The sequence below is a fragment of the Rhipicephalus microplus genome, chromosome 1 (genome assembly GCF_043290135.1).
Source record: "Rhipicephalus microplus isolate Deutch F79 chromosome 1, USDA_Rmic, whole genome shotgun sequence".
NCBI lineage: Eukaryota > Metazoa > Arthropoda > Arachnida > Ixodida > Ixodidae > Rhipicephalus > Rhipicephalus microplus.
In genome coordinates this window covers 114,771,686-114,915,864 of record NC_134700.1, presented here as the reverse complement: position 1 = coordinate 114,915,864, position 144,179 = coordinate 114,771,686, and the positions used below count along the sequence as shown (strand labels likewise).

The following is a 144,179-nucleotide window of genomic DNA, read 5'->3' as shown; positions in this document are numbered from 1 at the left end:
ATTGGACGAATATGTCTAATTTTTACATTCAGTTGCTTTAGTAGCGCTTGTGCAAATACTATTTGCGGGGTGTGTAGTCGCGACCAATGGGTTTCGAAAAATAAAGTCGGTTCTTGAATGAAAGCGTAAAATGAGAGTCTTTGGTGTGAACTGTATATCTTTAAGAATGCTTGCACAGTAAGAATTTTAAACCTATTTAGCAGAGAAGGTAGGCGAGCTTCCATATACAACACGTTGTTTGCAACAAACTTTGGTAGACCCAGACACAAACGCAATGCTTCTCTTTCCAGCAGTATTAGGGGTCTCACTTTATAGGCTGCGCTGCCAGAAAATAATACGCATCCGAATTCCATGATGGGCCGCACATAAAGTTTATATATCATTATTAGCACATCTCTTCTTAAACCCGCTTTACGGTTTGCAAGCTTCCGTAGCCACCCCATGGCCCGTGTTGCCTTGGAGTACACATCATCAATGTGACTTCTCCAATTTAATGTGTCATTATATATGATGCCCAAATATTTAAGGGAATTCGCCTGCGGAATGAGCTCATTACTGTACATTAACGAGATGTTGATAGGCTGCAGAAAAGAGAATGCAAGGAGCACACTTTTCTTTACGTTCAGGGTCATATGAATATTTTTAAGCCATCTTTCTATCATATTGAGATAATTTTGTAGACTCTGGTATAATGATTGAAGGTCGGTATTACTTGCGAAGAAAGCAATATCGTCCGCGTACACATATAACTGAATATCCTTAGCTGATGGAATGGAGCTTAAGAAAATGTTAAATAAAACTGGTGACAGGACAGCCCCCTGTGGTACGCCACGTGTCTGCTTATATCTATTCGATGAGTACCCATCTTTAAAGCAGTAATATTCTCTCCCTCTTAAAAACTCCGACACCCACGCAGTCATGTAGTTGGGAAAGTGGTGATATTCCATCTGTTTTAATAAAATTGAATGCTCAACCCAATCGTACGCTTTAGCCAAATCTAAAGTAACTAAAGCACAGTATTGGCGCCGACGCCGAGCCAGTTGTATTCGGCTCTCTAAATCAACATGCGCACACCATATTGAGCAACCGGATCTAAAACCAATTTGACTGGGCTTTAATATTGCGTTATTATTAATATATTTCATTATCCGGGCATTCAAAACTCTTTCAATTAGCTTAACCAGATTTGACGTGATTGATATCGGCCTTACATTGTCCAAGGCGAATCCTTTTTCCTGCTTTTTAAGAAGTGGAATCACTTTAGACAGCTTCCATTCCGCAAGTATCCAAGCTTTTGTCAAAGAAAAATTCACCAGATTAAGTACTTCAGTTGGACAAATCTCGAATATTACTTTTATCATTGAATTTGTTATCCCGTCTGGTCCAGGTGCCGAAGGAGATAAGTGCCTTATTATCTCTGCCTGGCTCATACGCCATGTTTATTCTACTGTGCACTTCTTCCTTCTCTACTTCTACAAACCATCGCTACCTTCATACGTCACATATAACGTTTTACGTTACAAAACATCATTTGATAAGGGGAGACGCCGTAGTGGAGGGCTGCGGAACTTTTCGCCACCTGGGGCTCTTTAACGTCCACCCACATCTGAGCACACGAGCTTACAGCATTCTCGCCTACATCGAGAATGCAACCGCTGAAGCCGGGACTTCATCCCACGATTTGCGGGTCAGCAGCCGAGTACCTCAGCCACTAGAGCACTGCGGGGAGGCAAGAAAAGGAGCAAGACGTATTTTAATTATATGTTGTTATCGAAAAGCTGAATATAATTATTGTTCAACAGCACCAGGAATTATTGGCTGATATGCAAAATAACCATGTTTGAAATGAGGTATTTTTCAATCACTTGCCTTAAACACGTATTTTCATGAGTTGAAGATAAACACGTTCTGAAAATTCACCTTGCACAAGCATTACTCAACACATTGCGCTGAATTCACGTAACTTCTGGCGTACAACGATTTTAACAGCGGAGCTTATTATTGGCACCGCCTTTTGTTGGAAACAGAAATGATCATCATCATGTAAAGGCACGAGTTCTGTTTGTGGTATTCTTCATCATCGTCGTCTTCTTTGTCTTGTTCTTCACTCAAAAAACAAGCGCGCCGATGTCTCCGGCACGGGATACAATAACTTAACAGACGAGATCACCTATACAGAAACAAATACCGAAACAGAACAAGGGAGAGAAATGAAACAGAACAAGAGGTTGAAATGAAGCAGAAAATATTCGTGACGAAAAAAGAGAGGAATAGAGAGAAGGACAGTAATTAAGCAACGGACGAGGAACGATAAATTCAAGAAAAAATTGAAATAAAGATACAAAGCGATAAAAATAGAAATCAAGAGGAAAAGCAAGCAAGTGAGAAAGAAGAGATATAAAAAAGGAAGACAGAGAAAGAAAGCTAGAAATGACAAAAAAGAAAAAGACGAAGTCATGTGAAGCAAAAAATAAGAGAGTATATAAACAAAAGAGAGCGTGAGGAGAATAGAAAGGTGGACGAGAAGTGGTAAAGCATAGCAAGGACACAATTATCGAGTAACAAATATAGAAAAACAAGTGTAGAGGGCGAAAGAAAGAGCGAAATGGAGAGAAATGAGATATAGTGAGAGAAATAAAGAAGCGAAAACATTCAGAGAAAGAGGAAGGAAGCGAAAATATAGAAGAGAGAGAAAAGTAAGAAGCAGAAGGGAAGACAGAAAGAGCAAACAAAAGATAAAAAATAGAGCGGAAAAGCGCTTGGAATTAAAGGAAAAAAGAGGACAGAATAAATTAAATAAAATGAATGAAAGAACAAAAGAAATAGAGAAGCAAAGAAAAACAAAGAAGTACGCCAAACTCCGCTCATACTTCAGGCTGGCATCGTTACTGCGCAGCTGCCTCAATTTCATCATGTCCTTTGCTGACCGTCATTCACATATAACATGTCAGCGAAGTTTACACGTGTATAGGTAAAACGGAGCGAGACTGCCAAGAAGCGCGCGATGCAGCTATAGTTGGCACGAATTCACCAAGTAACGCGCTGCCGAAAATAGAAACGGCTGGGCAAACGAAGCGCACACGTTTCTTCGTCAACCACTGGCTCAGATTTACAACGTGAAAGAGGGCGTGGCGGGCATCGGAAGGAAATTTCTTCTCATACGAAAAATCACCACCCATGCAGGTAATTAACCACTAAAGCTGGAACACGCAACCTCAGCGCTTGCCCCAGGTTCCTCGCAATGCTCGATCAAAGTCTTTCTTCATTATCGGTTATGCCTGCGCTGCATAACTGATAATGCGCTGCATAACTCATAATGCCTGTGCTGCATAACTCATTGAGGCTTAAGTTGTCGAACGTACCTTCCGCTCATTTTTTTAGTGGACTAGTCGCAAGTATTTCTATTCACCTAATTGCCGAAGCACTGCCCGCAGACGACTATTTTGGTGTGTCAACGTTTAGTAGTTGCGGCCTGCCAATTTTCTGCGGTAGATACATGCTAGTAGCATTGCACACGCACGCCGCCATCTACAATGCCACTGTAAAAGTATTTCGGATTTTTTCATTATTGCTAAAACGACTCAACGAAAGTAACTGAGCGCATTCATTAGAGTGCGCTCGCTGACACTGTTTGAAAAGTACCTATAGAGTAAAATAAAATTATTTTCTGAAAGTGAATTCGACGCGTTGATACAAGTACTACAGCGCATCAAAGTATCAAGTCTCAAATAAAAGTGCTTATTTAGCGAGATAAGTCGACACGTGCCGACTGTTGGGGTAAGTATTCAGTACATCACACATACCCGTGACAGCTGAGGATTCTCAGAGAAAAAGTTAACAATTTTCGTCGTTATATAAAGTGAACTCAACTCCCGTTACAGTTTCTCAGTATTCACGCCTACGTCAACTGCACCGGATACCAGATATTTCAATTCATTCTACACAATAAAGCCCTAAACAATTCACGCTCGCAATCACTTTAATGCATCGTAAGGCTTGTAGACGCCGAATAAGTTGATTGATTTATATATAGGGTTTAACGTCCCGAAACCACCATATGATTCTGGGAGACGCCGTAGTGGAGGGCTCTGGAAATTTTGACCACCTGGGGATCTTTAACGTGAACCCAAATCTGAGCCCACGGGCCTACAGCATTTCCACCTCCATCGGAAATGCAGCCGCCGCAGCCGGGATTCTATCCCGTGACCTGCGGGTCAGCAGCCGTGTACTTTAGCCCCTAGACCACAGTGGCGGGGCAGACACCGAATAAGTTGTAAGTGCTGATATGTCTACTCGTAACTAGCCACTATGGATATGCAGATGCAGCGGTGCCGACATACTGAAGACGGCCTGCCATTCATCAAAGCTATCAGAGTCGTTAAAAAGTCTGAAAGACATCTGACCACAGCACGTGAAACAAGTAGCATCACAACTGTGGCAAGTTGACGTTCATAACCTACATTCACTGTATCTCGAACATACTGGATCTCGAGAAAATAACCGCGTCTAATGTCTTTTGACTGTGGTTTTAATAATACTTTTGCTAGTAAAAGGTAGGTTTACAACCAGGAAGCACAGGGGACTCCTAGGTCGCAAACCTGGCTGCCATCATCATCTAATTACCAATAGAGCTGCCTACCATAACGACCAGTTCTCGTTATCTGCGATTGCTTTACTATTTGTATTACACCACCAAACTGAATGTCATGACAAATATTTCAAAATCAACAAAAAATGACCTTGTGAAGACCTTCCTATAGTCACTTCAAGCTTTTCATGTTTCCTGGCCGCGGTAATGAGAATGATCATTGGAGTTTTATTTATTGATACTGTTAGCCAATGGCCATTACAGGGTGGGGTAAAGAAATACACTTCACTTGTTTACACAAGCACTACAAAATAAAATCAAGAAAGAAAACACAACGGCCAGTTTACACAGAGGACCAATCCAACAGGTAAGTTAATTAAGGTTTACACAGTAGTGACCAACAATTGGCATGGTTGCATAACTTCATACAACACATTTGACGAAGGCTATATCATATACATCTCAAACTTCAGCGTCGTAGGAACTTTTCCTACCAACGTCACGTACAGTTATAGAAAAATATAGAAAAAAGGGAACATTTCCGGGTAGAAGAGATGAGGTAAAAACGCGTAGATATTGTTACCTAGAGGAGTAATATGCCATTACCATCTCTTCAAATTCCTCTGTAGAACTAATTTGAGTTCCGACCACTCAATATTATAATAAAGGACGCCGTGGTGGAGGGTTTTGCGCATCTGACCATCTGGCAACGTGCGCGAAAATCTAAGTACACGGGTCTCTAGCACTTTCTTCACACCGAAAAGCACCCGATTCTTCTTGAACATGCTAGAAAAACATGGCCAACTTGTGGGTGAGGCTCCTATGAACAAGTCAATCACACATGCAGCACTCCATAATGTACGTATTTTGCTATTTCATGTGGCGGCCAACCGAAAGTTTCTTCGTCTTTTTGTGACACGATTGCCGGCTAAGCAGAAAACGGGTAAAGGCTAACACGAAGTTGTGCGGTTGCTTCTTGTATCGTTTGATGACGAAATGGTCAAGCTTGTACTCAATCGCTGAAGTCTTGAAACAGCAAGACCGGACAAATCTGAGGCCTATTTCTAGGTTGTTTCTATATAAATAACAACGTTACCTGGGCTGTTTCAGGCATAAACTCAACGAAAAAGTATAATTTACACCACATACAGTCGTAGACACTACATTAATGCCTGAAGCACTGAGACATAAACTCGCGCTGAAAGTGAGCGTTCGCGCCTCTCATAGATCTACGGGCACGTCCTACGGCGCATGCGCGTATAGGGCGTGCAACACGGGGGCACGTCGTCGTTAACGGAGTGCTTTCATCACCTTCGTATCTTGTCGCAGCCGTCATTCATTTTTCCAGTTCATTAGTGGGCTTTCGTTGTATGCACCCGGAGTCTTCGGCTCTACGTCGCCATTTTCTAGCCATTCCTCAAGCTAACTATCACCTTCCTCGTTATCGCCGACTTGGGAGTACTAGAACTAGCCCAACTTGTGTGGCACATACTCTTGATGACAGCTACTAATTGAACTAATTGTTGCCTTTTTTTTTCATTTTTACCGCACTAGTTTTGAGTACAGTGGTTTGCCTTCTTCATTTTTGTAGCATCAGTCGTAAATATAGTAGGATTCGCCCACTTACTGTGAAGCATATATTTTCATAATGATGATATTTTTTGGTTACCAAGGACGTTTTAAGGCCAGCTATAACCGCTTCGTTGTGAAATCTTTGTTAATGAAAAACGTAAATATGGTTCCACAAACACACTTTCTGCAGTGAGGACTCAGTATTTTCGTCCACCTTGGAACACATGCCACGAAAAGGCAAGGTAACGGAAGAAGAAAAAGAAGTGCGAATGTTCTTCGTTAAAGCGGTTGGTTTACCTGGTCCGCTCTTTTGTGCTTCGGAAACGTCGCTTCGATGTCGCTCACGTTCTCGTCGTCCGACCCCAAGGTATTATTTGCTACCGATCAACACTCGCCCCAAATTCTAAGTAGCTGTGTGATTTGGTCCTCACAGAATGCGCTAGCGCCGGATAAGCCCACGGTAAAGAGAAGATACATCTATATTATTTCCTTTAGTTAAAGCATGTAGCGTAAAACACTAGTCTTGAGAGCTCTGGTATATAGAGAACGTGGTGCGTGTCCTTTTGATTGTGTTGCTTTTAATCCCGCAATAAGAAACAAGTTTCTTGCCCGTTGATGTGGGATCTTGCTCACGTCGTGAGACACCCAACTGAGAATCGTGATCCGCACGAAATGCTCAGTGCACAAGTTTATGTCAACCTTCGCCTGTTCTATTGTTATCTGCGCAGCATTCACTCCCGTCTTCCATGGCTTCAAGAAAGCCAGACGTGCACCGAGGGAGATCAAGGCCTGATACTGCCAAGGTAAGAAAACCGCTCCACGAAGAAAGGGCATCGTCAGAACGCGCCTAGTACTAATGTTGTGATGTTTTTCGTTCTCCTGTGATGCCGGTTTGACCACTAGTTAACATAAGAGCCAGGAATTCAGGTTCGAACTTATGAGATCAAAAAAAGATGATATGCAACTACAATTGAAAAATTTGTAAGTGCTAGTACATATAGCAATAATAAATTGGGCTAAAGGTACGCAAGGGCTAAAGGTACACACGTAAGAGGAGCCAAGGACACAGGACAAGGGCTACTTTCAACTGAAATTTATTTAAAGGCAACACCAAATTTCTGATAGCCTCCAGAAAGAAAAAGCATAAACACAAGACAAGATTGAAATACAATCGAAAACTATCACGCTATTACTATGCAGAGTTTATTTAACCCAAAGCGTGCACAGTGCGTATGCGCCGGCACGGATCTATGTGAAGACTTTGTTGGACATCACGCCGATAGCGCCTGCAGAATCGCCAAGGCGAGCAATATGTGACTGTCTAATGAGCAAGCACACTGCGAAAACTGCAGTTCCTTGCTTCTCGAGGCAAGCAAAGGAGCATTAAACACAATTAAATCATCTCTCTTCATGTTAGCGGCCTCGACAATTAGTCTACGGTGACTGTCCGAGTTCCAAAATAACACCACAGTTATGTTAAAAAAAGATTCGCTCCGACAGGACTCGCAGATAAACTCTAAATAAACTGTCGTGGCCGCTGCTCTCGTCGCTTGGCTTTACGCAGAGAAGACTAGTAACACAAATAGAAGAAACCGGAAGCAAGCGTGTAAAAGCATGAGAGAGAAAATGAAAGGTATAAATATGAAGAAAAATAGATTGAGCGAAACTGAGCAGTATGTTGATAGAGAGAGAGAAATACTATAAATAGAGAAAAAAAACCACAGAAAGAAAACGAACAAGAGAAAAAGAGGGGGAAAATAAGGGTAACAGGAAAGAAATAAAAATCGGCCCCGTATCTGCATGTTAATCTGCAAACGTCGTCGAAAGACAATTGTCTTTTGTGTGGAGAGAGTGAACAGAACATTTATTTGTTGTTCTGCGCAAGAAAATCGGTGAATGATATTCTGGAGGTGCTACGTTAAAGTGCCTCGAGCGTGCAGCGGAGGCGAACGAGTGCATCAAGTCACGTCACACGTGAGCCATGAGCGCCATCTTGCAGTTTTCTTCGAAAATGAAGCGCGTGGCTCTGAGACGGGTGTGCGCGCCCGTCTCAGAGGTGATAAGGTGTAGAACAAGAGGCGACGGATAGGTGTCACCACCGTCTCGTCTAGCAAAGCGTTAGAAACACTCGCCTTTTCGTGCAAGCGTTGCATAGTCAGCGCAGCGTAATAAGTGGTATGGCCCTTAAAATTACTTATGTATGCTTTTTCTAGTAAAAGACGCACATGCAGACTATATCCGTGTTGTTATGGTTCCCCAGACATGCACAATAATTGCTTTTAAACTGACAATTGAACAAGTATGAATGCTAAATCTTGAGCAACATTAGTGGGCGATGCGGATAAGGTCGGCCGTTTCAAGTACCCAAGGCCCTTCGAAGTGACGAAACAGGCAAATGTACAGACAGACAGACAGACAGACAGACAGACAGACAGACAGAAAGACAGACAGACAGACAGACAGAAAGCGAGACAGACAGACAGACAGACAGACAGACAGACCAAATTTTCTGCGTCAATGGTTCCTAAGACTATGGTCTTTGAAAAACCGAAGAAGACAAAGAAGGCCGCCCGTCTTCGCACTTCTTTCACGCATGGCGCCACTAGCGTGAAGAGGCCTTAATATTTGGGTTCTAAACGTAAGTTTACAGTGGCATAAGGCACAGCCTCCGCCTCAAGTCACCTGAGAAGGGGAGCGCGAAGCCAGCTCCATACATTGGCGTACCATGTAAGGTGGGGTACGGCAAATTGTAGAGGGGTGCAAGGTTAGCCCCATACATTGACATAATAAGGAGGAGCTGAGCAGCAATAAACGTCCCCCCCTCGCCACCCATAAGTGCGTAGGTATGGTATGGCCAACACAGCATGGCCCTGCGCAAGCCTTCGATCATGAGCTCGAAGTTATTACTTTTACGCCATGTCGTTTGGAAGTTCTCAGTGCACGGGTGACTGAGTGCTAAAATAATCACTGTTTCTCCTAGTCACACTCAAACCTAACTGGTGTGGTAATCTTATTTAAAAGAAGTGTCGCTCTAAGCGCAGTAAGCTTTTCCGTTTTCTTCCGAGCCCACAGCTATAAGCAAATATTGAAGCTAGCTTCAGCCAAGCGGGATCGCTGAATTGACAAAGGTTGCGCCCAGCAACTTGTTTTACGCTGACTGGGACCTACGCCCGTCTTGACAGCAGTATCGCCAACACGGCACGACCAAGTACACGAGCTGTGATGTTCGTGATGTAACAGTATCAGCAACTACTAGTTAATGATTATTATGTTATAACAAACAGAAAAATATTCTTATCTCCATATTCCAGGTCTTTATAGGTAATAACCCACATAAAAATGTACACATCGAGAGTAAATTTGTCTATTCCAAACTGATGGAGTTGCTGAGAAGAGAGAGGTGCATCGTTACTGCCTCGCAAGTGAAATTTCGCTGCCACAAGCAATCGCATTTTATTTGTGTACGGACGAACGCTCACTTTTTCTGCATTATAGTGGCTACAAGTATTAATACAGTCGAACTTTTGTGATAGGGAACAGCATTCGTGCTTGAGCGACAATATGGAATAAATATCCTGCAATATTGATCTATGTGTTACTATAATCACACTGGATAGCGAAGGACTTGAGCATGTACAGGGGAACACATTAATTAGAGGCACACTATTACTTCGTCACTTCCCGGGCATACTGCTGACATCGCTTCCTGGTGCTTCCTGGTGATAATTGTGCAGCCCACTTTAACGCAAAACTTACTTGCGTAGTTGTGTATGTATTCGTAAGCAAAACTACCCGCGTAGAAATACCTCTTCGCCCTCGTTATTTGTGCTGCTGTGAACTTCCACAGCCCCCTTCGCCACCACCTGGACGGAAGGGGCCCTCTCTACAGCCTGCCTCCTCCCGTTCGGACCTGCGACGCCAGCGTCAGCACGTGCGTCTCGTGTACAGCGGCCACGACGACCGCGTGTCCGAATCTCACTGGGTCATCGTGGTGGCCCTGGTGGCGTCCCTCAGCATTGTCATCGCCTTCTTCGTGTTCGTCGCACTCGCGTTCGCGACTCGCACTGATGAGACGAACCGACACCTCGAGTACTGCGAAACCCCGGCCTGTCGAGCCTTCACGCAACTCCTGGCCGCCAGCGTGGACGTCGCCAGAGATCCGTGCGACAACTTCTACAAGTGAGTGGGTGCATACGCGTTTGTCCAATTGTCCAATTGCATCATTACATACATCATAAGTTTGTCCAATTGCATCATTACATCACATATCTTCATGAATATATGATCATGCCTACATAGCATTCCTTCACACTGTTGTCTACGTCTGCTCTATTTAGTAACAATCATGTATATAACCATATACGTCACACCACAACTGTGCATCGTGTATGCACGCCCTACAGAATATTGCTATAACAAGCTATTTACAGAGGAATGGTCACTGTTTGTATCAGGCGGATTCATAACATATTGACTGTGAAGCACGCATCAAGTACTAAAAAAGTTATAAACACGTAAGGTCATTTATCACCAAAAAAAAATGCGGCGTGCAAACACTGACACGAGAGAACACTGTATACACTGTATAAGCACATACAAACGTTGCTCTTAATACGGGTGACGGAATGAGGACAGTCATCACCCGCAAGAACATTTCTGCTGCAGGGAAGAGTAAGAACAACAACGGCTGAGGATGACGTACCGAGTACAAGCAGGACTTAAAGAGTACGGGAGCTGGCCCGGCTGCTATGTTGTCATTGTCAAAATTTAATTGTGTAAAAACACGTGGTGCAGGCTCATTTCAGTGTCAGTAGCAGCTATTAGGATTGATTGATTGATATGTGGGGTCTAACGTCCCGAAACCACTATATGATTATGAGAGACGCCGTAGTGGAAGGCTCCGGAAATTTCGACCACCTGGGGTTCTTTAACGTGCACCCAAATCTGAGCACACGGGCCTACAACATTTCCGCCTCCATCGGAAATGCAGCCGCCGCAGCCAGGATTCGAACCCGCGACCTGCGGGTCAGCAGCCGAGTACCTTAGCCACTAGACCACCGCGGTGGGGCCCGCTATTAGGACCATAGTTACTTTTGTGCGTGATGTATATTATATTTCAGAAACTGATTTTCAGTTTTCCCTCTAGGTAAGAGGTCAACAAATTCACTCATGACTCGACTCGGCTCATACCGACTCACACGGGCTCAGATCGAGCCGTAGATCTGGGCGAGTCTGGGTGAGCGTTGCCTTGTTGAGTTTAATTCCGAGCGAGTGTGGCTGCGATAAATTTTAGTGATTCTGAGCCCGTGTGAGTTGGTTTGAATATAAAGTTTTTTCATTCCATTCCACTGAGTTGGTTTGAAGAAAATTAGCAAAAGTATGAGTTCCAGTGCGTCCTAAGCGCAAATTATGTTTTCGGGGGGAGTCTTTGTGAGCCCCTCGTTTTTCCGCCGATTTCTTTTGATAACTGCTGAACTTCACCATTACCAGTCTATGGTCAGCTCGCATCTATACTGATGCCTACTCACACACACTACAATGCACCAACATCCATACACCAGCTTAACACTTGCTGTTCGAAGGCCCGAGTTATGGGCAAGCAAGCTGCTATAATAGACCCACCCCCTCCCTCAATCTGTTCCATTGGAGGTTCTCGACAACTGCCTCCGAGTCGTCTTTTGAACTGTGTCAAAAGAGACCAAGTAGAACACCGAATATGGGAAGCATTACCTAAGGAGCATTAGCGCTATAGGAAAAATAAACTTGATTACGCTAACAGACTCATGAGTTTACTTACTCAGACTCAGATTGAGCTGTGAGTCCGAGCCAACATGGTTTTGGTAGGTGGGAGTCCGAGAGTGAGTCTGCTTGAGACACATTTTCGCGATTCTTTGCCCTAATGAGCCCTACTGCCAGACTCTACTTCTCAAGTGAGTCTGAGTGAGCTCCAGATATTACGCCAACCTGCGCTTTTATAGATCGGATCTGTATGAAAAGTCTGCTTCGCGAAGTTCTGAGGATAGCCGATATCTTACCTAAATGACAATACTATCCAGGGTGACCCGCCTTCAAGTAGCCAGAACTTCGAAAATCTAACCGTTTTACCAGTAACGCTCTTACGAGGAACGTGACGAGCCAAGCCTCGTCAGCGGAAAAATATTCCGAACTTTTGAGGTCGTATATATACCAATGCATTGCTTAGTTATCTTTTTTTTTCAATAAGATACAACACAATCTGCACTCTGCGCGTGTTCTGAACGTCCACGTCCAGTCATTTTTTTTTGCGCTGTTAATTAAACAACGTATAGATGTAAAACGCGATTATGATGTCTTAGAGGTGAAGGTGTCTAATTTCTACGACTATACTTTTCGTTTTTCTCAATAGCCAAATGTTGTCAGAAATCAAGAATTTTCAGAAGTCTTACAACCACGTATAGAAGTAGAACATCACCACGTTAGGATTTACATTCAGGAATGTAATTTTGCTGGACATATATGGCCAGATCTGGCCACACTAATTCACACCTTCGCCCCTTCATGCGTCGTGTAGCCAGGAAAAATTGCACTATCTCCTGCTAAAGGGAACCGCGCGTGGATGCGAAGCAGTGGTGGGCGCTAACGTTTACACTGGAGGTGGCGTTGACGCTGGCGCTCATTCGGGTGTTGCGCAGGAGAGAAACCTGGGGAGGCTCAAAGCTCAAAATAGTCGACTGGTGTTTAATACTGAAACATGGCAATCGCTGCTATGGGTATTGAGAGACAGAAGGTTCCGATTTGAAACAGGGACCCACAGTCTGCTTTGAGTTAACGAACACGCAGCGAATTTTTATCGTTGAACAACGTACAGGAGAAATATTCCACCGGCACTACCTTGGAGGTCAGAATCTAGTGCCTATATACACAGGGTGACCTGTGAAAGGTTGAGCAGCACGACAAGACGGTTTTTCTGATGCGAAGCATTTCTTAGAGAACTTCTGCGACTTTGAGCCTATCTATCTATCTATCTATCTATCTATCTATCTATCTATCTATCTATCTATCTATCTATCTATCTATCTATATATATATCTATCTATCTATCTATCTATCTATCTATCTATCATTTATCTAACTATCTATCTAGGCACTCACGACTATTAGCTTTCCTGGCCGTCTTGATATTGGTATCGATACCAAAATTGGTATGGCACAACATGACTGTATGACGAGCATATTCGACTAGTCATAACATGAAAACCATTACATGTATATCATTATGCCATAGTTCGCAATTTATAGTCTTGCTCCTCTTGCGGTGGTTTAGTTCACATGACATTTTGCAAAACCGGTGTGGTATGACATGACTGCATGGAGAACTTAGGTGACAGAGCCTAACATGGAAATTATGACATGCATGCAATGATTTTGTAACATGACTTGTCACTACACGCCACGCTCATGATGCACTCGCGGTCGTTTCTTGAGCTTCGCATGTACCGAATTTGGCATTGCGGGGCGCGAAGGAAAATGACGAAGCTACATGACTGGTGCAAACGTGATAAATATGAGAGGCGTATCATGTAAGAACATGACTACAGAGCACGCTCATGAGGCGCTCGCATCCGTTTCGCTAGCTTCAAGTTCACCAAATTTGGTGTTATGTGATATCCATAAATAACGAAAGTACATTACTGCTGGAAACATGATAATCATGACATGAGTGTCATGTAAAAACAGGACAACATACAGCACTAATGAAGCGCTGGCGGCCCTTTCGCTAGCTCCACATATCACGTCACATGATACTATCACGTCACGGGGAATAATATTAACAATATTATTATTATTATTATTATTATTATTATTATTATTATTATTATTATTATTATTATTATAAATTGGCAGATAACACGTACAGCGGGAATCGCTTATATGCGAAGCCCGAATGGGAAGGCTAATCGGTTAATCTAAAATCAGCTCAGCACTACGAGGTGAACGTAAAATATGCCGTAAATGACTTTCTTGTCATGATTATCATGTTTGAACGTGTCATTTACCTTTGTTGTGTATTCACGTCACTTAATACCAAATCTAGTATATGCGAAGCTAGCGAAACGGCCGCCAGGCACTATCAGAGCTTAGTAAGAAGTCATGTTTTACAAGACATGCATGTCATGATTATCTATTTGGACGTGTCAATTACCTTTGTCATCCGTTCGCGCCACAAGCTACCCACGTCGGTATATGTGAGGCTAGCAAAACGGCCGCGAGCGCATTGTGAGCATGGTATGTTGTCATGTTATTACATCACACGCATGTCATGATTATCATGTTCGCACCATTCATACACCTTCGTCATCCATTGACATCACGTAACACTGACTTTGGTATATGTGATGCTAGAGAAATGACAACGACCGCACTATGAGCAAAGCATGTAGTTACGTTGTTACATGACACGCATGTCGGAATTATCATGCTTGGGCTGTCATTTACCTTTGTCATTCGTTCGCGTTACGTAATACAAAATTTGGAATTAGTAAAGCTAGTGACACGGCCACGAGCGCATCATGAGTGCGGCATGTAGTCATGTTTTTACATGACACGCATATAATAGTTTCCACGTTAGGGTCTGTCACTTGTGTTGCCCATGCAGTCGTGTCATGCCATACAAGTTTTTCAACATGCCATGTGAACGAAATTACCACAAGAGCAGCAAGACAATAAATTGTAAATTATGACATTCATGACATACATGTCCTGATAATCATGTTATAACTAGTCAGTTATGCTCGCCATAGTGTCATGTTTTGTCATGCCGAATTTGATGTCTATACCATTAACGAAACGACCAGGACAGATAAGCATCGTAGGCGGCTAGATAGATAGATAGATAGATAGATAGATAGATAGATAGATAGATAGATAGATAGATAGATAGATAGATAGATAGATAGATAGATAGATAGATAGATAGATAGATAGACAGACAGACAGACAGACAGACAGACAGACAGACAGACAGACAGACAGACAGACAGACAGACAGACAGACAGACAGACAGACAGACAGACAGACAGACAGACAGACAGACAGACAGACAGACAGATAGATAGATAGATAGATAGATAGATAGATAGATAGATAGATAGATAGATAGATAGATAGATAGATAGATAGATAGATAGATAGATAGATAGATAGATAGATAGATAGATAGATAGATAGATAGATAGATAGATAGATAGATAGATAGATAGATAGATAGATAGATAGATAGATAGATAGATAGATAGATAGATAGATAGATAGACGCGCTCAATGCCGACGAAGTTCGCTAAAAAGGCTTCGCATTCAATAACAATATGTCAGGTTTCATGTATAAAAATCTAGATAGGATTACAAAAGACGCCGAATTTGATGGCTCCAGAAATGTGGACCATCTGGTGTTCTTCAGCGTAAACAGATATAGCACAGTAAATAGGCCTCTACCATTCCACAATCTTCGATATGCGACCACCGCGCTTGAGTTCAAACCTCGCGACCTCTGGGTGAGCAGTTAAGCGCTGTGACCACTTCTCCACCATGGCGGCCCTGAGAAATAAACAAAACGCCGAAAAAAGCTTTCTAAGACAGAGCAGGCAAAACAACTCACTATAGTTCATCAGAGGCAAGAAGACCTGAGTTTTTGCGGTGAACCACGATCAAAAACACGAGGCCGAAAACGAACACAAAAATATTACACCTGTAATAATTCCAGAAAACAACGCACTTCTCTGGTGAGCATTGACGCACCGCATTGCTACTTTAATTAATTGAGGCAAAAGCGGACAAAAAAACCAGAACAAATGAAGCAGTCCTACAAAGAAACGAACCTTTTGAACATGTATTAAGTACCTTTTGAAACAGAATAATGATTTGTGTGATTGAAAGCTAACTTTATTTTCAAGACAAGTTACGCAAAGGCTCTTGGCTAAGTGGCAAGATACTGATTCTTAAACTATTGCACAGGTACCTTCGAAAACGAGGTCCTTTTCATTGTAGTGTTAGTCTTCGCCCTTTTTTAGGCACGAAGCTTCTTAGTGTGTGAGTGGTTCCCTCCTCAGTAGTAGTAGTAGTAGTAGTAGTATCAGTAGCAGTAGCAGTATCAGTAGCAGTAGTAGCAGTAGCAGTAGTAGTAGTAGTAGCAGCAGCAGCAGCAGCAGCAGCAGCAGCAAACTCACTATAGTTCATCTCACTATAGTTCAAAAACACGAGGCCGAAAACGAACACAAAAATATTACACCTGTAATTATTCCAGAAAACAACGCACTTCTCTGGTGAGCATTGAGGCACCGCATTGCTACTTTAATTATTTGAGGCAAAAGCGGAGAAAACACCAGAACAAATGAAGCAGTAGCAGTAGCAGTAGCAGCAGCAGCAGCAGCAGCAGCAGCAGCAGCAGCAAGCTCACTATAGTTCATCTCAATATAGTTCAAAAACACGACGCCGAAAACGAACACAAAAATATTACACCTGTAATAATTCCAGAAAACAACGCACTTCTCTGGTGAGCATTGACGCACCGCATTGCTACTTTAATTAATTGAGGCAAAAGCGGAGAAAACACCAGAACAAATGAAGCAGCAGCAGCAGCAGCCGCAGCAGCAGCAGCAAGCAGCAAGCAGCAGCAAGCAGCAGCAAGCAGCAAGCAGCAGCAAGCAGCAAGCAGCAGCAAGCAGCAGCAAGCAGCAAGCAGCAGCAAGCAGCAGCAAGCAGCAGCAGCAAGCAGCAAGCAGCAAGCAGCAGCAGCAGCAGTAGCAGCAGCAGTAGCAGCAGTAGCAGCAGTAGCAGCAGCAGCAGCAGCAGCAGCAGTAGCAGCAGCAGCAGTAGTAGCAGCAGCTGCAGCGGCGGCGGCAGCAGCCGCAGCCGCAGCAGCCGCAGTAGCAGTAGCAGCTGCAGTAGCAGCCGCAGTAGCAGTAGCAGCTGCAGTAGCAGTCGCAGTAGCAGTAGTAGTAGCAGCAGCAGCAGCAGTAGCGGCAGCAGTAGCAGCAGCAGCAGTAGCAGCAGCAGCAGCAGCAGCAGCAGCAGCAGCAGTAGCTGTAGCAGCAGTAGCAGCAGCAGCAGTAGCAGCAGCAGCAGTAGCAGCAGCAGCAGTAGTAGTAGCAGCAGTAGTAGTAGTAGCAGCAGTAGTAGTAGTAGCAGCAGCAGCAGCAGCAGCAGCAGCAGTAGTAGTAGTAGTAGTAGCAGTAGTAGTAGTAGTTGTAGTAGTAGTAGTAGTAGTAGTAGCAGCAGCAGCAGTAGCAGTAGCAGTAGCAGCAGCAGCAGCAGTAGTAGTAGTAGCAGCAGCAGCAGCAGCAGTAGTAGTAGTAGTAGTAGTAGTAGTAGTAGTAGTAGTAGTAGTAGTAGTAGTAGTAGTAGCAGCAGCAGCAGCAGCAGCAGCAGTAGCAGTAGCAGCAGCAGCAGCAGCAGCAGCAGTAGTATGTATTAGTATGTAGGCACCTCTAATGGCTCAATAGATGACGTGTGTATATATCTTCGGAAATATCACTAGAGGGGACTAAAACCGAAAAACTAGATACAAACATCAACGAAAGCTGAAGTCAGGGCAGCACTCACAAACCTCAAGACCATCTCAGCCGCGGGAAAAAAAAGTGTCACATGCAAGATTCTGAGAAACTGGGACTACAAGTCAATCTGAAGTCTAAACTCTACAACAACATATGGCACACTAGAAACATCTTGAGTACTTGAAAAGAATTTAAAGTTATTTTAATCCCTAAACTGGGAAAATATTAGAGCCGGAGAACTAAAGGCCAATATATCATGTTCGAGAAGGGCACTTCATGTTCGAGAAGGGCACTCGAACACGTAGTCTTAACTAGACTTCATGAACAGGAATAAGAACATCAACTCTTTCTCGCAACCCTATTCGGCTTTAGGCAAAGTATGTCCACTTAAGACATTATGCAGATTAGAAAAAGACATTGTGAACGCAGGCATTCCCGGCGCCACCAGGCCACACTAAGATTAGGTGCCGAAAACGCTCATGATGGAGTAACCCACAAGTCAGTCTTATGTAATCTCGCTGAAGTAAATGTGGGAATGCGAACATATACGCACATTTTGGTCTTTCTGAAAGACAGAACTGCCATCCTGCAGATCAGTGGAATTGAAGTCCGGTAAAAAAAAACTCGGAGCACGAGATATTTTCCAGAAATGTTGTAAAAGATACCACATATTCTCCACGTAGTTAATGCAGACGACGTGACAGTTTGGGTGAAGACAGGAAGCGCAGGCGATGTCAACAAGAAAGCTCTGCAAGAAGCTGCTGACACAGTGGAAACCTTACCAGCACTAAATTTTCTAAAATGCTCTCAAACCAAATCATAAACCTTTATAGAGACTAAACTACCGCCAGCTATCGGAGACACGCTTAACATCACTGTAAATGAAGAAACAGTACCAAAAGTAACCACCATAAGAATGTTCGACTTATTTTTAGCAGAAAATAGTTCATCCGGGAGACCCCCAAAAAGGCTAGAAACCACTACGCGGCAAGTCACCGGGCTCCTAAGAAGGATAAGCTGAAGGAAGCATGGGCTACAAGAAAATAAAGCCTGCAAGGTAGTTCAGCCTTTCTTCACTTGTACAATCGCGGACACGTGCCCTTTCTTGTACTTCAAGAGTGACGCAATGAATGAAGTCAGCATGATAATTAGGTGAATGTACAGAGCAACCTTAGGATTACCCGCTTGGGTCAGCAATGACAAACTCTTGGAACTAGGTGTCCATAACACTGTAAACAAAATATTTGAAGTACAACGAGTATCCTAATGGAAGAGACTACCCTGCACTCGAGAAGGACATGACATCTTGAAGCTACTGAACTTAAAACCTCTAACTGTAACCACACTGAGGCCTAAAATTCCACGCGAAATCAGAACTAAGATAAAAATCCTACAACTGCCCGAAAACCTGGGTATTCTAAAAAAAGGAAGTCGGCAAGCGCGAGCGCAGGCTCTCAAAAAACCACTAAATAACAAATTAGTAGCGCATGTGGACGCCAATGACGGAATAAATTATGTGGCGTAATGAATTATATTATTGTGGCAGTTGATGGCTATGGACGCACATTGCGGGCAGAAGCCATTCAGGCCGGCTCCATAACCGAGGCAGAAGAAAGAGCGATTGCCATGAAAACTACAGTTAAGGGCACAAAGTATATTATATCTGATTCGATGACGGGTATCATGGCATATGCTGCTGGGTATACAAGTAGAATGACACTGCGAAAATTAGAACGACCTCAAGAATGAATCGATATGGTTTGGGTTCCGTCTCACTGTGGGAACCCGTAAATTGAGGAAAATAAGCCATGCAGTGGTGTGGTCCCAGGAATCAAATCCGAATGGCCTCGCGCTCAGCTACGGAGACCGGCTCAGCCGGCCCCGAGAACAAAGAAGGTTTTATCCACCTTAGGATGAAGCCTTAACTCGGGCTCAAGCAACTACACTGCGGAGGGCTCAGACTCGTGGAATACTCAGCCCGAGCAGGCTGACCGCAATAATGGAAGATGAAACGCTACAAAGGTGTAATAACTGCGGCCCAGCACAGGCAGGACAAGACCACATATTATGGGGTCGCTCCAACAACCCTCTACCCAAGGAGCTCCTGCAGCGATCTCCCTCACAAGAAACCTGGGAGAAGTCCTTAAGGAGCCCGAATTTGCATATACAGGACAAGTTGACGCACTAGTCTGCTAGTGTTGCGGCCACCTCAGATCGAACCTAGCCCCCATGAAAGTTTGTTTGCCCCATTCTACCTCTCTTTTCCGAATAATAAAGTTTATTCCTCCTCCTTCTCTTTCTGAATGACTAGATTGTGTTAGTTATTTTCGTATAGTTGACGAGTTCATGCAGTTCATAAACGGGCGGATGGATGGATGCTTCGCCCCACTTATCATAATTGACTCCGCGAATATGCTGTGAGTTTTTTTGCATTTTGACTATTTGATATTTCAGGTTTTTCAGTCACTGGTTTCGAATATAGCTTACCAGCTTTACCAGACATAAAGCCGTCGTTTTCTAATCTTCAGCGAACGATGTTCACACTGTGCTCCTCTTGCGATTGCCCGCCATTGCGACATGACGAGGAAACCAGTATACACACCAAAAAGTGAAATTAACTCATAATATAGCAAGTAAGCACCCCGGCTTATTAATGTAAGCTGTGACTAGCGAGAAGCGGGCAAGTGCATTTATATCATGTTGCGGTGAGGCCACCTACTACCCGCGCTTCGGAGGTGGATGCTTTAAATAACGGTAACCAGGGAAAGTTCATTTCTTACTCTATAGTTTATAGACTTGGACGTCTTTTGGCTCGTTCCATTAGCGTATAAGTATGTGCTGTACTTAAAAAGATTCGGTGCGCTCGACTCACGTCTAGACATCGGTCACCTAGCAGTTAGGCGCACAGGCCAAGGGACGGTAATAAGGGTGAAGATGGCAGTTGCCGTAGTCAAATAATCCCAGAATCTTTATCTATTATTGCGAATAATCAGAAAGCGTAAATATATATTCGATTAACCATGATACCTTAATCGATTATTTGGTTATTCGTTCATCAATCTTACTTTTTTAGCCACAACATTTCTTTTTTTCTTACCACGATGGCAACACCACTACTCTGCGTGAGTCCTTATCAAATCTAAACACTTCAGACACAATGCAGTTATCAGGGACACGACTGTGCAGCCACGTTTCAGTTATGGTCACCAAATGAGAACTTCGTGATAGCAAAATGTATTCGAGTTCAGTTACTTTATTAACGATGCTTCGGGTAATAAATAAAAGAAGCCGCAGCTATGTCTGCGGAGGCGATAAGGACGTTCCTAGCGCATTAGATGACGTGTTCTTGTTTCTTGTAATGCGCACGGATGCATCGAAAACTTCAAGAGCATTTCTGTTTCTGTTCATCTACACAATTGTGATGCAGGTATCGCTCCCCTCGAGTGACATCCCACTCATATGCATCACTGTTTTGTTTTAATCTTATATTGCACCAACTTGACCCGTTAACCTCTAGCCATGTCTGAAGGTGTACTTTTTGATAGCTTGCGCCTTATTGAAACCATATCCTAGGCGTAGTCGTGTCTAATTGCTATTGCGGTCCTCTCAGGTGTTTTGCAGTATTGAAAGACACTTCTTTGCTTGAATTGACAATGGAACATCATAAATATTGGCCTATCTACCCTGTCTTTTTTTTCCTTCTCAAGTCAATGGATTCTTGCATTCGTTTGATTTTCGGTACCAAGAGTTTTTGAAGATCTCATCTCTAATAACTGTCTTCAAATCAACAGCTTCAAGTTCTGTTGATTTCATGAACACCAAAAACGAGAAATTTATTGCGTTGACTGCGAGTTTCAGAATCTGCAAGTTTATCAGCTCTGTTCCAGCACGATATGTTAAAAGTTCTCCATGGACTCGTTGATTTTCTGTATTATGCAAGATGTATTACTGCAAGATAGCCACTTGATGTTTTTTAGTTCAGGCGTTCAATTCACAGATTTCTTGCTTAATCGCATCAAATTTGTGGTTCCAGGCCGCTTGGTTATCTCGAATATCTTGTAGAAATTGAGTAATATTAGGGCCAGGGTTTTGTTCTGCAATGCCCGATTGCCGGAATGAAATCGTCTTACAACGATGCCAAAGAATACTGAAACATCTGCCGGGGCATATCAATACTAAAAGAATATATCATAACTTCTATAACAAAGAACATTTGTGAAGTAACCAACCTGCATGGGTACAAGAAAAATCTTAAGCGGGTTTTTAACATCACCTTGATTGGACTTGCTACTAAACTTCCTGACACGGGGAGGGTGAGCACACATGCGGACGACATCTGCATCTGGGATTCTGGAGCTACGCGCCCCCAACTGCGTGCTCGACTGCAACGTGCAGTGACCATCACAGCAAGGTACCTACGTCGTCAGGGTCTCGCACTGTCAACTGAAAAATGCGCAGTGCTTGGATATACCTGAAAACAAATGATAAGAGACCCACTAACTGCGAATGGAACAGAAATTCGTGCTGTTGCGCAACATAATTTCCTGGGTGTTATCCTCGACCGGTATCTATCGTGGTCAAAACATGTCACAGCCTTGAAGTCAAAGCTCAAGAGTTTTGTCCACGTTCTTCGGGTCATGGCCAGAGCAAGATGGGGCCCTTCGGAGGCAGCTCTCCTGCAACTGTACCAATCTTTATTCGTAGGGCACTTACGATACAGCATGCCCGTGCTTTCAAGCATGAAGCCCAGTTGTGCGAGCATGCTAGAAAGCATCGAAGCTCAAGGGTTGCGCACATGTTTGGGCTTACCCCAATGCACATCAACCAAGGGAACTCTCGCCGAAGCTCGGGATTGTCCAATCAAAGTATATGTGCTCTGCGAGCCTCTTCGAGTCCACCTCCGCCTGTTGACTCGACACAGGCAACATCCCCTATCAGCGCTCCCTGCCAGCCACCAAGACTGCAGTTATTCAAGAGGTATGTCGCAGCTCGAGAACATCATACCGCCAAAATTATCTCCCCACGTGTTCCTGAGACACCTCCGTGGCTCCTGCCTAGACCACTTGTCATACTTCAGATTCCTTGGATTATGAAAAGTCTCTTGTATCATCGATCGGCCTAAAGCAACTTACACTGCTGCACATTTATACTATGTACGACGGTGTGGTGCACGTATATACTGATGGATCTACCACGTCGCGTACCTCCGCCGTAGCCTTTGTCATCCCGCAGATGAAGATAGCTCGACGTTTCAAGGTAGATCACAAGACCACATCAACAGCCGCGGAACTTGTTGCCACTCGGGAGGCAATACGTTTTATGTCGACATAACCCGCTCGTAAGTGGACGATACTGTGCGATGCCAAAGCTGCTCTTCAAACCATCGATGGCTTCATGAGACAAGGTCCATATCATACTTTATCTATTGAAATTGCAGAGCTTCTTGGTATTGCTACAAAAAATGGACATCATGTAACATTTCAATGGATACCTGCTCATTGTGGCATAATGGGCAATGAAGAGGCGGATGCTCAAGCTAAGAGAACTCTAAATAGTGCCCCGGAAGTGTGCATCGCATTTTCACGACAAGATACTCACATCCTACTTCGATGCGTAATGCGCAACTTCATCTTACAGCACTGGCAGAAACCAAAACACCAGCACAAGCGGCCGCACAAATGGGACCCAGAAATGAAGTTCCGTATGCCTCACAAGTTAAAGCGAAGCATCTCATGCATTATCCACCGCATTCGCCTCGGTGTGGCTTACACGAGACGTTACACCCACTTGATTGGCTGTAATGACACAGGTCCTAATTGTGGTCACTGTCGATTGCTAGAAACGCTCGAACATATATTTTGCGACTGTCCAGCATATACAAGCGAACGTCAGCAACTGATATCTTCGATTGGCCGATATATTAGTCGACCAATAACCGATGAGGTTGTGTTAGGTCCTTGGCCTGACGCCAGCAGCACACATGTGGTTATACGAGCCATCATCGCTTTCTTAGAAGCCACTGGACTGGATGCACGTCTGTAGAGTTACGCAGCCTAATAAGAACATATCATCTCTCTACCTTACCATCGTCATTCATCACTCTTTCACTCCCCAGTCAACCTTCCCCAGTGTAGAATAGCAGGCCAAAGCAAACTAGAGCTCAGGCTGACCTCTCTACCTTTCTGTAAATAAATTTCTCTCTCTCTCTCTCTCTCTCTCTTAGGCGGGTTCTTCATCGGATGCATGCTATGCCCTCTGAAGAATCTGCTCTCGTGCTGGTCTTTTAGTTGATCTGGTACCGATGACATGATGCGCAGTGACTGAGAATTCATGGGTAGATAATATCCCAGTCGTCTTTTGCTGTCCGTGAGGGATAGTAAAGGCAGTTACGAGGCAGAAATTACAGTGATGTGATAGCAGAAAGACGCAAGGTCAAACAAAGACTTTGACATGTTCCTCAGATATGTGCCATGCCCTCTCACAGTTATTAATCGCGGAGCCGTACTATTAGAGCGAAACAACCAGATAAATAAAAGTGAGATTGAGTACATTCGGCAAGCATTCTGAAGTAAATAGTTTGTCACTATCCTTTAAAAGAAAGGTATGTGCATTTTGCTGGTACTTGCCTACTGAGCAGAAACATTCAGGCTCACAAAGAGGGAGGAATGTGCTGCGAACATTGGCAAGGGAAATGATATGTATGTAACCTTAAGAGACAGGAATAGAGCAGAGTGGGTGCTCACTGCTCGTTAAGAATAAATGGGCCACTGCTCACTAGGGATAAATCGCTGCATCCTAGGGGAATGAAAATGCGTGATATAGAGACAAAAATTCCGGACAGAGGGTGCATTACAATAAGAAGTTTTGGGTTGGGACATTGCCGCAGCCAGCACAAGACGGGGTTGATTGCCGGAACACCAGAGAGGCCTTTTCTCTGCATTGGGCGTAATGAAGCTGATGATAATGATGCTGATGCAATGTGTGGCACCCATAGCATGGCTGTACTGGAATATGTAAGGAACCAAAGATATGTAAGGAACCAAGGGTGTTCTTATTGTATTCGCGAAGTGTACTTTTACGATACTTCAAGCTTCAACCTTTGCACCAAAAGACAATTTGTAACCAACAAAACATACAAAAGAGAGTGCAGTCGGTTATGCCCCCTCCTGAAGTTTTTGTACTAGCTAACACTGACGCCATAGCTGTTGACCGTGTTTTCAGTGGCGCACAATGCATCCAGCGTAAAAATGAAGTACGAGTGGCCTCTAAAGGGTCTTGAAAAGTAACCTACCAAGTTTTACTACATCATCGTGATCTGGTGTGACAAAAATACGAAAAAGCACATTGGCATCTGTGACGTCACGTTGAGGTTCACGTGCAAAGAGTAAAGATCCAAATTTAAAAATTAAACATTACTGTGCATTAGCTTCTTTATTGGTAAGCTTGTGATAGTGAAGTTCGTTAAAGTACAGTTTTAGAAGCATCGTTCATGATTCGCGACTGATGTAGTCCAGTAATTAGATGTACATTTATTGTGTATATGTACACACAGGCCTTTTTTCGCCCACCTTGAGCAGCCTTTGTTGTGTGGATATTTGGCCATATATTTAACCGCATCCTTAGAGCGGCGCTGCGGCCAAGCCAGTTCGAGGCGCAAAGTAGGAGATGGTGTTCAAGTGTTCAAAATAGTGTTCAAGTATTGTCCTTGCTGCCGTATTTACAAAATATCGGTGCATACTTCATCACGCAGGTTCGTGTGTGGCAAGTGGCGCAGCAGTCGCTCGGTGTACCAGGAGCATCTGTCGAGATTCTTTGCAGAACTTGCCACCGCGTTGAGAGATGCCCGAACACATGAAAAAGAGAAGACTGTGTCCGGAAAGGCTGCTAGCCTCTACGCAAGCTGCGAGTCCGTCCTTCTCGGAGGAAACGAGGATCTGGACGGATTCCGGGAAGTGCTAAGCCAAGCCGACATTATTTGGCCTCGCCTCGAAAGCACGCCCGACGTTCTAGCAACTACATATCGAATCAAAAAGTACTTCGACATTGCCTCGCTGCTAAAAATTTCTAAGCTTGCTAAAAGTACAGCCGTTAGTTCAAACGCATCAGACTTTCTTCTCGAACCAGGCGATTTCATAATACCAAAAAGCGCCCTGCACAGGCTATCATATATCAATTATAAGTTCTATAGCTTAGTAGTAGGTGCTCTGGCCAGTCGGAATAGCAGCCACGAGGCAGATATCTCGCACGGTGACGCTGTGCGCATTGGCGAAGATTTTCGAAAGACCATTACCCCGCTGCTGCACAGACCAGTGAGAGCGGACACTTCTGCTAATCTCGAGAACCTCTCCTCATATGCGCCGCAGTTTAGCGTAACACGTTGGAGATACTTCTTTACGAAGCACTTCAACACAAGCGGAGGAGCGATTGTCGTAAACGTAACTAACACTGAATATTTGAGTGCCTACAGCTATCTCACCGCCAAGTGGAACGAAAGCATAATGGTGTGGTGCACAAGCTGGCTTGCTGTGGCCGAAATAGCGCCCTTCATGAGTCAAGAAATCGCTCTTCATCGGTTCACCACGGAGGCCACAACTGAATCTGCGCCGAGACATTGCCTCGAGCTGGGCGAACGGCTCCTGGGCGCGGCCACCTTCAGCACCTACGTGACCAAAGCGTTCAGTAAGGACGTACTGGAAGAAATACGCGCCTCGACTCTCGCTCTGCTGGCCCCAATCCAGACAAAGATGGTCGAAAGCTCGTGGCTTATTTCCCCCAGCATTTATAAGAGTGTCAACGCCACCCAGTTTTTTTCCCTTTTGATTCAGGCAAAGAAGTATGAACAAGAGATGGATTCGATTTTCAAGGATAACAAGTCGGATTCTATCGCCCGCAAATGGGTGAACGCTGTACGCTTGCGCCGTGTGCTGATGAACGATGGCGCCTCTTTTCCCTTAACGCGTCACCTGGAAGACATACACGCGGAGCCGTCGTACACTTTCTTCGACTCGACGACTGGTACCGTCCGGCTGCCCCTGTACGCGCCGATGCTGCCAATGTACGAGCGCGGCCTCACCCGCGGAATGAGGTTCGGCACGCTGGGCATGATGTTCGCTCAGGCAAGCTTCCGAGGTCTCCTGGCGAGGATGAGCCAGGATAACGCGAGTCATACCTCGGAACATTTGCGCTGCTTCTCGGGTACTTCGGCAAACGGTTCGTACAACGTGCGTTACGATAGGACCATCCCTCTGGAAATGCTGGAGGAGTTCTTCGAAGTCGCTTTCCCGTATTCCGACCGCAACCACCTCGACTTTGAGCCCAGACTCGCGGAGGCACACGTTTTCTTCATCTCCATGTGCTATCTGCTATGTGGTCCCGAAGTCGGCAGCGCCAAGTTTGAGCAGGCTTGTAATGAAGCAGTGAGGCACTCGCGTCTTTTCTCGAAATCATTCAACTGCTCCTTGGGCACGAAGATGAATCCACCGGAGAAGTGTGAATTCTTTTGACGCAGTGTTTTAGTACGTTTTGTTCGTTGTGTCCTTTAGTGCGTTCTTCTATAAGTCTTGTCATGTAGAAAATAAATTTTGTTGATAGAAATCCTCGTTTTCTTGGTAAAAACAGCAACTCGTATAGAAAGCCAAGCATCTATATGCGTAAGCCTTCTGTATTTCGATAATCTCAGCATGGAGTGCAGCAATATTTATAATGGTTACGAAAGATAGTAGGGAAAAAAGACTATATTCTACCGCTTAAGTGGGGTCGCCACTGTGTGCCTTAAGGCGGGAATTCGCAGAGGTGTTCAATTACCAAGTATTTGCGAACTCTTACAAATCCGTACCGACAATACGGATGACCGTTTACTTACTTAAGTGTGTACAGTTATCAATGCCCTATTGTTAGGAATGTTAGCGGACAACACTGTTCGACCGCCTATGAAACCTCCACTACGTGTGCGGCATGTGTGCTATGTGCAATGCGTATCTCCTCCTCCTCCTCATCTTGTCTCTCTCTCTTTCATTCTCTCATTCCCCACCCCTCACTTGTAGGGAAGCAAGCTGGACTCATTCTAGTTAACCTCTCTACTTTTCTGATATTTCTTTCTCTCTCTCTGTTTTGACACGTTGTACAAACGCTTGACATCAAACGGCGCGCACATGAATATGTATTCTCGAGTTTGAACGTTCTGCAATTCTCATGGGCGGATGCCTTTACAGTATGTAACGGGTGCATCGGCTTGAACGAAAGCAATTATTTTTCCGATTGCATAAGCTCGGGAACTATACACCTGTGCCCTCCTCTTTTCACTCCACTTCGCAATTCATGCCCAACAATATCCACTTGTCTAATCTTTAAAAAACTTAGGCTCCCATACCTTCGAGGTCGGACACAACGGCTACTACAAAGAGAACATATGCACATGTGAATAAAAATATCTGTTCGAAGCGGGTTTCAGTGTACGCTCAACAGCTGCGACAAATGTTACCTATTGAAATGTTTGCCTTATGCTGCGATTGTGCACCTTGGGTTCACTGTCAGTGCTCGGGAAATGCGTTTCGTGCGTTATGGGCAGTTCAAGATGTTTTGCAGCGAAAACTCTTATGAAATCACAACAAGGGTCGTTGTCCAACGCCGCCTCCACCGGTGTCTGTAACCACTATCGCACGAATTAAAAAAAATGGCAGATGCAACGTACCTTGGGAATCGATGTTATGCAAAGCATGCGAATTGAAGGTTAATGTGCATCTATTTTTTATTCAGCGAGACGTTATGAAGCGGCGCTCGATATATGTGCAATTCCACGCACTCACATGAGTTAAACAGCCGTCCATGTTTTATATTAGCAGTCGTTTGCAGTAGCGTAACGATGCCACAGCAACGTGGACATCAGCAACACTACAAGAGGCAAGCTGACGTGAAGCGCTGGTGTTGGCGCTGGGACTCACGAAGATGATAGCCTTCAACACTCCTGCACAAACCAACTTCAGCGAATAGCCCCTAACTACAATTGACGTTAACCCACATGACGGCTGCATCACAGGAGTAAATATTTAACACTTATAAATTTTGATAGCCTGTTCTGTAAAGTACATATGCAATGCTTATAAAATTGGACAGCCCGTACTGCAACCAGAATTGACGTTTCACGAACATTAGGGTCCGTTTGTAAATAATTTCTGAAACCTAGCGTGGCTTTGGGTAGTATTCTTGAATGTCATACGGAAGTCTAGGGTTGAATTTCTGCTGGAACACTGACATTTATGTTTCGCATTCGTCCGGTCAAAGTTTCTTATGCCAGCTTTTCCTCAACGCTCAAGCGTTAAAATTACCCACGTCTGTTTTCCCCGTTCCTGGGTAGATATAAGCTGTCTTTCACCTTTGGCACATACCTAGCCCCGGGCATGTGCCACTGTTTTTTTTTGGAAAGTGTCTGACGACGTACGCGACAATATTTTGCAATATTTATGTCATGACCAGCACATCGTATTTTTCCAACCATCTTACCCTCCCGTACAAATTTACGAGTACCCTAAGTTAAGGGGATGATCACGTGTAAGCGGCTAGAAAGATACGTAGACACCAAAAGTCCTTCCAGTACGCAAATTACTGCTTTACATTTAAAACCTACGGAATAATTAACGCCAAAAACACGACGGGATTCAAACCAGGGTCGCGTGCGTGCCAGCCCACTTTTCTACCACTGAGCCATGCTCGTGTTTGAAACACCATCGGAAACGGACCCTAGGCAGGCTTGATGTCGAGAAGGGAACCTCATTTGTATGAGCAATCAATCGTTTTAGAACAGCCAAAGAAACAGCCAGACGTCAAACAATGCGAATTGCATAAAAAGTGAATCGTCGAATGCTCCAACGCCTAACTAAATATTTTTCTTGTCTCAGGCATAATTCGTTGTTCTTGCCAGCCACAGCATCAAGACATTGCACATAATTACTTGCAAGTGTGTGGCAGATGCCACGCTTCTCTGAAGACTGACGAAGGGTGGCATAATGAATGCCTCCCCAGTACACAGAAATTATGTTGATTTACGATGTACTGGGTGTAGTGCAAGAACGCTTGCAGTAGTTATACAAAGAATGTTGAAAAAAAGGCTCTGAAGTGCCGCTCTTCCCGCTTTCGCTGTGACTGTGCTCCGCGTTGCGCGCAGGTTTGGCAGTTTTTTTATGCAACTTTTTTATACTCTGTTACTACACAATTTTATTCTGTAGGTCTGCTTTTATATAGTAAATCTTATTTATGAAGTTTTCCTTCTTGATCATGTTCACATTGCTTTTTGTTGTTGTTGAGCAACAAGAACTTGTTATCGACCCCTCGAGGAGCCAACGTCTCCTGTTTTATATCGATATGGAAAATACAACTACTACAATGGCTGTTTTCTCATCACACATCTCGGAAAAAAAGCAACAATAAATTTAGGCTCACGACAGTCCAGTTGGCTACTCTGTACTGAAAGTTGACGAGGAGGAACTGCAAGGTGCGGCAAGAAAAAAAGCGAGCACTGCTCCTGTGCATGCATAGAAATTGCTCGCTGAGGCGCGGAGTTTATCGCACGCACTCGACTTTATCACTTCGCTATCGATGAGGATAGCGCGACGTGTCTGATTATAGTAGTGGAAGCATGATGACTTCTGAATGTACGAAAACACTGAATTAGGATCATCCAGAAGTTGCATAGCAGCTCGAGCAGCCGAAGTATCCAGCTGATTCAAGCATCACGCCAATTTCCCAATCATCCTCGGTCAAGTCGCGGTAAAACTATTCTATCGTTCAGTCAGTTAATGTCGGAGGCGCGTATACAAATGCATGCAGTGGCGCTTCGTTGCATGCGGTCTGAGCTGATTGTCAGCGAATAAAATTTGTTTACAGCAATTTGCTGGTAATATCTACGCTTTTCTCTGCTGAATAGGTGTACGAAGCCCATGCAACGTTGCCATCCCCCGAGAGTAATAAGCATTGTGCCTTTCGAACGTATTCTCGGCCTTTGTGACTGTCTGCAAGCTTTCGCACTAAATCCCGCTTTTGCTGAGTTCTTTGTACGTGTCTAGGTTGTGCTCCGTTTGCTACGCACTGATGTAGCATGACTGAGCTGCTTGATTACTTTTTTTCTCACCTGCATACAACAAAAAATAGACACAATTAAAGATCTATCGAAAGCCCGCGTATCGGTGCGGCGAGTTAAATACCACCGTCCACACGAATACGCATATGCAGTTTTTTTTTTCTCATTCTGTTTTCCATAAAATTTGTGACATTTATAAGTCTACTCAGGAAAGCTGACCGGCTGTCAGCGTTTCGCGCTACATTACGTTTATTACGCATATGAACATGTTCTTGCACAAGTAGAAAAATGAAATCCTTGTAAGAGTTCAGCAGAAAGATTTCATCGATACATTACGTGCATGGCATGCTACAACAAAGGTCTAGTTATTTTATGAGACGAAAATGTTTTTAAATGAAAATTGACCACTTTCTTCAGTTGGTCAATAAAAACGCCACGCAAACACTCAAGAACTTGTAAGAGAGGTGACATTTTCAGTGAAATAGTACAACAGACGTAAGACCAGCCGTCTAAATTCATTTTTAACGTCCGGGCTTTTTAACGCGTTCTTAAATCTAACCACACGGTTGTGCACGGTAACTCTGTTTTCAGTACAGTTCAAATACTAAAGTGTCACAGTTTATATGATTGTAATATTTCTATGAAGTAGTATCACGACCAGATAAACGCAAATAAAACTCAGCGCATAATCGATAAACTGCAGTGCTGTAGTTGCACACCTACCCACAGTGCACATCTGCACGGCCTAGAGCCTCGTTTCGGTTTATAACCGAGTCGCTAGAACGCTGCATTCACACACCATTTATTAGCCCCAAGCTTTGGGAGGATACCAAGTGCATCTTACTATGTGCTTGAAGCAGAAAGCACCATTCACTGGGAGTCGATTCTGGTGAGTGGAGGGTACGAGGACTATAAAGAGCATCCCCAAAAGTTGCACTCTCCGCTCCTATTAGAAGATATTAGAATCCGATAGAGACCAAATTCATTCGTACGTCAGTTCAGGCATACGTACAACCAGTTACATTCGCACTGACATAACCGAACAAACTACCCCTTGGGAACGAGCGTGACGTACGCTCATATGCAAACACTATGTGCACGCTAGAAGACGAGGAACAGAGCAATCCACACTGGCACGCTTCCGCCACTTGCCATTAGAGGGCGATTCCGCTTGATCTCGCAGAGAACAGTACTGTTTTTGTCTTAATTGTTTTAATTGTGTATATGGCTATGGCTCTTGCTAAAAAAGGGAGTGCAGGGCTAGTTCCTGATAGTTTTGTTTTCTTGCCTAATGTAAACCGGCTCATAACCACGAGGAGAATCAGACACACTTCCAATCATAAACAAGTAAGAGCTATGTATAAAGAAAGAAACGAGGAGAGAAGAATGATACATGTAGGCCCGTGTGCTCAGATTTGGCTACACGTTAAAGAACCCCAGGTGGTTGAAATTTCCGGAGTCCACCAATATGGCGTCTCTCATAATCATGTGGTGGTTTCGAGCCGTTAAACCCCACATATCAATCAATCGAAGAATGAAACATGAATGCATGAAGGACATAATAGCGAAAATTGGGCTAGTTGGTGGTTCGTACTTGGGAAGTAAAAAAGCGCAAAAATATAGACAAGGATAGAGAAAGAGACGACACCGCACTGAACTCGCAAATAAACTTCATTGGAAGACACACACATATATAATATGCACTTGACCCGGTCACGTGGCAAACCCAAAGGCGTCTGCGCAGCACAGCAAAATAAGGTACGAACCATGCCTAATTGTAGTGAACAACAACACGTGTGTAGCACCCGTGAAAAAGCAAAAAACAAAAAACAAAAAGAAAAAAACGCACACCTTCATACTTGCCAAAAACAGGAGCAACAGTCCATAAAAAACTAATATTCACTTTAACATGGGAACGCTGTGCCCAGGTACCAAACCTCTTTTTCACCAAGGGCCAAAGACGGCTTACTTACACACCTTCTCCCCCCTCCCTTTCAATAAAAAAAGCCTCCATCACTTCCCTAGTGCATTTGTCCCGATGGCCAAACAAACAAGTGGCTTTATCTGCCCTAGGTTGGCAGCCACACTCCCTACAATGAGCTGGCAAGTGCAACCCGCAAGCAGCCATTAAAGAGGTTAAGTGTTCCCTTAGTCTCTCGTTAATGCACACCCGGTCTGTCCTATATACCCCCCCCCCTCGAATGACAATGGCAACATATATACAACACACGATTTACACTGAACGTATCTATTTTTCTCTTTTCCAAACAGAACTCGTAAACCCGAACTTTTTTATGCACGCGGGAGCAAATAGAGGACAACTTTTTGGGAGCGGACATTTCTACACAGACCCCATACCTATTTGCCACATTTTTTAAGCAATGTGAATAATTGTGCCCGTAGGGTACCACAACCGGTTTCTTTTGATTGCACACGCGCTCTGTTCTCCGGTGCGTATCACTTACGCCTTTGACCCTCTCGATTAGTTTTTGAAAACTCCTCAAGATTTCCGTATCAGGGTAGCCCACCAACTTGAGCCTCTCAACCTGGCTCATGAACTTTTCTTTCAACACATGCGTGCACGTTTCCAGGATCACACCCCGCAGCGCAGCCTAAATAATGCCGGACTAAACTATCTTAGAATGGCACGAGGTGAACGGCAAGATAACCTTTACGGATCGGGGCTTGTACCGGGTTTACGAAAGACTTGCTCGTTCTGTCCGGAGAAGAGAAAAAAAAAAGATATGCTCAGTGTAAATCGTGTGTTAAATATATGTTGCCATTGTCATGCGGGGGGGGGGGGTTATATAGGACAAACGGGGTGGTGCATTAACGTGAGACTAAGGGAACACTTAACCTCTTTAAAGCTGCTGCCGGGTTGCACTTGCCAGCTAATTGTAGGGAATGTGGCTGCCAACCTTTGGCAGATAAAGCCACTTGTTTGTTTGGACATCGGGACAAATGCACTAGGGAAGTGATGGAGGGGCGAAGCTCCTTAATGTGGCACCCATTCACCCCTCGTCGTAGTCGTTGTACGTAACAAGTCTTACGCTTTGACCTGCAAGGTGGTGCCGGTGGGATATTTCTCCTATGCGTTGTTGAACAATAAAAAATTCGCAGCATGCGCGTTAACTAAAAGCCGAAATCTGCTGTATCTCATTCGCAATTAGCAGCCATTGGCGTGTACATTGAGCACTATCTGACAAGAAAGGGTTGCTATAGGTTATAGTCGCTGGGCGTAACCTCCTTGGTTTTAGAAAGGTTTAGCGAGCGTCGGGCCTCAGTGCCATGAATACAGTCAACAAGTATATACCATGAACTCGAGGGGGTTAAATGTGGGAAGTAGACAAGAAGCGCAAGCCGTAAGAAAGTGTGCGTGTGCCAACTCTCGTTTAGTCCTTGAAATTTCCGCTAGATGGCGGTGCTTCTATATGCGGAATATCCAAACGTATCAAGCTAAGTTTTGGAAGAGCAGTGAGAGTGGGAAGGAGACAAGATGAGCAACTACAGGAAAATTTTTATCCAGAAAGGCAAATTGAAATAGCCACTAAACGAATTGAGAAAGTAATCACGGAGGATAATCAGACAGTGTGAACATACACGAATCTAATTAGACTCTTTGAGCTAGAGCTTGCTAAGACGCGTGACAAGTCACCCCGGAAAAGAAGACACAAACCCAAAAGTTGGTGGGATGAGGAAGTTAAGAGAGCCATAGCAAAACGTCAGGAAGCCTCTAGGAAACACAGACATGCTAACAAGCGGGGTGAACCGACAGATGAAGTTGAAAGAAAATGGGCAACCTTTCTAAGCTGTAGAAGGGATGCATCCCTTCTTATCAATGAAAAGATTAGAAGGAAGGGAGCTTAGTGGCTGGCAGAAGTACATAAAAAAATAGAAAGGCAGCTGCGAAATTTTGGAACCATCTAAACTCCCTAAAAAATGAGACGAGCCTAGAGCAGAGTTTTATAACTACAGCCCAAGGTGCTAGGCTAGAAGGGGACCAAGCTATTGAATATATAAGAACAAGGGTGACAGGAAAATTTCAACAAAGAGGTACTTTATGCACCACAATAGACAAGGACGAATAAATTGGTGCAATGGCTACATTTTCACAACAAGAGCGGGAAAGGGCTGAGAAAAGGGTTCCTAGTAGTACATCAACAGGCCCAGATGGCGTTCCAGTTAGGCTGATAAAGACATTAGGTCCGAAGTCTAAGCAGGCTTTGAGAGAGGCAGTGAGCACAATAATAATCGATGGTGAAGTTCCCGATGGATGGAAACTTAGCAGGATGAGCATGATCTATAAAGGAAAGAAGGACAAAGCTGACATAAACAACTACCGTCCTATAACATTGACATCAGTGGTCTACAGGCTGGCGATGCAGATTATAAAGGAAAGACTGCAGGCGTGGATAGAGGATGAGGGGGTGCTGGAGGAACTGCAGAATGGGTTTCGGAAACACAGGAGGTTGGAAGACAGTCTGTTCTCACTGACGCAGTGCATCGAAATAGCAGAAAAGGAACACAGGCCCCTGTGGCTAGCATTTTTGGATATCAAGGGAGCGTACGATAGCGTGGTTCAAGAGGAATTGTGGGGAATACTGGATACAATAGGCGTGGAACATGTAGTCACTAATCTTTTAAAGGGTATCTATAAAGGTAACAAGGTAGTTATGAAGTGAGAAAAACAGGTATCCAAGCCTGCAGAGGTAAAACGGGGGCTTAGGCAGGGATGCCCCCTGTCACCCTTATTATTCATGATGTACCTACAAGGATTAGAGGCAAAATTAGAGGGAAGTGGACTGGGCTTCAACCTCTCTTTAGTCAAACAAGGAAAACTTATTGATCAGGCACTACCAGCATTAATGTACGCAGATGATATAGTGCTAATGGCCAACAAAAAGGGAGATTTGCATAGATTGATGGACATCTGCGGTAATGAGGGAGATAGGTTAGATTTTAGATTCAGTAAGGAAAAATCAGCAGTCATAATCTTCAATGACAACAAAGGTAGGGAGCTTAGAATACAGGAGGTCGCGCTAGAGATAACAGATAAATACAAATATCTGGGCGTATGGATAAGCAATGGGACCGAATATCTGAAGGAACACGAAATATACGTGAGGACTAAAGGTAACAGGAATGTAGCAGTCATGAAAAATAGGGCACTGTGGAATTACAATAGGTATGATGTTGTGAGGGGAATATGGAAAGGGGTCATGGTTCCTGGCCTGAAGTTCGGCAATGCAGTCTTGTGCATGAGATCAGAAGTTCAAGCAAGATTAGAAATTAAGCAACGTGGAATGGGTAGGCTTGCTTTAGGAGCTCACGGGAATACACCAAATCAGGGAGTACAAGGTGATATGGGGTGGACATCATTTGAGGGCAGGGAAGCTAGCAGCAAGATAAAATTTGAGAAGCGATTGACAGAAATGGGGGAAGAGCGTTGGGCTAGGAAGGTTTTCAGCTACTTGTACATGAAGAATGTCGATACAAAATGGAGGAAGCGAACCAGGAAGTTGACTGGTAAATACTTAAAAAACAGCAGGTGGCCAAACCAAAAAGAACTATTGGTTAAGAAGAAAGTGAAGGAAACGGAGACATGTGGAGAATGGGCATGATTAAGAAGTCCGCACTAGAGATCTATTGAACTTTTAAGCAGGAAATTGCCAAGGAAAGGATCTATGATAATACTCGGGGTAGTTCTCTACTGTTTGAGGCCAGGACGGGAGTACTGCGAACCAAGACATATCGGGCCAAATACGAAGGGGTAGACACAGTATGCAGTGCGTGTGGAGAGGAAGAGGAAACTGCCGAACACTTGATAATGTTCTGTAAAGGGCTTCACCCTAATGTTCAGGATGATGGCGCAGAGTTTTTCAAAGCACTGGGGCTTAGGAACCGGGAGGGCAAAATAAACTTTAAGCGGGTAGACTTAACTAGAGAGGAGGTTATCTGATTGGTGGCTAAAGTCAAGGCACGAGTGAAAATTAAACTCTTCACTGCAAAGTACGAATCCTCAAACTCCCTTATTAAAGAAAAAAAATAAATATCATTTTTGGTTCATTAGGTATTGCGGCTTGGTGGCGCTAGCCACCGCCCGAATATATGATGAAAAGATGCGAGATGGTGGTACTTGGAGTGTTGACTAGATAGACGAACGCACACACAGACAGATGCATGGATGGAGGCAAGGATGGCTGCACGGACGGATGGACGCATGGACGGAGGCAGGGGCGGATTCATGCACGAACACAGTGACGGACGCATGGATCGACGTGCGGACGCATGAACATGCGCACGCACGGACGGGCGGATGGACGCATGGATGGTCACATAGACGAATGCATGGACGGATGGAAGCAAGAACAAATGGACGGAAGGATGCTTCGCCCCATTCTCCATCATTCACCCCATGCATATGCTGCCAATTTTTTCATTGAAATGGGGGGGGGGGTGTAAGTAAACCGTCCGTGGCTTTTGGTAAAAAGGAGTTGGGTACTTGGGTACAGCGCTGCCTTGTTAAAGTGATTGTTGGTTTGTTATGGACTGTTGCGCATGCTTTCGCAAACTATGCAGGTGTGTTTTTGTTGTTTTTTTCACGTGTGTTACACACGTGTTGCTGTTCACTAAGATTAGGCGTGGTCCGTACCTTGTTTTGCGGTGCTGCGCAGACGCCTTTGAGTTTGCCCCGTGACGGGGCCGGCTGCATGATATATATGCGTGTGTCTTCCAAAAAGTTTAGTTGTGACTTCAGCGCAGTGCACTCCTCTGTCCTTGTCTATATTTTTGCGCTTTTTCCTTTTCAAGCATGAAGGCTGTAAGAGGCCGAACCATTTAAAATGTCATAGGAGGAGCCTATAGAATAAATAAAAAAATCTGTCCAAATCTGCTTTTCGGTAACACAATGTTACCCTGTTGACTGATAATATTGATATGACTCCAAAATTTCCGATCGCAAGGCTGCAAGAACAACGAGAAGAAATTTTCTAGCACTGAGTCCAAAAGTTATTTCGTATATAGACGTTTTTTCCCAAAATATAATATAATACGGTGTTGACTACTGTCATGCCTGCGAGTCTACAGCGAACGTCCATGCCTCTGAAAAAGGCAATCTGTGTCAAGGCCAACACGCGAGCCCGCCTGACGCGAACAACTCAACGGCGTCATCACGCGGTGGTGCCTTTCTGCCGCGCACGCACAGTGAATCACCTCAGCTAGCGAGCCCGTCGAAGCAATCGGTGCCTTCCTGTCTGGAGAGTCTGACGCAATACGTGGTGACGTCACTCGTCCTTAGGTGCAGCCACGTATAGCGCAGTGGCTTCAGATTCGATGACGCGGCCCAGCGGCAACCCCATTAGAGCATTCTGACTTCACGACCAGTGGCGCTTCTGGTTGGACATTTTGTTACTCAAGAATCCACCAGGTTGTCACGGATCCCATAATTTCGGGAGGCGATCGCCGGGCTAATTTCAAGGGCCGAAGTATCGGCCCCCCGAACCGCACCACGAAAGCGTGGACAATTAAGAAGTGGTCCTATTTGGTGCGCCAGCGGACGCCGGCTGTGGTCTAAAGAACAAGTCAGAGCCGAGAGTTGATAAACACAACAAAATTATAATATCAATAATGGCAGATAAAAACGATACACAAGTATGCACACTCGACAATAGTTGAATACAATATGTCACCAATCAAACAATGTACTACACAGTACAATCAGCCACACTCGAAACAACGGACACAGACAACAATACGCACTTCAATGCAGTCGCATAGATTGAACAACAAAGACACTTAAGACTAAAGAGTTAGAAAACTTGTTAAGTCCAAAGTTTTTGAAACAAAAGTCTGAATGATACTCTTCCGAGAATCACTCACTCAAAGTCCAGCGTTGTTGTCGTTCCGCTGCCCCCGAAGTTTCTCTTCCAGGAAACCTCGCGTAATCAATTGGCCACTCTTCAAGCTTCAACCTTCTTAGCCGGAAACACGTCGGCTTCCCACACGCAGCTGTCGCCACGCCTCTTCGCTCGCTATCGGTAGACACACACTCTTGCCTGTAGCTCGAGTCTTCACCCCTCAGGTGGAAATCCTCTTCTTCTCCTCCTTTGTCACGGAAGACAAAAGGCTTCGCCCACAAGGCGGAACACCCTACGCACTCTGGCGCATACTTTCTTCTTCTCCTGCTTTGTCACTAAGGACAAAACCTTCACCGACAGACGCGGCGGGATACCCTACGCACTCTGGCGTCAACTTCCTTCTTCTCCTGATCTCCCATCTCGGCTGCTCGATTAAATACCTTCCGCTCGATATTCCACAAAGTTCTCATCATTTCGTCGGCGCGATGCGCAGCGAAGGCTGGGGGAAAGGGCGAGACGATACGGGGGCCGTCCGCGGCGGATGACACAACCCGGTATCACCACGCCCCTTTCCATCGAGCATTTCCAGGGCTTGCTCGGCCACCGACGCGAGGAGGTTTCGTCGGCGAACCTAAGCTTCTGAGGGAGAGAGACGCACGCCCGGGAGTATTTGAATGTTTGTTTTCTTTTTTTATCGTTGACCTCGCGGCATCACTCCGGCGTTTCGTCGCGAGAATTTGGTGGCGCGCCCTTTTTGAGCACTCGTTTTGTGACACTGCCCCCCACTTCAAGAATATTATCTCATAATATACAAAACCACACAAACGAGCGCGAACAGTCCCCACACTTGCAGAGACAGTAACATAGTCCGTCGCTCATGACACGTCACATTCACAATAGATCAGTCAATACAATTGTACATTGCAATTCAATCTCACAACACATGAAATATAACCACAAGTACATGAGTACAACACTCCATCACAAATTCCAAACAATACAATTGTACAAAGTTCCCTCATTACGACAATGGTTCAATACTATACATCACATCACCGTAACAAACATTTTGACTCACTCGACATACACTTGTTACACAGGATAACAACCACATTGACTTAACATATTGCACTCAGCACTGTAAAACGCATTCCGATTCGACCTCAACACCTATACCGTGTACTTCGAGCTGCGCTTGCGTCCTTTCTTGCGGTGCTCGCTTGATCTCTTCTTGCTTTTCCTCGTTTTGTTTCGGTGAGCCCTTTTCACTGATGGTATCTGAGACGGCGTCTCAGCCATTGCTGTCACTTCAGACATTGTTAGCGGGTCATAACGCTCAACCGATCCTGTCACCCGCTTGTTCATGTCACGACATTGGGCCTGGCTGGCCGACTTCGTCACCTTTACACTGTCGGTCGGTTGAGGTCGTGCCGACGTAAGTCCAGCTGCCCAGCACGTGAACTCATTCAACACGATCATCTTCTCATTCACTGTCTCTTGCACAGCGGCTTCACCTTGGGCTCGAGTGAGATCAGTCACGGGATGCTCCTCCACTGTATCTCGCGGTCTCTGGGTTGGCGAGGGCTCTGTCTCAGGGTCTTTTCTCAAACGTTCTGGATCATTCGACTCTCGCGCCCCATCGATGTTTCCGATGACGAGGTCGTACAGGGGGGTCATCATGCATAGAGCAGTAACCTTCCCGCTGAAGTACGGGGTTTCAACCTCAATTTCTGCTTCGGGAAGCATCCGAATCGTACTGTCAATTAGGCAAACCGGTTTTGTTCTGCCTGTCAACTCACTTTCCCGTACCAAATTTCTCCGCACGATAACCGTGGAGCTACCGGTGTCTCTTAGAACCGTAATCTTCTTGCCCGCAACTTTTCCAGGCAGCATTGGCATTCCCTTCGTAACACCGGTTGGCTGTTTTGTCATTACAGCACCCACAATAGGAAGTTTCTCCCCATTTTTCAACTCTACGAATCCGTTGCTGACGGCATCACCGTCGGATTTCGGTGCTGCTAGCACACAGGATACCTGGTGAGTTTGACTCGCTCCGTTACGACATGCGTCGGCTTTTTGCCCAGTCTGACCACACTTGAAACATTTTAATACCGTAGGGCTCGTAAAGATCGTTCGACAGTTGTACGCGCGATGACCCACTCGGTTACACAGAAAACATCGCGGAACACTCTCCGGTGCACGCTTCTTTCGTTCAAGTGCCGAATTTTTTTAATCTTCGGGACACTCTTTCTTGACCTTGGCCAAATTATATCAACCTTGCGCTTCCAAGAATTGATCAGCCAATTCAAGCATGCCTTCAAGTGATTCCGCCTTCCTCTCTTTGAAGTACAGCGACAGACTTGGGTGGCAACTAGTAAGAAATTGTTCTCTAAATAGGAGCTCTCTAAGCTCAACGTACTCCTGCGCTGTCCCTGAAAGATCAATCCATCTGTCGAAATAATGGCAAAGTCGGGCGGCATACTGCGTAGCCGTCTCACCATCGGATGGCTTCCTGTCCGAAATCTGTCCTGGAAACCTTCCACAGTAAATCTAAATCGCTTCAGCAACGCAGCTTTCACCTTTGCATAGTTGGCTGCATCAGTCGGCTTCAGCCTACCGTACACACTGAGCGCTTCACCACTCAAGCAAGTACTCAAAGCAGTTGCCCATTGATGTCCCGGCCAATTCTGGCTCCTTGATTTCGTCTCAAATCTGTGAGGGTACGCGTCAAGGTCGTCCTTCCTTTCATCAAACGCTACGAGCAGCTTGCTTGGGTTCAAGCGGAAGCCATTATCTTCCCGTTCGCTGCTTTCAACTCTAGCTTGGACGGGAGTTTCACTTCGCTGTTGCAAATGGAGCCGCTCGAGTTCCATCTCGTGCTGCGGCTGCCGTTCTTTTTCAGCCATCTCCGCTTCTCTTTCTTCTTTAAGCTGTCGGTCCCTCGCTTCTCTTTCTTCTCTCGCCCTTTCGGCTGCCAACCTCTCTCTCCAGCTCCAACTTCAATTGCTGCTCTCTTTCTTCTTTCAGCTGTCGCTCCTTTGCCTCTCTTTCTTCTTTCTCTCTCTCAGCTGCCAACCTCTCTCTCTCCAACTCAGCTTCTCTTTCCGCTTTGGCTCTTTCGACCGCCAACCTTTCTTTTTCCAGCTCAGCTGCCTTTTCTTCTTTGGCCCTCTCTTTTTCTTCTTTTTTCTTCTGGGTGACCCACTTCCGTAGTTCGGCGCCAGAAAGACCCATCTTCTCACCAAGAGCGACTAACTTTTCGAGATTCATTGTGTCTCGCAAATAAAGTCTTGCCGCGTGTAAAATGTATCAGCCTAAATCAGTCTATCGGAACACTCCCCTGCACTCGTTAACAAGAACACTAAACAACACACAAAATCGTTCCGATAGCACTATCAACAACTCCAGGCTCTTTCTCACTACTTTGGACACACTGTGCACCAAAAGGTCCTGTCGCGGACGCCAGAATAATTGTCACAGGTCCCGTTAATTCGGGAGGCGATCGCTGGGCTAATTCCAAGGGCCAAAGCATCGGCCCCCCGAACCGCACCACGAAAGCGTGGACAATTTAGAAGTGGTCCTATTTGGTGCACCAGCGGACTCCAGCTGTGGTCCAAAGAACAAGTCAGAGCCGAGAGTTGATAAACACAACAAAATTATATTATCAATAATGGCAGATAAAAACAATACACAAGTATGCACACTCGACAATAGTTGAATACAATATGTCACCAATCAAACAATGTACTACACAGTACAATCAGCCACACTAGAAACAACGGACACAGACAACAATATGCACTACAATGCAGTCACATTCATCGAACAACCAATACACTTAAAGACTAAAGAGTTAGAAAACTTATTCAGTCCAAAGTTCTTGGAACAAAAGTCTGAATGATGCTCTTCCGAGAATCACTCTTTCAAAGTCCAGCGTTGTTGTCGTTCCGCTGCCCCCGAAGTTTCTCTTCCAGGAAACCTCGCGTCTTCAATTGGCCACTCTTCAAGCTTCAACCTTCTTCGCCGGAAACACGTCGGCTTCCCACACGCAGCTGTTGCCACGCGTCTTCGCTCGCTAGCGGTAGACACACACTCTTGCCTGTAGCTCGAGTCTTCACCCCTCAGGTGGAAATCCTCTTCTTCTCCTCCTTTGTCACGGAAAACAAAAGGCTTTGCCCACAAGGCGGAACACCCTACGCACTCTGGCGCATACTTTCTTCTCCTGCTTTGTCACTAAGGACAAAACCTTCACCGACAGACGCGGCGGGATACCCTATGCACTCTGGCGTTAACTTCCTTCTTCTCCTGATCTCTTATCTCGGCTGCTCGATTAAATACCTTCCGCGCGAGATTCCAGAAAATTCTCATCATTTCGTCGGCGCGATGCGCAGCGAAGGCTGGGGGAAAGAGCGAGACGATACGGAACCGTCCGCGACGGATGACGCAACCCGGCATCACCATGCCCCTTTCCATCGAGAAATTTCCAGGGCTTGCTCGGCCGCCGACGCGAGGAGGTTTCGTCGGCGAACCTACGCTTCCGAGGGAGAGAGACGCGCGCCCGGGGAGTCTTTGGATGTTTGTTTTCTTTTTTTATTGTTGACCTAGCGGCGTCACTCCAGCGTTTCGTCGCGAGGATTTGGCAGCGCGCCCTTTTTGAGCGCTCGTTTTGAGACACCGGTGCATATCAAAAAAGCCCTGCGGCGCGTCGCGAGCAGTTGACTTATGTGTCAGAAAAGAGAGCTCAGCTCTTCGCGTCTCTAAACTGTCGGCCCCAGTGCCAAATTTGTAACGCCTCTGTATATATGCTGTACATAGACCTTGTTTAACTCACCGTCGTCTCGTCAGCTCGTCTATCAGCTCTACGCAGAAGCAGCCGCGAGCTGAGAAACCTACGCTACCAAACGGCTGGTGACCTTCCCGGCGGAGTTCGAAGCAGTGGCGCCTTCGGGACCGTGTTGGCGTCATAGTCTTTCCAAACAATGATTGCAGCGGTGAGATTCGTGGCGCCCTTCGTAACGTGTTCCGAGGCGCGCTTCGCAACAGTGGTTGGCAGCTGCGGGATCGGCCGGCATCAGCGACATCGATGCGGTGAGTGCCTGATGTTTTCCCCTCAGTTCACCAGACTACTCTAGCTCAGGTTGTAGTAGTCTAGAGCAGGGCTGTGTGAAGCATTAGAGTGAGCGTTGATCGTTGCAAGCAAAGTCAGAGGGCTTTGAAACCAAAGTTATAGCGGAGGGGGTAAACACGGGAGTATTAAAAACTGCTTGCGCGTCTTGCTAGTTGACTTATAGTGGGTACGGCAACTAAATTCTTAACAGGGGCAAACAGCCAGAGGCTAGTGTGAACGATGGAGAACCTTAAAGTGAAGAAACTCATCGAAATTTGTGAGGAACTCGGCATTACTTTAAGCCGTGCGAAACGAAAGCGAGAGATCCTTGAGATCATGAGCGATGAAGGAGTGTCGGCTGAGGAAGTCGATGAGGCCTGGGAGGATATCAAAGCACGACACGAGGAGGCTAAAAGGCGAGAAGTTCGCGAACGTGAAGAAGCTGAAAGGTGAGAAGTTCGCAAACGTGAAGAAGCTAAAGGGCGAGAACGCCGTGAGGAGGCCGAGAGGCAGGAGCGCCTTGAGTTGAAACGAATAGAATTGACAATCCAGTGTTCGCAGGCATCTAGCGTAGCTTCTCCGACGATTCAGGTCAGCGGTTATAGAATTCTGGACCAACTGCCACCGTTCGTAGTAGGCGAGGACATGGCGAAGTATCTCGTCAAGTTTGAACACGTCTGCGAGCGAAATGCTTTGAAGCAGTTGAACCTAGAGCCTAGGTTAAGTGAAGTCCAAAAGGAAGACCTGAGAAGGATTGTTTCCGAGTTTTAAGAGGTGTTTTCGGACCGTCACGGAAACACGACGGTGATCGAACACGATATCGAGCTAACTTGTGAGGAGCCAAACCGTAGCAAGCCGTATCTTTGTTCCCCTGTGCAAAAGCAGATTATGAAAGAGGAGATCGATAAAATGCTGGAGTTGGGAGTTATAGTACCGGGCGAGAGTGACTATAGATCCTCTTAATATTGGTTCGAGTGCCAGGAAAAGATCCGAGGCCATGCATAGATTATCGGCGTCTTAACTCCATAACTCGAGACCAAACTTACCCGATACCAAACCTAGAGGAGATGGTGGAAACTGTGTCACAGTCCAGCTATATTTCCACGTTAGACCTTGTGCGAGGGTATTGGCAAGTCCCCCTTACGGAGCGTGCTAGCCACTATGCCGCATTTGTTTCTCCATTCGGAACGTATCGTCCACTAAAGCTGAGCTTTGGATTGAAAATGCGCCCTTTTGTTTTTCAGGCTTGATGGACCGCGTTTTTAAAGGCCTCTCTGAGTTCGCTCTGCCGCATCTTGACGATGTCGCCATCTTCTCCAACAACTGGGAAAAACATGTCGAGCATTTACGCGTCGTGCTGAACAGGTTGAAAGAGGCTCGCCTTACCATGAAACCTACTAAATGTCACCTAGGGTGTGGCCAGGTGTCTTACCTGGGGCACGTTGTGAGGCGTGGCCGGCGTAGACCTTCAGAAATTAAGGTAGCCGCAGTCGTGAGCTATCAACGACTAACCACAAAATTTGAGATAAGGGCATTCTTGGGCCTGGCTGGATACTATCAGCATTACGTGCAAAATTACTCTAGCATGGCCAGCCCTCTAACTGACGCACTTCGAAAATCCGAGCCGGTTAAAATATTATGGGACTCAAAAAAGGAAAATGCGTTTTGCCAACTAAAACAGGCCCTAAGCGAAAAGCCCGTTCACATGGCACCCGATTTCTCTTAGAGATTTGTGATTCAATGCGACGCGAGTGATCGCGGCATGGGAGCTGTATTGTGTTAGGAAGACAGCGCTGGTAACGAAAGGCCAGTTTTGTATTTAAGTTGAAAACTCAGCGGCAGGGAAGAGGCATACAGTACCTCTGAAAAGGAATGTGCCAGCCTCGTGTGGGCCGTTCAAAAGCTAGCTTGTTATGTCTCCGGTTCTAGGTTTGTGGTTGAAACGGACCACTGTCCTCTAACCTGGTTAAATAACATGTTGCCTAAAAGGGGCCGGTTACTGAGGTGGAGCATGATACTCCAACAGCACAACTTTGACGTTCGCTACAAAAAAAGAAAGCTAAACGCTAATGCATACGCATTAAGCCATGCGTTTAGTTAGTACCTCCTCCACCTTTCGATTTCTCGCTGGCGATTAGGGGCAAATTTTTGACCTCATCACGACCTTAGCTGAGAGCTCTCGTCCATAGTGAGCTCAAGGAGCCAACTTTATGTTGTATTTTATTTTGTTACGTTGTTGTACGTGTAAAAATTTGAGTTCTCATTTTAAGAGTCTTGTGTCGCACATGTGCCTCGTGATGTGGAGAAACGAAATTCCGATAGGCACGTAGCTAGGTATATGTTGTACCCAGAAATCAATCAATCAATAGGTATATGTTGTACAATACTTCGTCAGGTGTTCTGTCGGGTGACTGAGGGCACTTGCTTGTGTCGTGTGTTGTCTGTTGTCGAACCGTTGTTGACAAGTTTCAGAACCATCGACAAGTGCTGAAACCAAAGATCGTGAGACGAGCGAAGCTGGTCGACGAGTTGTGGCGACCATCTAGTGGAGCTGGGATCCGTCCTCAAGAATGGGATGTGTTCCCGGAACAGAGTCTGGAGCTGCATTCTCCCCATGGCCCTGGAGACAAACCTCAAAGAACTCAAAGAATCCACCCGCTGCATATCAAAGAATCCACCCGCTGCATATCAAAGAATCCACCCGCTGCATATCAAAAAAGCCCTGCGGCGCGTCGCGAGCAATTGACTTATGTGTCAGAGAAGAGAGCTCGGCTTTTCGCGTCTATAAACCGTCGGCCCCAGTGCCGAATTTGTAACGCCTCTGTATATATGGTGTACATAAACCTTGTTTAACTCACCGTCGTCTCGTCCGCTCGTCTATCAGCTCTGTGCAGAAGCAGTCGCGAGCTGAGAAACCTATGCTACCAAAGGGCTGGTGACCTTCCCGGCGGAGTTCGAAGCAATGGCGCCTTCGGGACCGTGTTGGCGTCGCCGTCTTTCGAAACCGTGGTTGCAGCGGTGAGATTCGTGGCGCCCTTCGTAACGTCGTCGGAGCAGCGCTTCGCAACACTACTCAGGGTGCCTGTATGTATTTTGAACATGACATTCCGCTTGCTTCGATACAAACAAGGGCATCATAGGCAGCTGACGAAGGTGAAGGTGTATAAAACGTCCCTCATGTGCAACAGGAGCGGTCGCAATTGTGCGGCTGTCACAGGTCCCGTTAATTAGGGAGGCGATCGCCGGGCTAATTCCAAGGGCCGAAGTATCGGCCCCCCGAACCGCACCACGAAAGCGTGGACAATTTAGAAGTGGTCCTATTGGGCGCGCCAGCGGACGCTGGCTGTGGCCCAAAGAACAAGTCAGAGCCGAGAGTTGATAAACAAAACAAAATTATATTCTCAGTTATGGCAGATCAAAACGATACACAAGTATGCACACTCGACAATAGCTGAATACAATATGTCACCAATCAAACAAAGTACTACACAGTACAATCAGCCACACTCGAAACAACGGACACAGACAACAATACGCACTACAATGCAGTCGCATGCATCGAACAACCAAGACACACAAAGTCTAAAGAGTTAGAAAACTTATTCAGTTCAAATTTCTTGGAACAAAACTCTGGATGATACTCTTCCGAGAATCACTCACTCAAAGTCCAGCGTTGTCGCTCTGCTGCCTCCGAAGTTTCTCTTCCAGGAAACCACGTCTTCAATTGGCCGCTCTCCAGGCTCCAAACTTCTTCGCCGGAAACACGTCGGCTTCACAAACGCAGCTGTTGCCACGCGTCTTTGCTCGACAGCGGTAGACACACACTCGTGCCTGTAGCTCGAGTCTTCACCCCTCAGGTGGAAATCCTCTTCTTCTCCACTTCCTTCTTCTCCTCCTTTGTCACGGAAGACAAAAGGCTTCGCCCACAAGGCGGACCTCTGTATGCACTCTGGCGCATACTTTCTTTTTCTCCTGCTTTGTCACTAAGGACAAAACCTTCACCAACAGACGCGGCGGGATACCCTACGCATACTGGCACTAACTTCCTTCTTATCCTGATCTCCCATCTCTGCTGCTCTGTTAAATACCTTCCGCGCGAGTTTCCGGAAAATTCTCATTATTTTGCCGGTGCGATACGCAGCGAAGGCTGGGGAAAGCGTGAGACGGTACGAGGGCCATCTGCGAAGGATGACGCAACCCTGCATCACCACGCCCCTTTTCATCGAGAACGTTCTGGGGCTTACTCGGCCGCCGATGCGAGATGGTTCGACGGCGAACCTACGCTTCCGAGGGGAGATGGACGCGTGCCCGGGGAGTCTTTGGATGCTCGTTTTCTTTTTTTTATCTTTGACCTCGAAGCGCTCCGTCGCGAGAATTTGGGGGCGCGCCCTTTTTTTCGAGCGCTCGTTTTGTGACAGCGACTTAATCGCATCTTCGCTGTTCGTGAACCATATGCTAAATATGGTTCACGATTAGCGAAGCTGGTTAAGCTAGGAGCAATGCAATTATCGAGGCTTCTCATGAAGTGAAAATGTGGCCCGAGTGACCATGACACTATCGCTATCAAAGAAATGTGGGGTTTATGTCTAAATGTGTGGCAGCTTGGGCTAGGTGGTATGGCATGACGATAGTTATAGCGCGATAACAAAACGACGACACGGAGACAAGAAGGACACGAAAGACACGAGCGCTAACTTCAAACTGAGTTTATTGCGCAGAGCACGAAAATATATAGAGGAGATAGTAACCATGTGATAAAAACTATATGGCACAAATAGTAGAACATGAGTAAGAGAAAAACAAAAACAAATAACACAAAAACAAAAGCACTGAAAAACGGCAAAGAAATCTATAAGAAAACGAAACAGAAAGGTAAAGATATAGCTACCCGCCCGCACCGAAACATTGGAGGAACCTGAGTTCCTTCTCGGACAGAGCCACGGAGGGCTTGCTAATACAAGGCACCTGTTCGCGTGCCATCTGCGCGGCCTCGACAATGACTCGGGTGCGTTCATCTCTGTGCTTGTACAGCGTCGCTGTGTCCCTGAAGAGGGGAACACAATTGCACTCAGTGCAGTGCTGAGCAAGAAAACCATCTTTCCCGTTTCTAACATTGTTAGCGTGATTGCATTTATCTGCAGAAAAAGTGTGTTTCAATTGGCTCATGCATAGCACCTCTACTCAGTGATCTTCTATTGGCAAAAATGGGCAAAAAACTGCAGGAAAAGTTAGAAGGCTCGCATGTCGTCAAAATATTTAGATACGTGGATGATTTCTTGGTTCTTTTAAATTGTAGTTCTTCTATGTTTCACTCATTTGCGACTCAAACTATAGGTGTGTTCGAAGATTGTTTAAAGCCTCTTGTGTTGACACATGAAATGCCCGAGAACGACAAGTTACGCTTTTTGGATTTAAACTGGTTTTTAGCTCACAGCACATCTGTTGGTGTTATGAACCACGTGCGCAGAAACCTCTACTTCCCTTTTCTTCCGCTCACAGCAAGTTAGTTAAGCGAGGCATAGCCGTGCGCCCACAATATCTCTGCGAGCTTCGCAGCTCAAGTTTACTGGCTTAAGGCTTCAGGTTTCCCCGGGGCGTTTATCGCGTCCGTTGCTGAGACGATCCTGCGGACTAATAAGGCAGAGCAGAGGAAGCAACGAAGGTGAGGTGCATGCGTAGTTGCCGAGACGTTTGCAGAAGTTGCAGCTAGGATACACCAAACCAGAGCACTGTCCATGGAGAGCTCCGGACCTGTTTCTGGTAAGGTCCAGGAGAAGATGTACCTGGAGCCCCCAATATTAGACGTGGCTCTTGCTGCGTCGGCGTGCTGGACAGAGGCAAGCGGTTTCCGGTCAATGCCACTACATGGTACTGCTTAAGGCCATGGTCGGTCGGTCAGATTTTAAGGCCTACAATGAGCGCCTAGTCTTAGCGCTGAGGCCACACACGGGACGCATGCCACATGCAGTTTTCGTGAAGAGTCGTCGCAGCACATGGCTGCCAGCCTCTTGACGACAACGTGCGGCTTCCTAGATTCAACAGTCAGCCGCTAGGACTGTGAGATTAATATGAATGCGTTTATGTATGTGTCCGTTTTTGTGGTAGTCCCTAGTGTTCTTTCTCTGATGAATGTTTCCAACCCACTACAGCGCCTTCTCTAGTTGTCCGGCCCTTTGAGCCATGCACACGCGAGCGTGATGAGTCACCACTTTCCTTACAGTGGTCAATCGTAAATGTGCTGCCGCGAATTCCTAACATGAAGTCACATATGAATAAGTCTCATATGCTGCGCTGTAGCCTATCTGTGCCAACAGAGAACCGTCCAAGACACGCGAAGTTGAGTTTGACAGTTACGCTACCAATTAGGATTCCACTTAAAGTATGCGCTCTGACTGCACAGCACAAATCAGTATTGCAAACCCTGATCCGCCACGCAGATAAACGTAAGAGACAGGAACTTTAAAATAAACTGACAGACGGAAAGCAGGTAAAAAATGTTGGCCGCTTATCTGCGTGCTTCATCACAAAGGACAACGCGAGACGTTTCTTCTGCCTGAAGGCACTGCGTGAGATCCGGCGCCATCTGACAGTAATGTAAAGAAATGAAAATTTTGCAGAACGCAAAGCCACTGGCAGCACTGCGTCGTTTAGTAAAAGGCCCTGAACTTTTTAGCAAAGCGCAAGAAGCAACCGCTTTTTTTAGTTCACAGCGTTGCATTGTCAGCTCAGAGCAATTAACACATCGGCCTTTAGACTTCCGTATAAATGTATTTTCTAAATAAAAAGACATACTGCCGAGCACTTGTGTATTGATTTTCCACCGCAAATGTGGGTAATATTTGGTTTTTGATTGGTTATGCTCAAAAGTATGAACGCAGCCACCACATTAAGATAGATGGGCTCTGAGCACGGGTTTAAACTTTCACCGGGTAGGTGAAGCCTTGGACAAGCATCAACAGGCAGGCAGACAGATAGAAAGAGCTTTGAAAGGCTATCCAAGGTATGCAAACTGATTTTGATGATGATGATTGATTTGATTGATATCTGGGGTTTAACGTTCCAAAACCACCATATGATTATGAGAGACGCTGTATTGTAGGGCCCCGGAAATTTCAACCACCTGAGTTCTTTAACGTGCACCCAAATCTGAGCACACGGGCCTACAACATTGCCGCCTTTATCGGAAATGCAGCCGCCGCAGCCGGATTTGATCCTGTGACCTGCGGGTCAGCAGCCGAGTACCTTAGCCCCTAGACCACCGCGGCGGGGTATGTAAACTGATAGCACCAGTTTCACAGAAGCCCATGTATCCAATAGTTGGCTGTCACCATCTACGTTTAGAGGGGACAACAACATAAAAATAACAAATAACGTCTCAACTGGAAGTGGTAGTGTCGTCGTGGATTCGCCCTTCATGGAACGAAACTGAAAGTTATTTAATCGCTGGCCTATTACATGCTTATATAAGTATGCGATTTTATTGCACCTTGTGGCTCGCTAATTCCGTGCGCGAAAGAAAGCCGAGGACACATAAAGAAGATTGAAATATTAAGGTTGTTTCATTACCGTAAAGTATCACAGCATATCCACGGAGTGAATGATAATGAGTGGGGTGAAAGTCCATTCATCCATCCACTTGTCCGTCCGTCCATGCATGCGTCCATGCGTCCGATCACGTTCGAGAATGCAGAGCACACGCGGGTAACATCGACGAGAGGCAAGCCAAACAAGCCGAGCACAAGCGTGTTCAACACGGCTGCCGCTCTGCTTCGTCCTTGCCCCACCAACGTCCCGCCACGTACAGCGACTATTCAGGAGACTGCGAGAGGCACTCGTTGCCCACGCACTAAGGCAAAGCACGTGCAGCAGTCAATCGGAGAGTAGCGGCAGAGTAACCCCATCTAGGAATTGAGATGACAAATGTTCATCCAGTTTTTTGCCGTCTTTTCTTTCTCGTCTCTTTTTTTCTCGGTTACGCGTGACGAGTGACAAGATTTTACACGGAGGATTCACCCCTAATAGTGTCTTGTTATATACAAAAACTTTGTGAATGAAATTGTGACAGCTCTTCATTAGCATAATGGCATAACAGATCGAAAATTGGCATTACCCAATCATGAAAACCACTGCAGGGAAACAGCAGCCTTCAGAATATTGCTTTGGCAACGGTAGAGTTCAACTTCACGTGGCATTCACCATCACCATCACCAAAGCCGAAGGCACACCGGCCCAGCGCCAGCGAATGCAGTTGGCAGTCACAAGAGCGGCTATCTATACGCAATCTGTGAGCTAGTAAAGGTCGCAAATGCCACACCAGTGAACAGAACAAAAGCAAACGAATAAACTATGGAAGGTAAGCACGAAACTACACTGTAAGCCAAAAATGGCCAAAATAGGAGTCTTTTAGTTTTTCCGACCAACTGTTCCTCCCTAAAAAGTCGAAGTGGTACAAGATGGCTGACATGTTGAAAAACGGGGTAGCTCTCGTATTAGTCTTAAATTTGTAAGAGAGCAACGTAAGAAGGAACAAATGTAATTGGTCTCATCGCGCATCGGTTACTCCCTTGAAGACAAATATATATGCGCCCACATTGATATACAGAGGCCACTTTTTTGTGCACCGATCTGCACCAAATTAAACAATTTATTCATTTTAGCGTCTGCAGATAGTAAAAGCAGCGCTGGCTGACGACAGCGCGGCCTGCGAATACTGCTGTCACAACGCGTGTAACACGCACCGCAGCATGAAGTCGTAAAAGGAATGTCAAGGCCGATCAAACACCGAAGCATGTGCAAAACGAGGACTTCGAAAAAGAAAACTCACACCTGCTGTTCGTCTTGGTAGCGAAAGGCGTCAAAGTCGATCAACTTTCCCTCCTACCCCACCGAAACACGCGCAAAATGCATTAAAAATGGCAAAAAATCAAGCCCAGACGCACCTTTTATTAGCGGCACAACATAGTAGCACGCGTCGACATGTATTATCAGTTCAGAATGACAAACCTGCCTGCACACGAAAAGTGTGTCGCTATAGTATAGCAAGCGGTGTAGTCCTTACAAAGCGATCATTATGTATTATTTCCTGCATACTTGTACTATGTAAGAAGTTTACCTACAGTTTGAATTTGAATATATATTGCTTCTAGTATAAGCAATTCTTCTTATGAAAGTAGTAAGAAAACAGATTAAGAAATCGGCAGAAACCACGTACAGTGGAAATCGGTAATATGCGAAGCACGAATGAGAAACGTTGATATGTCACTTCAAAATCAGCACAACGTTATGAGGTGGAGGTAAATGATGCCGTACATGACTTCCGTATCATGATTATCATGGTTGAATGTGCGGTTTACCTTCGTCATCTATTCACGTCACGTGATACCAAATTTAATATATGTGGAGCTAGCGAAACGGCTGCGAGCATGCTATGACCGTGGTTTTTTGTCATGTTCTTAGATTACACGCGTGTCAGGATTATCATGTTTGCACCAGTCATATGTTTCGTCATCTATTGATGTGACGTAACACCGAATATGGTATATGCGGAACTAGCAAAGCGACCTCGAGCGCATCATGAAGGGCCCAATATACTCCAATGTGCACTGACGCGCGCGCACTCTGGGCAAACCAACGCTACGTTAGCCAAACGTCAGCACTCTATTATCGGACGCCACGATCGAACAGCGTTCATCAGCGCGGCCCGACGGCAACCGGCACGAAATGCGACATTCTGCAATTCACGCCGATGCGTCAGCTAGACAGCACTGCGTTTCCCTTCCTTCTTGACTGAGGGACGCTGGACGCGCTGAATAGCGCATGCGGCGAAGCAATGCAGCATGGCGCGCGCCTGCGAGTATATGGCAGGACTGGCGCCTGGCGTGGCAACGCCGGCATGACGCGACAAAATGGACGCCGGCGAGCACGCGCACCGCGTCACGTCGAAATGTATTGGCGCCTTGACTTTGGCATGTAGTCATGTTTTTACATGACACGCACCTCATGATTATCATGTTTGCACCAGACACATACCTTCGTCATCCATTGGCGTCATACAATTTAGAAAATGTGAAGCTAGCGAAACGGCCTCAAGTGCATCATCAGTGTGGCATGTAGTCATGTTGATACATCACAGGCATGTCGTGGTTATTATACTTGGATGTGTTATTTACCTAAGTCGTCCGTTCGGGTCGCATAATCCTGAGTTTGGTACATGTGAAGCTAGCGAACGGCCGCGAGCGCATCATGAGCATACCGTGTAGCCATGTTGTTACATGACACACATCTCATGTTTATCATGTCTGCACCAGTTCATACCTTTGTTATCCATTCACCTGCCGTAATACCAAATTTATTATATGTAATGGCCACCAGTGCATCAGGAGCGTGGCATGTAGTCATGTTGTACATGACAAACATGTCATTATTTTCATGTTATGGTCGGTCTCTTGTGTTCATCATGCAATCATGTCATACCGTACCAGTCTTGCAACATGTCATGTGAACGAAACCACTGCAAGAGCTGCAAGACCATGAAATGTAAATCATGACATTCATGACATATATATGATTTTCGTGTTATGACTAATCAAGTAAGTTTTCCATACAGTGGAAACAAGTATGTTTTCCATGCCATATCAAGTTTGGTATTGATATCATTATCAAAACAGCCAAGAGAGCTAAATGTCGTGGGCAACTAGATAGATAGATAGATAGATAGATAGATAGATAGATAGATAGATAGATAGATAGATAGATAGATAGATAGATAGATAGATAGATAGATAGATAGATAGATAGATAGATAGATAGATAGATAGATAGATAGATAGATAGATAGATAGATAGATAGATAGATAGATAGATAGATAGATAGATAGATAGATAGATAGATAGATAGATAGATAGATAGATAGATAGATAGATAGATAGATAGATACGCTTAAAGTCGCCGAAGTTCGCGAAGAAATGTTTCGCATTTAAAAGTCACAGCTTTGCCGCAAAGGCGAAGCAATGAACGTGATAGCAACAATTTGAAAGGTCACGCGCAGAATGGAAATCAGAGCGAAACGTGCGCCGCGTTTCTCGCGCACAAATTACGCACGAAACGTAGCAGAATTGTTCCACATAAAGCCCGCGGCCAGCAAAGGCGTACAATCCTCTCCTCCTTGCGACCGCGAGATAAGGGCTTGCGAGGGAGCTTCGCTCCCCTTCTCTAAGATAGGCAAAGTATGCGTAGGAGATTAGAGCGGGCGCCGCTGCGCGATGTGGTGACGTGTGCTCATTGCGCCATCTTTCTGATAAAGACAAAAACACAGCAGTGGTAAGTGGTTGATATAAATAGCTTGCCGTTGGACGATCAGGAAAGTTCACCGGGGTAGCTCAAGTGGTTAACGCCTCAGATTTCACGACGCAGAGGCCCCACGTTTGACTCCAAGCGCCGGAGTGCTTTTTCCTGTAATTTTTTTCTTTCTTGCGTTTTCATATCTATAGATACGTATACGTATACGGTACATGACGTCGACGCCGGCGGCAAAATGCAGCCGAAAGCGTCCATATATTTGCTATCACAACAACCGTGGCTGACTCTTGTCACAAGTTGGTGTTCTTGCCGGGAGCATTTCCCTGGTGGTTGTACTTCATCTTGCGGCTACTCATGTCCTCAAGTGAAACCGTAAGATAGACCCTCGCTGCAACAACAGCGACCCAGGTCCCAGAAAGTGCACAATCTCGTGGGGTTCACACGAGAAAACTTCCAAAGCGCTTCGCTTCACCACACTCGGTGAAATGGGCATCACAAGCATACAATTAGGTAGTACCACGTTCGATTGATGAAGTCCACGAACGTAAATAAATGTTTTAAAAAGCACTCGATAAATCGAGAAATGGGCAACTTCCACACCTGCCCGACAACTAGGCGAAAAGGGAAAAGTGAGTGAGTAGTTCTTGGAGCAAGGGAAATGTCTGCATCTTGGGCGACACCACCGACATGGCGCAGCGCTTGGAGAAGACAGACGGACTAGTCAGAGCAGGTGAGACCCAGCATTCTTGCCGGTGCAGAGAGGGCTGAGAACATCCTGTCAGCGCAGCTTCGGGAGAATGGGCCGCGTGTATCCTCACAGCACGGCCGCTCCCCAAAAAGACATTTCAGGTGTTTTGTGAGCGCCTCACTATAGACTCTGGTTGAAAAAAAAACAGAGAAAGAACAGAGAGCGAAAAAAAATGGCAGCATATACATGGAGTGAATGATGGAGAGTGGTGTGAAGCATCCGTCCGTCCATTCGTTCTCGCTTCCGTCCGTTCATGCGTCCGTCTGTGTGACCTTCCATACGTGCATCTGTTCATGCGTCCGCACGTCCATCTGTGCGTCCGTCCCTGCGTTCGTCCATGCATCCGCCCCTGCGTCTGTCCATGCGTCAATCCGTTGGTGCAGCCATCTGTGAGTTCGTCCATGCATCTGTCTGTGCGTCCGTTCGTCCATCTATTCAACAGTCCAAGTACCACCGTCTCGCATTTTTTCGTCATATATTCCGCATATGCACCGCCATCCAGCGGACATTCCAAGGACTAATTGAGAAGTGGCACACGCACACTTTCTTACGGCCTACGCTTCGGGTCTACTTCCCACCTTTAACCACCTCGAGTTCATGGTATATACTAATTCAGCTGTATTCATGACACTGTGGCCCAACGCTCGCTAAACCTTTCTAAAACCAAGGAGGTCATGCCTAGCGAGTATAACGTAGCAACCCTTTCTTGTCAGATAGTGCTCAATGTACATGCCAATGGCTGCTAAGGGGGAATGAGAGACAGGAGAATTCGGCTTTTAGTTAACGCGCACGCTACGAATTTTTCATTGCTCAACTACGCACAGGAGAAATCTCCCACTGGCATACCTTGCAGGTCAAAGCGTAAGACATGTTACGTACTACGACGAGGGACGAACGGGTGCTGCTTTCGAGAGCTTCGCCCCTCAACTCACACCAGCAGCGTGCCCGATGAACATCAGGGTCCCAGCAAGATTCGAACGCAAACATTGTGCGGGGAACGCAAGCATTCTTCCACAGAGCTACGCCACGCCACGTCTCAGCACTGCTTTGCAAAAATAGTCTTATCAGGTGCAATGGCGGAGAAACGTGAAACGGCAATGCTTGGGCTTTCGAATTTCATAAACATTACTTATGTACTCCACAATACAGCCGTTTTGTTGGGTGGACGTCAGTTGTAGTCAAGCGTTATTCACGGAGTTTATGTAGCCAGGTCGAGGGCCACCACTCTTGTGATCACAAGCGTTACATATCAGCTTACCACTTCTCATGTTGCTAATACTCGTGTTGTTGTTGGCATCGTTGTGCAAGCGTAAATAACTGGTTAAATAAAACATGTGCTGCGACTGTTGAACATATGTCTGTGCGTATAACAGCCCTACGTATATTTGACGTTATTTCGCAACCTGCCGCTGAATAACAAAAATTACAACGCGTTCACCTTCCCTCCACATGTTTCGCATAACGCCTATTCCTCAGGTACGGGGCATCAGCTGAATTTTTTTTTTATGAATACAATTGCAACCAATGACTAAAACACAGGCATCCTCAAGCGAAGCGTGGTGAGTTTGCCCAATGAGGCTAATAGTAAGTAGATGTAATGTATTTCCACTCTTTGCAACATTTCAGCTTATGGTCAACAAATTAGCAATCGCGCACGAGGTAATTATTTTCCGATTGACACCATTTTAGGCAGAAAAGCGATTGCGCTGTAGTGAGCACTAGCTTTTGATCATAGGGCTAGTGAGCACTATTGATCAAAGTAAGGAATGGCACGTCATCGGCTTCTGGACTCGTACGTATAAGGCATTAGCTTCACGTAATGCGCGCACTTATTTGTGTTAGTAATTATATACTCTCACGTATATATTGAATTTACAGCTTCGATATGTTCGCGCGTGCGTGTAAATAGCATACTTGTTTTGAGGCATGAGAAGTAGGAGGAAGTAAAATGTTCTATACCTTATACTCAGCCAAAGATAAATATCTTTTCAAGGTTCATTTACAAACGTGCTTAATAATGAGGCCTAAGGGCATGTATTTACAATAGCCTTTAAACATCAGTTAGTGGCAGGTCTTTAGATGGTCTACATAGTATAGTATTGATAAAATAGTAAGAAGGACACCTATAGACGGCCTAAGTAATATAGGCTTTATACGGTAGTTAGAAGGAGTCCTTTGGACGGTCAACATATTATAGTATTTATAAAATAGTAAGAAAGAGGCCTTTAGACGGTCTACATATTACAGTCTTTAGAAAATAGTAAGAGGGAGGTCTTTAGACGTCTATTAACTATTGTTATTTGAGCGCAAATGTTCATAGGTGAGTACCAATGTTGCTAGATGGTACTAGGTGGTCTGCTTAATGTTACCAACCTTTTTTAAATGCAAACCATTTCTTAGCGAACTTCCGCGACTTCGAGCGTATCTATCTATCTATCCATCTATCTATCTATTTATCTATCTATCTAGCCGCCTACGACTTTAGCTGTCCCGGTCGTTTCGATCACGCTATCAATACCAAACTTAGTAAAGCATAACATGGCTATAGTACGACCATGTATGACTAGTCATAACATTGAAATCATGACATGATTTACATTTCATGCTCCTGCTGCTCTTGCGATGGTTTCCTTCACATGACATGCTGCAAAACTGGTATGCTATGCCATATACAGATCGCAAACGCAAGCGACAGACCCTAACATGAAAATCATGACTTGCGTGTCATGTAACAACATGACTACATGCTAGGCTCATGATGCGCACGTGACCACTCCACTAGCAGCGCATAAACCAAAATTAGCATTACGGTACGTGAAAGGATGATTGAGGTACGTGACTGGTGCAAAGATGATAATCATGAGATGCGTGTCATGTAACAACATGACTAAATGCCACGCTCATGACGCGCTGGTGGTCGTTCCGCTAACTTCACTTATACCAAATTTGGTATTGCGGGACGTGAATGGATGACGAAGGTAGTAGACTGGTGCAAACATGAGAAACGTTCATGTGGTGCGTGTCATGTAACAACATGACTACATGCTACGCTCATGATGCGCTCGCAGCCGTTTCGCTAGCTTCACATGTACCAAATTCGGGATTACGTTACGCAAATGGACGACATAGCTAAATGACATATCCAAACATGATAATCGCGGCATGCTTGTCATGTAACAACATGACCACATGCCACACTGATGACGCGCTCGCGGCGATTTCGCTAGCTTCACATATACCAAATTTGGTATTACGGTACGTCAATGGATGAAGAAGGTATGTGACTGGTCCAAACATGATAATCATGAGATGCGTGTCATGTGAGAACATGACTACATGCCACAGTCAAGGTGCCAATACATTTCGACGTGACCCGGTGCGCGTGCGTGCCGGCGTTCGTTTCGTCGCGTCACGCCGGCGTTGCCACGCTAGGCGCCGGTCCTGCCATATACTCGCAGGCGCGGGCGGCGCTCTGTTGCTGTGACGCATGCGCGTTTTAGCGCGTGTGGAGTCCCTCCGCCACAAAAAGAGGTAGACGCAGTGCTCTTTTGGTAACGCGTTGGCGGGAAATGCAGCATGTTGCATTTCACGCCGATGCACGCTGGTCGCGTTGGTTGCTCCTGGCGTCAGACTATAGAATGCTCGAGTTTTGCTAAAAAAGCGTCACTGCGCCCAGCATGCGCGAGCGTGCGCGTTACATTGGAGTATATTGAGCCCTTCACGATGCGCTCGCGGTCGTTTTGCTTGCTCCACATACACCAAGTTGGGTGTTACGTGACGTCAGTGGATGACGAAGGTGTATGACTGGTGCAAACATGATATTTCTGACACACGTGTCATGAAAGAACATGACAACATACCACGCTCATAGTGTGCTCGCGGCCGTTTCGCTAGCTCCACATACACTATATTTGGTATCACGTGGCGTGCATAGATGGCGAAGGTAAACGCCACACCCAAACATGATACGCCACGACACGAAGTCATATACGGCGTAATTTACCTCCACCTCGTAACGCAGTGCTGATTTTAAAGTGACATACTAACCTTTCGCATTCGTGCTTCGCATATCGTAGATTTCCACTGTACGTGGGATCTGCCAATTTTTTAAGGGCTCCGATGGGCTGCTGCGCAGTGCTGTGCGGGTGTTATCTCCGCTTCTTATGTATTGTCGCCGCGCGTGGAGGAGTGAGCTTGTCGTATCTTGCTTGGTCGGACCCGTGGATGGACGCACGGACGGACGGACGAACGCTTCGCCCCACTCATCATCATACACTCCCTGGATATGCTGTGGTTTTTTATATAGCGAATAAGGGTCAATTGGATGAGGCAGATTTACAAGTATTGTTTTATAATATTGTATTCTCTCGTTCAAAGCTTTCTTGCTTGTTTTAATGCTGAATATCAGTCATTTTCGTTGTTGATTAATTACTCTGTTCTAGGAGACGCCTTCCGAGCCTGTGACGTCACTTAGAACAAGAGTACAAACAGGGGCTCCGGAACCAGGGGTGCAGGTTAGAAACCAGGGGGGGGGGGGGCGTGCCTCCCTACTAATGGCTGCTTTGGCCCCTTCTCGTTCTTTTCTCGCCTTAGCAAAAACAGACATATGTATTATTGCCCATATATGTATCCCTGTTCACAAACATTGCCCCCACACTTCAGATATACTTCAGGAGCCCCTGAGCACAAGCACAGTTCTGCACTACTTGCTTATTACGTGGTGTAAAAATTGTATTTTTTTACTAGCTGTTTAAATAAATAAAGTTGTATGGTGGCAAATATTCATTTTTCTATGCCTAAATACATACGCGATCACTTGAAGAATGTGGAATATTGTTCTTGATGAGTATACGCAAAGAATTTACTAGTGTTTATATTTTTTCTTCCATTTAAACGCCACCACATGTGGCCGCAGATGCACCGCACATGTACAGCCATGTGCTGATGCTCTATATTACGTTGCGCACGTGGCTTGGATCTTACATTTCAAGGGAAAGCCAGCTGTTCCCATCGTGTTTAACGGGCAGAATAGTCCGTGAGAGTTAAATCTCTAAATTCTGAAGCACTGCTTTTTTTAATCGTGTGCGAGGCGGGAATAATTAGACTGAAAGGTATTTCATAGCGCTGCCACGGCAAACACTGTCATACATCATTGAAGCCTGAGGAACCGGCATGAGCCAGAGTGAAGCCACATTAACAATGAATTTATCCGCCGTGTTCATTATTTTGTTCTTCACCGTCTTCTGCCAAACTGGAATATCAGGTAAGCCCTCTAGGTAATTATAAACAGATTTTTCCATAATTACCTCCTAAATATTTACTTCATTATTTTTATTGTGTTACACTCTCTGTAAAACTCTCGCATGAAGGTTGACAGCATTCCTTAATAAATATTATGCGTTTATCAAATCACGTCGTCAAGAACCGTTGTTCTAAGCAAAAGGCGATGCATTTACAGCAAGAACTTTGCGCTTTGACTTCCTGCGCAGTGTTCAAGCAATACGAAGGTGAGATATAGTGGCACTATGCAAAAGAACAAGGCAACTGAAGGGCAGAGAAGGCGTAACTGCTGTTCTCATAGTCAAACTACATGTATTACAAGACTTCAGAGAAAAATCATCTTGAGGCGTTTGCCGCCATTCACGCATCGTTTATTTATACGAGCAATAGTATATGTCTTTGAAGTATAAGTAAATACCATGTCAGTGCGCAACTTCCGACACAAAATATAACCACAATTGCCAGTCGCAAGCTTCTCACTGAGAGTCGTGAGTTCCCTTGACCGTGACATTCCATAGACACCTTCAGCATTTTAAGCGCCGTGGAAGGCACCTTATATCTAATTTCAATAAAAAACACGATGGCATTAGTGTTTACGGGAGCTTCAAGATTGGCGGTTGAGCAAGGTTTAGCAGTTTTTATAAAATGTCGACTTACTAGCACTTGGACTCCACTGAGTGGTATCCAGGACTGAAACCTCCGCCCACCTGTGGAGGACTATACCTTCGTCAGCTCACGAAGTAATGTTTATTCTTCCTTTCTTCAACGTAGCTTTTCTTCTCGATAAATATTTCTGTAAAATGTGGAAGATTTCATTTATACATCAACGTACGCAGATGTAGGTGCGTTATTTTTTTCTTGCGTTTATAACACTGCGATAGGATTATTGTTGCAGTAAACAAAGCAAATCAATTGTGGTAAGTACAGCACTCATTACGTTTTACTTCACAGTGCGAAGAGGACATAAATTCTACTATCCATGGTTTTTATCGCCACTGAACGATCTTAGTTACTTTGTTCTAGCGAGCAATACGAAGCGAGAAACAGGCGCGTTATTATTGCCACTCGGCTACATTATGTACGAGCATATTGGTTTCCAATGATATTCCTTTAGTGTGCTGTTATTCTTGGCCTAAAACTGTGCAGTCATGTCGTACTTTTTAGTTGCATAGTGAATTTTATATTTTGTGCCGAGGTTGTTTTCGATTCCCATAAGAAGAAGTAGATAGACGGTCTTTTTTCTCACTGTGTAAACATGATTTTACGTTCTCATACGACTGTAAACAAGTGGTAAATCCACACCTTCCAATTAAAAAAAAAACAAAACATTTGACCTTCAGTTTAGGTCAACTTCCGGCAATAAAAAGTGAGTGACGGCTTCACAAGAAGACTCTAATCCACGTCCATTGAAATTAGTGCATTTTATTTCGGGTTTTCGCGTGATATATAGAGCAACGCAACGCCCGCAGAATCTACAGGCGCTAGTATGCGTCATGCTTGGTGGTTGACACGCTGTACTGAAACGCCGTACGTGGCTGCTGGCGGTGAGGGCAAAAGCGTTCGTGGCCCACGGTGACTGTTTCCTGTATGACAGTCGTTCATTACGTGATTCGTGGTGGCGCCAACGCTGCACAGCTGGTGGCTTTGAAACGCTACTCTAACGTGCGATGCGGGGCGAAGCGGCTGTAACTGGCGGGCAACGCGTTACGAAGAAGCCTATCGCTCCGCAGGCTCCACTGAGAAGCACGGAGTGAGCGACTGTCTATACCGGATGCCGTCCCCGTGCGTCACGAACACTCTAGCCCTCACCGTCATCCTCACCGCTAGCAGCCAAAAGCTGCATACATCCCGTGTACAATCACCGAGTGCTGTACACGTCAGATGTATTCATGTATACATAAGCAGCTGATTAAGAGATCGGCGGATTTTGTGGCTGACGGTTGTCTCGTAGACGGTGTCCTCTCTTCAACGACCGCTCGGCGATCAGGGCCGTATCCACCTACTTCTCTAACTGTCTGCAAATATTTTAAATTTCTCTGACACTTTGCTGCTCTCTATATCTTTTATTCTTCTTATCCCTTCCCTTGTTAGCTACTGCTAAAGGTGGCACACTATGACGCATGCAGTTGCGGGGCTCACCTGAATAATTGGGATGATCTTAGTGTTAGGCTATAGTTATTTCTAGAACGTTTTTGTAGAAGATAACGCAAAAGTGAACGACATTTTCGACCGCTTCCAGCTAAACTGCATCTCACAAGCTGGTTGCAGCTTTACGAATGCTAGGCCAAATTTCAACCAATCATGAACACGAGTTATTCCGCGTTGTATAAATTCGCGCACATATTTAGCTGTGGTCTCATAGGTTAGAGCGCTCGCACCATGAGATCACTCACATTTCAGTGAAGCGAGCTTACAATCCGGTTGGGTGAACAGAATTTTTTTTAATGTTTTTATTGCTCTCGCAATCATATGGGCACTTTCAGCTGGATTTTGTCGCCGGCGTGGCCATCGATGTCAGCGTCACTCACCGTATATGTATACGTATCTGCATATATGCAAATGCAAGAAAGAAAAAAATCATACGAAGACTCCGGAGCGCGGAATCAAACTTGCATCTTCTCAATCGTCAGTTCGAGGCGTTAACCACTGCGTCTGGCTCACCAACCTGCGGACAGATAAAGCCAAAAAAACCTTGTGGAAGCTGAACGCTTGATTGTCAAGGGCCAGCTGTGCATCGTTATTGACCCTAGCAGACAAGAAGTGCATCTGATTTTAAGAATACCACATCAAATCGACTACTTTCGAAATCCATTGCAAGAAGCCACCGAGGAGCAGGTCCATCACCGTTCAAACGGCAAGGTATTCATATCTGCCACTTACCGCTGCTCACGGGCATCTCGGGAGGAGGGGGGGAATTATGTTGCCAGCACTATCAGCAGGATGGCGCAATGAGCGCGCATCGCTACATTATGTGGCGACGAGCGCGCTACTCTCCTACGCGTACTTTGGCCCTCTTAGAGGAGGGAAGTGACGCTTCCTCGTGCATTCTTATCTCCTGTGGGGAGGAGGGGAGGATCGTATGTCTTGACTTGCCTCGGGCTTTACCTGGAACGACTCTGTTGTAGTTACCGGGTGCACAAAGGTCACTGCATTCATTGTAGTCACTGTTTGCGAAAAGCGCACGCTTTTCAGACAAATTGAAAAAAACTGAGACGCTGAGACGCTTATTCGCGTGCATCCGTGAACAACTGAGACGCTTATTCGCGTGCATCCGTACATTTGAGTACGTTTCGTGTGTCATTTGTGCATGTGAAACGCGGGGCACATTTCCATCTGCTTTTCATTCTGCATGTGACATTTGAATCTCTTTCTATCGCCTTCATTTATTCGCCTGTGCTGCAAAGCTGTGACTTTTTTAAACGTTTATCATATGTTGCTGCCTGATGCCGAATGCATCACGCAACAGTGTTTAAGAAGTGGGTGTGTTTGTTTATATATTTAGAAGGCTACTGCAATTGTTCCACGCAGAATTCGAGAAAAACATGTGAAGGTTGCCTGTTTCACAAAGTATTTTGTCGTCCCAAACCGATGCCGTTTCCGGTTAAGACCTTGAAACTTCTTCATGATAGATTATACAAGAATTCGCAATCCGAAAACGCACGCGTGGAGACATGATTTTTAATGTAATTTATGTACCTACCAAGCGCCCTTGAAGCAGAGGGTATAAAAGTTGACCTTCCAGAATTATGAGGCGCTTGAGTTCTGAGACACTAGAAGTAGAAATGTTTGTCGCAGGCGTTTATGCGAATATTTATTATTTATACGTATACAAGAAACGTCATGCTGCCACTGACTTGTTTCACAATCTACACAACTTCAGCAGGAAATGAACAGAGGCAAATGTTGGCATGCATCTTTATTGTAACAGCAGATTTGGTTTTCACACACCGTCATATCGTTACACAAACCAATAAAAAGAGACGCAGGACCATACTTCAATATCTTAAGATTCGCACAAACATGGCACATTTCAAGCACACGGTTGCATTTGTGCGCTTCAGAAAGAGACACATGTCACAGAATTCTTAGAAGTTTCCACTGCAGATAAGCACTTCTCAATTTATTAGAGAACCATATTTCGTAGTTCACACCATTCATCTCACTGTGATAGTTGCCTGAGTTCTTCGCGCAAAACACTGCCCTTGCGCTTACCACAAACCAATTCTGGCTTGCACGAGGAGTCACTACAATACGGCCACCCTTTCCACTAGGGTCTTGAAGGCCTGTAGGCATACCAGATCCATGCATTTTATGGACGGTATCTGTGGTTCTATCAGCCCACACTTGTCCACCCGTGTGGCCAGCGTTGACCCATGTTTCGTCGGTGTAAAAGAGCGGCCTACTTTTAGTTTATAGTTTAGAGTTTGACCATAAAAATCCCACGCTATACATGCATATTTAAGGATAGGTCGGGCATTCGTAACATAGAAAGTCTCTGTCAGACTTTTTGGGGCAGACTTGAACTCGCGCTTATTAAAGTTTAACACACCGTTAGCCTTACCATTTACGTAAACTAAATGCTTATTTGAGATAAAACGGCAGACAAGTGTACACCAAGGTATTTAAAATGTTCAACACGGTTGAGTTGCGCTCCTGACAAGCTGTAGGACGAGTGAAGAGGTTTGCGTTTTCTGGTAAAAGCAACATTTTTTTTTTACATTCAAACACACTTTCCATGTCTTACAACACCTCACGTTTGTTGTTAGCCTCACGTTTGATGTTAGCGTCTCTGACGAATCATTATTATAGACCAAAAATTAGAGAGGACCCAATACCTAACCTTGTGACACCCCTGAAGTTACGCTGACGTATGAAGAAGACGAATCATTTACTCGGACGGACTATTTCCTAGAAATAAAATTATCCCTCCACCAACCAATAACAGATGCAGGCAGACCTAAAAACGATAATTTATGTAATAAAAGAGCATGTTTAACGGTGTCAAACGCTTTCTGAAAGTTCAGAAGTACCGAGTCGACTTCGTAAGCTTTATCACATGAACTTAAAACATCATAAGAAAATTCGCACAGTTCTGTAACACATGGCATACCAGACCTAAAACGATGCTCAAATATACAGAAAATTATTTATTTCCAAATGCTATATAATACCACTATATACATAACGTGTTGAAGAGTTTTGCAACATACGTTGGTCAAAACAATTGGCCGGTGGTTCAGAACATTATTTTCGTTTGCAGACTTTTATATTGGCACATTTGCTAGCTTTTATTCAGACGGCCGTTTCTCACCTTCAAGCAATTTTGAAACTAAGATGAATAAAATGGTGCTAGAGCACTTGCACACCTCTTCCATACGTGATTAGAAAGGGAATCTGGTCCTGGAGCCGAGTTTGGTTAAAGTCGTACAAGAACAGCGCACACACCACTATAGCCGAATTAAGAATGTCATCCACAAATTCGAATTTCTGGGTTGTCGTTCATGGCATTTCACCATGAATTGGTTCGGAAAACACAGATTGAAGATACTTCTTTAAGCAGGCTGCCTTCGCTGCATCTTCCTAAATGGTTGTTTCACTATCAGTTATGCCCAGAATGCCAGCAGAGTTCATTTTTTAGATTTCACATATTTCAAAACTTCCTTGGGATGAGTAATCAGCTTTCTTTCTAGCGAAGCAAAAAGCTATATTTCGCTACCCTTGGTTGCTTTTTAACAGTCGACTTAACTCAGCGAGTTTTTCTTGAACATCAGCAGTTCCTGATGAGCAAAAACGCTTGAAAGTGTGATTTTTTATTGATTACCTTCCTTAAGCTTGTGGGATTGCAGGGTTTCTCGCCTCTCCGTTTTCCGGAAATAACTTTGGAAGGTACACGACTACTGACAAAACTAGCAAGCTCGGTTTTAAAAAGTTCCCACAGAGTGAATATATTCATCATCTCAGTCAACTCAGTGAAAAACGAAGTAAGCTTGGAGGATATTGCTTCATAGTTACCGTTTTCATAAAAATAAATGATTCGCGGCGACATTTTATTTAACTTTAGGTTTGGGCAATCTAAGCTTCCAACTACTACCTCATGATAACTAATACCAGTCATAGTTGTAACTGACCTTATGATGGCGCGATGATTACAAAAAACAATATCAAATATGTTAGCACATTGCCCCGCGCACCTTGTAGAAGATGCAATGAACTCACGCAATGCGTGTTCTCTAATGAGCTCTTTCAGTGCTAAGTACGGGCCAGACCGCGAGTGCAAGACGGGAGCATGACTTATCCAGTCAACATCACGAAGGTTAAAATCACCTCCCAGTAAAATATATTCAGTTACTAACGTAGCCAGTGCTTCAGACAAAGCTTCCAATGGCTGCGCACTGTTGGAGTTAGGCGGCCGATAAAAACAGTCCACCACAATGTGCTGCGCTTGTGGCAGCTCGATTTTACACCACACAGCATCGTAGTTATGGCTGACAATTCATACAGACCCGTTTTTAATCTGTTATTACCCATATGAAAAATCTCCCACCGTGCGCATTTCGATCTTTGTGATAGACGATCATATGTGACGGAAACACTTCTGTGTTGTAAATACTGTCATCGAGCCACGATTCGGTGCCAAAAATATATCGGCATTCGTAGTAGTTGCAAGGTCTAAGAACGCATCCTTCCTATTTTTTTATGCTCCGACAGCTTACAACAACAAACACTAATTCCAGCTGATCGTGCCATTCGTATCGAAAGGAAGGCTTTGATTGTTATTGCAACGGTTCTACGCCATAACATGGCAAATTGTAGATGAATGTTTGGGCCCATATAATCAGCTCATTGAAGCGAAGCCTGGATATTTCTTCGCACTCTTTGGCAAATAAAACTAGTTCTCTTTTTTCCATACGAACTTTGCTTGAGTAATCCTCGCTTATTGACAGAGTGGTTCCTTCAAACTTGTGAGCACTCGTAAGTACATTTTGCTTCTTTTGAAGGAACAAAACTGTGCTACAATGCGCTTATTCTTCGAGGTAGTAAAGTGACCCACCCTGTGAGCCCGTTCAGTGTCCGATAACGTCACCTAGACACCCAGATAGTCCGATCAAAGAGATAGCACCCGATGTTCAGTCTTCCCAACTGTCGCCTACTGTATCTTTCAATCCGTAAAAGACCAAGTTATTTCTGCGCAACCTATTTCCAAGGCTGTCTTGGTGCGTTTCAACCCAGTTCAACTGGGCTGCAAGTGGGGAGTGCGCAGATTTCAGCTGTTGGAACTCGTCCCCCAATCCCCCGACTCGTTTAAGCCACCAACGTCACGTTCAATTGCTGCCAGTCGAGCCGTAAGTTCTGTAAGCTTATTGCCAGCAGCATTTTGATTAGCTTTAATTTCTTTGAGCGCCTTCAGAACCTTATCTTGACCGTCGTGTGTTTTTGGCAGGGAACGCAATGCAAAAAAAAGAACCTGTTCGTGTTTCCTAGTGAACGGCCCCGGATTCTTCTCGACGTCTCCTGACAGCAATTAACGCCCCCACAGCACAGAAAACAAAGCCCGAGATTTCTGTGCGGTCGTCTCAGACAGGCAATGAAAATAAGTATGCACAAGGAGTGAAAGGTAGGTTTTCGGTGCCGTCATGTAAGACCAGTCATATCGATAAACGGAAGCATGACAGTAGGGCATACTGACCTGAAAAGCAAGAGACTGTAAGTATCCAGTCCTCATGACAGCATCAAAACCCAGCGGCGGCTGGCCAAACAGGATCTTAAATAGTTCATGGTGACATGACAATACATGCGATGCCCACGCCGGTTTAGTGGCAATATGCTTGATATCTGAGAAAGCAGCTGTCAAATACAGCTCATTGGAAGACGGCTGACAGCGTTGAAGCACGGATGACAGCCCGCTGTTCTCTTTGAAGTGGTGCGTAAGCTTGGTGATAGTGGGGATCTTGTTTCTGCGAAAGAAACTGCAGAGTCCTTCGCAGCACTTCCGGGTCACAGTTGTCTAGCTTCTTTTTGTGCTGTTGTCCTTTCCCATTCGTAGCTCTTCTTGGGTGCCAACACTGCCAGCCATTTCTCTCTCATACTCCCACTCCTACAGCGTCCACTTCCTCACCCTTGTTCGGTGTGCAGTCTTCTTGACGAGAAACTTTATGCTGGCTCCTTCTCTGCACTCATTTCGAAGCGTATCTAGGCCGCCTAACGCTATCGTATTTGCTTTTTTTAGATAAAATTGAACATTCAATGAACAGCATGAAGTAGACGGTAATGCACTGAATGAAGCCTTGTTTGCCCAGGATGGCCCAGCACTTTTCAGAGCCTTCACATCACGTTTTAGAGGCGAATATATTTGGGTGTGGGTCGTTCCCTCGTAGTAGGTTGTAGTAGCCACTTCTAGTTACATTTAGGAATTGCTCACTAGATGGTGTTGCATGTGTGTCCTTGGAAATATTATCATTAGTTCGCATTAATGGTTTTCGTATAATTTTCAACAATGAGGATACGTGGTATGATGTACTGGAACGGGGCATTGTGCCGTCTGGCGTTCCAGACGTGGCTTTTTTTGCGATGACAGCCAGCACTACCAGACCACAGCGTACTACTGTGTCGCCATTTGTCGGCGCCGTCTGACTTTATGAGCAGCTGAGTTACAAAGCCTACGAGATTGGTATTTGTAGTTGCCGCGCTGCTCATAAAATGTACAAGGCTGAGCAGAAAAATGTATAAAAATGGAAAACAGTACGTACTTTAGCATTATTTCTTCAACAGTACTACTATTTACTCTCCTGGCTTATGCAGGTAAGTGGTGGTGGTGGAACTCACCTGCTGATAACATTATCCTTCAGGGCCTCCTCATTGGTTTCGTCGCATGACTTCAAGTTAGTGTGATGGCTAGGCATGGGTACAAGTGAATCAAACGAATAGCGATGTGCTTTTTTATCCCTTTTGCAGTTAACACAGTATGCAGACGATCTAGGTCCCTGTTCTGCGATAGGAACTGTACCAGCTCGACTAGGCAGAAGTACCAATATTTATCTCATTAATGCATCCAAATATATTGAATGTGTTTTATTCTTACAGATACTTTTATTTCAGTCGTGTTATGAGACTCTTTCACTCAATATCTCCACAAAGGTCGGCAATGCAAACCTGAATTTCGCGCGCTAGGCACAGCGTTCGATGATGGCGCTCTACTGCTGGCGTCATCGCAAATTCGATCGCCACTGTGCCATTGGTTTGCTGTGGAGAACGCACACTGCCCCATTGCAGTACACCATATAGGTAGCACTGTTAAAATAAGAATTTCACAAATTGTCCACGGAGTCAATGGTGATGAGCGCAGAGAAGCGTTCATGCGTCCATCTGTCCGGTGCGCGCTCTAGTGTGATAGGAGTGGACGGACAGCCATAGCGAAGAAGGAACAGGCAGGCAGGCAGGCAGGCAGGCAGGCAGGCAGGCAGGCAGCGGGCGAGCGGGCGGGCGGGTAGACAGGCAGGCAGTCAGGCAGGCAGGCAGGCAGGCAGGCAGGCAGGCAGGCAGACAGGCTGACAGACGAGGCAGACAGACGAGGCAGACAGACGAGGCAGACAGACCAGGCAGACAGACAGACAGATGGTAGATGCATTGCTTTTTCTGGAATGCTAATATATCACTGCTCATGAGCGAATAAATTTCTGGTATGCTTTGAACATAATGTGTGAATATGCAAGAAACTATTTCTTCGATGACGTTGGCAAAAAGTAAAAAACAAATAATTACAATACTGAAGTGGAGACTCTCAAAATAGTCCCAACGAAGGACTTCAAATTACTTCACAATTAAGGAGCACGTACGAAAGCACTTATGTCTGCTTCTTTTGAATGCTGCAATGGCAAGTCTTCCAGAAGTGCTGCCTGAAGCCTTGAACGTTTCCATGTATGAACACACATACACATGGACATCCCACAAATCACTTGAAGTGATCAAACATCGGCTTCAGCAAGGACTAAACGCAATGAGTGATTTACCTCAAAGAGCGAGGCATGCAGATTTTTCACGCCAAATTGGTAGTTCTACGTTTCACGAGAAAGACAGTGAAAAACATGAAACATTTTGTTGATGGCCTGAGAATCGAAATTGCATGAAAGCATCGCTTCCTTGGTGTTATTTTAGACAGCCTACTCATATGGAGTCAGCGTATTGTTGATCTAGAAAATCAAGAGAACAGCAACATAAATGTTATACGTCGCATAGCCGGAACGAAATGAGGCGGTACATCAGCGTTTCTACTCCACGTCCATTGTGAACTAATCCGACAAAAAATTGCCTACTGTGCGCCAGTTCTCCACAACATCTCTCAGACGTCTCTGCGCCGACTTCAGCTGTTACAAGCACGAAGCTTACGCATATGTCTGGGGGTGCCACAGGCAACATCAAGTTTTCTGACACTGTCAGAGGCAAGAGAACCCAACTTTATAGTAATTCAAATGTGCAGACCTGTCGGCACCTCTTTCGTCTACTCACGCATCACCTTTCACATGTGCTCATATCAAACATCGTGAACCGTGCCGGAGCGCAAAGACACAATGTGTACCAACAGTAGATTTCTCGGCTTCTTGTTTTAACACATTGGCCACTGGACCAAACTACTCGCCATGGCTGCTTCAGCTACCAACTATTGAAACGTCAATAGAAGGACTTTGCAGCGAACATGAAGTTCCAATTGTTGCGGCACTGCCGTTGGCATCACATCATCTGTTTGACAGGTACCATGGATAAACTCACGTGTACACTGACGGTTCCATCGCCAAAGAGACAGCGACATCAACATTTATAATTCCAAAATATCACGAAGAATATGCTTGTCAGTTGGGCCATCTCGGCTCTTCAACAACGTCGGAGCTCGTAGAGATTTTGCTAGTTATAAGCTTTATTAAAATGTCAACAACACCAAGAAAATGGGTGGTTATTTCAGACTCTCTGGCAGCACTCGCATGCGTGGAAAATGCCACTTCAAGACACATTGATGTGCGTAAAGTGTACGCTATACTAAAAGAGCTTTGAGAAGCTATGAAGTCGAGTCACTGAGTGGCATTTCAGTGGGTTTCAAGTCACTGCGGAAACCACATGAGTTCGCGATAACCGCTCAGCATTCTACGGTGATGTGCCTCATTCTTGTATCCCAATAGGATGTGAATAGAAGCACAACAAAATGTGCATTATCCTTGTCTACCGGGTTCACACACAAAACAAAGGAATCGATCCTATATGCTGTTGATTCTAATCTTGAATGCCAATTATACCGTGACCTCCCAATGCGTATCGACACATTCATACATCGCCTACAACTCGGAACTGCTTACAAAAAGCACTTTCTACTTGTTAATCAGCGTGCAACATCTTCAGCATGCACATGGGACCATGACGACGAGGATATCGATCGCCTCTTGCTCCACTGTCCGAAACACGACACACACCGAAGGTGACTCGAACAGGAACTCCATACGTTGGATCCCGAGCGGCCGTTTGCGTTGGATAAAATACTAGGCCAATGACCATATAAAACGAATGGCAAAGCAATGAGGGTGCTGCAACACATCTTCGAAGGAACAAAGATTTAAGAACACTACTGAGCTGCCTATAGTTAAAAGTGGGCATGGTGACTCGGTGTTTGTTCTGCCTAAAGGAGAACGTTTTCACTCACCTATGTATGACTGTATATATGAATATAAGCTACTTTATCTTTTTCATTTTTTATTTCTAATAGTCAAGTGGAAAGGAGCAGCCGCCGCCAAGTTATGGTGAAAAACATTCCTTTGTTTATTTTCTATTTCAATAAAAAACACTTATTGTAGCTATTATACCAACAAAAATGCTCGCCCAATAAGCGTACTATTTTGCAGTGCGCCGGGATGTGGCCGTCACGCACCCGTAACTTCCACAGTGCTGCAACAAGCTTGTGAGATCGATTATAGGTTCTCCTGTGACCCACTTGTCATAGACCTTCCTGAAATTACCTAGAGTAGACTCTGGCGCTGCGATCATTCAGTAAACACGGCAATGATTGGTATACCATCGATTTGTGTAGCCTTCATGCTTGCGGCACACGGACGCTCTTGTGGCTTCGTTTATTGCGGTATTTTAGTTTTGTTTGGAAAAAAAACGAACAAACTGTCTTTCACCTTGTGATTATATTTGAAGTGGCATACCTAAAATGTTAAGGTAGTGAGGCGTAACTGCCGAACATTTGCCTGATTGTTGTTTGGTGACAAAGCAGTTTCAAGCCACGCGAAGCAAGACGAACGTAAAGTATGAAGGCTAGGCAAATCCATGTCATACCCATGATTGTCATGCTTGCTGAAACTCCATATGTTGCAGCTCCGATTAGCGCTAGTGCCCGAGTTCTCTCTAGTGTATAATTAGGAAACTCTGTGCCCCTGGTGGCTTATGCTGTTGTAAACCATCATCATCACTGCCCAGCTCTTTGTTTCACGCATTAGTACTTGGACAGTACTCATAGTGAGCATTCAAAGTATCTTTTTTTTATTATTCGCAGGCATAAAACAGCGCAAATCTGGTGAATCTCCTTCAGCACAGTCGACGGCTGACACTCCTTCAGCACTGGTGAAAATATTGAGGCTTGCCGTAAAAAGTATGAAACTAGATCCACTCAAGCTGCCAGATAAGTCCCTAAAAGTTCCAGTTTTGGGTGGCATGCAGCTGCACAATGGCAGCCTCTCAGGCCTCGGCAGCATTCGGAGCACTGGGCCAAACTACTTGAGGTCGGACGATCGCGGCACGGAACTTCACCTTGACATGGGCACTGGGAGTGTCGCAATCAACTATACCACAACTATTTCGGTGCTGTTCCTTTCTGTAGACGTGTACATATTTGTGGACGTCGACAGTACTCGCTTGACGCTTACGATAAATGAGTAAGTTCAATGAAGAAAAATTTGGTATAGCACCTTTTATGGTGGGAAATAATGGACCGTTACTCCTTACTGGCCACTGGGTTTAGTTCTGCGGTGAGACATTGCATTCCTCCAAGGCGGCGTTCGCCAGAGTTCTGTGAATTACGTCGTAGTTATTTAATTATGTTAATTATTCTCTTATTCTGCAGACCATCTCTGTCTAGACAGGAGTAATAGTAGAAAAATGGCTACATTGCTGTCGAAACTGACACATTTAAAAAAAGACAGGTCAGTGCTGCATGTTATGCTATTAGCAGTTTCAAAGATACTGAACTTAGATCTCATGCAAGTACAGTACAGAATATAATAGGCGAGTTCGAAGATAAAATATGGCTCATTTCTTGAAAAAAGATTCTAACGTTTCACAGTTCACCGCATATGATCGTAGAGTATTGCAGTACGCTATTGATGATAAAAGACGAGTTTTCATTAATGTCGTTGCGACGCTTAGACAACCGCAATTTCTTGTTATGGATAGTTTTTGAGAAGTGTCTGGGGGGTTCAAGGAGACGTTAAGCTCTGAATATTTTTTTATAATGCTCATGACACAAATCATACAAAAGCCTATGTTTGAAAGTCATTCTGCGTTGATTAAGCCAACAGTTTGTTTTTTTTTACCCGAATCAGTAACAGTGGTGAACACGGGTGAACTTTAAAACACGAATCGGACTGCTAAATTTCGCACTCAATGAATTTTTATAAGCAATTTGTGATGGGAACTGCAAATTATGACGGCATATTCTAGTGTGGGTCTAGTTAGTGTCTTTTACGTGGTTAGTTTATTCTCAGGAGGCACGTCACTCAGTCTTCTCTTGACAAAATGCAGCTTTCTTTGTAATTTCGAACAAATAGCCGCTATGTATGTTTGCCATCTTAGGTTGGACTTTAATGTATTTACCAAGTATTTTACATGAATAATTTAGGTGATTTCCCATTTCTCAATATATATATATATATATATATGTATATATATATAAGGGAAAGAAGTGTATACCTAAGGCCTCGTTTTTCCGTGTTTTGACAATATATTAGTGGGATCTAACAGACAGTAATGCCAAGGAATGTACAGGGGAAGTTATTGGTTCTAATAACTTCCCCTGTACATTCCTTGGCATTACTGTCTGTTAGGTCTCATATATATATATATATATATATATATATATATATATATATATATATATATATATATATATATATATATAGGAAATTAGAAGGCTTTTACTTGTTTGTAAAACTTATGACTAGAGTTTTGCTTGTGTTTAGTGTCATGCACCATTCAGAGCACCATGCCCTTGTGTCAGCTCGCTGTGTCTTTGCACATTATTATTTCCATTGCGCACCTTATTGTTTTAAAATTTCAATGCAGGCAACTGTCTTACTCCTTTGGTTAACCTTACCGTATTTATTTTCGTACTTCTCATCAGCTTCTCGTGGCGTGAGCAGGGTGTTTATGTCTATCTCTAGCAAGAACCAGGATGTTCTCCAGCTTCATACAGCTCATTGTGTCCCTAAGACCACGGCTGTGCAAAGATTTTTTGAACCTCTAATACAATATGATACAAGATACACGAGCAACAAGTTTTGAGGCGCGCATACAAATTACTGTATTTATTCGAATGTAACCGTATTTACTCGAGTTTGGGGAGGGGGGGGGGGAGGATTTGACGAACATGTGGTTACTGACATCAAAAATGAGTAAAATGCGAATGGAAGTATACAACTTTTACTCTGCGGGTATGTGTCAGCACATGATACCGCGTGGGGGGTCTCGTACACACGAGACAATTCTCCAGACCACTTACGTCTGTGTAACTTCCCAAACAAAGCGTTCGTAATCACGATATGCGAGAAAACAATGAGCAACACTCACAATCTCCTAGCCACAAAGCACATAACTACGGGACCAAGGTTATCTTGCGCAGGCCGTGTGTTTGAGATCCATGTTCTAGCGGGTTCCCATGATTCAAGAGCTTCAAGACACTCCCGAACGACCGACCCAATACAAGTGCGGAGTTTCGCTTTTTCCGTGAACTCACTACCGGTATGCTGGACTACCACACAAGTGTATAGCAGCAGGAAAGCTGGTAGCGGCATCTTTTGTGATGCGTCGTGGAGTATACGTAAAGGACGAACAACTACAACGGCTCTTCCTGTTCTACTTATATCCTATAGCGTAATATCTTCATTACCAACATACCAACATGCAATATTTCAACAATCTTCCTTCTACACGAGAGAACATGGCCAGCCTATATATTTTCAGACCCATTGTGCAGCTTGAAAAAGCGTTGCAGGAAACCGCCTCTGTTAATACAAACATGCCTTAGGGCTCCAATAAAGTGTCATTTAATCAAACTGTAAAAGAACTGAGAGGCGTACAAAAAGATAAGAAATGTATATTTAAATAAAATAGAAAGAATATGATGTATTGAACCCTCGGAGTGGCACTGAATAAGATTAACACACTTTACCCCACGACACGTTCAAAAGTTAACCCAAATAATTATGACGTAATGTTAACTCATTTTTGACGTTAGAAATAGAAAATTCGTAGGCTTTCAAGAATGGCCTTAAGCAGCTCAATGGGCCTCATAAGAAAGACGGGGGATTTCCTAGAGCAATATTTCTCAAAAGCACTACATGAAAAACTCACGGCCACTCTTCATACTTACCATTATAATAATGCAAAGACAAGCTTCGCTATTTGAGTCAGTAATAAGCAGAGTTTTTGTTGCGTTACCGGCACAACCAGATTCTATATTAATCGTCAACAGCACCTTTACATAACAGCAATGTCCAGTGGAGTGCAAATCAGCAGTTCAAATGACGCATACAGTTAATTGTAAGAATAACACAGGGAGTTTACTAACATAGCAACAAACAAATTACATACTTCAGTAAAATACAAAAAAACGCTACAGCGACCTAGGTAATGTATGGAATCCAAAAGAATGACAGCTGAGAAAGCACTAATATTGCTAACAATCAAATTATTACTTTAAGAACTATTTAAATAAAGGCAGCAGGAAGAGAATCATGCGGTACAGATCTTGTTAGGTAAAACTTGTTCCATTATATCTAGCATCGTCACAGGCTGTGCTCAAGTTATTTTTACCTTATTCGTATATGGGTGAATCTTATGGCATGTAAGTGAAAGCTAAATCTACGAGATCTATGAAATCACCTCGCGTGTGAAAGCAACCAACCATAAAGTAACTCCAATCTTACGTTCTTTAAACGCCTAAACCAAAGACCGAACAATGCTGCATGCAACCGAAACAGGTGAGACCATTTGTGATGTGCGCCATGGGTGTAAGGCACAAGGTCCCCCTGTCCCGCGGTCGAACTTACATCGGCCAAAATGGAAGGTCCCTGAACACGCGAGTGAGAGAACACTTGGATATTTTCAGCAATATTGCGTTTGGGTGCAAGTGCATCTTAATAAAAATATTGTTTCTCTACGCAGGACGAGCAATGCAAAGTTGGCTCTGCAGTCTTTCGAGATTATGTCACTGCAGGGGCTTGATATTCGACTGAAAGCATTGAAATTGACTGATCCGGCCACGAACGCGATCTTGGGAACTGCAACAACAGTACTCAGAGGCCTAATAAAGGTCGTAGCTGAGTCCATCATGCGCGAAATGATAATTGAAGTGATTAAAAAAGTAAACGAACAGCTATGACGTCGCACTCAATGAACGATTTGTTTCAGTTTTTCTTCCCTTCTTGCACAACTTTCTATATTTAGTTATGGATTCCCCAGCCTGGTAAGACGACAAGTATGTCGTGGCATTCTTATGATTACCTTTGCTATTAGAATTTCAAAAGCTAAATTGGTCACTTGGACTAGTTGCTACAACACACATAACATGAAAACAGCGTAAGAAGACACAGACAGCAGCACTACCAGCTGCGTTTTCTTTCTGGGACATCCAGTATTCTTGCACTGTTTTCATTTGAATATTCCTGATGAGGCCAAAAGCCACACGATCAGGTTTGCATGCCTAGGGCCAATATTGTCGGGAGACGAGCCAATCCAAAGAGAAAATTCAGTACGCCGCAGAATGACTGCTGGCAACTAAAACACTAACTCCTTGATAGTGGACAAAAAAATTATTGAAAAATAAAGGTATCTGAATAGCCCAGGGGACGTATACAAACTGAGAATGTGGAGGAAAGGCCTCGGAAAGATTGCGAATGGGTGGTTACACCCCGTAGACCTGAGTATGTAGGTGACTGCCATGAAAGTTGTGAGCATGAAGTGATCTAACTAATAAGTTTGGAGCAATGTCTCCATTTAGATACCCTCGTCTAACTAATCAGCTTGAAGCAACGTCTCTATTTAGATACCCGGGGGGAGCAGACGCTTTATAACGATCCACTGAGCTGACTCTCGTCAAGAATATTACGTTATTTACCTATTGTAATAATGTTACCACTCTTCTCTTTATCGAGTATTGTATCTCGTTCTTCCCCTTCCTTCTGAGGGAGTAGCGCCCGCTTTGTAATGTTCTCGTTCAAATTATTCCTACCTGCTTCTCTCCTCTCGTAGTAGGACAGTCGCAACACAGGGCAACGCTGAGCCAACAAGTCTTTTATTGCAACTTGAAACGTAGAACTCACGAAAATGTGAGAACAATAAACGGTTCGCAGGTCTGACGACGTTATAGCAGCGTTACATCGGCAGCAGTAACACAAAGTGGTTCTAATGTACAACCACACAACATGCAAGCTCCGCTCTTTGAGGACAATAAAATAAAATAGAAGAAAACTTGTCTCTATATCCACCTCTCGCGGTGCGATGAGACGCTCAGCTGTTCTGCACACTTCCAACGCCTTCAAACAACCTTGGTAAGTCTTCCCGTGGTCGGTAGGCCTCATCGGGATCTGTAAGGCGCTTGCAGACGATTTCCCCCGATCTTGGTATGTATTCAAACAGGTACACAGTCCTGGAAATCATGAAACAAGAATACGAGTCACTTAACATGAAAACCATGGCCAAAATATTATTGTTAGCACTATTATTACTAACATTGCCATTACCAAATTTGTTCATTCAACAGGCAGAGTGCTGAAAACCTTTTTTTTTCTGCCCCAGTTCAACAGGAAGGATCGTTACCTATGGTGTGGCCGCAATGTGCCACAGGTGATCAGTCTATATCCCCGTAGACATTGGAAATCTTAAATCGACAATAGGAAGGAGCCATTTAACCGAAATTGCAGTGCCAGTGTCAGGAGTCTTCTCGGCGGGTTCAGTCTCCCGATTGAAGCGAAAAATGAAAATTACTACTATTGAAAACTGGTACTATTGAAAATTACTACTAATGAAAATTACTAGTATTCAAGACAGACATTTTGTCCGGTAGCCACGGCTGGAGGTTTAGCAGGCAACAAACTGTAGCCGCTCTCTTCTTCGGATATGTCAACCCGTTTGTTACCGCGACTCGAAAAGGAAACACTGCCACCTTGCACATTTTGCGCATCAATGAACGAGCCAGATCCTTCGTGACGTGACAAACGTAATTCAGTTTTCTAAGACGGAGAGTTGTTGTGGGAAAAAAATGCACATCGATTCTCCCTATGGACCACTATGCTGGGATCCGAAAGCGTAGCGGGAATCGCGCATTGAGTTTCCGTTTCTCTTATGTGACTTATGATACGATAGTTGTCGGGATGTTTAGACTACCGCTTGCCGATGCTGACGTTTACGTTCAGCTTCCCGAGCATTCCTCTGTACCGCGGTGGTGTCACTCCCGCTGCAAGTAGCACCGACGTAACTGTGTTCTTAATCGCGTTTGGCACACCATTGCACAGAGAGAATAACGTAAGTTCAGTGGACGCGCGCTTTCGCAGCCTCGCAGCTTCGTGATTTGCTTGCTGGCGTTGCCGTTTGCATTCAGCTTCGCGGGCATCCATAGCACCGCTACGGAGGAGAGAGAAATGCTTGCCGGCGTTGCGGATTACGCTCAGTATCACGAGCGCTCATAGCACTTTGGCGAAGGGTAGCGCAACGGGAGTGAGCGCGCCGCACTATATCCGAGTGCCCAGCTGTGGCAGATCGAGCGAAACAGGCGAGGAGAAATGAAGTGGAGGCAGCACTCACGCCACCTCCTCAACCACACCTCCTCGCGCTCAAAGGGGAGAGTTGGTGCATGCGCAGTATGGGTGTAAACGCCACAGAAGGGACCCTGTCTCGAGCATAAAATACTTTCGCATACAATACGTGGTGAACAACCCTGAACAAGTTAAGCTGCTTCTTAAGGCCCACAGAAAACACCGCACTGTGGGCCATAAATGGCAGCGTAACTTATTCACGGTTGTGTACAAAATGTACAGTATGGTCTACTGTTAGAGAAAAAACACGAGCTCATGGCTAGCGCGTGGCACGGTGCTAATTGGCGGCGATACTTGCAAGTGCGGCATATGCGCATAAAACTAGTGACCCATTCCATGTTTGTTAACACAGGTAGACCTATGTCGACATTATAAGTAAACTTATAGCAACGACCACACGTTACTTCCGCCATTAGCGCGGAGGGCTGTGATGTGAGCAGTTCGTCGGCATACCGTTTTTTTTTTCTCGTTGCTTGACTGAGAACACCACATGCACCATTGAAAATCGAGCAGAAACTGCGGTAGGCACAGCGTCTTTTCCTACCAAGACAGCGTCACCGCATTTTCGTGACGTGAATCCGGAGGAATTTCTCTATAAAGGCACGTTCACACCAAGCGCGAATCTGGAAAGCTGACGTGGATTATTAGGGCTGCAAGACGGAGACACGCCCACCGTGCATTAGTGGATTGCCTCGTGCCCGCTTTGGAGTGGATACAATGCAACGCGATCGGTTTGAACAGCCGGGCGCACTCGCTGCCTCACCGCTTCGAAAAGCCGCTTGCCCGCTTGCATGCTCCTCGCTCGGTGTGAACGCGCCTTAAGGGCGACACACGCCCAGTTCAATCAGCTACGTTTCTACCTGTACGCATGAAAGCGGTTCCATATATTTGAGGTGCAATTTATATAGCTGTCGCTCCGCCTGCTGTTCAAAAGATTTTAGGCAAGCACAAAAATTGTGTGGTTTTATTTATTGTAGCAGTTTTTCCGCAAGGTATTACCACTAAGCTCGTCATATCTTTCACATACTGCTCGCTGGAACTGTCCGGTTTTTATAGAAAAGAAGGCTATTAATGCCTGAAGCAGCAAATATTCCATGTTCGCCTTTGCGACCATGAAATACCGGCTAAGACTGAGTTGGTATCGGGTGATTTACAGTGCGAAAACGAACGGCGTGAACGGACATGACTTGCTAGCGTGCGCCGTACGCATGAGGAAAAAGTATAGCAGACGACGCAAGCACACACCAGCTTGATGAACCAATGCGCTTGTGCAACATTTCGAAATCTGACCAGCAATTTGCACTCCCTAGACCACCGGCCACGCACTCGCGTGCTCCCCCTAACAGTGGACCGTACTGTACAAAGTGAAGTTGTCTGTCTCGACATAGGTTAATGATACGCTGACTGTGTGTTATTTTGATTAGCCCGCATTCAAATGCACGTGGCTTTACTTTTCATTGCATCTATCTGTTTTTGTAGCGCTAGGAAAACAAGAGCATACCATGGCACATTTAGAATTGCGTGAGCTGGCGATGCGCTTTTTAATAACATAATTATAACAGGGCCTCCACAACAAATAGTGGATACTTAAAAACAAGACGCTTCATGTTTGGTCCGAAAAGCGCTAGTATGTATCTTGCGAGAGACAATTGGGTCGTTCGGGCAGTGGCGATTGACCGTTGTTGTAAACGAAGATCATAAGTAGATGCCGTATAGTAGGATGAATACCTTACGCAGCAGCGGCATGGTGAGGACTACTAAACTGAACTGACCAATGGAATCTCAATATATACGCATTAATTGACGCCAGCTGCCCCAATTTTATAGGTAGTCCCTTTTTCTGCGCTGTCTTTCATTACCCGTGTACTGATTTCCAATCTAGCACAGTGTGAGCTGCCTCGAAGTCACTCGATTTTGCACATTATTAATTCATGACAACACACTAGAAGCAGTTTTCTTGCTGTTTGAGCTTCCTGTCCCGAAATCAAGATATTAGATCTGAAGCAGCTCTTAGGCTCACGTGTGCAACGCCGTACATAGGTGCGTCCTTGCTAAAGCGCTGCAATGCGTTCCCCTCGCCGCAGGTGTTGGCGCGGTGCCAAGTAGCTAACGATGCAGCTGCGCGTTGACGTCACACTCCCCTCCGGTGCTTCACTCGCAGCTGCGCACTGGTGTCAGTCTCTCTCTCTCTCTCACCCGCAGCACGCTCGCAGCAGCCCCCACAGTTGCCTGCTCGTTCATCCGCTCGCAACACACTTCTCTTTTCACCCTCTCCACCGACCGCCAGTTGCAACGATGTCAAGTCGGTCAGGTCGCACCTGCACGTTGACGTTTTCTCTCCCTCACCCGCAGCCGCTGCCGACTCCACCCAGTATCTAGATGGTGTTGTTCCTCCGCCCACTCGCAGCACACTTCTCTCTCGCTTCACCCTCTCCACCGCCAGCAGCACTCGACCGAACAACAAGTGGAAACACTCTTTCTGCTTGTTTATCTGACATTAAGCTTACGCGACACCCTAACCGCCTCTCGTGTCTGTGTTTCAATGAAACGTTTACTCAAAGCGATGCTACATCGAGTTTTCCTTCAAGCCATTCTTCCAGTACCCGTGTTGAAGCCCCTTTCAATCGGGTCAAAGCCGTGAGCACCGCTGCTGCCTCGCATCCCATCCGGGTTTTATTCAGCAAGATGGTTCATTATCGTCTAGTGGCTAAGGTACTCGGCTGCTGACCCGCAGGTCGCGGGATCGAATCCCGGCTGCGGCGGCTGCATTTCCGATGGAGGCGGAAATGTTGTAGGCCCGTGTGCTCAGATTTTGGTGCACGTTAAAGAACATCAGGTGGTCAAAATTTCCAGAGCCCTCCACTACGGCATCTCTCATAATCATATGGTGGTTTTGGGACGTTAAACACCACATATCAAAGATGGTTCATTATTTTTTTCTCATTGTAGGAACAGCGCAACCTCGAAGTAGTTACTTCGTATCTACGGAAGCCAAAAAGCAAGGACCGAAAAGATTGCTGACTTTCAACAAAGATTTAATATCGGACTGGTGTACATATATCGGCGAAAAAAAGAAGAAAATTGGGCATGCGTAGAAGGGTGAAGGAACAACCACTGCGATACAATGTCAGCGAAACTCTCGTCTCTTGTTGAATGAGCTGAAAACAAATACACATGTAACTTAAAGAAGATAGAGATACGCAATCTCTTTTTGCAACAACGGAACCCATGGACAACACACACATTTATGGTCAAGTTTATTTATTTCATAGACTTCCATTATCTCACGTGTAGCCTGCGAGTTGTGCTTGCCTAATATCTCGCTACGCTCATTGCGCTGTTGCGCAATGTTGAGCGCAACACATAGCGAAAAAAATTAAGTGGCGAGAGTGTGGCGCTGCTTCCCACGCCTTGGTAAGCATTGTACGATTTCAATTCCTGTGCAATTCATTCGTGCTCGCCAATTGAAGCAGTGTACAGAGCTCGCCTCCGGGGCTTGCCTCGGTGCTCCCAGAGGGATCTAAACCTGCACTGGCAGCCATATTGAAACTCACCGCACGTCACTTGCACTATGCGGGCACTGAGAATGGTATAGCATAGCACAAATGACTTTGCGATCGCTACGCATCGCACACAAATTATAGCGCCATAACACTCGTTTTGTGGCTATGAAACTGACGTCTCTGTTATAACGTAAGTGTCAGTGTTCCGCCGCGCCATGAGTAACGAACCATGAGGCTTTTACATGTCTGTGTACTCCGCTGGCCTGGTGAGCACACGATGATTGATTTGATTGATTTGTGGGGTTCAACGTCCCAAAACCACCATATGACTATGAGAGACGCCGTAGTGGAGGGCTCCGGAAATTTCGACCACCTGGGTTCTTTAACGTGCACCCAAATCTGAGCACACGGGCCTACATTTCCGCCTCCATCGGAAATGCAGCCGCCGCAGCCGGGATTAGATCCCACGACCTGCGGGTCAGCAGCCGAGTACCTTAGCCACTAGAGCACCACTGCGGGGCCGTGAGCGCACGATATGTGCCAAACTGCTGATGTTACACGGAAGCAGCTAAACACGCCACAACACCGTGCTCAAAGTGAAAAATCCGCCATGGCATTCGGCTGCCACTGCCTGCCCAAGGGGACATGGCTAGTGGCCGACCGTTGGTTAAGGGTCGGCAACCAGTCGGTGGCCAGTTTATTGGGCAAGACAACAGGAAAAAGTGGCCGGCCTGTGACTGCCCATTGACCAGATCGGTTGTAGGTCAGCCAGCGTGCTTGGTCCGACGTTTACCATTTGCCAACAGATCTAGGCCAGGTCGGCAGTACGTCGGCCGCCATGTTTGGCGGCTCGACGCTGTAGATTTACTATCAGCTAACACCATTTGACCAGGTCAGCAGTAGGTCGGCAGTGTGCTTAGCTCTGCGTCACAGGTTTACCTTGGGCCCATCTTTATTTTAAATTGGTGGCAAATGCAAGCGCGGGCGATCACGCTTGTCAATTTGCTGGTCGTGTAAGCAGAAGGGCACGTCTATACTGCGTTTTTTTTTAATATGGGCAGTTATACTACTTTAATTTGGGTGTAATTACTGCGTATGTGCACGTCCATAATGGCCGTCTAAGGAGCAATAGTATCACTAAAAATTAATTCCTACACATATATTTCCTGGAAGTGTACCAAGAAAAGGTAACCCGACTGTTCCACAACTATAAATTTAATTTTTCCGCATTTTTAAGATACAATACTGCGGCGACCTCGGATGAAGATACGCATCTGTGGAACAGTAGTGATGGCTTCAGCCACTTGTACGGCATATTTGACAGGAGACAACCTTCGAACAGCGTGATTCTAAGGTCGGTGAGTATATAAGCCCAGATTTTTCTTTAAATGAACATTGAGACTATAGAGAAAGCGCGATTTTGTCCTGACTCTTTCCCGACTCTTTAAGATGCTCTTCCACCTGACCTTATACACACTCCTGTGCAGCAATCAAGTGAGGCTTAGAGGTGTAAGCCTTAGAGAAATGAAATGTAGCAGAATGTTAGTTAACAAAAAAGGGTACAGTATTCCGGTCATGCTTCCGTTCTTTTGGCCGTTAATGAGAGGTTAAAGCTTGGTCGTATAACGCTCTGACTGAATGCAGAACTGCACCTTATCGAACCTCGGATATATTACCGACACCCTGAGCCAACCTCGTGGGGTGCTCTGAAAAGAAGCACAATATTTGTGTCGCAGCAGCTGATTAGTACACTGCTACACTGTTCAAACTATAGCAATAGCATGCCATCGTTTGCGAAACTTGTACAACTGCACGCAAAGCTAAATTTTGACACTACCTTTGACTGAGTGATCACTTCGCCTTTTTGCATGCTATAAAGCTGCTTTCATCATTTGTAGACTGAAAATATTGCTGTGCTGTGTCACTGACTTGAGAGTTTCGTTGCTTATAGCTTGAATAGAGCATACTGACAAAAAGCGAACATTTTTTCGAGCCATTTAGCTCCTTTCAGCGTAGGTCATGATACTGTTTAAAAAAATTGAATAGTTTCCCGTATGTTTTGCTTGGTTGGATTGTCTGTTGGTTTAATTGGTTTCAGGACAGAAATGAGCCTCTCAAAATAACATTCACCTTCTGTCATACTTATAGCTTGGAAGCATGTCGACTGCTTTTTTATGAATTCTTAGAGTGGTGCTTCAAAGCGTTATCGACTGATCTCATCGTAACTCTTCTTGTATTTATTGATTTTGTTGCATTTGCAGGCTGTTTTATGGTAAATCACGTTGGTGCATCAACAGAGCATCTGCAACGTCGTCGAAAAAATGGTTGGCCGAAACCCAGGACAAAGAAGGCGTCCGATTGCGCAGGCGTCACCTAGAGAGCATCCACGATTTACCATAAGTGTTCGCACGAAACATTTGTGTAAATAAAAAAACTTTTAGGTTGATGTACCTGTGACGTGGGCTTTATTTATAGTTATCAGTATCTATTAACTACAGTGGCTGCTACTGGCGTGACCTGAAATGTTATTTGGGGGGGGGCGGTAGCGCCAATCACACTTTATCAATGTTGATGCATGTTTTCGTAGGTTTCCATGCATATGTATGCAATGCATTACACGAGCAAAGTAAAAAAAATTTTCATGAGAGGGTTAAAGCCCCCTCTCCCCTGGGCTAGCCCTAGTGGCCGCCAGCTGGCCGCGTGCTATTTTTAACCGGGCCGAACGTGGCCCTACAGAGGCTGGCACTCGGCCAGGTCAGTCAGTGAGGTCGGTCTTACGTCGGTGGCCATAGGATCGGCCAGCTATAGGCCAGTGTCAATCCTCATACGTGGGCAAACCTGGGAAGCCGACTATTGCCCAACGTCAGCCAGGTTGACCAGCGAACTTGGGCAAACGTCGCGTCAAGCACTTTTGTACCATTGGGTGATTGCTTTGCGTGAAATTGAGTTCCACGCCTGTGAGATCTTCCAGATGTTTTTATGTTAACGTACAAACATAAATACTACCTCACGCCGATACTTCGATAATAAACTATTCCGATACAATATAATAGAATCGCATAAGATCACACAACACCATAATCCAATGCTGTGATGTGGAAGCATGCGAGCTGATTTGAACAGCCATGCACCAGCACATCCCTATATGGCAAATTCCTAAGAAAAACACGCCGTTCTTTGGCCACGTAGCTCCATCATACGCCAAGGCGACAATCTTACTCAAATGCTACTTTCTAGATTTACAGGCGTCACTACAAACGCGAAATTCCTGGTGCTTTTCAGTATTGAACCAATCTTGGGTGGAAATGATGCCCACGGGACGAGGATGAAGAGGATCACAAAACAGTCACCTCTGTATTGTCCTCGTCCCATGAGCGCCACTTCAACCAATGATGAAGGCCTATTAACTCTGCCAAGTTTCTATTCCTATTTAACCAATCGCTTCCATTTTGCTCGTCATGAATGACTTGTTTTATTTTTGTATGTTTTGCTTTTAGCGAAACAAATGTTCAACAATAAGCACACGTGTATAGTTATTGAGTGCCTGTTGTGTGTACGTAAAAGCCCAATCTGGCACATGCCTGATACGTGTGCTTTCCTTCGCCACATCACATTTTCTTTTCGACTGTGGAGTTGAAGGCCATCTCGCATACCGGTTCTAAAGGAAAGGAAAGAAATAAGGCGTCGCCTAATTGTCTCTCTCAATCGAGGTCACCTCAACAACACCACGCAAGGAATGGGAGAATGGGAGCGAAATATATTGAAAGGAGGGAAGAGTAGAAAAGGGTAAAATAAAACAAAAGCATTAGATCTGACTATGGTGCGCACACAATAACAACACTTGCAGTCGACCGATAAACCGCCGAAAAAGCCCCGGGGGGGGGGGGGGGGGGGGGTTGGTTGCAGAGATTTGCACGTTTTAATACGGGCAAGTGGACGAGCGGGGTCTTCCAAACTCATGTAGTCCAGTTGGCTCCGTTGGTAGCACCACTCCAAAGGGCTACTTCGAAGATGTGATGACATCATGTGAGCGAAGGGTCGATGAATATAATGCTTAGAATTCGGAATCCGTCGCTATGGACCTCAAGAAAAAACGCAGGGCCACAGCTAGTGCAGCCAACCTGGCATCCTTCAATTGACCAGCCGGTGCTGGGGTGCACACAGGAGACGGACACGCAGTCGCCGCGTTATCGGCCGCGGCATCAGTTAGGTCTGGTGTGTTCACTGGCGGTAGAATGGTGGCGGCCACGTAAGTCTGGTTACAACCGGTAAGGGCGTCCCGGAACGAAACGCCCTTCATGACCACAGCACTGCCGCGCTTGTTCACAAGGGTTCTGGCTTCCTCCTCAGCTTGGCGGTGGGTCACGGTGCCGTCAGGTGAAGCCTTGATGACTGTAACCTTGCGCTGAAGCTACCAGGAAGGACAACGTGGCTTTGGTGCGGAATGCTCGCCGCTACAGTTGATGAAGTGTGGTCGTTCGGTTGCACAGGGTCCTGGGGCGTGCTTGATGTCACAACGCATGCACCGTTCGTCTCGCGAGCAGGTGGCCGTTGCGCGCCCGAAGCAGCCACATCGAGAGCACTGTATATGGAACGGTAGTGCGGCGGACGACTTTGCCTAAGCAAATACAGCAAGATGCCAGAGAGGACAGTGGTCCCCGCAAATGTTAGGGTGAGGCAGTTGCTTCTGCGTACACCGGCCACTATTGGCATTGATGAGGCTATGTTGGCGGCTAGGTCCTCGATGGTAATGAATAGACTCACTCCGAATATCATGCCGATACATGTGTTGAGAGCTTCGGTTGTTCAGACTGGACCTTGACCTTGCAAATTGCCCCAATTTGGAGCAGGTTGGTTGTGTTAGTGGTAGGATGGGTGCCAACTGCAACCAGATTGCGTTTGAATTTCATCCAAACGCGTTGGGTGGCAGGAAGTTTCGAGAGGAAGGCAGCGATGACGTTCCTCGACGCAGCCAGGAAGTTGGACTTTTTCCGACAAGTCGATAGATGATTATGACCACCTGGTCGCTCGGAATTTGATTTTAAACATCTTTGATGTCTTCACAGCTTGAATGAGGGCGTGTAGAGGTGCTTGGAGGCACGTGTTCATTTGGTACGGGTGCCCTTTGCTCGGTGGCCGATGGCGTTGTGAGAGGAGAGGAGATGGTGTTGCTGCGAAGGAAAACTCTCTTGCAGGAAGCAATGGCCACGGCAGGAGAGGAAGAAGATCCGGTTTGTACCTTTTCTTTGTTGAAATCCTGGAAAAGAAGGACAGTGTGATGGCTGCCGTTCTTCTGAGGCCAGGGCTATAGCCAGGGTTTGGCTTTGGAGTGCACAGGCCACCGTGGTTCCTGCTGCTGCGGCTGCGTGGGCACCGGTGTCGATGCCGAGGTCGCCTGGGAGACTTTCTGTTGATTTGCCTTCTTACAGTGACCTCTCAGTCAAGGCATGGCGACTATGAAGGCGACTATGAAGAAAAGGGCGTGGGCGCAAAAGCATGCGTCCTGCTCAGTTTAAATCTCCCTCGTCTCTCCCCATAAAGCGACCTAAATGATGCGTTTATTGGGTATTTACGTCCCAAAGAAACTCATGGTATAGGAGATGCTATAGTCGAGGTCACCAAAATCTCTACCAGCTGAGATTCCTCAACGTACACTGAAATCACACAGCACAGCATTTCACCTAACTTGTTAGGCGACAGCCGACGCTGGGATTGAACCGCGACTCTCGGGTCAACAGCGAGCACCGCGTTGTGTGGTCTTGAAGGCTTCATTATACCTTTTGTGCAAGAGATGTGCGTGCCTCCCAGCTGATCCAGCCCGTAAAGCATGCTTATGCGACAGCTTGTAAAAGCGCAGCTAGCACAAGCTGTCGTGCAAGCTGTCGCGCAGCTTGCACGACAGCTTTTAAAAGCGCGAAAAGCCCGAGAAACTATATCCTGCATTCGGTACACCGAACTTCACTGAATACAGCAAAATGTGCAAAACGGAAGTTACCGGTGTTAGTTAAAAAGTTTGCTTCATAATACGCTTTGCGGCACGTTCGTCGAATTCAGACTTAAGGCTATGATTACCAATTCGAAACCCTGGCCGAAGACGCATAAGGTCTATGTGCATACTTTTATTTCTTTAATTGTGCATCAAGTGCAAATTTACGGAAAGAAATGGAAATTCTAGAGCCATAACCCGGGTGCAATAGTGCCAAAAAATTAGGCCTAATCGGAAATGATGACAAACTTTCACTGACCTTCCGTCGTCCACCTCTGTGTGCTCTTTGATGAATGAAAGGAGGCGATCACAAAAGCGCATGCATACGCCTTCTGACCACATAGTCTGCAAAGAAAGGGGAAAAGCAGGATAAATATTTCATAGTTGTCACACGCAGTAATACTGAGAGACGTAGTGGGAAAATGAATTAAGGTTAAACATATTCACTACCAAACCGTGTGTTCCTATAACATGTTTTGTAGGTTCCCTTTTTAAAGTTTATCCACCATGCCGAATGGTGCTTGCCGAATGGTGGTACGTGTTTTTGTTGCTCTGACCCAAGAGTGAAGAGACGTATCAATGGATTTGTGAAAACAACTGAGAAGTTGTACGCGTGTCGTGGGCTTGTCAGGCACGATGACTTAATTGACGAGTATAGGGTAGCCCAAATTCTCATGAATCGTTGGCACTTATGCTAGAAAAAAAGTACGTCATTTTCAACACAACATTGTGCACGCTACTGTGCAATTCTGTTCAAATTACAGTGATAGCAGGCGTATATTCTATCAGCGCTTGAGGAGTCGAAGGTTGAAACATGTAATTCTCAAAAAACATTTTAGCGCGCACACGATAGACGAAAAACGAAAAGCGAGAAGACGAACAGGCCTGTCTGTTGTGTGCCCACTGAACTGTTTCCAAGGATGTCGTCAGGCCAACTCGCCCATCTTCCCACACTATCAAATTGAAACATGTTATCTTTGTTACGTTATTGTAAAATAACTTCTACCACAACAGGCTTTCTCACAACGCTGTGTCTACAGGGTCCTTTTCTGAAAATGTTTCAACCACTCTCGAGACTCTGTGGTTAAGTGTAACTACAGCGATGCAGGGTCCCCACGTTCGCATGCAGCTAAAGATGCAAACGAAAGAACAAACAAACAAGAAAAAAGGACGGACGGACGGAAAGGCTTAGGCGATATTGGTTCATTATGAAATGCACCGAATTTAAATTATGCATCTTTATAAAACCGGTAATGCCGGTAATGTAAACACCGTTTCTACCAGTTATTTTCTAACAACGAAAGCTATCAAACAGAACGAGGAGTAGCTAGAGTTTGCTGGTTGTTAGTGCCGAGTTCGATAGCCGTGTCTCGCTCTTCGATGTCGACAGATACCGACATGCACAGATTTTGCGTTGACTGCAACCGGGACCACCTTTGCATCTGTCCACTATATAAAATGTGAAGGAAGTCGCTGACAGTTCACCCTTTGACAATTTTAAATCAACAATTCTTAGAAAAATTTCTCTTTGAACCATTTCATGAGTCTTGCCATTTGCGCATATGCTCGAAGCTGTCAGCAAACTTTCGCACCAGACTTAACACGACAAGACACTGAGCTTCCTCCACATTATACATCGTTCTTAGTCACCGAAACGCCACTGTGGCTAGGCAGAAGAGAATTTTGGCCATGCTTTTTGGAGCGTGTAAAATACGCAAATGAAAGAAGAAAAATTAAGGAAGAAATTAGCAAGTTTGGACAGATGACCCCTCACAATACAGAATTTAGAGTTATGGCCTGTGACGCAGCTTCGAAACAAGAACAATGTCTTCCCGACAGACGTTTTAGTGGAGAATGGTATGAATAGGCACTTGTCATATACAGCTCAGGGTTGGCATATATGAAATGATGTGTTAGTGCATACACTGAGAGTAGAAAAAGAAAGCTGTGCGCGCGAGTTTTTTATGACAGTGTCAACTACCGCAAACAAACTGTACATTGACCTGGTTGTAGTGTGCATTTGTGTTTTTATTTCTTTTTTAGCCGATTCTTTCTTTTGGATACCCTTTCTCTTTTCTTGATGCAGAAGTTATCGATATGCAGTAGCAGAGCTAGTATGGACTACAACCCCTCCACAGCAAAGCAGATAGAACTGAACACTGAGAAATCTCTGGACATCGAAGCTTTTGTTCCATCGTAACCATCATGCTCATCAACAAAGGGCTTGGGTTCACACTCCACTTCTGAAACCATGTATAGGGCATCTTGTACGCAGCGTCTGCACACGGTAATGGCCACAAGAATACTGATTACAACAGCAACAATGTGTACAGCTTTGCCTGGCCTTGAGTGGCTCCCTTGAGTGGCTCCCTTGAGTGCGCACAGTGTTGTCCTGTTAACTGCTGCCCGTTGCAGTAAGTTTAACCAGGTCTAGGTTTCTTTTTATATTTATTTATAATGTCAGAGCTTTAACATACGGCGTTTCATGTCAAGTGTGATGCAATTGTTTGCCTTGTTTATTGCGGTCATGAGTACCGAAGGTGCCTAAACGGCACCGTATTCTTTAAAGACAGCAAAGTAGAACCTAGTACTAGTACAGGACAGGTGTTCGACCAGATTTAACAAATGCAACAAAAACATGGTGGACGCCCACTATTTACCCTTGAGAGCACCACTCAACAGCATTAACGGGTGGTATTCACACCGATTAAAGGTTTGCTCACCATGCTTCGCTTCAGGATTGACAACTCAGCAGTGCCGCCATATAAATACCATCTGTGTGACCTGAGAATAAACTGTTTTTAATTTCCTTATGTTGCCTCCTTCAAGTAGTTTAGCAGTCAAATTAACCACGGCAAGCATTAACAATGGTGCAGTGCACCCCGTCCAGTCATCGCTACTGAAAAGCACGCCTCTCCAGTTTGGCAGCACTGCAAACACCCCCAAGCCGGTTTCAATACTATTTGTAAAGACGAAGAAATGAAAGCCAAGATAGGATCAACGACCAACACATCTTTGAACGCACGTACAAGCCCGCCATTGCCGTTGTCACCATATGCGAACCAGAAGAGAATAGAGAATGTCGCGTGGCAGGGAGTTTGGGCAGTGCTGCCATACCGGACGTGCGCGCCACATCCACAGCTGAAAGCTACACCTTATTGCAGAGCAAACGCTCGCGCTACTCGCGTTTTATTTGACGCCGATAGCCCAGTTTCGAAGAGCCCATCATGCCATATAGCACATTTCATACCAGCGTCCAAAAAACCTCCTGATCGGCACGAAGCACCTTAAACAAAGAGTGACAGAGAACATAGGCAGAGACAAAGTGTTCCACTCACGGCCGCAATATTGCGCCAGCCATGTTGCGTCACATCGCAGGTGTGCGCGTGTGTCAGGTGTCTCCTCGCGTTTTGTTGATGATGTGTTCGGTTATCGCGTTTCTATAAAAGCGAATGGCACGGGTCTGGTGTTGGTTCTGTCGTATCTGGCGCATAGCTTGCCGAAAAAGCAGTCTGATGTCGACGCTTTGAATCTTGTGCTCCGGAGCCGCAACAATAAGCATTCAAAAAGAGATAGATCTTCGTATATTTAAGAAAAAAAATAGATGGCTATGAGTGACATATGTGTGCACAAGTAACAATAGCAATATTAAAAGAGTAGTCTAACGTGTTTTAACCAAGGTCAAGTAATTCATCAAGGGAATAATATATGTAAGCAAACATCGGTATCTGGAACAATTTTCTTACTCCAATTGTTTTCTGTGGTGAATTGTCAATGTGAAGCAGAAATCATTATTGTGTTTAAGCTTTTCGCAGACACCTTAACCGCTGTACCCAGTTGATATGGCTGTACGGTAGCAGTGATGTATCGACTGCACCTACATGCATCGCGTACAATTTGCGATCTGATAGACCAGAGAACAACTGCCACTTAAGTGTTTAAAGTGTGGCACCTTAAGGTACACTCAAGTCCAAAACAGCTTCTTCTTGCAGTTGTAAATTACCATATATTAATACGAAATGTTTATTTACGTTGTAGCAAGCTACTTAGAAGCGGAAAAGCGCGCAAGCTACACAGGTGGCGAAGGCACTTGAGGCTGCCAGGCCCCAACATTGTGATGTCAAAATTTCTGCAACAGCCTTAGCAGGCTGTCGTGGGAATTATCTACTTTTTAGTAGAAAGGGGTTTTGTAAAAAAAGGCAACTAAATTCAGCCGACTCGGCCCACGGCCTTCGAGGGGAGGAGGAAGAGAATAAAACAATATTAGCAAGACAAATAGGACAACGCACTCGCCACACACGAGCATAGGAAGAGGGAAGAAAATATAAAATCCGTGACACGGTCCAAGGAGCGCGAAATCGGGGCATCAATTGGCGAGGGCTACACGACGCTAGTAGATCGCGGACGGCGGGCCGATCGGCGAGAGCTACGCTGGCGCCAGCGATCTTGTACAACCCAACCAGTCAGCTCGAAATCCATGGAGTGATACCTGAGGAAGCCAAAATTCCAACAGGAAAAGGTTGAGGGAGGAAGGAAGAAACTGGCAGAACCCTCAAGACGACCACTTTCGCAATGGAGAAAAAAAAGTTAGAACCACTGTCGTCTGTGAAAGTGGCTCCAATGCTGACATGCATATTTTCGTCTCCACTCTCTACAGCATTTCTCATAGCCGCTATGCTCTTTGGCTTTTGTCACAATTCGCGCTCGACCCATACCAGGCTACGGACAACCACGTCAGCACGGTGCCTAGATTCGACCCACGCTACGCTGAACCTTTAAACATCTCACTTGGTGCAGCACAACCTCTGGGATCAGATCAAGTATACCTTCGACCGATCCCCATCTCTTCACAAATTTCGGTTATTTGTAACGTCGTGATTACGCCACACCATGACCTGAATATGTGAACTCACCAATTACTAGGAGGAGGTCACGAAAAATTTTTCAGTATTTATGGGCAGACACGCTTGGTCGCTGAAAATTACGTAGGTGTTCGATTTACAGCTTCACTGTATCAACGTATAAAAAACAAATTGTTTTGGCACTGTATGAGTTTGAGCCCACACTTTCACGCTTTGTAGGCACGTGTGCTCTGGGCTACATATCTGTGCAAGAAGAATGTGGGTATATTGGAGCTGTATGAATGCGTTGTATCGGCGACGCAATGATGACAAAAAAATGGCAGATTCCACGTACAGTGGGACTCGATGATATGCGAAACACGAATGGGAATCGTTAGTATGCCACTTTAAAATCAGCACAGCATTATGAGGTCGAAGTAAACAATGCCGTACAAGACTTCCGTGTTATAATTTATCATGCTTTAATGTGTCGTTTACCTTCGTGATCTATTCAAATCACGTGATACCAAATTTAGTATATGTGGAGCTAGCGAAACGGCCGCGAGCACGCTATGAGTGTGGTATGTTGTCATGTGCTTACATGACATGCGTATCAGGATAATCATGTTTGCACCAATCATATATTTTGTCATCCATTGACGTCACTTAACACCAAACTTGGTATATGCGGAGTTAGCAAAACAGCCGCGAGCACATCATGAAGCGCCCAATATACTCCAATGTAGCATTGACGCGCGCGCACGCTGGGCACAGCGACGCTACGTTATCAAAACGTGAGCACTCTGTAATCTGAGGGGGCGCTGCGAGCGCTCGATGGTGACGGACGCACTCCACATCGCCTCCATAGATTTTCTGCTATTTCTGCGGACATCCACCTTGGTACCCCTGAAACTTGGATTTATCGTCACCGCCGAGTTCTCCGCTTCGCCTAGACAACACTTTCGTCCAGGTGGGTCCAGTTCTGACAACTTGAGGGACGTCCTTCACTCCCGGCTACAACGCCGCCTCGCTAAGGGCTCTCAGCCCGGCGATGGCGGCCGCTAACGTGGTTACGGGCTATGATCCTTCCTCAAGCCAAATGCTCTCCATGGAGATTTCATCCTCCGAAAACACTATGCCATCAGAAGATGAATACCTCGACGACATCGTGAGACTGTGGCAACGCAAGCAAGCGAAATCGAAGTCTGCGTCTCAACAACAACGAGACGCCACGGCGGGCCACCATTCCCCAGCCTTGCAAGGAACGCCGGCGCGCCATCCCTCCGGTGGTGTGCCTACCTCTGCTCCGTCCTCGCAGCCAGCGAAGCAACGCAAGTGGCGTCCGCGTCAAACTCCTCGCCTCTCTCGCGACGACTACATCGTAGTAGTGAAACCTCGCGTTCCCTGCGAGCTACGCACATTCGTCCCGGCCGATCGCGCAGGCGACGCCATCCGCGGCTACCTCGGCGACCAGACTACCACGCAAATTCAAGTGTGGCCGATCTGGGAACAAAACATCTTGGTCTGTAGCACCACCATTTTGCCTATGGCACAACGACTCCTTGGGGACTTCCAGATGCAAGTGGGGGATCAGCAGCTGCCCGTTCGGGGCCACGCCAAGGCACCAGGGGACACAAGCAAGGGCGTCATCAACATAAACCCTGCTGAAAGCCCGGAGAAGATCAAGTCAGAACTGCATTGGCCTCGAGGTACTATCCTCGCGGTCCGCAAATTCGGAGATTCTGCGGCGGCGGTGGTGACTTTCGAGGGCACGAAGTTACCCCGCTTCCTTTTCTACCACTGCGTGGCGACGTATATCCACGCGTACAAGAAAACGGTCCCTGTTTGCACCAAGTGCGGTACCATCGGTCATCGACCACCTCAGTGTCCTCACGCCGCTCCAACCCAGTGTGCCAAATGTGGAACCCCCGCACCTGCAGGTCTCAATGCCCACGACTGCCACCCCAAGTGCCTCCTCTGCCACGGCGCCCATGAGACTGGGACCAGTGTCTGCACGGTAAAATGTCGAAAATATCGGAAACGCAAGCAGCCCTCAACATCTCCTCGAGGGACCACCTCATGTTCGTCACAGCCAGACAGCAGCACCAACCTGCATCATTCGGCTTCACCACTCTACGCCGACACTCAAGCATTCCCACCGCTCGAAGCACCAGCGGCGGTACCTCAGGTGAGCAGTTGGGCAGGGAATGCTGCTTCTAAGCCTCTCTCACCCCCTTCTGTCGATCCTCCTTCTCCCGAACTTGCGGCCCTTCGCCAGCAAGTTGCGGCACTTCAAAAGCAAAATTCTCTTTTAACTAAACAACTCGAACTCTTAAATAAGCGACTTCAACCCCAACAACAGTGTACTGCAAGGCCATCCGGTATTGCGTCGTCTGTCCAAGCGGCTACGCCAGCTACGTCCAAGCGTAGTCCTCGCGCTAAGTCCACTCCCATGAAACCACCGGTTCAAGCAGCCATGTGTACTCCAGCACTCGGAACCGGTGCCACATCTACTCCAGAAGCTCTTGAGGCTCCTGGGGCACCTCAGGTTCTCTTTACCGCTAACCAAACTCTCGCTAGCGAAGAGCGCGCCCCGCGCGTAGAGGAACGCCTCACGCGCGTCGAAGCTTCGATTAATCACCTCCTCACCAGCTTCTCGGTCCAACGCATAGTAGTAGAGGTTACCAAGGCTATTCAAGCCTGGGCAATCACCCAGTTTCAACCCAAGGCATCGCGTTCTCGCTCCTGCTCGGTGAGCAGTGAGGGTACAGCTCCTTGGCGTCGTCGTAAGGTGGCTATCACCACACCGCCGTCGGACAATCCGGCCTCCGTGCCCCTCCCTGCCTCTGAGGGTTCCGAGCGGGACATGGAGGACCAAATATAAAACCAAAGACAGTCACAATGGCTACCAATCGTACGTCCCGTTCAAACATTGCGTCTAAATCCGAGATCATACAGTGGAACCCTGGAGGCTTCGGGAACAGGCGAAAGCGTTCACATCTTTCCCTTTTCCTCAGCTCACATGGCTCTCAGCCGGTCGTCTTGGCGCTCCGAGAATCTGGTCCTGCTCCATCCCTTTCTGGATACTGCTCCTATGTAGGCAGCACCACCACATGCCTCCTTGTGCATAAAGCTTACATGGCGATACAGATTGACCTCGATCTCGATCTTCCTTACGACTACTGCATGATATTAGTGCTGTATCAGCGGAGGGGCCAACCACCAATACATATCTTAAACGTGTACTGTCCCCCTCGACTTGCGAGGGCTTCGTTTGCGCATCTCTTTAATCGGGCGCTGCGTATAGCGGCCCGACAACCACTGGTGATTGTCGGGAACTTTAATGCCCCCAGCCCTCACTGGGGTTACCCCTACGAGAAGGCCCGGGGCAGAGAGCTCAAGGAGCTCATTTCCTCGCTGAGCCTGACGCTTCTTACTGATCCGGCACGACCCACACGTTCCGGCAACTCGGTCACGCGAGACACATGCCCCGACCTCTCCCTCACCCGTCACATCCGCGATGCTACATAAGAAAATTTAGGCGAAACCCTAGGCAGCAGTCACTTTTTACTCCGCATTTCGTTCACACCGCGGCAGAAAATGCGCCAACACTGGGGCCAAGCCCGTCTCACCGTTTGGACTCAGTTCAGAATGCAACCATTCCCCGCCATCCTCTCCTCGACTGAATATGCACCGTGGGCATCATACGCCCTCCGTATGAAACAAGCGAACACACGCATCCTTGCAACCTCTAATTTGACTCCTGCAATCGATCCACACCTCCTACATCTTTGGCACGCTCACCGCGGGCTCATAAGGCGCTGGAAACGCAACAAACTTAATCGGGAACTTCGCGCTCGCATTGAGCCGCTCAATGCAGAGGCGGCCGCATACTCCGCACAACTTTCCGATGCTAACTGGGCAGACACCTGTTCGAAGGCTGCAAACCAGATGAGCTCTAAGAGTGCGTGGCGACTCTTTAGAGGCCTTCTCTATCCCTCCATCACCAGGGGAGAAACGCAACGCCAGCTTCACCATGTTCTGCATGCCTTTCAGGGCACTACGGATGAACTCGCGTGAGAAAATTGTGACCGCTACATCTGCCGCACAATTGATCCCGCAGACCCAGCATATACGTATTCAGGCGCCCCTAACAACGACCTCGATGCCCCATACACGCTTTTTGATTTACGATTTGCACTCACGAAAATGCGACAGGGCACGGCCCCTGGATGCGACGGAATCACAGTATCGCTCCTGGCAAATCTTCCCGACCAAGCACACCTCTCGCTACTCCACCTTATAAATACGATATGGGACGGCTCTCCGCTTCCAACGGAATGGACCACATCGGTCGTGACATTCATTTCCACATCGGCAAAGTCCGTTAGTATTGAGGCACTGAGACTCATCTCACTTACGTCTTGCGCAGGCACACTCATGAAAAGCACGGTTCGCGAACGCTTTTCCGCCTACTTGGAGGCCAGGAGGACCTTTGCCGACACGATGTTTGGCTTTCGCCCGAATCTGTCGGCGCAGGACGTCCTGCTCCAGCTTCAGCACGATACCATAGAGCCGACTACTATGCGCCATAACGATAAGGCCGTGCTCGCTCTCGATCTCCGCGGGGCGTTCGACAACGTCAAACACAGCACTATACTCACTAACCTGTCTACCACAAACTGCGGGCAGAAGGCTTTCAACTACATTCGCGCCTTTCTATCACATCGCACTGCCTTCATTCGCCTTAATTCTACCGAACACGGCCCGTACTTATTAGGCACGCGGGGTACACCTCAATGGGCAGTCCTGTCTCCTCTGATTTTTAACCTGGCGATGATGAACCTCCCCTCTCTTCTAAGCGAGGTCGAGGGAATACAACACGCACTGTATGCAGACGATATCACAATCTGGAGCAACACCGCCTCCTTTGCGCAAATCGAAGAACGCCTGCAAAAGGCTGCCCTTCTGGTGGACACCTACGCAGGTTCATGCGGCCTGGAGTGCTCTCCAGCTAACTCGGCTGTTCTTTCAGTCTCTGCGCTACCGCCGCCTCAAATTTTTGTTCCATCCGGGCCCGTCCCGTCAGTGCAAAATATACGGGTTCTTGGCCTTCACTTCACATCGTCCTTGGATCCAAAGGGCACAATAGCAGGCCTCAGACGCACCAGCGAACAGGTGACCCGCATGATACGGCGAGTTTCTACAAGCGCGGCGGCATCCGCGGGTCTCAGTCCCTCCGATTGGTCCACGCGTTTGTGACCAGTCGCCTTGCCTTACCTTCGCCTGCGTCGTCGACACGAGCACCAGCTGGACGTCCTTCTTCGTTCAGTATACAAACGCGCTCTGGACCTACCTATTGCAACTTCCAACAGCCGATTCGCGGCTCTGGGGGTACACAACACCTTTGCAGAGATGCGCGAAGCTCATCACGTTAACCAAATCAATTGACTGTCGCAGACGCCTTCAGGGCGCCGTCTTCTACACAAACTTGGCCTTAACCCGATATCTGACTCAGACCCTCTGCAGCCGGTACCAGAGCTCTGGCGTCAAAAGCTACGGGTGGAACCTCTACCCCGTAATATGAACCCCGACCTCCATCCTGGCCGTAGACTAGCACTCACCGCGGCCCTTCATACGCGACACTCCGATCGTCCTGGTGTTTTCTACGTGGACGTCTCGGGTCCCTCCCGCTCGGGTCACTTCATGGCTGACGTGAGTACAGAGGGCAAACACGTAGATGGCCTCTCCTTTCGAGCAGACACAGTAACGCACGCTGACGAGGTTGCCATAGCTTTCGCCGCCTCTCAACCTGCCTCACGCACCATCCTGACGGACTCGCGCTCGGCCTGTTCTCAGTACCTTCAGGGTTCCATTGCCCCGCTGGTGGCTAGCCTGCTACAGGCAGCCTCTTGGCGCTTTAACCCTCATCCCATTCGTATAGTCTGGACCCCAGGCCACTCGGGCCTGCCCGGCAACGAGGCGGCAAATGCCGCTGCCCGCGCTTCTCCTGTCCGGGCCGTTGCCCCTCCATGTTCCGAGACGGAATCGGGCAATACCAACCTGACGCGCTTTCGCGAAATTTTGGCTTATTACCGGACTTCGCGCCTCCTCTACCCGGACCCCGCACGCGGTTTGGAGAAAGCGGACGAACGACTGCTACGCCGCCTGCAGACGAACACCTTTATCAGTCCGGCGGTCGCCAGGCACTTTTTGCTGGAAATCAATGACACCTGCTCGACCTGTCATGTCCTCGCCGACACATATCACGTCGTAGCATCATTCCCAGTTAATCCCGTCTCTTTCTCATCCCCTTTTCCTATCCCAACTAGAGAGGCTTGGGAGGAGCACCTGTTCGGCTGCTCTACCTTGGCTGCACAACGCTCCTTGGTGGAGCGCGCACGGGCAGCTTCCCGCTCCACTGGCGTCCCGGAATAGGGTCTTGCCACTCTAGCACGCCGATGGGCCACGTCGGCACTCTCTAGTAGACTTTTTCTGAAATAAATGTTTTTTTACCACCACCACCACCTGTAGTCTGAAGCCAGGCGCGACCAGCGTCCGTCGGCTCGACCCTACGGCAACCAGCGCGAAAGGCGACATGCTGGGTTTCGCACCGAGGCGTTACCGAGACAACAATGCGTCTCCCTCGTTTCGTGACGGGGGAACGCCAGACGCGCTGAAACGCGCATGCGTCAAAGCAACACAGCACGGCATGCCCCTGCGAGTATATGGCAGGAACGGCGCCTAGCGTGGCAACGCCGGCGTGACATGACACAAGGAACGCCGGCGAGTACGCGCACCGCGTCACTTGAAATGTATTGGCGCCTTGACTGTGTCATCAACGTAGCTCGAGGACTCACTTTCCGGGCTACGACTAATGTTGATCCCTCGCCAGAATTTCCAAATGTGTGAGAGGTGGAGGACCGAATGACAACGTTTAATGAAATTACGATGCACGCCGGGAACCGAAGCCCAGGGCATGGAAGCCGTTAAACCAGATAGACATCCACCTCCATACAAATCAAGGGGTTGCCATCCTGAGGGTCGACTCCAACAAAGTCCTGGGCATGCTGATAGAGTCTACCGACGCCAACAGCAATTCTATAGCCAAGTTAACTTGGAAAACAGACAGTGCGGTGCGCCTAATACGCAGAGTGGCCAACAAAAGAAATGGGATCAAGGAAGACAACCTGATCAGGTTGATGCATGCGTTTCTTTTAAGCCACTTCACGTACCAGGCAGCAATGCACAACTGGTGAAGAACAGAGTCCGAGACACTGAATGTGCTCCTCAGGAAAGTTATCTAGAAGGTCCTGGGCTTACCCCTACATACCAGCACCGAGCGTCTGCTTGAGCTTGGCATTCACAACACGCTCGAAGAAATAGCAGAAGCCCAAGAGAGAGCACAGTTTGCGAGGTTATCTACAACAAGGTCGGGAAGAATGATCCTGCAGGAGCTGGGCCACCACGCAATGGCAATCAGGCACAATTACAATGATATCCCCGACAACATCAGCGAGAATATCACGGTGTCTCCTATACCAGGAAACATGCATCCAGAACACAACGTCGGAAGAAGAGTAGCGAGGGCCAGGACTTTACTTCGTCAAGTCTCAAACGAGGAAGGAGGGGCTGTATTTGTTGACGAGGCTTCCTACGCCAATGGGAACCGTAAAGCGTTTGTGGCAGCGGTGGTCGATGGGGCTGGCCATGTCGTCAACTCTGCGACGGTCAAGACGAAAGACCCAATCATTGCGGAACAGGTGGCCATCACCTTAGCACTCAATATGGATAACATTGAAGTCGCCTACAGTGATTTCATGGCAGCACTACGGGCGTTCGCCAAGGGGACGGTCTCTGAACAAACGCTGAGAATACTTCAAGGCAAGAACATAACGCATCATCTTCTGAGAGTGTTCCCAGCTCACCTTGGGCAAATCAACGATTCCCCACCCAATCTCAATGAAGCAGCACACGAGGCGGCGCGAGAACTCTCCAACCGCGCCTCCCCGGGGATGCGTTCTACCAGTGAAGGGGATAACCGGGAAATTCTTACAACATATAACGAGCTCACTAAACATTTCTACCTGTCTAGAAGGATTTTTCCTCCACCTCACAAAAATCTAACCCGACCCCAAGCCGTTCAATTAAGGTTTTTGCAAACGCGGATGTACCCTACTTTGAAAATGTTACACATCATGTACCCTGACCTATACCCAAGTAATCTTTGTCAACATTGTGGGGAAATAGCTTCGTTAGAACACATGCTCTGGCAGTGCACCAAATTCGCTCATACATCGAACATCACCTCTGCCAGATGGGAGGCGGCAATCCGCAGCTCATCCTTGGCAGACCAGCTCTGGGCTGTCCACCAAGCCCGCGAGGAGGCTGAGGAGCTTGGCATCTCAGTCCCCACGTGGGAGCTGCCCGCAACACAGTGATCTGTGTTTTGGAGGACCAAATAAAAGTTTATCCAATCCAATGAAATTACGAAACATTATAAATCACAGAGGCGTGTTTACCCCCCTCCTCATCATAAACTCGACAGGGCACAGTATATCCAATTGTAACAATTACAAACAAGATCCTACAGAAATCCAGTGCTACTACATGCTATGCATCCAGAAATCTACGCGACCGCTCAATGCAAAGATTGTCAGGCACGAGCTTCCTTAGAACATATACTATAGGAATGCCACGGATTAAATGAACACAGTAATGAGAACGCAACCTCCACCGTAAGCCTCCGCGCGCGTTGGCTGGCTGTGCTGCTCCGTTCAGCCCTGGACGATCAGCTGTGGGCAATCCACTGGGCCGAGGAAGCCGCTAGGAGGCAAGACCTTCTAGCCTACACCTAGGCGGGATCCCCGCCCACTAGCATGCCGGATACAAAATAAAGTTTATTCCTCCTTGACTCTGTCATGTAGTCATGTTGTCGCATGACACGCACCTCAAGTTTATCTTGTTTGCACCAGTATCATACCTTCGTCATCCATTCACGTCTCGTAATACCAAATTTGGTATAATTAACGCTAGCGAAACGGCCGTGAGCGCATCATTAGCGTGGCATGGAGTCAGAATGCTACATGACGCGTAAGTAATTATTTTCAAGCTAGGGTCTGTTGCTTGCGCTCGCTATGCAATCATGTCATACTATACCAGCTTTGCAACATGCCATGTGAACACAACCACTGCAAGAGCTGCAAAACCATGAAATGTAAATCATGACATTCATGACATACATATCATGATTTTCATGTTATGACTAGTCGAATATGCTCGTCGCACAGTCATGCTATGCCATACCAAGTTTGGTATCGATACTATTATCCAAACGGCCAGGAGAGCTAAATGTCACAGACAGACAGACAGACAGACAGACAGACAGATATATAGATAGATATATAGATAGATAGATATATAGATAGATAGATATATAGATAGATAGATATATAGATAGATAGATATATAGATAGATAGATATATAGATAGATATATAGATATATATATAGATAGATAGATAGATAGATAGATAGATAGATATATAGATAGATATATAGATATATAGATATATAGATAGATAGATAGATATATAGATATATAGATATATAGATATATAGATAGATAGATAGATAGATAGATAGATAGATAGATAGATAGATAGATAGATAGATAGATAGATAGATAGATAGATAGATACGCTTAAAGTCACCAAAGCTCGCAAAGAATTGCTTCGCATTTAAAATCATTACATGCGTGTCATGAAACAACAACATCACATACCAAGCTCATGAAGCGCTCGTGGGTGTTTCGCTAGTGTCACATGTATCAAATTTTGTATTACGGTACTTGAATGGATGACGAAGGTATATGACCGGTGCAAACATGATAATCATGAGATGCGTGTCATGTAGCAACATGACCACATGCTACGCTCATGATGCGCTCGCGGCCGTTTCGCTAGCTTTACATGTGCCAAATTTGGTATTACGTGACGTCAATGGATGACGAAGGTACGTGACTGGTGCAAACATAATAATCATGAGATGCGTGTCATGTGAGAACGTGACTACGTGCCACAGTCAAGGCGAATATAAATTTCGACGTGACCCGGTGCGCGTGCTCACCGGCATTCATTTAGTCCGGTCACGTCGGCGTTGCCACGCCAGGCACCAGCCCTGCCATATACTCGAAGGCACGCGCCGTGCTGCCTTGCTTTGACGCATGCGCGTTTCAGCACGTCCGGCGTCCCTTCGTTACGAGAAGAGGGGGATGCAGTGTTGTAGGGGTAACGCATCGGCGGGAAATGCAGCATGTCGCATTTCGCGCCACTTGCCGTTCGGGCAGCGCCGACGGACACTGGTCGCGCCTAGCGTCAGGCTATAGAGTGCTCACGTTTTGCTAACGTAGCGTCGCTGTGTGCGTGCGCCAACAATACATGAGAGTATATTGTACCTTTCACGATGCGCTCGCGGCCGTTTTGCTAGCTCCACATATACCAAATTTGGTTCTACGTGACGTCAATGAATGGCGAAAGTATATGACCGGTGCAAACATAACCCTGACAAGCGTGCCATGTAGCAACACGACAACATACCACGCTCATAGAGTGCTCACGGTGGTTTCGCTAGCTCCTCATATACTGAATTTTGTATCACGTGACGTGAATAGAACGAAGGTAAACAACACATCGAGACATGATAATCTTGACACGGAAGTCATGTACGGCATCATTTACCTCCTCATCATATAGTTGTGCTGATTTTCAAGTGACATATCAACCTTTCTCATTCGTGCTTCGCGTATCATCGATTCCCACTGCACGTGGGATCTGTCATTTTTTTCTCTCCGAAAGAGTCTGGTTGTCCAGTTCGTCTAGGGCATTGCTGAGTGACTGTCTTTTTGAGCAGTATTGTGGGCAAATTTCATCGCAGATAAACTAGCTGAAAGAGTGTCTTCTATCAATTTGTGGTGGAGCGTGTTGTAAAGTGGAAAGGGTGAAGCGATAGGGAAGCCTGTTGCGAGCGGGCAGTTGAGCTGGCAGCCACGCGTGCTGCGGGAAGCGTGCTGTGGGCGCGGAAGCAGGTGATGTCCGCACGCACCTGAGGTTTGCCTACTGGCACCATTCCAACACCTGCGGTGAGGGAAACGCGTTGCTAAACGTTCGTACGGACGCGCGTATAAACGGCGTTACACACGTGAACCTAAGAGCTGCTTGGCATCTAAAAAAAAAACTTACCCCAGCCATTTCTGGCATGCTCTTGACGTCAATATCTTCAATGCCGACTAGCTTTCCGCGGTCGTTGCGGAAGCCACACAGCGCCCTCGGGACGCTAGCCAAGTGACATTGGGCCCACCACGCCGGCAACGCGTGCCTGCGGAAAGACCAACAATGCGCCAAATGAGAGTAACAGAATAGAAAGGTGGGCTAGTTGATAATTCATAATTGTTCAGCTTCTTCTGTGTATTCCTCCCGCGCTTCCTGTTCGCTGAACAAATGAGAGTAAATTTAGATGCAGATGTAACATTTCAATAAGTTTTTTTTATAGTTAGGGAGAAAACTTCATAGAAACTCAATGTGAAAGGTGGTTTCCCCATTCCAAGACCAATTGGCCGCTGCTGCTCGCTCGGCTTGATCCAAGAGACAGACCCTGGTGTACTTCAAGCCAAATCAGACGAGGATGGCCTATTATAGGCGGCTATGTCTCCATACAGTTGCTCCGGCATTGTCATGTGACGTGCTGCAGCGCCAGTATCGACTCGAACCCCGGACCCTGTTTCACTTATGCACTGGGATTTATGAAATGAAACATTTTCAAATACCGACAGGTGTTAAACTTATTCAGTCTAAAACGGAGAGCTTCGTCGACTTTAAGCGGTTTGTGTGGCGGAGAATACTACCCCAGCGTTGACAACAACTTTTTGGGCGCGCGTGATTAAACGCGATTGCTCTCTCCATTTTTCATTCCTCTGCGTGCAAATGTGGCTGGACTGTAAATTTTTAGGGGCACAACAGGGGAGTTTATTGCAAACTGGGAACAACATTTCAGGTGAGTACATCTGCCTGGTGTAACAAGATCACTTCAGTGGCGTGTACAAACAAGAGAACATAGACAGGATGTAACACACAGCACTTCCAATATTCTCACAGATCACCAATCACTCAAGAAAATCATGAGAAAAGAAACACAAAAAACAGTAAATTGGAACAGATTCACATAATACGTGCGACAAGCAACAATTTTTCCCCCGAGTTAAAACGGCAGTAAATGAAGTTCAATATTCCCGTTCCGAACTCCAAAAAAACGTGTATGCCACCTTCTGATAAATGCTTCTTCACCCTGAGTTTCAATCTGTTCAGTAAGGTACCGAACCATGATCATTCTAATCTTCTGTAACGCTGGGTATGCAGCTCGTTGGGGTCATCGCCATGCTTCGGCCATACAGCGGCGACGCCACAACACGAACATTGTGACGTACAGTACGAGTTGTTCAATTAAGCCCCTTCTGCGCTGTTGGCTCGAAGGAATTGACACACCGAATTGACGACGCACGACGTGCCACACGCCTTTGGCCGCTACGCATTCGTGTGGCGACCAAAACATCATGTGGCGAATCGTTTCTCTTTTCCCGCAGTTGGGGCAGTGGTCATTGGGAACGACGCCCCATTTGAATAGTCTCTGACAAGTGGGCAACGCGTTGCATCGCCGCAGCCAATCAAATTCTCTATTTCCGGTACGTGGTTGTTCTGCCATTTCTCCCACTTGCTGCGCCTCCATCTCCGTTTTTCCTCGTCAGTAATCCAACGACTAATGAACACTTCGTTAATGCATGCGGTGGCGAGCTTTGCAAAGTATTCTTCGGTGGCGTTGCCGCGAACCGAACGCTTGAGGCCCTCTGCTGCCTTATAAAAGGCATTTGGGTGTTCTGCTTGAGCTCCGCGGTACCTTTTCGACGTGAATGCAGCTCCAAGAGTTCCGGTCCAATATAGCAATAAGCTACGGTCAGGATAGTCATTGTCCTGAAACAATTTGTGAACTGTTTCAGCTACAAGTGCCTTTGTGAATATCGCAACATCTGGAAGATTGAGTCCTCCACAACTTTTTGGGAGTTTTAGGAAATTTTGTTGAACTTTAGGTGTCTTCCCGTCCCATAAGAAGGCTCCAACCAATGACGCAAGGCGGCTCGCAAAAAGTTTGGGTATGAGTGCAATGTGCCCGATATAAAAAGCATATGCGCATGCTTTGATTTTCACCACCGTCACTCTGGTGTCAAGTGACACATTGAAGACAGTGGCATACGCGAAGACTTGCGTGGCTCGATGTACCGCGTCTACCCATTTTCTTTTTACCACCTCCCCGTCTTGAAAGTATACCCCGAGGACTTTAAAGACATCCACGTATTGAATACCACCCGGCAAAGAGCCGTGGAAGCCACCGAAACGAAGGGCTTAGCTTTTCTCTGCATTCAGGAAAGCACCCGATAAACTGGCATACTCTTCGAACAGCTCCAAGAAGGCGCGGTAACTGGCTTGGTTTTGCACGAACACAGAGATGTCATCCGCATAAGCGGTGATGCTAACCGACTCCAGACCTGTCATTGAAAAGCCCTGAATAATAGAGCACTTTGCTGCTTTCCTAAGGAGAGGATCTATGGAAAGAACAAAGAGCACCGGTGCGATTGGGCATCCCTGGCGAACATCTCTTGTTACTGGAGAGCTTGCTGTCTCCACGCCGTTGATGAAAAACCGGCTGGTCATGTTGGTGTATAGAAGCTTTATACAGCGAACGTACTGCTCAGGCAAACCGAAAATTCTAAGTACGCTATATTGGTAGTCATGTTCGACCCTGTCAAAGGCCTTAGCTTGATCGAATGACAGGAAAGCACCGGTAACGTTTTTGGCGCTGGCATAGTAGAACAAATCTCTTATCAGAGTAAGTGTTTGAAAAATTGACTTACCCGGCACTGCACATGTTTGCGTGGGTGACACTATAACGGGCAGAAAAGGTTTTAGCCTCAAGCCAAGGATCGTAGCTACAAGTTTGTAGTCCGTGTTAAGGAGGGTAATCGGCCTCCATGTCCGTGAATTGTCAGGATCCATGCCCTCCTTTGGCAGCAAGACTACACGGCGCTCACTGAAAGACCTCGGTTTTTGCCCATCAACAATAAACCCGTTAACCATGTCAGCAAGTGCATCGCCTAGGACGTCGAAGAAGGTTCTATACAACCCCGTCAGTATTCCGTCTCGACCTGGAGCCGTTGTAATGTTCATTTTCCTCCAGGCTTGCCAAACTTCATATTTCGTCGCCTCAGCGCAGAGCATATCAGACGCCTCAGGATACAGCGTGGGCAAACCTTGGCAAAAGTCTGCGATTCTTTGATGCTGGTAGCTGTCCTTGGAACTATGATCTGCAGAGCAGAGCCTTTCAAAATGCGCCCTAAAGACCTCCTCTATTGATTCGATATCTGTGACGATGCTCCCACACTCTGTCCGTGCTGCACCGATAATACTGGGCTGGTGTTTCCTTACCCCTACTCGCTGTGCGTATGCCAAACTACCTAGTTCATCCGTAGGCAGGTGTATTTCTTCTGCGCGTTTCAAAGCCCCGGACCTTGCCCTCAACAAGAGGTCGTATTTAGCCTTTTTGGCCCCAATGCACTCTTGAATTGCACCGGTCAGATTACCCCCGCGCTCAACGATTTGAATACGCCTCAATGTTTCATTCATTTGTGATGTTAGACGTGCATGGCGCATTTTCCCGGCCTCCTGCGCAATCACACGCCATCTGGCCTTCAAGAGATCCCATGCTGTCGGCGTAATTGCCGGCGTGTCTTTCAAAGACGCATAGATATTCATACGCATTTCAGATGCCAAAACTTTATCATTTAAAATTGATCAATCCATTACACACAACTTGGAGCAATGCCTTCCCAGCTGGGCCTTCAAAGTGAACAGCACTGGCATGTGGTCGCTGAGCTTGCGTTGCCCAGGCGCTAAAGAAATGGCATCGCATGTCTCTAAATATTCAACTAGCTCGTTAGCGATATAGACTCTGTCAATCCTGCTCTGAGACGTACCCTGAACGCGCGTGGCTCCAAAGGTGTTCCCGTGAAGCGTTGTCCATGCATCGACCAGCTTCAACTCTACATATTTTCTGCAACTCTTTCGAATGGTATGTGCTTTGTCCTTGACTAGGGCCTCGGACATCTCGAACTGAATCAAAAACACAGTTGAAACAAACTAACAACACGCACGGTGCTGAATTTAGCAGGAATGACCCGGCGCCCCTAAAAAAGTCATTGGCAAGAGACCTATCCACGGGCACGTAAATGTTGGTGATTCGAATTTTCTGGTCGTTTATCCACATGTACACCGCAATAACACGGCCTTCGGCATCGAAGAGGCAATGCGCACCCCACCTGAACCTCGGATTGAGAAATAAGACACCGGTGCCACGCGACTGCGTCTGCGTTAAGGAGAAGAAGGCTTCAACCAAAAATTTAGTACGGAAGGTCATGATGTCGTGCCGCGTTCAAAAGTTGGTCTTTTGCAGAAAAAGCACGTTGACCCCGAGCGAGCGCACAAGGTTCATTATCTCCTGTTGTTTTACAAGATCTTTGAAACCACAAACATTAGAAGTCATAAAAGATAGCCTATCCATTTAAAATAAATTTAGAGGGAAACGAAACATTAGTTTTTTTTCTCTTTTTTTATTATCGATGCGTACGAGGACGACACGGCCTCTCCTGTGGCAAGCGGCAGTGGATGAAGTCAGCGTGATGATCCTCGACGGACTGGCGCTGAGATTTACTCACGCGCACAGATAGAACGGACCCAGTAAGCAACACTGTGATGACGTTTATTTGAGCAGAGAAGTCGCAACGAGGTTGCAACGAAAAATGGCCGTACGGCAAGTCTGGAAAAGGCGGCACAGGCTGTCGCGCAAGCAGAGCACGCGGCTTTTCGTTGTCTTCCGAAGGAGCATACGCGTTGGTGCGTATGCTCCACTACCATACCCCCGGGGTGAAGAGTAGCCACCCTGGCAACTCAGGGAGTAGGCACAATGAGGGGGTCGTAGTAGGGCTTGAGAGGGTCGACGTGTACGTTCTCGCGTCCTCGACGGCGCAAATCTGGTTATTGTGTTAGTGGCTCGATGATGTAATTCACCGGGGAGGTCGCGTCAATGACACGGCACGGACCATGGTACCGGGCCAGAACTTTAGCAGACAGGCAAGGAACGTGTGGGGGCACCCAAAGCCACACAAGGGAGCCAGCACGAAATGCAGGAGCTATGTGGTGAACGTCGTCATGTCGAGTCTTTTGTAGACCTTGAGCCTCACTTGACAGAGACCGAGCCAACTGACGGCAGTCTTCAGCGTATCTGGCGGCTTCCGAAAGCGGGGAGCACTCAGATGTATCATGGCGGTACGGGAGTATAGTGTCGAGCGGAGGGGGGAGGTTCGCGGCCGTACAACAGAAAGAACTGGGAAAAACCGGTAGTCGCTTGCGCCGCAGTGTTATAAGCGAAGGTAACAAAAGGTAATACAGCGTCCCAGTTAGTGTGGTCGGAGGAGGTGTACATGCTCAGCATGTCACCAAGTGTGCGGTTAAAGCACTCCGTGAGACCATTTGTCTGTGGATGGTATGCGGTAGATTTCCGGTGGATGGTGTTGGGTTCAGCGAGGATAGCTTGATGATCTCCGACAGGAACACTCGACCCCTATCCCCCAGTAATTCTCGCGGAGCACCATGGCGTAGAGTGAAGCTGCAGCTGCAAGAATAAATAGTGCAACTTCGTGGGTGGTCGCTGCCGGTAGAGCTGCAGTCTCAGCGTAGCGTGTCAGATGATCGACACCGACAATAATCAACTGGTTTCTAGAGCCACTATATGGGAGGGGGCCATAAAGGTCAATACCCGCGCGGTCGAATGGGCGAGCCGGGCGCAGGAGCGGCTGTAACATGCCAGTAAGGTGCCGCGGAGGTGTCTTGTTCTGTTGGCAAGTGGTGCAAGCCTGAACGTATTTTTGCACAAAGCGATACATTTTCCTCGCCAGTAATATCGTTGGCGCAGCCTTTCGTAGGTTTTCAGGACACCTGGGTGAGCACTTTGGGGATCTGCATGGAAATTCGTGCAGATGTCAGAGCGCATATGAGTTGGGACAGCAAGGAGCCACTTGCGACCACCAGGCATGTAGTTGCGGCGGTACAGAATGTTGTCTTGTAAGGAAAAGTGGGCTGCTTGCCGGCGTAGTGCTCTCGTGGAAGGAACAGCAGACGAATCGGAAAAGTAGTCGACTAACAAGGCAAGGTATGGGTCTTTACGCTGCTCCGAAATCATGTCAGTGGTGTTCAGTGGTGACAAGGTGGTAAAAAGGGGTGACAGAGAAGCCACATCTGGTGTTAATGGCGATCGGAAAAGTGCATCGGCATCCGCATGCTTGCGACCGGAACGATATACGACACGGATGTCGGATTCCTGCAATCAAAGTGCCCAACGCCCCAGGCGTCCGGACGGGTCTTTCAAGGTGGTTAACCAACATAGAGTGTGGTGGTCTGTGACCACGTCGAAAGGCCGGCCGTAAAGGTACGGACGAAACTTTGTCAGCGCCCAGAATATGGCCAAACACTCCTTTTCTGTCACGGAGTAATTCAATTGAGCCTTATTGAAAGTGCGACTTGAATAAGCGACTACGTATTCGGTTTGGGTGCCTTTCCGTTGTGCCAAAACTGCGCCAAGACCGACGCCATTTACATCGGTGCGAATTTCTGTGGCAGCAGTGGGGTCGTAGTTGTGAAGAATAGGTGGTGAGGACAGCAGGCGGTGCAGCTGGCGAAATGCATCGTCAGATGCAGGTGACCATACAGATATACCTTTGCTGTTGGAAAGCAGACTAGTCAGAGGTGCGATGATGGATGCGAAGTTGCGCACGAAGTGACGAAAGCAAGAGCAGAGACCAACGAAACTTCTTAAAGCTTTCAGTGATGTGGGCATTGGGAAGTCAGCGACAGCTCGAAGCTTATCGCGATCCGGAAGAACGTCTCTCGTGATTACATGTCCCAAGATGGTTAGTTTTTGTGCTGCGAAGTGACACTTCTTGGTGTTAAGTTATAGACCTGCAGAAGTTACACACGTCAGAATCTCGTGGAGACGACCAAGATGTGTTGGGAAATCAGCTGAAAAGACTACGATGTCATCTAGGCAAGTTTTCCACGTGTGGGCACGCAATATGGTATCTATCATGCACTCAAATGTCACAGGCGCGTCGTTGCAGAACCCAAATGGCATGACTTTAAACTCATATAGGCCATCCTGCGTTACAAAGGTTGTTTTAGGGCGATCACATTCAGCCATTGTCACCTGCCAATACCCAGAACGCAGATCCAAGGATGTAAAGTACTCGGCGCCTTGTAAACTGTCAAGAGCATCGTCTATTCGTGGTAGCGGGTTGACATCTTTCTTTGTAATCTTGTTTAAGCGGCGATACTCCACACAAAATCGAATGGTGCATCTTTTTTTCTTTACCAGAATCACAGATGACGACCAAGCACTTTGAGAAGGCTGTATGACTCCACATTTAGGCGTGTCATCTACTTGCTCCGTAATGACGCGGCGCTCTTTAGCAGAAACGCGGTAAGGACGCTGTCGCAGAGGTTAATGTGAGCCGGTGTCAATAGTATGAGTGACAGTCGTGGTGCGACCCAAAGAAGGTTCCTGAAAGTCGAAAGAAAAGCGAAACTTGTTAAGGAGAGCAACAAGTTGGCTGTGATGCGAGGAAGGAAGGTCTACGTCAATAGCATTGTCGAAGGCTGGTGAACCTGATGGCTCAGACGCATGAGTGATAGCGGCAATGTGACGTGGGGTTTCGTCGGGACGAATAATACCGTCGATATGGTCTACAGGTTGTCCATATCCTAAGGTTTCACCACGGAAGAAGCCGATGGGGTAGTTGCAGTGGTTGGTAACCAGCATTACGGTTAAACTAGACGCAATTGTAAGAACGGCAAATGGGAGCACGATGCCCTTGCGTTCAGTAAAAACCAGAGATGGCGTAAACACCACCTTGGCGTCAGGTTGCGCCACACATGAAAGGCTAATAGGGACTGAAGCTTCCGGAGGCAAGGTGATGTCGTCGTCAGCGATGAATTTGCAGAGCAGAGGTGAATGGTTGCGCGATGAATATTCACAAATTGGCACTAGGGACACTTCCACACGGCATCAATCGATGATAGCTTTATGACGTGATAATAAATCCCAACCCAGGATGAGGTCATGAGAGCAAGATGGTAGAACAAAAAATGGGACGATGTACAAAACGTCTTGGGTGACGACGCGCGCCGTACACACAGCCGAGGGATGAATGCGTTGCGCGCTAGCCATGGACGGCACCATGCCACAGAGAGATGTGGTCACTTTGTTCAGTTTGCGACACGCAGTGCTCCTTGAGGGGGAGCGCCGCAGGCCTTGACGCCATCCTCGCTGGTCCCGGCAGAGGCCGACGACGATGGGATCAGGCCTCAAAAAAACTGGCTAGCAAAATCGAGAGTGCACACCCGGCCGCAACGCCGCCCGAATGCTGACCGCGTTGAAGACTGGAACGCCGAAGCTCTTTATAGCGGCACCCGTTCGTCTCTCGTAGCCCTTGTAGTAGTGTGCAACAATTAAAACATTTTGACTCCAAGGTAGTGCCGGTGAGAGACTTCTTCTCTGCGTTGTTGAACAATAAAAGGTAGTGCTCAATGTACATGCCAATAGCTGCTAGGGGAGATGAGAGACAGGAGAATTCGGCTTTTAGTTAACGCGCACACTGCGAATTTTTCGTTTTTCAACAACGCACAGAAGACAAGAAAGGGTTGCTACGTTATACTCGCTGGGCGTAACCTCCTAGGATCTAGAAAGGTTTAGCGAGCGTTGGGCCGCAGTGCCATGAATACAGTAAATTGGTAAACACCATGAACTCGAGGTGGTTAAAGGTGGGAAGTGAACACGAAGCGCAAGCCGTAAGAAAGTGTGCGTGTGCCTCCTCTCGTTCAGTCCTTATAATGTCCGGTGAATGGCGGTGCTTCTATATGAGGAATATATGATGAAAAGATGCGAGATGGTGCTACTTGGAGTGTTGAATAGGTGGACGAATGGACACACAGACAGACGCATGGACGGACGCAGGAGCGGATGCATGGACCAAGGCAGGGATAGACGCACAGATGAACGTGCGAACGCACGAACAGACGCACGCACGGACGGGCGGATGGACGCATGGGCGGCCACACAGAAGTACGCATGGATGGACGGAAGCAAGAACGAATGGACAGGTGGATGCTTCGCCCCACTATCCATGATTGACTCCGTGGATATGCTGACAATTTTTTTCTGTTATGTGACTCCTGACCACTGTCTGCTATTTGCCAGTAATATACTCTCTTCCATTAATATACTCTCTGCTGAGCACAGGTCTCTATAACAAATGAATTAATGCGCCTGGAGAAATGGTAACTTCACGCTGCTTCCGTAACCTTTTATTGCCAGGCATGACTGCAAGATTTCGCTGAGCTGTTCAACGCAGTGTTTAATCACCACAGGCTACTTTTTTTTAATAATGGCTCTCTAAACGTAAAGTATAAATGTTCATGGATCCTAACCTAGTAGCTGCACAAGAAAATAATTTCACGAAAAAGTTTTGAGGGAAGATATTGTCGACGATCTACAGCCTACCAAATCTCACAATATAATAATTTATATGCTACTCTCTCATTTCGTTTCGTTGTTGACGAATCTGTTCAGTTAATTTTTTTAGGTGAGAGCGCTGAACACATACTACGTTACAGCACGCTCCCACACACTGAAGAAACAAGTAATGTCATTTGTTTACGCGATATAACAAACGCAAGCGTATACAAGTATAATGCACCAAGCGCTTTGACTCTATAACTCTCTAGTATACGTTTCTTCAAATCAAGCTTTCAGCTTACGAAAACATTAACATAGGTGCAAACTGTACTCATGTATTGATACTTCAGATAGTATTCTTTGCATTATTTGTTGATGTTTCTTTTCATCGCGGCATGTTTATCTGGTATGCATGCATGTAAGACTCACGAAAATCTATAATCAAGGTTAAAAATCTCAACCGGTTTCATTGTATAATAATAGCTGATACGTGAAGCAGTAAAATGTGCTTCCGAATAATCTCTCGAAAAACATTTAGTGCATATTCAAAATTTTACATAATGTTAAGTTAGCCAAGCGTGGCAGTTTTAGCCTACTTTTTGAATATTTCACACGTATAGGTTTATCTAATCAGGATCTCGAATACGCAGCCCGAAACCGCTACACATGCGACACATGCCTTCACAAGGAGGAAAGTGTTGTAGACTTCGCTGTAAGGTACACGCATTCACCTGTTGTGATGAATAAGTTTTTGTTCAGGTAAGATACACAGATAGGGCTTGTGTGATACACAGATAGATATCTATTTAGTGTACCACCACCTCTGGTCACCATGTGTTTCCCACCATTACTTTAGGACAAAGTTTATGCTCTTCTGAATCAGCATCTAGATCTGAGTGATTCTGGAGATAAGCTACGATATGTTTTTCCGCGGAGGTGTTCCGGTCAGAAATATTAGGGAAAGGATCTTTGTATCACATGCGAAATATGGGATACGCAGTTTCGTGCAATGGCAACTGTAGGCGCAACAATACCGCAAGCTAGGCGAGTTGGTAGTTGAACACAAATTTGCTATGTGAGCAATGCGACACTGACGTGAAACTTATAAGGAACGCTAATCGAGCTATATGTGTCCGTTCCTTATAGCCCTATTACAAAACAACAGCGACCCCAGCGTGATGCCAGTTCGCTTTTTGGCATTGGTACACGCTGGAGACACTGGTACACGCTTGTATTCACTGGCACTTCGCTGGGCGCACTAAGAAAACGCTGTGATGCTGGTGCACACTGCGAAGCGCTGGAAGCACTAGAATTTTCACTGGCAAGCGCTGGTGAATACTGGAGCGCGCACTGTTTCTACCAGCGCAGCGTGCACATTATTGTAGCGTCTGCCGTGGTGTGTTTCGGTGTCGTTGAATATAAAACACTTCATTCGACGGCCGAGAAAGATGTTACCCTAACAGATACCGAGCATACGTAACTTTTGCGGCTCACGTACGTATCGCAGCAATTATAATGCACCTTTTTCGCATATGCCCCCACGTTTATTCGCATCAGCCGTGTATTGCTGTAACGATTCCAAGTTGCAGTGTTTGTAAGCCTGGAGCTGCACGCCACTCCTAACAGAAACAGGAAATTGTTTTTGCCGCCAAGTTGACGAAAAGTAAATGACCTCTCTCGATCGCTTCGCAAGGTTTCTCAGCGGAGACTAGAAAAAAAGCTGTCATTTGATTCCGCCACACCGCGTAAATGAATGTCTGGCCATGCTTATCCTTTTACTTACTTCAGGTAAATGTTAGAAATGTTTCGAAGCTCAAATGCAGAATCTTCAACCATCCCAATTCCCCGCGTCGAGAGTGGTCTTACCCAGCGCCCAGCCCAGCGAGCATTCAGCCTGTCGTGCCGACAGCGTTGGTGTATATGTTACCTGCGCTTCTTGCTTCGTGTACACACAATCTTAAAGTGTGAGAATACCTGTAAAGTATAGTTAAGCAACCGCGAACCTAAATAAATTATTTTGCCTCGTGTCGATGTCCGCACAAGGATCACTGATCATCGATGCGTCGCGCTTTCAGCTACGCAGACTGTCACCGAAAGCTGCCTGCCGCACAATGTCGGTACTTCTCTGACTGATAAGCAACAACACGCAATTTCCAGTTGTTAATTTTGTACGCGTAAAAGAACTGACTCCTTAGCATGCGTTTTCAGCGGATCGTATTAGTATTTCTATGGGTTCTTTTTTTTTAATTGTTGGTGTTGATATAACTGCAAATATCTACACTGGCACGCCTGCTGTATACTGCCAGCGGAGGCCAAAAAAACGGCTGTCGCTCGGTATCACCGCTCCGTAATTGCATTTCTGGCAATGATTGACCGACTTACTTCAGGTACAGATTAGGTAACACTTAAAAATGTTGCGAAGCTCAACTGCAGAAAATTCAAGCATCGCAACTCAGCTGCTTCGAGCGGCCTTACCCTGTGCCCCGTCCCGGCGAGACCTATATGCTGCCTGTGTTTTTTATTTCAACTAGGCCCAATTCTATAGTGTAAGAATAACTGTAAAGTAGTTTAGAAATCTCCGAGCCTAAAGCAACCATTTCTCCGCGTATGCGGTGCCCACACAAGGAGTGGCGACAATCGATGTGTCGTGCTTTCAGCAACGCAGGCTGTCTCCGAAACCTTCCTTCTGAGCGCAGGAGCCGGTACTTCTCTGACTGATATGTAAGAACACGCAATTATGAGTTGGTAATCTAGAACGCCTTAGTGAACTAACCCACAGGCATTATGTGTTACACACAGTGAACTAACACACAATAATCTCTACCAGTAGCAAGTGCGAAAACTGACTACCAAAGGAAAAAACTATCGGCAGCAGAAGCCGACAATCTATGGCTGCTCCTCAAGTCAATTTGAGATTTTTCAGAGTTAAGATGTACATGCTTCAAAAAACTTTGCGCTCTTGCTAATATCTGCACGTCATTCGGTGCCGGAAGTCGTTCGTCACTGTCGAATCAAGGCGCAATTCTTATTAGGAAAGGAATATCACGTCAATCTTACACTGTGCGACATGTAAACATGAAGTCGAACGGCGCGTTTTTCGGATAAATAGTCATTTTACAACTCACTATGTACGACGATAGGTATAGCGCGAGAACAAAACGACGAAACATAGACAAGAAAGACACGAAAGACATTGTCCTTCTTGTCTCTGTGTCGTTGTTTTGTTCTCGCGCTATAACCATCGTCATGCCATACCAACTAGCCCAAGCTGCCACACTTCTAAGTCACCATGTACGTTCTGGTGTGGCGTAGTAGGTAGTGTACTCAGTTCGTAAGCAGAAGGTGGTAAGTTAAAATCCTGTCATGAGGAGGCGTTTTTTTTTATTCTTAACTTTTTAGTGTGAATGCGCGCTTTTTTACTCATATACTTATTCATTTATGGCGAATGCGCCCGCCCGTTTTAACCCTGTGAAGCCATTTTGCGTAGAGTACTCGGACGCTGGAGACGCTGGAGGCGTGGGAGTGGCGTCGTCCCAGTACAAGCATTTGGAGGCGCTGGTACCAGCGCCATACTGGGCCCATAATCAGGCATGGTGCTGGACGCAGGTACCCACCACTGGCACTGGTTTTTGCAATAGGGAGACCTTTGTCCAGGTCATGCTGCCCATAATAAAAACCTTTAAGCTTCAGAAGAATTTTTTTACAAGCCTTCTCCACCCTTACCCGATTCCACCTTCATCATTCAGTGCTTGCAGAAATAATTTCGGGACGGCCCAGTATCTCAGTCAGTTTAAGACCCCTGCTTCAGCTGTTAAGAAGTTTTTGGCATAAGTGCTTCACCGACAAAAAGTGGTCATTCCAAGTATATAGACTTCATTGTGGTAGACACGCACCTCTTGAACGTGTCGCTCCATGCATCCATAGAATCTTCTTGGAAGCGAGTTAACTTGAATTCCACGTAGCCAGCCGTGGATCCCGGATCACATTCAACGGAGGCGTCCACCGCTTTCACTTCGGCACTAAACACTATAGATTGTGATCCTAGTTTACTGCGGAGGACGACGCTGTAAGACTCCGTTTCCCTGAGCTGCTGGTCATCGTCGGCTGCAGCTCCCGGTTCTTCTGCGTTGAGAGTACATGTCGACAATGCTCAATGCAGAGTTAGTCATCTGCTAGCTTTTTGTGACACGCTCTATGGAAACGATTGACATCATTGAATAGGCCAAATTTCTTCCCGTTACAAACACTATACAAGCACAGAGTGAGAAGGTGGCAAAACAAGACTGTACAAAATAATGGCTGAGCATCTCACATGTGTAAATAAAGCAAATCTACTAGTGCATTTCGCCACTGTAATAAAAAGGCGTACGCGATATAGAATGCAAAAATAGGTCTGTACTGCCGAATAATTAAACGTGCATGTATTATTATTTTCAGGGCAAAAGTCCCGAGTGTTCACGTTTCAAGGTCTCCTGATGTTAAAAACAAACAGTAAACAAAACATAAATATATCGCAAGCAATGAGTCCGTAGGTTCGCCTGTACCATGCACGGTACACCATTTTCTTTCCTTTCGCAGGCGCCTGCACGAATGCAAAAATACATATTCTCGAGATCTGTGGAACTATATCACTGCAAACGTTTTTGCATCTTTAAGGGTGTATTTTTGTCCCATGAGACACACCGTTTTAGAATGTTTCGCATGGTGTAAAGAGATGGTAAACCTTTCTTTTTAGGTGTTTATGAACACCGCTAAATTATGGGTGTTAGATAGAGCTACACCCTTGAGAGTGGGATGTAACACATACAAACACCCTTGAAACAATGGCAATTACATACTGAATAACTATGTAACTGTTTGTGGTGGTGACTATAATGTTGACATGCTGTCTAATGAAACTTCTGAACTTGAGATGACGTGTTTGTTTGATAGCCTTGGATTGTCTATCATGATAATTATTCCAACAAGGGTTACTGCCAAGACATCCACTTTACTCGATGTCTTTCTCACGAACGTTAGTTCTGAGAATATTGAAGCTGGGACCATTTCATGCGACATAAGCGATCACCTTCCCTTATTTTTTAGGCAACGAGTAAAATAGAAACGAGTTTCTATATCAATGCGTTCTGTCACAACCAAAAATCTTGAAAATTTTCGTCGGGAGCTAGTTCATACGTCTTGGAACGATGTTCTCGCAAATGACAACCCGAACATTGTTGTCAGTACATTCATAGAAAAATTCCAGGAATTATACGAAAATATCTTTCCTCGGATTATCCTCCGCCCATCTAAAAAAAAATTAGGAAGCCACACAGTCGATCACACGGCACCTGTTGCATCAAATTAATGAAAAGAATAAAATGAATGATGCATTTCTGGCTTCTTGTGACCCACAGCTACTTAGCATCTTCAAAAAATTTTGTACTCATCTAAATAAAGACATCCAAAAAGCTACACAAAACTGTTGCATAACATCTTTATGAAATCAGCTGGTAATTCTGCTTCTACTTGGAAAAACATCAATAAAGCACTAGGAACACGAAACTCAAATAGCGTATTTACAGAAATTAGAATTAATGGTTATGTTATTAGTGGTAGCAACCTATGTAAAACATTTAACGATTTTATAGTAAACGTAGCTTTTGCAGAAACATCTGTTGATGCAACGTCACAGGTTTCGAATACATGCCCAAGTACTATGTTTGTAAGACCTACTTGTGAAAGCGAGGTATACAAAACAATCATGCGGCTTAGAAATACTAGATGTTGTGATTGTTTCGACTTTCAAATCAAACCAAATAAATGTGCTGCTGAAATAATCGCCTAACCACTTTCTGAAATCATTAACCTTTGCCTGGCGAAAAAAAAGTTTTCCCACGATACACTGCAAAAAATTGCGCGTATTTATGGAGAGAAAAACGGACATAGTGTCCAGTAAATAAACACACTCCCCTCCCCCCCCCCCCTTCGCCAACATCAAGAAAACAGCGCACGTTTGAGAATCACAGACTTCACCACTTCGCGAATATTATGAATACAGCGCATGTTTACCTATAAAGTTTCATTGAATAGTGCGAAAAACAAGCGTCTCCTTCGTGAACAAAAAATTAGACGGAAGTAACCACTTGCAATACGTATAACCTCCAGAAATTTATACTAATATGACCATTGCATACCCTCATTCCATTCATCACCGCGACGAGTTCTGCACCGCTTTAAACCTACGAAACTGTATTTGTTACCAAATGGCGGTTTAGGCGGGCGTCGCGGAAAGAGGAACCATCCGACCACGGCAGGCGCACCACCATCGTCACTCATCCATCGGCTGTCGCTACTCTGGTCACTAGCCCCACTACCCTCCTCAAAGGCCAAGGCGCACACACGGAGGCTGGCGTTGAATTAGGGGCGAAGCTCCTTATAGCGGCACCCGTTCGTCCCTCGTAGCCGTTGTAGGGTGTGACAAGTATAACATTTTTGACCTCCAAGGTGGTGCCGGGGAGAGTTTTCTTCTGTGCGCTGTTGAACAATAAAAAATAGTGCTCAATGTACATGCCAATGGCTGCTAATGGGGAATGAGAGACAGGAGCATTCGGCTTTCAGTTAACGCGAACGCTGCGATCCCCATTAGAAGCCATTGGCATGTACATTGAGCACTATCTGACAAGAAAGGGTTTCTACGTTATACTCGCTGGGTGTAACCTCCTTAGTTTTAGAAAGGTTTAGTGAGCATTGAGCCGCAGTGAAATGAATACAGTGAACTAGTATATACCATGAAGGATCTCGAGGTGGTTAAAGGTGGGAAGTAGATAGGAAGCACAAGCCGTAAGAAAGTAAAACCGAATTCTCCTGTCTCTCATTTCCCATAAGCAGCCAGTGGCATGTACATTGAGCACTGTCTGACAGGAAAAGGTTGCTACGTTATACTCGCTGGGCGTAACCTCCTTGGTTTTAGAAAGGTTTAGCGAAGTCACTGTATTCATGGCCGCAGTGCCATGCATACAGTGAACTAGTATATACCATGAACTCGAGGTGGTTAAAGGTGGGAAGTAAACCCGAAGCGCAAGCCGTAAGAAAGTGTGCGTGTGCCACCTCTTGTTTAGCCCTTGGACTGTCCGCTGGATGGCGGTGCATCTACATGGGGAGAATATCTTATAAAAAGATACGAGATAGTGGTACTAGGAGCGTTCAATAGATGGACGAACGGACACACAGACATATGCATGGATGGACGCAAGAACGGACGCACGAACAGACGCACGCACGGACGGGCGGATAGACGCATGGACGGTCACTCAGACGGACGCATGGATGGACGGAAGCAAGAACGAATGGACGGACGAATGCTTCGTCCCACACTCCATTATTCACTCCGTGGATATGTTGCCAATTCTTTTCAAGGGCGAAGCTCCTTATAGCGGCACCCGTTCGTCCCTCGTAGCCATTGTAGTGTGTAAAAAGTATAACAATTTGACGTCCAAGGTGGTGCCGGTGAGAGATTTCTTCTGTGCGTTGTTGAACAATAAACAATAGATCTCAATGTACATTCCAAAGGCTGCTAATGGGGAATGAGAGACTGGAGCATTCGGCTTTTAGTTAACGCGCATGCAGCGATCCCGATTAGCAGCCATTGGCATGTACATTGAGCACTATCTGACCAGAAAGGGTTGCTACGTTGTACTCGCTGGGTGTGATTTCTTTAGTTTTAGAAATGTTTAGTGAGCGTTGAGCCGCAGTGCCATGAATACAATGAACTAGGAGATACCATTAACTCTAGCTGGTTAAATGTGGGAAGTAGACCCGAAGCGCAAGCCGTAAGAAAGTGTACGTGTACCACCTATCGTTGAGTCCTTGGAATGTCCGCTGGATGGCGGTGCTTCTGTATGGGGAATATATGATGAAAAGATGCGCGATCGTGGTACTAGGAGTGTTGAATAGATGGACGAACGGACACACAGACAGATGCATGGATGGACGCATGGACGGACGCAGGGGTGGATGCATGGACGAACGCAGGGACTGACGCACGAACAGACGCACGCACGGACGGGCGGATGGACGCATGGACGGTCACACAGACGGACGCATTGACGGACGGAAGCAAGAACGAATGGACGGACGAATGCTTCGCCCTATTCTCCATTATGCACTCCGTGAATATGCTGCCACTTTTTTTTTCTTTATCTGGTCTGCATCTCGGAGGTGGGTGCCTGACTTCTCATTTACTCGCCGTTTGGGTTAGAGCTCGTGCCAATATTATTCTGTGTTGTGTAGTACCTACGCAATATCTCAGATTAGGCCGCTTCGAGTAAAGTTGAGGCCATAAACGCAGTGCTCCTTTGTCGATGTTGGTTTCGCGCGGCTTGTATCATGCATGCTTTTTTCTCAGATGAAGTACGTACTGAGAGCAGAAAATACAGCATTTACGGAAATCTCCAGTTGACTGTGTTGGTCGTGTTTACATTTCGGGCGTAACATTTTGATTGCGCTCTGATTACTTGTCCACAGCAGTTGCAATACTGTATGCCAACAGTGTTCGGGCTTCTTAACGCCATAAAGGAGCCGTTTAATGTGTGCGCCTCCCTTTATGCTGGTGGCATTTTGTTTACGCTGCTGGTACTGCGCACGCCAAAAGACGACGCGGTATCTACCGTCCCATCTTGGCGCGCTGCAGCCTACACGCGTGTTCTCCCCGTCCGGCCGAAGTTCATCTCCTCGGTGTTGTCTAAGAAAAGGTGGCTGAAGGCAAATAGCGCCAAGGTGCGAACAATCAGAGCGAACTTTAGCTCGAAAAATGTAAAGTGGCATGTGAATTCTTCCAGAAAGCTAGAAACCGTTACTCGTAAAACGCCTTCTAAAAAATAATAAAAATAGTTTGCTTCGTCTACCGCGGTTGTATTGTGGTTATGGTGGTCGGCTGCTGACCGCGCGTTCGCTGCCGGCCGTGGTATATAGTCGCGTTTTGATGGGGGGAAAATGGTAAAGACCCGTGTTTTGTGCGATGTCAGTGCGCGATAAAATGACGTAACGGTGAAATTTCCCGGATCCTCCACCATGGTGTTCTTCATAATGATATTGTGATTTTGGGGCGTCAAATTAGTGGAATTTTATTTAAACATCTGTTAATCCTCAATGCGGTTAGGAACAAATTTGTTTAGTAGAACAATGGTAGGATGTTCAGTATATGAAGAATGTGGTCCATATCGGCGATTTTTTTCATATAGAGATAACATTTAGTGAAATATTGTAGTTAGTATTAGCTGAATATCAGAGTTTTTTTCTGTGGGCAGAAATAATTTGATATGTGTACAGTGCCAAATAATTTTTATAGCTGATGAATAAGTTGCAAAGGTATTGGTTTTTATAAATGTTTGGTTGTAAGTTTAGCATTGAGGTGGTCCAAGTAAAAAAATAGGGTGAATAACACATTTATTTTCAAGCTTCATTGGTTAATGTCAGAGAAAGTCATCAAATTGCTTTTTTTTTTTAAGAGATGAAAGCTTTTTTTATGTGGTTGCTGGACTCTGTGCTTGCCCGTGTTTAGACCTTGAAGCAATGCGTCCATGCGGTGAGTACTAGCTGCACAGGCATGAGGAATATTTAGACAACATATCAATTTTGTCCGCGCTTACTTTAATAGTTTGCTATCTAGTACTAGCCTGCATGAGTAAACGAGAGATTCAAACCATACTAAGGTGTATGTAACCACATGCAGCTATCTCCTGACAGTTCGAATAGTGTGCTTATGCAACACTGGTAAGTGACACCAAGGCATGCAAGAACCTATTACATGTACGATTAGGTTTGGAAGTGGCAAGAACACCACAATTAAGAAAAGGATCTATTGAAATGAGAAAAAGAAGAATGTTTTTGTCATGAACCAATACAGCTGTATTAAAGTGATAATGCCTGCTATTAAATTGACAATGCGGGGCTACCTGTCGTTGAGTATTTGCAGCAATGTTCAGACGCACGGATGAAAAAAAAAAGGAATGCAAAGACACTGCTAACTACTGGCGTTTACTAAAGCCTCTGCAGATTATATGGCTGGTGTCATCTCCAGTTTAAGACTACTGGTAAAAGATTGGAAAAGTGAAAAACAAAACATTTAAGCCATAACAGGGCACTTATCATGAAGGTAGTTGATTCTTTTAACGTGAAGTTTCATTAAAACGTTGTGTTCTTTCTCTTCCGTTTTGTTTGAAGTTTGCAGGGTGAGAGCTACTTAATATCTTTGATGTCACTTCCACCTTAAAAGAAACAGAGTTGACACCTTAATGTTGTTATTGAAATAGAATCAAATTTTTTGTCTTGGAAACAGATTTGATACCGTAATATTGAGACTGATATAGAATCAATTGTTTTTTTTTTCAATTGGAAACAAACCTTACAATGTATTTCAGCAGAAGCTTTTACATTCACAAAAGGTATGCCTTTTTTGCACACTCTCAAGAACTGAAATATTACAGGTCAAGTAACTGGCTCAGGTGATTTGTGTCAAGACATTTTTGAAGATCATATACACTTACTTTTATATTTTGTTACATATATTTGATTTAACGCACTTGTTGTAAACATGCTGTTTTTTGAGTTCTGTTAGTGTTATACCTGGATTGTAATTATTACTCACAGTTCAGCAGAGGGCACAGAAATTACTTTAGAAAGTGTGGTTTTTAAACATTCTCATGGACTAAATTCAAATGCAATACATTGAATCTCATGATTAGTGGAGATCAATTTCATGTGAAAGATTCAATGGCAAGCTCTCTTGGCTGCATTTTTTTACTCCTTGAGTCAATTGTTGCTAACTTGATATATATTTTTTTATAAACTTGGAAGCAGTCAGCATATCCAGGGCTACAAAATATGTCAATCGCACTGATGCCTCAGGAGTAGCTGATGATACAACATTATGCCTGCACTCACATCTGTGCTTTTAAAAGCACAGACTTCAGGTTTATCAAAATCAGGTGCATGCCACGGTGCCATGAAGCACATATCATAATTTTTGTCAGGTAAAACAGCGCATTATTGTAGCTTGTTGAGTCATATATAAGTACATATATATTGTTTATTACATTGTTTTAAACAAGAATAGCCAACATTGCAAGCACACTTGACATTTCTTCAACACGATGCCTGAATAGTCTTTTCTGGAACATTTACAACCATTTGTGTGGCTACGTACACCCCCGGGAATTCCAAGGTTCAAATGTAGCCGCAAGTGATATTTACTGTATCTTTTCAGTGAAATTCTTTACTCGTTGTGAAGCTGCTATTATTGGCAACAGATGTACTGTAGTACTGCCTTCTTAATGCTTACTCAAAGATGTCGAAAGTGCAATCTTGCTGTTCCTGAATTAACATAGGCAGTGAATCACGTGTGGGTCATACCCACATCCCACAGGAGTAGTGTGCAGGTATGCACACCTGACTGATGAAAAAGGTTTGATGTCGTGTTAGCCAAGCATGGCACATTATTCATGTCACGGGGTCATGACACAGCAGTTACAATGCCACACTATTCTCTTCTAGGTGCTGCTTCTATTGTTCTTGGGCCACCTGTCGCCTCTCATGCCAGTGCTACTATGACTGTTCATCCCACAAGCACCTTGTCGACCTGATGTTGCAGGAATTTGTGTTACCACATCACCAGCAAGTTATCAAGCGCCATCATTTTCACTGCATTTTCCACTGCCAATTCTGGATGCTTCTGCATTCAGTCCAGCAGCATGGAACAGTGACAGGTGATTAAGCAGCTCATAAGCACACCCATATCTTCGTTGCATGAGGCTATAGCACTGCAGTCAAGATTTCATACTGATTGTTTATGTTCTTCCACGTTAGTGAGTGTGAAACAATCCTGTACCATGTAGGTGATGTTTACTTTGTTGCCATTATCTAGCTTGAAATTTGCTTTCAACATCGCACATTCAAAACATAGCCTTTGAAAGACGAGCTTCAAGACCAGCAGTTGTAGTTTGAATTTTACCCTGGCAACCTAGAGCCCTAGTGAGTGCAAACATTTAGTGCTGGCAACCTAGCAAGAGTATTGTAAACATCGCTGGCACATTGTAACTTTGTTTGACAACATACCAAATTAGTCAGCTAGAGCACAAGAAGTCAAATTAGCCCCCACTGGGGCATCCCAATTTTCGTTCGTTATTTTACATTACTTCAGTAAGATGAGTGGTGGTGCCATGAAGGAATTTGTATAAAAAGTCAGCAACTATATCTTGATTTTGAGAGCGCATGCTTAAGCCACTTTTTTACTAGTAAAATCAGACCCATCATTGCCAACTTGTATAACAATTAAAAAGTTTCATCTGTGATTAGTAGCAGCTTTCGTGTTGCAAGGCAAGGCCTCTAGCTGGAAGTTCGTTCCACCATTTTCAATGAAGAGTGAGACTTTGGTAAGTCTTTTCATGTGACACTAGACTCACTGGCCTTTTTCACTGCGTACGTTTGTTACCTGACATTGGCTCTCATTGATGCATTGTTTCCATATTTTTCTACAGCTTTCGATAGGGTTTGTCGCTACATATTTTACTAACACAGCAAAACATTCCTCTGAATTCGTTCACTTGGGTTGAAGACTTTCTTTTGTGCAGACCTTTGTTTACATCTGTTAATAGTGAGAAATTTTCTTCTGCTTATGTGACATGTGCTGTATTACAAGAAAGTGTGCGCAGTGGAGGCCTGTAGCCAGAGGGATGCCCCAGGAGTTTGTGCCCCCTTTCAGAATTTGCATGTTGCGGGTTGTCCTACTGAGCATATATAATGAAAAAAAGTCATTTTTCATGCCCATCAACAAGCGCCGCCCTCCCCCTCCTAAAACCAATCCTGGCTATGGGGCTCTCTATGAGCTCGTTATTTCTTCTTGCTCATTCTTCATCGCTAGTTTTTACTTCGCATTGTTTGCATGCCTATGAAATACAGGGTGTTTCAAGAATTGTGTCCAATATTATTTAAAAATTAGAGAAAGGAGGTACTTGGGTGCTAGTTGCATCATTTTCTTTCCTGTGACAAAATGAATATTCATATAGGCACAAACACTAATTGTTGCAGTAATTATAACAATTAGGACTATTACTTTTTTATCAGTGGGAGTAGCTGGTCGAGTCAAGTGGGCGAATTCAAGTCCTTTCTACGAAAAGTCTATAGCCACTTAGAATTTTGGAAAAGCAGCCACTGATAATCACCGTGCAGTGATGCAATCTACCTAATTTAGCTGTTGAAACAAAAACCAATGCACCAGACAGCACATCTACCATTCATTTCGACAACGCCCTCAATGACGACACTGGTTCTCTAGCCGTTATCAACCGTCAATTTAGACACTTTGCTTTGTGCCCGCTTATCGACGCTCACGTATTCTTCTCCCCCAATGCAAAATAAACTGTGTCACCATGATTGATTGATTTGTGGTGTTTAATGTCCCAAAACCACCATATGATTATGAGAGACGCCGTAGTGAAGGGCTCCGGAAATTTCGACCACCTGGGGTTCTTTAACGTGCACCCAAATGTCAGCACACGGGCCTTTAACATTTAAACAGTGTCCCCATGGAGAAAATTGTCGAAGTGAATGGTGGATGCACTATTTGGTGCGTCGGTTTTAGTTTCGCTAGCTAAATATCGCACAATGCACCACTCTGCGGTGATTAACAGTGGCCGCTTTTTCTAAATTTTGAACTGGCTATGGACTATCTGTAGGAAGGAGTTCAATTCACCCACTCGACCCGACCGACTATTAGAACAGGTTAAATAGGTAAGTGTGTTAATTTCTATAATTACTTTCACAATAAAGTTTTTAACAATCTGAAGATAAGGTAAAAAGGGTCAAACAATTTTTTAAAAGAAGTTTTTGGAATGCACTCGATAAAATACATTTCTGGCAAGGGAATGAAGCTATGTAATTTTAAAATAATGACTTAATTATGTATATCAATTTTTTAGGGCTTTTCACCGGAGGAATATTGCATATAGTTGCCACATTTGGGTTCTTTCCGGGAGCATGGCAAGTACCAAGGACACAAATAAAATACGTTCTGGTGGCCTACCAATATGCTAAAAATTAAAAATAATTCAGGCACTAATGTTATAGGAGATACCCTGAAAAAAATTGTTAGTGTCACTGTGTTTGAAAAACCTCTGTATTCCACATCAAAAACGTGCCTTGGTAGTCGCACTCTAAATCTGCACAAAACTTTATTTTAAAGCTCTATGGACAAGGTAATTATAGGTAGAATTACTAGACGGTATCATTTTTAAATTCGAAATTATTTTTTTATTATGTATCTGCACCAACTTTTCACTTACGTAACAGAAGCGATATGACACACTCGCAAGGGCAATCTTCAGCAGAATCCCACTGAATTGGAATACAGAGAGCGAATTTGGTCCTCTCTACATAGTATTTGAAATAGGAATAAGGTTATCATCTGCATTCCATTGCCAACGGAGGGGTGCTACAAGGACTGGGTTAAGTGTGTTGACTTCCAGGTGAGCCTTGCAGCTTTATAGATATAAAGTCAGACATCCTGCTTTCCTGGGGAGTTTTGCAAAAGCAGTAGGGGTGTTTTATGCACTTATTAAAAACACTTAGTCATGTTCAGTACATAGATCTTATAGCATGCTTGTAGCATTGATGCAGTAAGCTGATAAACGCTATCGTAAAACAACCATTTCTTATGTTTCTGGCTTTCAGGAGAGCCCTGGCACCCAAAGCCTGTCATATTATTACAGAAGTGAAAAAACTTAAAAGAACTGGTAGCCAAGGCGATAGTCTCGGTTATGTTGTGCATAAGGGATAATCGTGTACTTTATACTTTTTAACGGCTTGATGGCTCATCTGGGAGTCATCACCAGTGGCGTAGCCAGGCAGGCAGGAGGAGCTGCTTAACAACCCCCCCCCCCCTCCAGCACAGTTTCGGTATTTTTTATCCTAAAGCCGTGGATTGTCCTTCTACTGTGACCAGTTCGTGACCGCCAAGTTTATCGATGTCTCAGCAGAAGGTGCTAGTGTGAGTGACTGACAGACGGAATCACGGTTAGCGATAAAACCCTCTGAAGCTTCGCCCCACACATCATCATTCACTTCGTAGATATGCTGTGATTTTCTTAGTCCAGCATGTGCACACCTACATGCACACAAGAATGTACATAAAGTATGACCGAGGTCGCCTTCCCTTCCCACACCACCCCCGAGCGAAAGATATTTTTTGCTAGGCTGCTGGTCTCCCCAATCTAGCGACATTCATTGTAGCTGATGGGTTGATGAGTTATGTGTGACTCTTAGACGAAGCGCCTTTGGTGCCTCGTTTCCTTCCTATCTGACAACGGCATTCATTGCAGCGCACCTCTGTAGGCAATGGAATGCATATGATAGCCCCTTTCCAGTTTCAATTGCTCCGAATCATGCTTGCTGTGTATACCCTGTGGAAGTCTGTGGAAGTCTGTTGAAGATTGCCCTTGCGAGTGCTTCATGCCGCTTGAGTGAAGTAGGGGCAAAGCTGGTGGATATAAGTAATTTCAAAAAAATACTTCAGGGGTTTAAAAAATAATACCCTTTAGTAACTTCACCATAGTGATGTAGTACATAGAGCTTCAAGATGAAATGTTGTGCATGTTTTTCGACCGACCACCAAGGCAAGCATTTTGATGCTGAATACAGCGCTTTTCCTAAGAAAAGTGAAATTCTCAATTTTTTTAGACTATCTGCTAAACTTCAGTGCGTAAATTATTTTTAATTTGTAGCATGTCAAGAAGGTTACCAGCACATATTTTATTTGTGTCCTTGGAAATTACCATGTTACCAGAAAAAAATACCAAACCTCGCAACGTTATTCATTATTGCTCGCGGGAAAAGCTCTAGAAGAATTGATACACAAAAGTAAGTCATTATTTTTAGTTGGATCACTTCATTACCTAGCTGGAAATGCCATCTATTGAGAGCATTTCAAAATGACTTTTGAAAAAAAAATCTTGCTTGACGACATTTAGCTCAGTCGGCGCCATACTACAGGCCCTCATAACTAGGGAGCAAAATTTTTGTCAACGGAATTAAATGACCAGCACAAGTTTCTGACTTCAAGAAACGTGAAAATTTTTTTCCGCCATACTCGGGATGGGCAAAAAAACGCTGGATGATTTTGTATGGCACCACCCTAATTGTTGTATTGTTTAATACATCGAATTACTCCTTCAAACCTTTTACCTCAACTAATATTATTAGCCAGTATATTGATGTATTTATGAAGTTGCTTGTGCTTTCAGCTATTTCATTCTGTATGGTACGTATTTTTATTTATTATGTGTGGTCATTTATTTTTTGCGGTGCAAGCCAGTGCCTATAACGCGGCCTATTAGGAGTTTTGAAATAAATTAATTGTGCTCGCACTGTTTTCTTGCTCTGTACTCGCCTGGTGTGGTTGTGCTGACAAAATGTTTTTTCTCTTTTTTCTAAAAAGAAGTCTGCAAAATACTGTTATAGTAGGGAAACAACACAGGTGATTTGGGTATCTCGAGGTTATGATATTCCTTCTTTGTATTTTAAATTCTAGATACAAAGCCGCCAAAAATAAAATAAATTTGTTGACAATTTTGTTACACAATTTGTAGCATGCCTGTACTGTATTTCGTTTTATTATCATGGGAAAATAAAATTCAATTCAAGTGAATAGGAAACCCCTCCTTGTTGGTTTTTAAACATTTAAATTCACTTCGTAAATTTTTTAGCTTGTGCAGGCGCCGTCAAAAGTTCTCAGGTGGCGCTGATCAGGATTAGTTGAAATAGTGGCCTGGGAAATTTTGAATGACCTTGTACTTGCAAAAGAAAGATCTGCTGATTACGTATGCCTCATGTTGAATCTAAAAGAGACGTGTTTGTTATTTATAGACATGTAGCAATTGTATTATGAATAATATGTGAGAAATGGCCCTACGGAGCAAGTGTTGTTCCATAGCAGCCGTTACATTATTTCTTCATCGCGGAGATCTCTGTAAAAGTTGAACGGGCTGTACGTTTCATGTGCTCTACGTGATTCCTTGTGTACTATTTTTTTTTTACGGAAGCGGCTGGCAGCATGTTACCTACGCCTTTTTACGTAATACAGGGCAAATATTTTTTACAGTGTACTTCAAACTGCTAAAGTGTGCATCTTGTACAAAAAGGGAGATAAGAATAATTCAGCAAACTATAGACCCATCTCAATTTTGCCAGTATTTTCTAAAATATTATGAAAAATTCTTCATTCTCAGCTGGCAAAATTGATTAACAAACAAAATATATTATGTGACGCACAGTACGGCTTCAGGAAAAATCGATCGACTCAACTTGATCTACTTGATCAGAAAGAGTTCATTTTGAATAACATAGAATGTCAACAACAAGTATTGGGTATCTTTATAGATTTTAGGAAGGGCTTTGGCTCTCTGAATACACTGTTACTTTTACGTAAGCTAGACTTACACGGTGTACGAGGCGTTGCCTGAGACTTCTTTGACTCATACCTAAATGAAAGGAAACAATACGTGTGTATAAACAATTTTGCTTCGACGACGACTAAACCGAACTATATCTCGGAGTACCTCAAGGCAGTCTTTTAGGTCTGTTTTTGTTTAATTTATGCATAAATGACATTGTAAATATGGATCCTTCACCAAACTTTGTTATTTATGCTGATGATACAAGCGTACTTTGTGCACATGATAATACTGACCAGTTGATTGAAACTGGAAACATTACATTTGAGAAGATATGTAAGTGGGCATGTGCCAATGGGCTATTAATAAACACAGAAAAAAAACAAAGCGCTTATGTTTAGAGCAAAAGGCAAGCAGCTACAAGTAACTTCTCCGCTCTATCTCAATAACAGTCTGACTCAAATGGTGGATAATGTGAAAACATTAGGTGTTGTATTTTCTAACAACATGCTATGGGACACACAAGTAAAGCAAGTAGCGACAAAAACGGCACGTGTACTTGGTCTCGCCTTTCGCTTTAGAGGTACAAGCAATAATAATGATATATGGGGCTGTACGTTGCAATGACAGGCGCACCTAAGTGAGTGGTGATGATATCGGGATGCCCGCCGTATGCATCACAGACGTTCCTTATTTTGTCTCTACATCAGCAGGCTCGATTGGTTAGTCAATCGCATACATGAGCGTAATAATATGCAAAGACTGAAGTTTGTTTGGCAATCGTCAACTCTAGTTCCCCCTACAGGCTACCACAAACATGGTGCGCAAGCACTGTAGATTGCCACAAAATATTCTCCCCTCTTTCTAGGGTATCTGTTATACTAGATTCAGGCGTCTTCTTAGCAACAGCCATCCCGCGAATGAAAAATATTGCAGCAGAACTGGAGCGCAAGACACGCAGTCCCCTGTTCGAGCTGCCACTCTATTTGATCATTCCAGCAACTATAGGCGGCGCGACGGTAGGTCAAAATGGCGGACGAGACAGAGCTGATGTGCGCGTCTCAGGCAGCAAAGCTCGTCAGGCCGTCTAGTTTCGCTGCAGGCCACACTCTCTCTAGCTAAAGAGACGCATAGATGTTTGAATGAAAATGAATCAGCGCTTATGAATACCGCGAGACTGAACTGCAGACTCATCACCATGTGCCAGGTTCATAGATAAGCCACGTGGCACCGCCTGCGTCGCTGGAATGACCGGATATGCACGAGCGTCAAGTTCAAACAGAATCTCTGGTAACCTTTCCCGCATGTGGAAACAGTAACACCATGCTCACTATTTAAGCGGATGCTTCGTGCTTACTTGAAGTCATGATGCGATGAAACTTCGCGCCCCAATAGCTCATGCGATCACGTCGCTTTGCATGCCTGTCATCGGGAGAGTCTGCCCCTTTCAACTCCGCAGTCAAGTTGTAGATGTATATGAAGTCTCGGTATCGGCACGCCCCGAGCAGCCAGGCTTGCTTCCTGGCGAACGGTGTGCACATTAAAGTTTTCAGTGTGAACCGACTGCTGAGGAATACCGTGCGTGAGCTGTGCAAGGGGAAGAGGCATGGACAAATCACAACAAGAAACAAATCCTAATAAGCGCACCCTATAAGCTAGATAAATCAAAACATGGAAACAGGCATACAGTAAGTCAGTAAATGATGCTGAAACAAAATCTACACCGCGTGCTAGCCGCTACGGCATTCAACTACGCGTGCAACGCTACAGCTGGTTCTAGCTTTAACAAAAACAAAGTAAAACCCGCAGTGCGTAGTACTTCGTTTATATTTTCTTGTCTTCAATTACGTGAACTTATCGTTGTAAAATAAGGCACAAAAATAAATCATTGGTACTTCAATATTTATGTAAGAAAACTTTCGAATAAAAATTCTGAATTTGCAGGCAAAGCGTGCTCAGCATGCCAAGAATACCGCCTTAAGCTCTTCCTCGTGGCTTTAGCGGTCCAACACTAAGAAGCAAATGAACACGTCAAAAACGTAGCTACAGAATGGCGAGTCGTGTTTCGCAGCCCACAGCTAACACACTTCAGTACGTGGGCAATCTTAAAATATATGCTAGAACTTCATAAATTCAGAGCCACAGTGTAAACAACTTCACAAAGAATACCTGATTACTTCTCCGGTAAGGGTGACGAGCTTATACGGGCGCTCAAGAAATAATACTTTCGCTATAATCGGATACCTGGATGTACAGTCACGTACTTGCGAAATCCAGAGTGCTAGATATTCCCATAAAAACTGAAGAGGTCTACGCAGCAGCTCCGGCCACTTAGCAAAATCTCCCTACCCCCCCCCCCCACCCCCTGGCTCAGACCAAAGTGCAAACGCAATGGTCAGAAACCTTACTGACAGAGTAGCTCAGGAAATAGCCACTGACTTAAACGAGCACTGTTTGACCAAAGATCCCACCCCAGCGCTATCAAAACAGGCCAGCTTCATCGCAATGTCCAAACAAGGAAAGAAAGTCACCTTCGATGCATTGAAAACAAATTTCACCCACGTACTGCATAAGAAAGATTTTTAGCGAGTCTCACAAACAAGCCTACAAGGCTTCAAGAAAAAGGAAAACATTATCAAAGTGTATAGACTGCAGAAACAAAATTTCCACTCTGGGCTTTTTTCTCTGTTTTAAATCAGGAAGTGCTGATATTTATATACTCACAAGAACCCTGAGCACTTTATACTAGCCATTGATAAAAAAAATATTTATTGCGTGAGAGAACGAATGACCGTGCGTGCAAGCTTGGCCCTTTTAAAACGTATGTATACTGCAAAAACATTTGTGAGGTGCCTACTATTCCGTACTTGTTCCTTTTGCAAATCAGCTGAGGGCCCTCTACGGGTGCGTAAACCAACACGCGAACACGTGTTTCAGCGACCGTTCGCACTCGTTCTGTGTATATCTGGGCGTTCGTTCGTGGGTCTTTCTTTCTGTTTGAGCAGCAAGCTTTAAGTGTCGAGTTGTGAAAGTTTATTGTCCGTGCTTTGCCTATGTACGCTCATATCGCGCGTTTTTCATGAGGTCTGCGCGGTAAGTTTCAATCTGCTTGCCATTCTTCACGTGCCTTTGCAATTTGCTGATGTACCATTAATTCCTACGTGCTTGTGGCGAAACATTAGGCAATGAACTCTCAACTGCTTCAGGGAGTACACGTTGCACTTTCGTGTAGTACCGATTCCTAAAAAAGGAATTAGCCAGTTCTCAAACGTTTCAGCTGTTTTTTTTTTTTTTAAGAATCTTCTCTGGCTTTAACATGTTTCCCGGTTGGTTTTAGGATCAACTATCATTTTTCATTTCGCTCGTTTATTGCAGACGTTCTTCGTTGGTTTAAAACTTTCGACCGCACGCTGATACCTTTGGTTGGTTGTCTTTATCGGAAGACGGTTGTCACGTGGCTTTGCATCCCACTTTTTCATCATGTCAAATTTCTGTTGCTTCAAAGATTACTTGAAAAAGGCCTTGCATTCGAAGTAATAAACCAGCTGTCGGTTAAGCGCTCTGTCCGTGAATTCGTTCTTACATGTGTCTTTTTTTTCGCTCTTGTGAATCCATGTTAATCATGAACCAACTTACCCAAGCAACAGTTTTAGCAAGGTGCATCAAAATATGAGGCATACCTCAATAGGTTCCGGAAGAGCAGTTTTGTGATAAATTGCAATTTTCAGTGTGCTGCAGCATTAACAATATTATGCTACGCTTCGTAAATGTTTTCGCCCAGTATCAACAATAAGAAGTGAAAAAATATTTCAGTATCTGTATTGCTGTTATGTATTCCGATATACTTTTTTTTTCTCTTTTCGTGACAGTATTTTTGAAATATCCCACTACGTCAAAGACCAATGTATATCAGTATCTGTATTTTAGTATTACAAAACATGTATTTCGATATCTGTATTCCAGAATTCTTTGTGGAGTATCTCTACACAGCTCTGATGCGTGCATCTTGCGGCACATTTTGCAGCATGGGGTTCTGAATCACAGTTTAAACATCAGGTTCTCGGACGAAGCGCGAAATCATCTACAAGCCTCCGAAAGAATACTTAATGAAATAAGTATTGTTGTGTTAGGGTGCTATTCATGGTTTTCTTTCAAAAGGAAGTATCTTTTCTTGAGGCAAGATGATAGTGCTGCTAGCCGGATATATATTTCATTTGTTACTTTGTTGAGTGGTGGCTGAATCTTACATCATTTGTTGAATCATTGCAGATGCGCATCATTATTGTTCATTAGTTATGCGCCTCTTCCTTCAGGTGTATACGATGATGAGCCATGCGCCATAGGAGCTTGTGAAGCTGTGTGTAAATATGCGTGTGTTGAGACAGATGCTCTGAGTATTTACAAGATTACGAGTTACCACCGAACCCAACAACAAATTTTAAGACCACTAGACATGCATTTCGGCCACGAAAATCTTAGCTCACCAGTGCCTCACGCACACAAAGCACGGGGTTCCTCATAATATTCACAAGAGTGAGCAAAGGATAGATTCTAGTGAAATTCACCCTAATCTATACCGAAATATCAAACTGATAGCGTAAACTTTCAAACCATCATATAGTCCAAAATTTCTATTTAGATAAAACTTAAAAACTGTAAACAGACCCGAAGTTTTGGGACCGACTCGGTCCCTCCTTAGAGGTGACTGTTCGGCCGGCTCCATCCACCGCTAGCGATTTGTGTGCGTGTGTGCGTGTGTGTGTGTGTGTGTGTGTGTGTGTGCGTGTGTGTGCGTGCGTGTGTGTGCGTGCGTGTGTGTGTGTGTGTGTGTGTGTGTGTGTGTGTGGGCGCGTGCGTGCGTGTGTGCGTGCGTGCGTGTGTGTGTGTGTGGGCGCGTGCGTGCGTGCGTGTGTGCGTGCGTGTGTGTGTGTGTGTGTGTGCGTGTGTGCGTGCGTGTGTGTGTGCGCGCGTGTGTGCGCGTGCGTGTGCATGTGCGTGTGTGTGTTACCCTCTCCGTCGTCCTTTTTCCGCTGTTATGTTTCTGCGGTGTTTTTTCCACTGGTTCTGTAGACCGTTCACGTATGCACTGAGAAAGGTTCCCGTGGAGCACGTAACATTCCCAGATATCGTGTGGATATGCCAGTACTCTAAGAACTGTCTTTTGGGTGGCCACACTCTGTGTCGATGACCCGGGCGTCGTCGGAATTCCTAGCTGCGGAACCGGCGGGACAGTCACCCATGAAGAAGAAACCGAATCGGTCTCGAAAATACCAGTCAATTTACAGTTTTTATGTTTGATAAAATTAACTTTGGCCTCTAGATTGGTTAAAGAACCACAGTTGGTAAAAATTTCCGGAGCCCTCCATTACGGCGTCTCTCATAGTCTTATGTTGGTTTTGGGACGTTAAACCCCACAGATCAATCAATCTGGACTCTAGGTCGGCTGGCGACGTTATGTTATTAGTATGAAAGTTCACCCAGCCAGATATCATCATGAAGGTGAACATGATCTGTCGATTATGTTCACATTCACATCTAAACTTACATTGAGTTAACAAAACTCACCGTTTGCACGCGTATATGTGCTGTGTGGCGACAAATCAACAATGTATTTTCACCTGATAATGACGGGAACGAAGGCAACAGTCGGCTTGTACAAGGTGAAACTCTAAAGAAACAGAAATTCAATTTACAGCAATACTGACTGTATACACTGATAGCAGCGAACAAAGCATTGGCAGCATCGGCTGGGAATAAATTCATCATCGTCTGCACGCGCCGTCTTTTATACATCACGCTTCGAACTTTCCAGCCTTATCACTCGCGGTCGCGCAAGTTCTGGAACTAGCTTGACTGTTCGCGTCCTGCGCGCAACTTTAACAAAACGACCTATTGCAATGGTGATGCTTCTCTAACACTGAAGCATGGTACGCGTGGCGACGCTCAGGCGTGGTACGCGCTGAGCGTTGCTGATAATTTTTGTGGTCGTAAACCGAATACAGCAATTTTGAAACGAGAAACGCGTGTGCTGATATGATGTCTCATGACGATGTGATATGGTGTTCATACTACTAAACTTCTTTAAGCGACACAGCAGAACACTCCTACGAAATTTCGCAAACGGTATCGCGGTGACCCAGCATGAGGACAACCGTTCCGCTGACAGAGTCTCAACCCCCTCCCCCCCCCCCAAAAAAAAAACATAACTCCCCTACTAAAGTGAAACGTGTCCTTACAGAGGTAGTTGAGCGTTCATTCTGCATTGTTTCAGCAGCAACAACAAATCGCAAAATAGCGTTAAGAACGGCAGGCAGCTCGAAACTTGCAGCGCACAGCTCAAGCAGAAAGCACGTACGAAATTAACACACACAGAGCGAGTGCATACTAACAATTGCCAAAATTCTTCTTACGTCATGTGCCAGCAGCACGCTTCTTTCGTAAACCAGCCGTGGCCCCTCGCGAAGTGACCTTCGTTTTTTCCTGAATTGTGAGTATGATAAGAGCGCGCGCATCAGGAGAGACCACGCTCCGTGACTTCGCAGGAGCGGCGATTCGTGGAGGCCGAGACATTGAGAGCACGTCTAACGCAAGACCGTCGCCACATCTCGCCACTCATAACGAAAACGTCCTAAACTTTCGAAGCTCTGAGGACTGCCAAACGGCGTATAGTACATATAAAAGGCTTGCCATTAGCACTCCAGACAATGTATATTAGTGGCATACTGGGTACAGCCGCGCGCTGAGAATTGAGAAGTTGCTGGCTCGGTTCCGCGTAACATGCATTTGCCTTGCGATTTTAAATGCGAAGCACTTCTTAGCGAACCTCGGCGACTGCGAGCGTATCTATCTGTCCATCTATCTAGCCGCCTTCGACGTTTCACTCTCCTGGCCATTTCGATAATGGTATAGATAAGAAAATTGGCATGGCATAATGTGACTGTATGTCGAACATGAGTCAGTAGTCGTAACGTTAAAATCATGGCATGTATGTTTGCTGCTCTTGCGGTGGTATTGTTCACATGACATGTTGCAAAACTGGTATAGTTTGACATGACAGCAAGACGAACACAAGTGACAGACACTAACATGGAAATAATTATATGCACGTTCTGTAGAAACATGATTACATGCGACGCTCATGATGCGCTCGTGGTCGTTTCCCTGCCTTCGCATATACCAAATTTTGCATTACGTGACGTGAATGAATAGTGAAGGTAGGTGACAGGTGCAAAGATTACAATCTTGTGATACGTGTCATGTAACAACATGACTACATGTCACACTCATGATGCGCTTGCGGCCGTTTCTTTGGCTTTGCATATACCGAGTTTGGTATTACGTAACGCGAAAGGACGACGAAGGTAAATGACACATACAAACGCAATAATCAGGACATGCGTGTCATGTAACAACATGACTACATACCACACTGATGATGCGCTTGCGGTCGTTTCGCTACCTTCAGGTATACCGACTTTAGAATAACGTCACGTCAATGAATAGCGAAGGTATTTGATTGATTGATTGATTGATTGATTGATTGATTGATTGATTGATTGATTGATTGATATGTGTGGTTTAACGTCCCAAAACCACTATATGATTATGAGAGACGCCGTAGTGGAGGGCTCCGGAAATTTAGACCACCTGGGGTTCTTTAACGTGCACCCAAATCTGAGCACACGGGCCTACAACATTTCCGCCTCCATCGGAAATGCAGCCGCCGCAGCCGGGATTCGAACCCGCGCCCTGCGGGTCAGCAGCCGAGTACCTTAGCCACTAGACCACCGCGGCGGGGCAAGCGAAGGTATTTGACTGCAGTGCAAACATGATGATCACGATGTGCATTTCATGTAACAAAATGTATACATTCCACTCTCATGATGCGCTCGCAGCCGTTTCACTAGCTTCACATATACCAAATTTGGTATTACGTGGCGCGAACGGACGATGACGATAATGAACACGTCCAAAAATGATAATCGTGGCATGCTTGTCATGTAAGAACATGACTACATGCCACGCTCATGATGCACTTGCAGCCGTTTCACCAGCTTCACATATACCGAATTTCGTATTACGTGACGTGAATGGATTACGAAGGTATGAAACTGAAATATATAATAACTGGAATAACCACATGACTACATTCCACTCCGCTCGCGGCCGCTTCGCTAGCTTCACATATACCAAATTTGGTATTACGTGACGTGAATGGACGACAAAGGTAAATGACATGTCCAAACAAAGTGATCATGAATATGCGTGTCATGTAAAACATGGTTACATGCTACGCTAATACTGCTGATTCGCAGGTCACAGGATCGAATCCCGGCTGCGGCGGCTGCATTTTCGATGGAGGCGAAAATGCTGTACGCTCGTGTGCTCAGATATGGGTGAGCGTTAAAGAATCTCAGGGGATCGAAATTTCCGGAGTCTTCCTCTACAGCGTCTCTCATACTCATCAGGTGATTTTGGGACGTTAAACTCCACGTAGCAATAAATGCTACGGTCATAGCTCGCTCGTGGCAGTTTTGCTAGCTCCACATATACCATATTTGGCATCACAGGACGTGAGTAGACGATGAAGGTAAATGACACATCCAAACATGATATCGATATTTCTGTCATGTAAGACACGACTACGTGCTACGCTCGTGGCGTGCTGGCGGCCGTTTCGCTAGTTCCACATGCACCAAATTTGCTATTACGTGACGTGAATAGATGAAAATAAATGACCAGTTCAAAAATGATAATCATAATATGCATATTATGTAAAATATGCCTACATGCTACGTTCTTAGTGCGATCGCGGCCATTTCTTCAGCCTCACAATACCACCTTTGTTGCTGAGAGACGCGAATAGGCGACAAAGGTGAACGACGCGTCCAAACGTGACAATTATTAGATGCGTGTCATGTTAAACATAACTACCTGCTATGCTTATGGTGCGCTAGTGGCCGTTTTGCTAGCTTCACATATACTATATTTGGTGTTACATGACGTGAAGGGATGACGAAGGTATAAGACTGGCGCCAACATGATAATCATTACATGCGTGTCATGTGTGAACATGACTACATACCACGTTCATTTGCGCCCGCAGCCCCATTTTTGCTAGCTTCACAAGTATCAAATTTTGTATTACGCGACGTGAATGAATGACAATGGTAAGCCACACGTCCAGAAATGATAATTATGGCATGTGTGTCACGTAAAACATAGCTGCATGCTACGCTCATAGTGCGCTCTCGGCCGTTTTGCTAGCTTCACATATACCAAATTTGCTTTAGTGACGTGAATGGAAGGCGAACGCAAATACATACGTCATAATTTACGTCCGCCTCGGTACGTTGCCGATTTTAAAGCGATATATCAACCCTACCCATTCGTGCTTCGTATATCATCTATTCTCACTGCACGTGGTATCTGGGAAGTTTTTCTTTGCACTTTCCTAGTACATATTTTCCCAACATGACTTCCGTGACTAAAGTACATCAGTGGAGCCTTGGTGATCGGCGCCACGAAATATCAACACGCGGCGCTGTTGCTCCGAAGGCGCCCATAGCCAGAATGCGAGCACCTACATTTTTTTCAAAGCAGTGATGGCCGGTGGACTGAGCAGAGCAGCCCATCTTTCTCATGACCAATCCTAAAACACCTATCTTTGCGATACGCTTTTACATTGCTTATCGCCAGATATAGCCACACACATGATTTCTTTAGCTGGAGTTGCGATTAATCGCACCTTTATCGCAGTTGTCCCAAAAAAGCAGTTTATTGCTGTACTTTCTGCTGCCCCTCTCCCACTGGCCTCGCAAAATGGTATGCGCTTCGCACCTTCGATATCGGTGTGCACAAGAATAACATCGCCGCGTGTCGCAATCCAGCCACGCAGGCGTCCAATCACTTGTTTGAACCTTTTTCCACTCCGACTCAACCAATCATGGATCCTCAACCTTTGCCTTCCTATGGTTTCGTAAAATTAGAGCTCCCGACACTACCCGCCTGCGATTTCCAAATTCGGCAGAGAAATGAGCCCAATTAGAGTAACTGTATATGGTCCCTATACATCTATCTAAGCCCGGTACACTCTTGCTGCCATCTTACGCAAAGTGGCGGCAAGTCGAAAGCATTCCGATAAAGACGACGCATTGGCGAAGTGGTCTCTTAGAGGGGCGACTATAAATCATAACATCGAAATTGCCTTATACGCGGCACCTGTGGTTTGGCTCTCATGGCATATCTAGCTGTCAGCACAGATGGCTTGCGCGAATATATTAAGCTATGGTAATCTTACTTGCGACATGGTAATCTTACTTACATATTGGCAATTAAGATTACCTACGTCATGGAAATCTTACGGAAGAAAGAACGTCCTCTCTTTTCTTTTCATTACAGCCCATTCACGCACATCAAAGAAGCTGTCGAAGCATTTCATCGAAACCAGTACCCTAAGAGGTTACTGATGCCAATTCTGAGAATCGCGATACACATCTACGTCCGTGATACTCGGCAAGATATACATTATCGGAACCGCTTGAAGACAGCGTTGTTTTTATTGCCGCCAAGACCGATTGGACAGGCACTCACCTACGGTCTTCCAGAGCAGTCGAAGGTCGCTCCTCATCCGGTGAAGGTGCTGACAGCACTTTGTCCTTGTGAAGACGAACCCAGTTGAGAAGGTGAGAACTGCGTGATGGAAAATTTCTGCGCAGCGCACTTTCGTATCCCTTGTTCAAGTCCCACTCACAGCTCTGGGGAAAAGGCTTTCTCAGGTATCTCCTTTGCACCGCACTGTCGACATACTCCTCATCCTTGACAGAAAAATGACCAATCTCAGAGACCTCCCTGTAATTGGGAATCGGTCCGCCGTGCTCCGAAAGCGCGTCGCCCAACGTTAACGCAGCGACCTTTTCGCCGGCGGGAGCGAGGCACATTGAGCGCTCAAGCGCATCCGAAATCGCTGAAGCACCGTCACTCATCTTCGACTTCCCAGCCACTACTGGCGCTATGTCAGCAATGCTGCTCAGGCTTCGTGCATTTTGAATTTCAAAGCGCTTGCGCGCCACGGCCCCGCAACGCCCAGCGCAGCACAACACGTCAACTCACGTGTCTCAAATAATGGCGGTGCGTGCACGGCGGGCATGCATGCACTGCGCATGCGGAGAAGAGTCATTTACCGGAAAGACAGCAGAGGATGTGCTCGCCACCCGCCAAGACGGTCATGGGTTTATTTCCAGTAGTAGTCACGTGGTTTATTTCCCTCTCCCGCCTCGCTACCGCCACCCATTCCTGTGCCCGTGGCTGTGCCGCTTTTAAAGACGATAGTCTTTTTGGGGACCTCCGACGGAAAAATTTCGGTCTGTCTGTCTGTCTGCACATTTGTCTGTTTGTCCGCCTTAACGATACCTCAAACGGCGAACCCCATCCGCAGCACCCACCAATCTCGCTCAAAGTTTAGCGTTCATAGTTGTGCAATTGTCAATTAAAAAAAGCAAATATTGTGCATATCTGAGGCACCATAACAATGTTGTGTCTATGTTTTGTATGTCTGCCTTTATACTAAAAGAGGCACACACAACTAACTCCAAAGACCGCAGCGTTTATAGCGCTGCGCTGACAGTGCAACGCGATGCTCA

At 45.6% G+C, this 144,179-nt stretch overlaps 2 protein-coding genes across 4 annotated transcripts; one reads left to right on the top strand and one right to left on the bottom strand.

Annotated features, from left to right (window-relative positions):
- The first annotated feature begins 60,774 nt into the window (after positions 1–60,774).
- Positions 60,775–77,694, top strand: LOC119178286 (uncharacterized). Its single transcript, XM_075887300.1, has 3 exons — positions 60,775–61,034; positions 73,587–73,965; positions 77,471–77,694. Exons 1-3 carry the CDS (start codon positions 60,944–60,946, stop codon positions 77,685–77,687), a joined length of 687 nt encoding a protein of 228 aa, XP_075743415.1. The 5' UTR covers positions 60,775–60,943; the 3' UTR covers positions 77,688–77,694.
- On the bottom strand, positions 63,530–143,736 carry LOC119178439 (decapping and exoribonuclease protein). 3 transcript variants are annotated; one of them, XM_075887298.1, is made up of 7 exons: positions 143,131–143,736; positions 133,895–134,124; positions 119,008–119,236; positions 105,688–105,823; positions 89,867–89,952; positions 78,793–78,953; positions 63,530–63,716 (listed from the first exon to the last, which is right to left on the bottom strand). In XM_075887298.1, the coding sequence occupies exons 1-6, from the start codon at positions 143,520–143,522 to the stop codon at positions 78,815–78,817; spliced, it is 1,212 nt and encodes a 403-aa protein (XP_075743413.1). In that variant the 5' UTR covers positions 143,523–143,736; the 3' UTR covers positions 63,530–63,716; positions 78,793–78,814. The 3 variants fall into 3 exon arrangements, with proteins under 3 accessions (XP_075743413.1, XP_075743412.1, XP_075743414.1); XM_075887297.1 differs by lacking the exon at positions 63,530–63,716 and having other exon boundaries at positions 78,579–78,953; XM_075887299.1 differs by lacking the exon at positions 63,530–63,716 and having other exon boundaries at positions 78,579–78,953; positions 133,895–134,058.
- Between the last annotated feature and the right edge of the window lie 443 nt (positions 143,737–144,179).

What these genes read in the sequence shown, in the direction of transcription:
- LOC119178286 (XM_075887300.1), top strand. Translation starts at nt 60,944, where the DNA reads ATGAGCCAGAGTGAAGCCACATTAACAATGAATTTATCCGCCGTGTTC. An exon ending in CTGCCAAACTGGAATATCAG is followed by an intron (nt 61,035 to 73,586) that starts GTAAGCCCTCTA and finishes TATTATTCGCAG; the next exon opens with GCATAAAACAGCGCAAATCT. An exon ending in TTGACGCTTACGATAAATGA is followed by an intron (nt 73,966 to 77,470) that starts GTAAGTTCAATG and finishes TTCTCTACGCAG; the next exon opens with GACGAGCAATGCAAAGTTGG.
- LOC119178439 (XM_075887298.1), bottom strand. Translation starts at nt 143,522, where the DNA reads ATGAGTGACGGTGCTTCAGCGATTTCGGATGCGCTTGAGCGCTCAATG. An exon ending in ACTGCTCTGGAAGACCGTAG is followed by an intron (nt 134,125 to 143,130) that starts GTGAGTGCCTGT and finishes CCCCTTGCACAG; the next exon opens with CTCACGCACGGTATTCCTCA. An exon ending in ACAGAGGTGGACGACGGAAG is followed by an intron (nt 78,954 to 89,866) that starts GTCAGTGAAAGT and finishes CATGATTTCCAG; the next exon opens with GACTGTGTACCTGTTTGAAT.